The 144,179-nt window shown below is 38.2% G+C and overlaps 1 protein-coding gene across 1 annotated transcript; it reads right to left on the bottom strand.

Annotated features, from left to right (window-relative positions):
• Positions 1-39,367: 39,367 nt before the first annotated feature.
• LOC134527488 (procathepsin L-like) lies at positions 39,368-118,380 on the bottom strand. The gene is made up of 6 exons (XM_063360212.1): positions 118,282-118,380; positions 76,364-76,516; positions 67,366-67,560; positions 57,495-57,686; positions 54,858-55,023; positions 39,368-39,748 (listed from the first exon to the last, which is right to left on the bottom strand). Exons 1-6 carry the CDS (start codon positions 118,378-118,380, stop codon positions 39,543-39,545), a joined length of 1,011 nt encoding a protein of 336 aa, XP_063216282.1. The 3' UTR covers positions 39,368-39,542.
• Positions 118,381-144,179: the final 25,799 nt, after the last annotated feature.

Here is a 144,179-nt window from a genome sequence, read left to right as displayed (position 1 = left end):
AGAACAAAACTCAGCCCTCTTAGGGCACAACTCAGCCCTATCAGGGAGCATTAGTCCTCTCAGGGCACAACTCAGCCCTATTATGGCAAAACTCTGCCGTCTTAGGGCACATCTCAGCACCCTCAGGGCACATCTCAGCCTCCTCAGGTCAAAACTCAGCCCTTTCATGGCACATCTCAGCCCCCTCAGGACACAACTCAGCCCCCTCAGGAGACTCCTCAGCCCCCTCAGAACACAACTCAGTCTTCTTAGGGCACATCTGAATCCCTTCAGGGCAGAATTCAGCCCCCTCAGGACACATATAAGCCCTCTAAGGACACAACTCGACCCTCTTAGTGCACATCTCAGGCCCCTCAGAGCACTTCTCAGTCCCTCAGGGCACATCTCAGCTTCCACAGGACACAGCTCACCCTTCTCAGGGTACACCTCAGCTCCCTCAGGGCACATCTCAGCCTCCTCAGGGCAAAACGCTGCCCTCTTAGGGCACTTCTCAGCCTCCTCAGTACACAACTCAGTCCACTCATGGCACAACTCAGCCCCCTCAGGACACAACTCAGCCTCCTCAGAACACAACTCAGCCCTCTTAGGGCACAACTCAGCCCCCTCTAGGCACATCTCAGTCTCCTCAGGGCAAAATTCAGTCGTCTAAGAAAACATTTCAGCCTCTTCAGGACACAACTCAGCCCTCTCATGGCACAACTTGGGCCTCAGGACACAACTCAGCCCCCTCAGAACAAAACTCAGTCCTCTAAGGGCATATTTCAGCCCCTCGAGCACAACTCAGAACCCCCAGGACAAAATTCAGCCCACATAGGGCACAACTCAGCCGTATCAGGCCACATATCAGCCCTCTCAGGGCACAACTCGGCCCTATTAGGGCAAAACTCAGCCCTCTTATGGCACATCTCAGCCCCTTCAGGGCAGAACTCAGCCCCCTCAGGACATATCTCAGCCCTCTTAGGGCACAACTCAGCCCTCTCAGGGCACATATCGGCCCTCTCAGGGCACAACTCGGCCCTATTAGGGCAAAACTCAGCCCTCTTATGGCACATCTCAGCACCCTCAGGGCACATCTGAGCCTCCTGAGGACACAACTCAGCCCTCTCATGGCACAACTCACCCCCCTCTAGATCAACCCAGCCTCCTCAGGACACAACTCAGTCCTCTTAGGGCACATCTTAGCCCCTACAGAGCAGAACTCAGCCCCCTCAGGACACATCTCAGCCCTCTTAGGGCTCAACTCAACCCTCTCAGGGCACATCTCAGCCCCTCAGGACTCAACTCAGCCCCTTCAGAACAAAACTCAGTCCTCTTAGGGCATATCTCAGCCCCTCGAGCACTACTCAGCCCCCTCAAAACAAATCTCAGCCCTCTTAGGGCACAACTCAGCCCTATCAGGGCACATTAGTCCTCTCAGGGCACAACTCAGACCTATTAGGGCAAAACTCAGCCCTCTTAGGGCACTTCTCATCACCCTCAGGGCACATCTCAGCCTCCTCAGGACACAACTCAGCCCTCTAATTGCACAACTCAGCCCCCTCAGGACACAACTCAGCCCCCTCAGGACACAACTCAGCCCCCTCAGAATACAACTCAGTCCTCTTAGGGCACATCTCCGCCCCTTCAGGGCAGAACTCAGCCCCCTCAGGACACTTCTCAGCCCTCTTAGAGCACAACTAAGCCCTCTTAGGTCACATATCAGGCCCCTCAGGGCACTTCTTAGTCACTCATGGCACAACTTAGCCCCCTCAGGGCACATTTGAGCCTCCTCAGGGCACAACTCAGCCCTCTAAGGGCACATCTCAGCTTCCACAGGAAACAACTCAGCTCTCTCATGGCACAAATCAGCCCCCCAGGACACAACTCAGTCCTCTTAGGGCACATGTCAGCCCTCTCAGGGCACAACTCAGCCATTTTAGAGCAAAACTCAGCCTCCTCAGGACACAACTCAGCCCTCTCATGGCACAACTCAGCCTCCTTTTGACATAACTCAGCCCCCTCAGGACACATCTCAGACCTCTTAGGGCACAACTCAGCCCCCTTAGGGCACATATCAGGCCCCTCAGGGCAAAACTCAGCCCCCTAAGAACACAACTCAGTCCTCTCAGGGCACATATCAGTCCTCTCAGGGCACATATTAGCCTTCTTTGGGGACAGCTCGGCCTCCTCAGGTGGTGGGCCAGCTGCAGACAGCCAAGAAAGCATCGTTAAAGCCGCTCACAGTGCACCTGACAGTTGCGATGTTTTACCCAGCGCTCTAAAGAGAGTTGAATGCTCGCTAAGAGCTCATTTAACTCTGAGTATTAAAACCATTCGTTTGCAGACCATTAGCTTCTCAGAGTGCCACATTGCCTTTCAAGCCACCAAAAAGCTGGCTACGAGCACAGCCTAGTCCGCCAGTTAGACGAAATCTCGGAGAAACTCTTGCTCCGTGGAGTTTTGGCCTTAACCGATACAGAATTCCTCCAAGATGAAATTACAAAACTTGGAATGCAAGCGTCTACATTCTTCTTCATCCGCTACAAGCGGACCAAGAAATTCGTGTAGAAGCCAGTGCTCTTGCTGCCTCAAGGCACAGTTCGGACGCCGCTCTAAGCCTTGCAGTACTTCCCGAGACTGCGAGCATTCCTGGAAGTCTACGTACAGGCACCACAGAGGCCCCTGCAGTGCTCGAGGTTGCAGCCTCTACAGCGGGACTCACCTGACTGCGTCAGTTACTGCGGCTGTTGCTTTTTCAACAGGGCGAAGACGAAACACGCAAGCAAAGAGAGGTACAATCTAGAGCTGTACCAATGGCGATATTTAGTTGATTCGGCGTTTCTGCAGATTCATAATAAGCTTGTTGGTTTTTTCAGCCGATATTATTGAAAAATCGAAGTGCCTGTCATAACATAAAAATCCACCAATTCCTCTTTTTCACTTTTCGTACTACTTGATACTTTAAACTCGCATCATTTCTTAGCTACGTGTGGCAGCCGTACATATCAAACTTTAACATCCTATATTTTAATAACATTCTTTAATCTAATGTGAAGTACATAATTATATCACCAGCACGATAAAGTGACATAAAACAAAAACGTGCTTTATTTAGAGCATGGCTACCACTACAACACACCGGAAAATACCAACTGCAAAAAAAGTTCGTAATATCGTGACGGATAAATTTTTAATTTACTTACATAAATAGTTTTAGTAGTATGTTATAGCCGGTACTGGCACAGGGTCCAGGGGGAGGTGCCTGAGGTGCCGAACCACCATTTGGATTGTAACGTCACGGCGGCCATCTTGGATGACCGTGAATTTGACCTTTGACCTTGATGTAGACCTTTGACCTTCAAAATTTGCCAAAATTTGCCAACATTTTCCCAAATTTGCCAAAAATTCCAATTTTTATGGAAAAAATCCCGCCAAAAAATCTCAAATTACACAATACAAAAATAAGAATTTCGAAAAACCTCGAAAGTCGTTTTGCCTTAGAAAAAACTCAAAATCCTAAAAACGGCTTAATCATCCATGTCGACAGCCTCCGATAAGCCATTTCTCGGAAAATGGATACCATGACCGCCATCTTGGATTATGACGTCAATGTTGCAAATACCGTTACAGCAGCCATCTTTATAATCTTTATTTATTATCCCATTTTAATCGAAAAAAATTTAAAATTTAATAAAAAAATCAAATAATAAAGTTTTAATAACAAATTTAAAAATCAAACTTTAACGGCACGGAGTTCGGAGTCCTCGTGTCGAACCTGGAGGGCAAAAGAAATGGTGACTGATCCTTCCCTCATGGTGGCTGTTGGCAGACTGACACCCACCACTTTGTTCATAGCATATATATCGGCACCTAGTATGACGTCATGTCCTCCATCTTGAGAATCCGTAATTTTTATGTTAGAAAAATGGGAAAATTTTTTAATATCATAAAAAAATAAATTAATCGAATTGAATAAAACATTTTAATAAAATATTAAATAAAAATCACTGTTTCTCTTATTGTTACGGTCGCCATCGTAGATTATATAAATGTTTCGTGTTTCGGTACGCCCGCCATCATGATTGAGTACGATGACATCGTTACACTTTACCTTACGAACACCATATTGGATCCTATTAATGTTGCTTGTTTCGTTACAGTCGCAATCTTAAAAATTCACAATTTTAATGCTAGAAATTCGGGAAAAATTCCAAAAATCACCGAAAAAATCACACATTACTTTACATATTGAATCGATACTTGGTTCGATCTCTGAACGAAGCTAAAAATATATTTTAAAATTACCAGAAAAGGGTCAGGTTCGAGGAATAAAAAGCCGCAAGTTCTATCACAAACATAATATTTATTAAATAATTTCTATTCTACTACATGAACAATTGCGAAAGCCAGCAATCTTATAATCATTTAGCCCTGCATCGGCTCAAAATTTCTAATTCTTAGCTCCAATCGGTTTATACTAGACAGAGACCAACCAGAACCATTACTAACATAGTCCTCCTCTTCTTGTCAGAGATTCTGGATACCGTTTTTAAAAGTTTGCTTCACATCAACCAAACTGTAAATTGTAACAGCCGATGTCTTGAGGGCACTTCTTCTCTAGGTCCTCGAACGGATACGATTTACCATATAAAAAGTCCAGCCACAAGTTATAATTTAAAGGTCCGTACGTTGTTACTTCATCAGTAAGCTGATTGATTATGTTCAACCTTATATCCTCAAGAAAAATAAAAATGTCTTTAGCTCCAAATGATCAATCGGCTCCAAATAATCCAACTGCTCAAAATGCTCCAACAGCTCCAACACATCTAAATGCTCCAACAGCTCCAAATTATCCAATAGCTCCAAATGCTCCAAATGCTCCAAATGCTCCAAATGCTCCAACAGCTCCAAATGCTCCAACTGCTCCAACTGCTCCAAAAGTCTCCAAATGCTCCAAAAGGATCCAAATGCTCCAAATGCTCCAACAGCTCCAATTGCTCCAAATGCTCCAACAGCTCCAACAGCTCCAAACGCTACAATGCTCCAACAGCTCCAAATGCTCCAACAGCCCCAACCGCTCAAAATGCTCCAAATGCTCCAAAAGGCTCCAAATGCTCCAACAGCTCCAAATGCTCCAACAGCTCCAAATGCTCCAACAGCTCTAAATGCTCCAACAGCTCCAACCGCTCTTAATGCTCCAACAGATCCATCTTCATTTGGCTCCAACTGATTTCAATTACTTCTATTATAGAACTTGACATGATTACTTGCATCACTTTATATGTATACATTTTGGCTGGTAGTGGTGTAGTGGTGACTTTTTTACACCTTTAAGTTATAAGCTTTATTTAGAAATCAGATTCCGAGAAATGGTATATACCATCTTGAAAAAAAATATATTAAATTTTCTTCAAGTCTATACAGATACATTTAATTTAAGCCATTATTGTATGTAGCCAGCTTCCCTCATTTCTTTGAGTATGAAGGTTATTTCTTTGATGTTCGAATAGTTTCCTACACAAAGCGAACCATGTAGTAGTCTTAGCCTGTCAAACAATATGTTAGGATCTTCCCATGAGGTATAATCAATCTATTCTGCTACGTTCATCTTCCTTTCATGTTTATAATAAATATTTTTATCTCTGATATCTTTCACATGGTCACTTTCGTCATCTTGCCAGTGATTATCACAAGATTGATCGGGATAATTTATTTTATTATGTCGTTTCCATCGTTTTGGTCTCAAGCCACCATCACAGTTTTCGCTCTTGCATGCTTTAGGTGCTTCAGCACAGTACTCAACCATGTCAGCCTTAGATGTGTCAGCACAGTCATCGATCATGTCATCTTCAGATGTGTCACCACAGTTTTCAATCATGTCAGCATCACAAACTTTATCAGGATTATTTATTTTATTACGACGTTTCCATCGTTTTGGTCTCAGACCGCCATCACAGTCTTCGATCTTGACTGCTTTAGGTGCTTCAGTACAGTACTCAATAATGTCAGCCTTTGATGTGACAGCACAGTTATCGATCATGTCAGCCTCAGATGTGTCACCAGAATCTTCAATCATGTCATCTTCAGGTGATTCATCAAATTCTTCGGCCTTGTAAGCTTCAGGTGGTTCTCCATCTTTCACATTTTCATGGAGACGACTAGATATTGGTGTAAATATCTTTTTATTTCTAATGAGGTTGCAACTTTCTTCGTTTGTTTTAAATTTTAAATTATTATCATGATCTAGATCAGTATTTTTAGCATTAGCTTTTTCGCCTTCGTTCCTCTTCCGCGATGTTGTAGCCCAGTCTTCGTTATCTTTATTCATCTTAGTCGTACAGGTCTTGCAATGTCTATCCAAGTAATATCTTCTACCAAAGGATTTCTCACACTGACTACAATGAAATGGTTTTTGACAAGGACACAAATTACACTCGCTTCTCTCATGTCGTTTAGCATTCTTTCTCAAGGTAAACACCTTTCTACAGTATCTACAGTGATGTCGTTTCGATACAGCGACAGACACCGAATCAGGAATCATATTAGTTACTGAAACTAATGCCGGATGCAAACTGAGTGTTTTAAATTATATCCATTACTTAAATAGAATTGTTTTCATATTTTATCAGCGAGAATATAGTTACCTCATACAAAAGAACTTGTTACAAGTAGTCCCGATTAATAGCATGAGATGTCGCCACGTGTTGTGTTGAGTCATAATTTATTTAGTTATTTTATGTGGGATGCGGGATGCTCACTAACGATCGCAAAAGAAGGAAGGCTTCGCTAGACACCAAGGAGAAGGAAGTTCGTCTTGTATGTTGGTGCTCCACAGATGTCTCATGGTATATTATTTAACTGAGTAATGGTTGTTTATTATTATTTATTTTTTAATTCCACCTGGTTAAAAAATTGCAAGTTCTGATTTAGTAGCAGAAATTAAAGAATTAAATGTAACTCCAAATAAAATTTCATGACTCATTAGGTAAAAAATCCTTCATGCAGAGAGCTGTTTCTCAGAATAGACAGAAGCACTTGAATAAACCATAGGAATAATCAGGAGCACACGGAGAAAACCATAAACATATTGAAAAGAATATTCAGGAGCAAACGTATGTGACAAGAATAATCTGGAGCATACGGAGAAAACCATCAACATATTGACAAGAATAATCAGGAGCTAACGTATTGACAAGAATAATCGGGAGCTCATGGAGAAAACTATTACATTTTTCTTTTATCATAAAAATACAGAAAAAATATTTACTAAATAAAAATAAATTAATAAAATATTTAAAATGAAAAAAAAAATTACTAAAAATACATAAACTTCTGGTTTGTACTAGAACTTTATCTTTGCTCACCAGTGAGAAGTTCACAAGCTAACAGAATCCATTTCTTGAAATCTGATTTCTAAATAAAACTTATAACTTAAAAGTGTAAAAGACGTCACCACTGCCAGCCAAAATGTATACTAATAAAGACATGCAAGTAATCGTGTCAAGTTCGATAAAAAAAGTAATTGAAATCAGTTGGAGCCAAATTAAGATAGAGCTGCTGGAGAATTTGGAGCTGTTGGAGCATTTGGAGCTGTTGGAGCATTTGGAGCTGTGTGAGCAATTGGAGCTGTGTGAGCAATTGGAGCATTTGTAGCTGTTGGAGCATTTGGAGCCTTTTGAAGCAATAGGAACATTTGGAGCATTTGGAGCATTTGGAGCATTTGAAGCAATTGGAGCTGTTGGAGCCTTTTGGAGCCTTTTGGAGCCTTTTGGAACTGTTGGAGCATTTGAAGCATTTGGAACCTTTCGGAGAGGTTGAAACATATGGAGCATTTGGAGCTTTAGAGCATTTGGAGCATTTGGAGCATTTGGAGCATTTGAAGAATTTGGAGATGTTGGAGCATTTTGATCTGTTGGAGCTGTTGGAACATTTGGAGAGGTTGGAGCATTTGGAGCTGTTGGAGCATTTGGAGCCGATTGATCATTTGGTGCTAAAGACATTTGTAATTTTCAGCTTACTGATGATGTAACAACAAAGGGACCTTTGAAATATAACTTGTGTTTGGACTGTATATATGGAAAGCCATATCCATTCGATGACAAAGTGAAGAAGTGTTCATTCAAGACATCGGCTGCAGTAATTTACAGTTCTGACGATGTGAAGAAAACTGTTAAAAACGTTATTCAGAAACTCTGACAAGAAGAGGAGGTCTATGTTAGTAAAGGTTCTGGTTGGTCTGTGTCTAGTATAAACCGATTGGAGATAAGAATTACTAATTTCGTGCCTATGCAGGGCTAAATGATTACAAGATTGCTGGCTTTCGCAATTGTTCCTGTAGTAGAATATGAATTATTTAATAAATATTATGTTTGTAATAGAACTTGCGGCGTTTTATTCCTCGAACCTGACCCTTTTCTGGAATTTTTTAAATTTATTTTTAGCTTCGTTCAGAGATCGAACCCAGTATCGATTCAATATGTTTAGTAATGTGTGATTTTTTCAATTATTTTTGGAATTTTTCCCGAATTTCTAGCATTAAAATTGTATTTTTTCAAGATGGCGACTGTAACAAAACAAGCAACATTAAAAGGATCCAATATGGTGGTTGTAAGGTAAAGTGTAACGATGACATCGTACTCAACCAAGATGGCGACATAACAATAAGGGCAACATTTATATAATCCACGAATGCGACCGTAAAAATAAGTGCAACAGTGGTTGTTAAGTTATTTTTTATTAAATTTTTATTATTCAATTCGATTAATTAATTTTTTAATGATTTTTAATATTTTTCCCGTGTTTCTAACATAAAAATGACGGATTTTCAAGATGGCGGACATGAAATCATATTAGGTGACGGTTTATATACTTTGAAATAAGTGGCGGGGGGTCAGTCTGCCAGCAGCCGCCGTGAGGGAAGGATCAGTCGGCATTTCTTTTGCCAACCGGGTTCGAGCCGAGGACTCCGAGCTCCATTCCGTAAAACTTTGTTTTTTAAATTTTTTATTAAAATTTTATTAATTGAATTTTTTCATAAATTTAAAATTGTTTCCATTAAAATCGGATAATAAATAAAGATTTTAAAGATGGCTGCCATAATGGTATAAGCAACATTGACGTCATAATCCAAGATGGCGGTCATGTTATCCTTATTTCTAGAAATGGCTTATCGGAGGCTGTAGACGTAGATGCTTGAGCCTTTTTTAGGATTTTGATTTTTTTTCTAAGGCAAAACGACTTTTGAGATTTTCGAAATCTTTTTTTTTTTTTAATTGTGTAATTGTTGAGATATTTCGGCGGGATTTTTTTCCATAAAAATTGAAATTTTTGCGAATTTTTAGGAATTTTGGCATATTTTGGCTAATTTTGAAGGTCAAAGGTCAACTTACAGGTCAAAAGTCAATGTCACGGTCATCCAAGATGGCCACCGTGACGTCACAATCCAAAATGGTGGTTTTGGCACCTCAAGCACCTCCCCCTGGACCCTGTGCCAGGACCGGCTATTACATACTACTAGTTTTTAAAATAAAAGAAAATATAATATAATAACCATATAACATAGGACTTCACATAACCTAAATTACTTTTACTTTTCCCATGCAATGTGTCCACATGAAACGCATTTCCGTATACATGTTTGGTACCGTAAATTTTCACCGCCGCACGTGTTAAGATGATATTGTAATTCCCGTTCTTATATTGCAATCATGTACAATGTCTCGCTGCACATTTTATATTCATATTTTTAAACTTCGTATTTTGTGAATCAATATATTTTATGATTACCTATTTTTAAAAATCTTAGTATGTATTAAATAATTATATTTTCCAGCCTCCATTAGAAAATTCATGTTTCAGTTAGCAACTAACGGGTTGTTAACAAACAAATGAAAACAAGCAAAAAATACGAGTTAAAAAAAGAGAGGTTATGTTTCGTTTTTAAACTAAAATACATGTGCATTTGCATTGCATATTTTTTTTAGAATGAGTTATTTTGGGTAATCTAGTAAAATTTTGAAAGAAATAACCAAATGTGTTTTCTCTCGGGTCGGTTCGGAATAGGTGAATCGTCAACATTTGTATCGGCGTATCTGCATTTCGGCAAAATTTTGTGAATTGGTACAGCTCTAGTACAATCGCGCCAGCACTGGAGCGAGCACAAGCCTGGCAAACCTTTCCCCTCAACACGCGCACTCAGGGCCCGCACAACACTACTCGCTCCCGAGGATTGCCTTCAAGGCTGTATCCGAATAAATTGGGATGCCTCTATAGCTCACATCCCTACATACATTAACAACTGCAGCCACAATGTGAAGGACGTATTTCTAATGGATAGATTGTATCCGAACACTTTTACTGCTAGCACCAACTGTTGACAGTTGTTCGTACTAATGAGTAGTGATATCTACGAATGTTCAGCGAAACGTTAATTACTACGTCCAATTTTAAAACTTGATTGTAGCGGGAATGCTATAAATGTTAGGGATCAAAATAAAATTTGGTTATAAATCTCAAAACATAAATATAGTTATGAGCATTAAATATCCCTATAAGATTTAAGGCCACCTCTTGATAATTATCATTAGCATTCTTGTTGGTCTCTATTTAAGTTATCACTTATGCTTATAACGTTTTAAACAAATCATCTGACAAATATTTTAAATAATGTTATGTACAAACAAAATAGAAATCTCGATGTTAGTGGACGCATGTAGGAATGCATCGGCATTTCTTGTGAGAATTCTGAAGCAAAGCAAAGATCGGCGCGTCCTCTACGATGAACTTCTACTTTATCCCTTAGTTAAGAGATCCATTAGGGTAGTATTCGGATGCAGCTCTTCGTGTCTCCGTGGGCACAGCACCGCGCACTGACTGACGCTCAGACATACGACAGGTCCAATTGCCTGGATGTGGACGAGCTTAGCTTTCCCCCGTTCGCAAATGGTCCTAGCTCAAGGAACTCCTGCCGCGCCACAACAGCCAAAAGGCTGCAAAAAATAAAGCGCGAAACACGCAAAACAAGCAGGCCACAGTCTCATAAAACGCCGTGGCTCCAACAACAGTGCCTGCAACCACGTCGGCCATCGACCATCCCCCCGCACCCCTAGTTACACTGCATCCTGCAGTCGTGACCCGACACTCGCTGTCTGCACCGAACAGGACTCAACCCGTCCGCCAGTAAACCAGTTTGTGACGGAGCAGGAACCCAGCCTCGCCTCCACGATCCAGCACAAACACCAACACTTGGCCTCAGGCCAGTTCTGAAAACATTTGGTTATACCTGCTAAACTGGAACCGCTGTGCAAAATAATTATGATGTTGACCTCTAACATCAAACTGGAGGAAAACAATAAACACGATTGTAGCCATCGCCCTGAAACTGGCCACGTCACATGACCATGCGAAACACACACGATAATGCAGTACATGATACAAACAGCGACATAAACATACACGTTACACACTATTCTCTTAAGGAATGCGCGTGGACTAAGAAATAAGAAACCTGAATTTCAAGTTCTTTATAAACAAGTAACAATGAAATTTCCGCAGTGAATGAAGCACTTTTACAACCTCAGCACCGCTTCACAGTCCCATGTTTTTTTCTACATATAGGAAGGACATAAATGCAAACATAAACAGAGGGGGAGGTGTTGCTCTGTTCGTATACCACACTACTTATCATGTCAATACCCCACCCCGGTTTATCATAATTGAGTAGCAGTAGGCATTGAATTACATATTGGCCGGCAGCGAACTAAATTAATCTCCTTTTATGCCCCAGCAGTGCGCACTTTATCTCAAGACGACCTAAAGCTTATAATAATACAGGAAATTGTTTTCTTCCAATAGGGGTAATTAATGCCAAGCATCCGGACAGGCACTCGTGGATACAAAAAACCAATGGGATGCTTTTGCAGGCCAGTAGAAATGACCAAGTCTCTGCTCCCTATGAGCCGACTTTTAACCCGTTTCAATTAAACCAGAAACGGGACGTTTTAGATACAGTAATGAATAAACACTTTAATACTGGATTTTACCTCCGGGTAGTCCAAGACCTCTCGTCTGACCACTACCCCGTTCACATCGAATTTCATGGAGTAAATAAAGAGCCAATACACCGCGCAAAATTAAAAATTACATAAATGCCAATTGACATTAATTTCAAAATTATGTTAACAGCCAACTACCCGATATTAATGATGCTCCTCTTAGGGTAAAAGGGGAAGTAGTTGGAGATGTTTATTTTACTGCCGCTTTTCAAGCAGTAATGGCCACGCACATCCCAGAAAGGAAATTAAACACACTCGACACTTTTCCGCCCCACATCCAGGACCTAATCTTACAGAAAAATCGGTTGTTTCGACGATTTCAACGACACAGGAAAAAAATAAGTTAAAATCTACAAAAATGAGCTCCAGAGTTAACTCTCTGAAGAAGTTCAGTGGCGCAGCTGTGTGTGGAGTGCAAAAATTTTAAACATAACACTTCCGATAATAATCTCTAACGTTTAACGAAGAGTATGTTAAATATATCTGAAAAAAAAAAACTATCTCTCTAACCACGAATACTGACATTATGTACATTCCTGTGGCAAAGGCCGAACGAAGCCTTTGCAAACATACTAAAGAATACATTTCAGCCAAATAAGGTGCCTTACGACCGGTACTTTAGTGCAAACCGTAAAACCAACCTTAAACTGAGACAATCCACTGCCTTGGTACCGAGCCTCACTCTATCACAAGAAATTAAAAGAGCCATAAAACACCTTAAATCAAAAAAAGCGCTAGTATACGATGAAATTCAGGTACGAGTGTTACAAAAATTACCCGAAAATCGACTAGTATTTATAGCCTGTGTTGTCAGTGCTATGTTTAAGCTCGCGTACATTCCAATTGCGTAGAAAACAGCGAAATTGATAGTTTTTCACAAACCAGAGAAATACAAAATTATTCCACCAAACTACCAGCCTATTAACCAGGTTAACGTTTTGTTTAAAGTCGTGCAATAAATAATTTTGGCACAGAAATAACACCCATCCTAAAACTCAAAATATATATTAAAATTAGCAATTTGGGTTACGACAGAAACACTATACCACGCAAGTAGTATATAATAGTTCCTCCTGGCCCTGGCTTCTGGCAGTGGAGCCTGAGCCGGGGTTCTAGCTGTAGATTGTGACGTCACGGCGGCCATCTAAGATGACCTGAACATTGACCTTGACCTTTAACCTTTGACCTTGACATCGACAGCTATCTTAGAATACGTAATTTTGTTTTCTAGAACTTTCCGAAATATTGAATTCCGCCATTTTGATTTCTAGAACTTTCCGAAATTTTGAATTATGACATCACCATTGCAATTTTATTTACAGATTCCATCTTGAAAATCTATAATTATCATCAGAAAAATTTGAAAACTTTAATATTTATAAAAAAATTAATAAAATATTATTTAAAAAACGCGCTTACATCATGCAGCTAGAAGTCTCAGTTTCAAACCCAGTGAAGGCAAAATAAAAATGGCGCCCGATCCTTCATCCACGGAAGCCACCGACAGATTGAACTCCCACCATTAATGTCAAGGCAGATTTTAAATCATCCAGTATGACATCATGTCCTGCATTACGTTTTCTTCTGCTGGAGGCCACTATTTTGTTTTCGTCTGCTGGAGGCCACCATCTTGTTTTTGTCAGCTAGAGTGCGTTGCCGCCATGTTAGTTTAAATTTTACCTGATAGAGTGTAGTAATTATTTATTATTACTGTTGCACACCGCCATCTTTAAATTTGGATACCATCTTGGAAATTCGTAATTATTTAGCTATAAATTCGGTAAAATTTCAAATATTCATTAAAAAAATCTGCATATAATATACTGACTGAATCCATGGATTACTGTCCTTGCTTCGATCCTTGTTCAATTAAAAGTAAAAAGGGAATTTAATTAAATAAATACCACAAAACTGACAGGTTCGAGAAATAAAACACAGCAAAATCTTTTACAAACATAAATTGCATTACATAAATTCTACGCTACTACAAGTATAAAAAAAAGCAAATTACTAAATTATTTAGTGTTATTTTTAATGATGTCATGTGAAACTGAGGATCCAATACAATTTTAGATTCTTCCTTCACAGTTTTTGGAATGGACTACCAAATAATTAGGGTCGAATCCAGTATTAAATTGTTTATTCACTACTGTATCTAAAACAATTGCAACTGGTATTACACACAACTCGCAAAGCCATTTTTATTAGGTTTAATTCTAGAAATAAAAACACACAAGTTCAAGTTTTACGCATTTATTTAGAAAAAATTAACAAATGAATATAAAGTTAAGGCATTAGGTATTTTCATAAGCAAAGTCTTTAACGCTGCACGACCTGTCCCGTCGACACCGAGTACTGTTTCGTCAACTCCGGTTCCAACTGGTTCGTCGATTCCAATTCCAACTGGTTCGCAGATCACAAGCTCAGGAACAGAGGTTTCCAACTGGACATCTTCTGTGGCCAAAACTGATTCGGTGAGACATGGACGATGACGCCTGTGACCACGGCTGCAAAATGGTTTTGCCTCGGTGCTAGTTATGACAGGTTCACAGACTGAACTACGACGTGACGCACGTCGTTTGGACGTCTGCGTAGAAGCATCGCAAATCGCAACATGTTGCAACACATTCATGTTTGGTGTTGCATGTGCAGACGAGGTGACTACCTCGCCGATGCTAGCAGGAAGGATTGTGTTCGGTATCATGTGATAGACGGCACTGTTTCCAGGTTCGCAGCAATCTAGTAGCTGCTGAGTTGGTTCGTAGGACACAGGAAAGTGCGCAAACCGCCAATGCTGAGCGCCACCATCACAGGTTTCCGTATATGTGCACAGATACCCGGCATCACAGTAGCTTAATTGGCACTGCTGAGGCTAGGTCTTACGCTCACGTACACATGGGCAGGACGAAACGAAATATCTTCTTACAGTTCGGATAAATATTGAAGCCCCGAACGGTTTCACGCCTTTTATATATGCAGGCTCCTACTGCGAGTGCCATTTCCGCATTAGCTGCGAGTTTGTACAGGCACACACTTGTTCAAACTTGTCGTGTAGCTGCTCGCCATACATTGCACTAAGCTTGCGCAGGATAGGACAGCCGTAGTCGATCTGCAAATCGGCAAATTCATCTGGTACTTCACACAACTCGCCCAGCTATTTCATCTGCTCAGATCCTGCAACGTAAATATTTCGTTTTGAAAAAATAAATCTTCAATAGTGTTTTTCACTTGGTGGTACGTAATTTTCCCTTCGTCCCACTCCAGACCATGGAAATATTTTCATAACTATAACCATACAATCGAGCGTTTACCTTTTTCGTCCAATAATTTCCAGGAATACGAAGTTCGGAAACTGCAGGTTCTAGTCTTGTCTCCAGAGATGACAGCAATTTCCTTGAGAATGTATCCGTTTTGGCTCTGAAAACCTAGTAGGTTGCAGTACATCTTGAGTCTAGCAACTCGGTTGTAACTAAATTAATATCAAAAATGAAACAGTATTTATGACAGAATTTTTACCGGCCTGTCTTAACAATTGATGCAAGCCGATAGTGAAGTATCAGACAAAAAGCATAGGCGTTTGGTGGAATATTTCCACTCATCGATATCTCGATCCTACAGTCAATGATGATTTAATTTATTTGATCATCCTGTTTGGAAATGCAAAAAAAACAACATTAACGGAGCCTTGTTCTTGAAGCTGTCGGGACTCAGATTAAATTACTGTCCGCGACCATAGTATGCTTGCTGAAACATGGCATATATTTGATATGCGAAAATAAATCTTCAGTTTTCAAAGTCCATGTTCATATCAACATATGGGTAGTTTTCGCTGTTTAAAAATATTTAAACATTACGTATTTGACTCCTGCATTGAGCTGTCTTCCGGTCTTAATACCGACGATGATGTATCTTGGTTTTTCCGTAGCGAAGCTGGACTTTACTATCCAATTGATACACTGACTATGAGGCAAGCCAGGATAAGTTTCCAGGCTCCAGGATCAAAATGCTACGTCAAGGTTCATGCTATTTCCTATGTTCTTCAACATTTTGACTCGTTCAACTGTGCTCACTTGGATATGGAGCAGCATCCAATCGATAAACTGTAGTGTTAGCGAGACTTATTTGCGGTTTTCTGCAGCAACGACAAATTCATTAATATGCGTGTTGGCTAGAAGCAGTATGAGCTCTTGTTTCGAATTAATGATTATATGCTTGTAGTCCTCAGCGAATCCAAGAAGCATGGACAGTGGAACACAAACTTCGAACTTTCCTTCGGCATCAACAGGAAGCTTATATTCATCTTTAACAACCGGCCATCTTTGCAGCAGACAGTTCATTTGGCGTGAGCGAAAGGTAATTTTTCATAGCAGATGTTATGCCTACATCTCTCGTCTGGTCTACCTCGACACCATTAAGTACATATGTAATGCGCTCGATTAGGTGAAGAATACCAATGCAGGATATTGACGTCGTTGTCGGATGCGTGACATCTGTTTTTGTCAGGGTGCTTCTTAATCGTAGAAATGACTGTGAAGGTAAAGTACAGATATCTTGGTGCTGTACAGCAATGCGTTCTTCTGAAGGTAGTGTGTACGGCCTGAGCAAGAAAGGCTGATACTCGTGCAGTTACATTTTCGTAATGCTGTCATCAAAAATGACCGGATCTTCCACGTTGAGGATTTCGTCTTCCATATTTATTCCGCACTTGTCCAATATTCAGAAGAAACTTTATGCTGCCAGGTGTTAATGCACCGATGTCTGGTGGAGAACTGATCTTATTCACGCCAATGCGATTTCTTTTATAACTGCTCGGTGTCACAAACTTTATGCCCATCGCTTCAATTGCAGACGTAATGTAATTTCTTCGTCTTGAAAATTTACCAATCGTCCTCGCTGGTCAACAATTCTGACGACGACTTCGTGTGCGCACTTCACAACGACTGGAATGTAAATTATTCTTCGCGGTACTTCGACCAGTTTATATCCTGGCGGGAACATTGGTGAAAACTGGTGCAGCATGTTGTCTACTCTTTAATTGAGATATGTTCTACTTGCTAAATTACAGTTTATTCTTATGGTATTCACAGGTTATATGATCACTGCACGCGTAGATTCGTACGTTCTTCTTGCACCATACACCTTTGTTTCGAATCCGAGCATCGTATCTAATGTCCCAGGTTTCATAAAGTCAACATTTTACTACATGTTTAAATGCTTTTTTGTGTGTTTGGATTTCCACACAATTGAAAGTGTACAACCTGTGGTAACATTTTCCTAATGTAATTTGCAATGTCGTCAATCTCGTAATAGCCACAGGTAACTGTATTCCTTCAGTGGTCCCATCACTTTTCAGGAAGCAGATCTTGCAATTTTTATCGCTGATATTCGGTATGGCATTATACGTCTGAAAATCTATGAATCCGATACACCATTATTTCTCTAAATACAGGGGCGGGAATTTGACTGCCCGCAGCTATGATATGTGACCGGTCAAAGTAAGTGTTATCGTCATGACTTATTATTTTTCATATCTGTACAGTTATTTTATAAGCAAACAATTTGTTGTTAGCTACAGATTAGTTAAAACCGAAGGCACAAGTGACCACAGGTAATTTTGTAAGGCAACTGTTCGGTTTCATAATTATATAACAATGTAGTGATCCGTCCAGGTACCATCTAAGTTTTGGCGGAGGTCTTAGATTTCCAAAACTGTCGTAGTACTCAGCCATTTTTCCAAACTCTATGTACGCTACCCAGTGCGTGTATGATTTTATACAATTTCACTAGTACAATGCATGTCGTCAAGCAAGAAGTATGTTTGCCCGTGCGTATTACGCAAGATGACGAAGCCAGTGTACGTGAATCGCAAACGGCTTTTTATTGCCTTCTACCGTACGATGCATAATGGTGGGTCCGTCGAACTGTGGGAAAACATGCGGTCTACTGAGTTTGCTGGAAAAACCAGATGATCTAAGGTTCAAAAATGTGTACCTCTATTCCATGTCTCTGCAGCAGCCAAAGTATCAGCATGTAGCTGCGGTTCTACGTTCGGTTGATGGCCGGAAGTATTTCCCATTTAATGATAACGCAGATGTGGTGCCTCCTCCGAGCGAAGAAAAACATATTAAGTGTTTGTTTTCGACGATGTCATGTGTGAGAAGCAAGGAATAATACAAGAATACTTTTCTATGGGCATAAACACCAAAGTAGACTGCATTTACCTGTGTCAGATGTACAGTTGTATTCCAAATCATATCCTACGAGACAACACAAACATCATAGTACTTTTTCCCATTTATGAACTTAATTTATGTCATGCTTATGACATCAGGTAAATACTGACGTGACTTTCCAGAAATTGTGTTGGAAAATGAGTAAGTAATTCCTAGTTATAATAAAGGACTGGCCTCTATATAAGGACATGTACATACAAGGTTTCTATCAGTTTAACGTCAAACATGAGTCAGGTACGGTAGTAGCAGTCACACTACCAAACTGCGTACTTTTCTCAAGTCTCATGACGTCGATATCCGCAAAAACATTTCACAACTGGCTCTAAAAGTAGAAAGTGTGAAAAACAAATTACTATATTACCTGCTAGCCATCGACTAGCGTGTGGAAGGCTCGAATTCTCAAATTCGCGACATGATCGAAGTATCCGACGCACAAAGACGCAACGATTTGAGGACTTTCCAAAGTAGTTTGAATGCATCACTTACTTACTTGGCAATAAAATCAGATCTTGCCAAACATAAGAAAGAATTTTCTGTGGACGAATAAAAAAGGTATAAAAGTAAGTCTTGCAAAATGTTTTCAGCCAGAACAATGTCGGACTTCGCCAGTGAACTTCATCGAAATATACAGTCTGTTTGTGAAAAATTTCTACTTGTTAGAAGAACCAGACTTGCACGTGACAAGGAAAATGAAGAGATATTTAAACCAATCACTAGTAGTCTCGACGAACTTAAAAATAAGGAAGACAGAAGTTGATGACGAAATGCCAACTATAAAGAAGTATAAATGAGCCAGATCGTGAAGAGGACATTACGAGTACAGAGTCTATGCACAAGAAAAAATTATGTAAAAGAGGACACCAAATTAATGGAATGGTCTGAACATACCTGACGTATTCACGAGTCGGAATAATGACGCGACCTATGGAGTGTACAGAAAACATAATAAGTGGTTCCTCGGTACTAAAGAAATATACATTTTAACAGGAAATATCGTGCGTGTAGAAGAGTTCAAAACGCACGGGACTCCGGGTCTATACAAATTGCTGTTTCACAGGGAGCCTAAAGGATACTCTCACAAAGAGTAAAAAAAACCGCTAGAGCTAACCAATGCACATTTTCGTGATAACGATCCGGAAAGTGGCACATATAAAGACGAATGTCATGAAAAAATCTAAATTCTTTGCTATTCTCTTCAGTGAACTAGCAGTACATGGTGAAGGTTTAAAAAAGCTAGAATGTGGTCGGAACTTTGACTTTTTTTTTTGAGACAACCCGAATTATTTAGTCAATCGTCTTAGAATTTCTAAATGCTTCGCTTAGTGCAGGAAACTATTCGCACATCTACCAAATAGTCAAAAAACCTCGAAGATTTGAGGGAAGCTGGCTATATACAATCAGTCGAACCGGAATCGCACGCGAACTTCATACTTCTGCAAGACGTAAATACCTTCGTCGTAAAGTCATAGTTCGCGAAATTTATGATTTATTCCAGGCGGACCTTGTTGAGATGATACCATATTCCCGATTGAATAAAGATTTCAAGTACATCTTAACAGTTTTCAATGTGTATAGAAATTTCACTCGGGCCAGTCCTGTAAAATTGAAGACTGCAATCGATGTAGCCAAGGCCATGGCCAATATTTTTGTGATTATCGTGTACCGTCGCACCTGCAAACGGATCTCGGCAAAGAATTCTACAATGCTACCTTCAAGGCTTTGATAGAGAAGACTGGCATAAAACCATACTCTGCATTTAATAATGCCAAACCCTCCATTGTCGAATGGTTTAAGAGAACTTTGAGCACCAAAATGTGGCCACAGTACACGGCTAACGGAAATTACAAATGGCTTGACATCTTGCCGAAACTAATAAACGAATACAATTCCACAGTGCATTCTACCACGAAAAAGAAGCCTAAAGACGTAAACGATGATCACTTGCTTCCAACCGCGTTTTCCAACATAAAGAAGAATGATCCATGAAAGCTTAAAGCTAACGTCGATGACATTGTGCGAATCTCCAAGCAGAAGGCATCTTCGTGAAAGGTTTCACTGCGAACTGGAGTCCTGAACTTTTCCGTGTGACACATGTTCGTGAGTCAGAGCCTAGGACATTCTGTCTCGAAAGCTTTGGACCGCAAACCAATTCGTGGCGGCTTCTATGCTGAAGAGATTCAGCCTATGTTGTATCTCGATACATACTTGGTGGAGAAGATTATAAAACGTAGAAATGGACGATCTTAAGTCAAGTAGTGGGGCTTCTCAAAAAGCTTTATTCGTGGGTAGCAGATGCATAAAGTAATAAACGCTAAAGACTTTAATAATTTTCTTGTTTGTTTTTTTGTTCTTTTAGTAGCGTAAAGTTTAAGTAATAAAATGAATGTTTGTAAAATAATTTGTGGTGTTTTTATTTCTTGAACCTCCCACCTTTGTGGTATTTTTAATTAATAACCTTTTAATGCATTGACCAAGTATTGGAGCAAGGAAATGAATTCATCGATTCAATCAGTATATTAATTGCAGATTTTTTAAAATTAATTTTGGAATTTTTCCCGAATTTACAGCTTAACTAGCTGCAGTACCCGGCGTTTCCCCGGCTGAAAACAGGGTTAAGGGGACTTTTTCGAAAATAGATGTAGTAGTAGACAATTATTGTCTTCTTAATTTAAATGTCAAGTATGCAAAACGATTAATATAACTTTCAGATCCCGACAGACGTTCTGCCAGTGTAAAGTTATTTACCTGTATATATCAAAAAATTTGTGGTCTGTATAAGTAGTGTATATTGGGGGCTCCGGAAACTGACGCCGGCGCGTGGTTTTGTTATCGGGGTCCGCCATCTTGGATTGTGACGTCACGGCGGCCATCTTGGATAAGCGTAACGGGACACCGCGTAACGGGACACCGTGTAACGGGAAAAGTAGATCATGGCCGTCATCTTTGATATGCCATCTTTAAATAGAGCGCCCCACTCATTATGATGAAATTTTCGTCCTTATCGACATATTAATTTTAATTTTTTATGAAAAATACATTGGAAGCGCTGTGCTTCGAACCAGCTCAGCTCTGATCTTGATCAGCATTTAACTTTGTCATTGACCTTGAACTTTGACCCTGACCTTGAACTTTGACCCTGACCTTGAACTTTGACCCTGACCTTCAACTTTGACATTGACCTTGACCTTGAACTTTGACCTAGCTTGTGAACTTCTCATTGTTGAACAAAGATAGAGTTCTAGTACAAGCCAGAATTTTATGTATTTTTGTAATTTTTTTCATTTAAAATTTGTTATTATTTATTTTTATTAAATATTTTTTTACCTGTAACTTTATTATATCAAAGAAAACGTGTGGTGATTTTCTCCGAGAGCATCTGATTATCCTTGTCAATATTATGGTGGTTTTCTCCGTGTGCTCCCGATAATTCTTGATAATATTTTGATGGTTTTCTCCCAATGCTTCTAATTATTCCTGGCTAGACATCTTAAGGTTTTCTCCGAGTGCTCCTGATTATTCTTGTCAGTATTATGGTGGTATTCTCCGTGTGCTTCTGATTATCCCTGTGGTTTCTTCAAGTGCTTCTCTCTATTCTGAGAAACCGCTCTCTGCATGATGGATTTTTTACCTACTGAGTCATGTCATTTTATTCAGAGTTAAATTTAATTAGTGAAATTCAGCTAATAAATTCGACACTTACAATATTTTTACCAGGTGGAATTAAAAAAATAAACAACCATTACTCAGTCAAATAATATGCTTTGAGACAAACTGCATTGAACTTGGTGGTTAAGACTGGTAATTTTATTCAGATACTCAGTCAAATAATATACCATGAGACATCTGTGAAGCACTTACATGCAAGACGAAGTTCCTTCTCCTTGGTGACTAGCGAAGCCATCCTTCTATTGCGATCGTTAGTGAGCATCCCACATCCTGCATAAAAGAAATAAATAATATTTACCTGTAAGCAACTTGTGGTGTCATCTGTTGACAATAATCGACACTACTTTAAAAAGGTTAGTTCGCATGAGATAAATTAACTCTCACCACTGAATTGTGATATTGTAGTCAGTTAGAGACATGTAGATTCGTAACCAATGCGGTCTTTTAGCCATGCTGACTCGTAACCATGCGATCTGGAAGCTTCGTAGTCCTATAGCCTCACGATTGCATAACCTTGAAGACTCGCAAACGCGTAGTCTCGTAAGCTCATGACTCGTAGTCTCGTAGTCATGAAGCATTGGTGCCTCGTAGATTTGTAGCTACGTAAACTAGTAGTCATGTAATCTTATAACATAATGCAGAGTAGTTGGTGCTTTATACACTCGAAGGTAGTTGGTGGAGACTTGTAGACTTGTAGAATTGAAGCTTTGTATCCAAGTGGTCTTGTAGCCATGTCGACTTGCAGACATTAGGAGCCTAGGAGACTTGTATCCTTGTAGCTTCATAGACATGTAGTTTCGTAGCCACGTGTTCTTTTAGTCATGCAGTCTCGTAAACTTGAAGATTCGTAGTCACGTAGTCTCATAACCTCATGACTCGTAGTCGCGTAGTCGTGATGTCTTGGGACCTCGTAGCATTCTAGACAAATATCATTGGTGCTGTTGAAACAAAAGGCTGCAGGAGCAATTGGTGCCTTCTGGAGCCTTCGATGTCTGTAGCTGTATCAAAACAACATCAGTGAAGATACTGTAGCAAGGTGTTTACCTTGAGAAAGAATGCTAAACGGTATGAGAAGAATGATTGTGTTAAAAACCACTACGCAAAATGATAAGCTGTAATCGGTGTATCAGGTTGTTAACGTGAATTGACAGCTTAAAAAGACATGGTAGAACATGTATATCCAAGCCCACTTACGGCATAGAGGACTTCGATGGATCCACTAGACTAAAGAAGAGTGATCTGCATTACGACAATAATTTTCCTTGTCCTGAGTGTGATGGTATTAGCTCACCCGATCGTACGAAGAACATAAATTGAAGGATGCTGATGGCTTCGAGAAGACTGAAACTAATGGAAGTAACAACACCGTGAAAAGTGCGAATACATTCAAGCCGATAATCAGTAGATCCACCATACTTTGTAAAAAGGAAGTATGAAGACTATGAAGACACTACGACATCAAAGATAACGAATTATTAAGGTAATCTGGGTGAAGACGATGCCTTCTACGGTCATTGTTACAGTGACTCTAAAGCTGGTAGCTTGATCGAAGACTGTGCTGAAGCAGCTAAAGCAGGCAAGATCGAAGACTGTGATGGTGGCCTGAGACCAAAACGATGGAAACGACATAATAAATTATCCTGATTAAGCTTGTGATAATCACTGTCTCGATGACGAAGGTGACCTTGTGGTTGACGATAAAACGGAAGACATCGTAGATAATATTTATTATAAACGTGCAAGGAAGATGGTTGCAGAAGAGATTGATTACACATCTTGGAAAGATCCAAACATATTGGTTGACCAACTAAGACTGATGGAGGCATCTGTTCGTAGAGGAAACTACTCGCATATCGAGGAAGTATCGTTCATACTTAAAGAACTGAGTAAAGCTGGCTACGTACAATAATAATTTGTTTAACTGACATGTGTGTACTATTGAAAAATAAATAAATAATTTATATTTGAATAAGTACGTTTTATTTCTTGTATTCTGATTTCCAACTAAGCATGTGTTTTCGTACTCTATGTGTGATCATTCCGTTTCATGTGTGTACGTTCCGTTTTCCTGCGTGTACATTCCGTTTTCCTGCGTGTACATTCCGTTTTCCTGCGTATACATTCCGTTTTCCTGTGTGTACTGAGTTCATGGTCTATATGTCTGATATTGACATGACCCGGTCTTGTAGTCTGAAGACAATTGGCCTGTATGTGTGGCTTTGTACATGAACGGCTTAAAGGTTATTCAGATTATTGAAAAATTAGACTTTCATGTTAGGCTAATCGGCACTGTATTTAATTCGTTGGTCAAGTATATTGTCTTGAGTTGTTTTTCGTAGTGTGAATGATTAATAAACTCCGCGAAAGGTAATGGAAAACAGAATCTAAAATTTATTTCATAATTAGTTACAACTGTCACTGGTCTAGAATCGAACCGTGGACAGGAATCCATCTATTCGATTTGTAAATTAATAATTGAATTTTTCGGAGAGTTTTGGGATTTTTCCCGCATTTCTAGCTAAATAATTACATGATTTAAAGATGGCGCCCAAATTTCAAGATGGCGGGCACCTCAGTAGTAATAAATTATTACTGCACTGTAGCAGGTTAGAATAAAACTAGCATAATGGTAAGACGAGTACACACAATATGGTGTCCTCCAGCAGACGAAAACAAGATGTTGGCAATGACAACTAGCAGGTGGTAGCTCCTGGTAGCATGTACTGAACATAAAATGACGGATCCATGATGTACGTCAAGGTCAAAGACAAATATCAAGGTCAAGGTCAATGTCAAGTTTCAAGGTCAAGGTCAAAGTTCAAGGTCAATGACAAAGTTCAATGCCGACAGACGAGGTTAAAGGTATGGTGAACAGAAAATTATACTATAATGTCGCTAGCACACTCTAGCAGACGAAAACAAGATGACGGTCTCCAGCGGACGAAGACAAGATGGCGGACATGACGTCATACCAGTTGACATTATATATACCTTGGTATTGGTGGTAGGTCAGTCTGTAGGTGGCTTCTGTGTAGGAAGGACCTGGTTATTTTTTTTGCCTTCACTGGTTTCGAACCATGAACGGGAATTGATATAATCAATCAGAATTCTAATAAGTTAATTTTTTGATGAATTTTGAACTTTTTTTATTAAAATCGGATAATAAACAAAGATTTTCAAGATGGCGACCATAACGATAAATGCGACATTAATAGGATCCAATATGTCGGTCGTAACGTAAAGTGTAAGGATTGCATCGTACTCAACCAAGATGGCGGGCATAATGAAACATGCAACATTTATATAATCCAAGATGGCGACCGTAACGATAAGTGCAACAGTGTTTTTTTTTAGATTTTTAATATTTAATTCGATTATTTTTTTTTATGATTTTTAAATTTTTTCCCAATTTTCTAACATAAAAATTGCGGATTTTAAAGATTACGGGCATAACAGAAATTGCAATGGTGACGTCATAATTCAAGATGGCGGTTCTGTCTCTAACAGGTAGAGCTATTATTACTTAAAATTAAAAAAAAAACTTCAAGTCTGAATATGCATTTTATCTTTTTATATACCTTATTTAATTCTCAGTCAGGCAAATGTCTCGATGGCCGAGCGGTTAAAGGTGTATGTTTTATAACATGGAGATAAGAGCTGAGCTGGTTCGATTCACAGCGCTTCCAATGTATTTTGCATAAAAAATTAAAATGAATGTGTCGATAAGGACCATAATAGCTCTGGTAGGTAATGGAACATCGACCTTATGTGATGCGACAGAGCGACGTTGGCACTCTCTAGGAAAAAACAGCAGAAACAAAGTCGACGGTATCCACGATGGCGGCCTCCAGTGGAACAGAAAAAAATCAAGAACGACACTGTCGCTATCTTGGAACAAACAACAGAAACAAATTTGACGGTATCTAAGATGGCGGCCTCCAGTGGAACAGAAAAAAATCAAGAGCGACGCTGTCGCTATCTAGGAACAAACAGAAACAAAGTCGTCGGTATCCAAGATGGCGGCCCCCAGTGGAACAGAAAAAATAAATATGGCGACAGAGACGAAAATTTCATCATAGTGAGTGGGGCACTCGATTTAAAGATGGCTGATCAAAGATGGACGCCGTGATCTACTTGTCCCGTTACGCTGTGTCCCGTTACGCTGTGTCCCGTTACGCTGTATCCAGTTACGCTCATCCAAGATGGCCGCCGTGACGTCACAATCCAAGATGGCGGACCCCGATACCAAACCACGCGCCGGCGCCAGTTTCCGGAGCCCCCAATATACACTACTTGTATATAATTTATAATCTATAAAGCACTATAGAAAAAAGCTAAAAATAAGAGATTACTAATATTGAAAATATTCCATTATCTAGCTAATACTCGGCATGCATTGCAATGCCTCATTCAGTTTTGTTTTGTAATTTTTTTGAAGTAGTTACACATATACAAATCATCTATCCATCTCTTTAAATATATATTTATCTCTATCTACATCTATATATATGTATCTCTCTATCTCTATTTTTCTCTTTATATATACATATATACATATATACCTCCCACTACCTCTCTCTCTTCTATATATAAATCTCTATATAGCACTAAACATCTATATATCTCTTAATCTAACCCATTTCATTCTCTATACCTTGCTTTATCTCAACTTATCTCTCTGTCTCTCTATCTCACTATATATATGTATATATATATATCACTATCCCTGTCTCTCTTTTATATTTAAATAAATTGTGCCATACGTGCGCACTTATACAACAAAAACATACGAAGTGCCGCAATATAAAATGAAATACACATTTTTTGAAACGATTCGTGCTCAAACTATTGCAAAATAGTTATACCGTCTCTGAAACCTTCACGGGCATGCGCATAACAACTCACCAAAATTTCATCGCAATCGGATGAATGGTATAGGAACGCATACGGCACAAACAAACGAAAATTAAAGACATGACAAACGCATCAAACGAAGGTGCGTTTAAAATTCAAGGCAACTCTATCTATTTACGAAGTTAAGAACAAAACGGTTATTAGCGCCTTTATTTTGCTAGCCGCTGCGAGCTCCACCAAGCGGGCTGGTCTCACCAAGAAGAAAAATATGAATTTGCCAGACCTTACTATGTGTATGATCGTGTGTCAGACATAGAGAAATGACACTCACTCACTATTTGTATGTCTATGACCTATGATTTTTTTCTGTTATAAAATGAAATTATCACTTTTTCACTCCCTTGGGGATGGAATTTCATAATTATATGTGGTCTGTGTGTTAACCCAGGTTATGAGCTCGCTGTAGGCCAAATTTCATATGGATCTGTTGAGCCGTTCTGGCGTGATTGAGTAACAAACATCCATCCATCCATCCATCCATACAAACTTTCACATTTATAATATTAGTGGGATTAACATTTCCATCATACATTGCATATGTGTAACTCTAGCGGTTTTGCCAGTGCACGCCAGAATAGCTCGCAGATGGTAGATTTTTTCCTACTTACTTGACACTTATCGTCATAATTTGGACAATTCACACAATATCTTTATAAATTGTAGCCTATGTGTTATTCTGATGTATCAGCTATATTATTGTAATGTTTCATTAAAATCCATTCAGTAGTTTTTACGTGAAAGAGTAACAAACATCTATCTATCCATACTTACAAACTTTCGCGTTTATAATATTTTAGGATATTTACGAATTTCCAAGATGGTATCCGAATTTCAAGATGGCGGGGTGCCACAGTAATAATAAATAATTACTACACTCTAGCAGGTAAAAATTAAACTAACATGGTGGAATCGCACTCTATCTGACGAAAAACAGATGGTGGCCTCCAGCAGACGAAAACAAGATGTCGGACGTGATGTCATACTGGCTGATTTATAAATGGCCTTGGCATTAGTGGTGGGTAGACAGTCGGTCGGTGGCTTATGTGGAGAAAGGGATCGGTTGCCATTTATATTTTTCCCTCGCCGGGTTCGCACCAAAGACTTCGAGCGCCATGATGTAAGTGCGTTTTTTAAATAATATTTAATTAAAATTTTATTAGTTTATTTGTGATATATTTTTAAATGGTTTTTTGAATTTCTTACTTTATTATAATGGATTTTCAAAATGACCGCTGTAAAGAAAAGTGCAAAGATGTTTTTAAATAATATTTTATTGAATTTTGATTAAATATTTTTTGTAAATTTAATTTTTTTTCCAAATTTTTCTGATACTAATTATGGATTTTCAAAATGGCGGCCCTAACGAAAATTGCTTCGGTGACTTCATAATTCAAAATGTTTGAAAGTTATAGAAAACAAAATGATGGAATCCATGATAGTGGATCCAAGATGGCCGCCGGATTTAAGGTCAAGGTCAATTGTCAAGGTCATGGTAATTCTAGATAGCCGCCGTAATGTCACAATCCACAGCTTGAACCCTGGCTCCGGCTCCACAGCCAGATGCCAGGGCCAGGAGGAACTATTATATACTACTCATGCATCAATTATTAAGAGTAACTGAATACATCACAAGGGCGTCTAACGGGAAGGTATTTGTAGTGGCATTCCTATCAGATATTAAAAAGGCTTTCGACTGGCTTTTTAATGCTGGCATTTAATATAAATTTTTCACATAAATCTTTCCAACTGATAATTAAAATGGTTCCATTCTTATTTTGATCATAAAAATTTGCAGTCACATGCATAGAGCCAAGTTGGAAACAAAAACATTTGTGCAGGAGTACCACAGGGCAGTATTCTGGAACCAATACTGTTTAATTTATACATAAACTACATGCCAAAACCAGACCATAGATTAGTACAACTAGCTTGCTACGTTTATGATACAATAAATTTCAGCATTTGCATAGCGTACAATTGGCAACACTGAGATTACAAAATTCACTTATGCCCCTCGAGAAATTTTACACTAAATAGGCGAATTAAAATTAATGTCAATAAATCGTAAGCCATCGTTTTACGTGTGAAAACCTACCCCGAGCAGAGGACTGACCCGAACTTAAACTATGTGGGAAAATATCCCACATAAAAACACAGTTAAATACCTCGATATATAAATGGATCGAAAGCTCACCTAGAAGGATCACATAGAAGCCAAATTTGCGAGCATGAATGTTCGGTGCTGTGCCTTTACCCCATCTTAATCCTTCTACTACCAAGGTAAAATACACCATTGGCATCTGGTGGGGGGGTAATCAAGTTACCCCAACTATAAATGCTAAATATTATGCATATGTTATATGTAAATTAAAATTATTAAAGTTTTTATTAAAGTAGTTATGTATAAATACTGTACTAAAATATTTGTGCAATATATTTAATTTTAACCATTCTTAGCAAACATTTACACATAAACATCAAAATGTTTACATAATACATGTGTATGAGGAGCACAATGAAGTTCATTAGATGTAGTCCAGTAAAAAAATGCAAAATTATAACTGTATATTCAAATGTAACTGATTTTATGACATAAATTATTATCCCATAGAAAGGGCTACCTATTATAAATATATACAATTTTGTAATCCTCCAACAATTGATTCACTTGTACTGTCCCCAATATATTTTTATAGTAGTTTACTAGTTCACTACAAATGTTTGAACACTAAAATTACAATCCTACATGTTCTCAATACCATTGTTCCATCAATTAAACTTATTTTTACAATAGCCTAAAAATTAACATACATAGCACACAATGGTGCACAGCAAATAGTAGGCTTCCATAGTAGAACACAATGAATGGTAACTAACATTTGTATCCAATAGTATAAAAGCAAAAATTGAATATCTAAACTGTATATAAATTTGCAGCACTGAAATACTTTACTGTGAACACTGTAAACACCTAGCTAAGATGTCCTCAACTCTGTGCAAATTGCACACTGGCTTCTTACATGTACAACACATCAACCTTAATTTTCTGTGTTGCTTTCTTGTACAGAAAGCACATCTCTTCCCTGATGACATCTGTGATGATTGACCTGTGCGTGGTTCAGTTCGGTCTTTTCTCTGTACTTCTACGCCCATAATTTGCATTGCGTTTAGAGTTTGTAAATTAAGCCCAGTAAAATTTTGAGGTCGTAGTTCAATGTAGAGCTTTGAGAGATCAGTTTCTGTAAAAACAGACGCCTTCTTCTAGGATGGTTTTGCTCCCATCCAGGAAACTTGTGAGTCCATATAATGTAAGTGTTGAGGGCTGCTATGTCTATTATTTCGAAGAAGATGCGGAATGGCCAAAATTTTGTAGTACGAACACATGTATATTCCTGAGTCATCATATAGCAATATATACTCCTCCTTTTGTTGTAGTGGTGAATTATTTTCGGTTTGTCGTCAACTATGTCTGCACTGTGGTGCTGTGTTGAAAGGAGGATAACCAATTTACTTTTCTTTGGAACGTAGGATGTGCGCATCATATCTTCTGTAAAGGCAGAAAGGAACGAATTTACTTCTCCTCGAGGACTCATTTGGAATTTACCTTTTATTAGTTCTCAGTGTACCAACAAATGTCAATCCTTTTTCCAACAATGATTGCGCTAAAGGTACGGAATCAAAAAAATTGTCAGTCATTATACCTCTACCAGAGTGAAAATATGGCTCTAAAAGGTTCATAACCACTCTTATTCCTTGGTTCACTTCTCTTTGTTTGTTCACCATTCCTGTGTATACTTGAAGGTTGCAAACATAGGCAGTTTTGCTATCTGCACAAATACAGATCTTTATTCCATAACGACCAGGATTTGATTTCATATAAACCCGGAATGAGTAGTGCCCCCTATAAGTAGCAAGCATTTCATCAACTTTTAGATTGTCATGTGGTACAAAATTACGAACACATGCATTGGTAAAGAAATAAAAAATATCTCTTAAAGCCTGCAACTTATCATTTTTCAATTCAATACGAGCCTGTCTCGTAGCAGAATCGTCAAATCTAAGCAGGGAACAAAGTAACTGAAATCTAGTTGTAGACATAGTAGCTGAAAAAATGGTTAGCAAAATGCTGGATCAGAAGCCCATAATTCTGTCACGCTAACCGTATTACTGTGTAGTTAACCAACAGCTATCAAAATAGCAGTAAATGCTTTTATTTCGGTAATTGATTTTTTTTTCCAATGTTTTGTGGTTTGTGACTGTTTCTCATTGTTAGCTTAAACACTTCTCTCGGCTTTCAAATTCGTATTATTAGAAACAATTTCTAAAATTTCGACAGGAATAAAAAGTAAAAATGCCTCTGCTACAGATGTAATAATTTTGCTATTTACAGACAGTCCCGGGTTATCACCTCTCAAAATGTTATTGGCTCGCCGTTTACTTTGACGTGGGGGATTTGAAGACCAAACAACCCCACTCTTAGACGAATATATTTTCAATTCATTTACACTATTTTCACCATCAGATGTATCTTCTGCAGTACTTGCGATGCTTACCTCGTCATCAAATTAACTTTCTTCTTCAACGACACCTTCGTCTTCGCTGTCATTCCAAATAGTGAATAAGGTACATGCGCCAATTAAGGCCACATTAAGAATTGATTATTTATATATATTTCTGTACCCTACAAACCACTTTTTAAATTTGTTCATTGATAATTGCATTAAAAACACTTAAAAATATAAGCTATAGAAAACATTTACCATTATTATTTTTCCTCCATAATTAAAAATTAGAGGACATTTCAGGTGCCTTATTAAGATACCAGGTACCAAATAAGGCCACCGGGTGGTACCTAATAAAGCCATTAACAAAAATTTTATAAAAAAGCTTATAGCTGTCACATTTAAGACTCCCATGTATAAAGAATTTGAATTTACACAATATGACAAAAATTTACACGTTACACTTCAAATATCTATTGATTTGTACAAATAAATCAGCCTGGTAATGTAAAGTCAAAGAGAAAAAATATCTTCACTAATCCTAATCATCATCAAATGTAAATAAAAAATTAAGCTGTATAGCATAAAAACCTTAAATTCAAATATGTATATATTTTAAATGTACTTGCTGAAGTCATGGTTAGTACTAAATTTACTTAATCATCACAAGTAGGGCAAATAAAAGGATCATTATCATCTTTATCAAGTCCAACACATTCTTCGTGATAGTACACTTTGCATACTGAACATAGTCTCATGTCAACTACTTTATGTTCCTTGCAAATGGGACATGACCATTCTTCTTTCCTGCTGCGAGTTTTCTGTGTCCCTTTTGTTCCAGCCTGAGGAAATCAGTGGTTCGTGTCTGCTTGGTTTTGAGATGATTTTGGCTTCATTCCCTTCCTAGCTACATTTTGCTTCAATGAACAACTTTGAGATACTGTTTTTCTATCTCTTTCAAACAACTGTTTAACAATTCGTTGGGCTCGGGAATTTATTGCAGGTCGCCTTCTTGTTGTTACTTTTTGCAATTTTGGGGTTAATAGCTATTATTGCAATGGAACATTAAGATTTCTAGCAGTGATCAATGTATTGCGTTCAGATGGTTCGTTCACAGAGCTTGCTTTCAATGCACTTTTATTTCCTGAACCTTCCTCTGCAGCATTTAAAATTTCTGGTTTGTAGCGGTCGTGGCCGCGGCTGCCTGCAGCAGTGACCGGAGCCCTCCGGCCTCACGGGTTCCCTACAGGTGAGCGGACAGCTGGCAGGACGCCCCCCCCCCCCTTTTCCAGGAGTACCGTTAGGCCGGCAGGCCACCCCCGCCCTGGGGGGTCTGGCACAGCGAGGGAGACCCGAGAGGCGAGCCAGTCCGGCTCGGAACACAGTCACGCGCACAGGTTGTTGGTTGTAGCATTTTGTATGCGTTCTCGCTGCCGCCAATAAAGTACGCCTCCAAGTTACAGTATTTCATTGCAATGCGATCCTACTCGCCCCGATCACAGCTCGTAGCCACGAGGCTACAGTGGTGACCCCGACGTGATTTCCAGGCGGGTTCGGGTCGCGTTTCACGCAGAGGCGCCTGAGCAACGGCGCACATGCGCTACGTGCCCGCGACCGCGAGTAGTACGACCGCGGAGCTACCGCGCCGCCTCGCGCGTTCGCGCCAACACACGCGGCGTGAGACCTCCCACACGTGAGAAGTGCGATTTGGGCGGTCGGGACCACCGCGGAAACCTAGTGCGACCGCGGATCTACCGCGCCACCTCGCGCGTTCGCGCCAACACACGCGGCGCGAGACATCCCACACATAAGTAGTGCGACTTGGGCGGTTCGGGATCACCGTGGAAACAATGCCAGACCCGGACACAGTACCTCCTACCGCGGCGGTGGATCGGGTGGCGGTTTGAATCCCGCCGTTCTGGCCCGCAGACCCCGAGATGTGATTTGCGCAAGTCGAAAACCAGTTTGCGATTGCAGGAATAACCTCAGACAGTACGAAATTTCATTACGTGGCTGGCAACCTGGACTGCCGTTACGCTACCGAGGTGCGCAACATCCTCACTCAACCGCCAGTCACGGGCAAATATGAGAAACTGAGAACAGAGCTGGTTAAGAGGCTAAGTGCTTCACAAGCGAGGAAAACCAAGCAGCTGCTGGAGACCGAAGATATGAGCGATCAGCATCCATCCCAGTTCCTCCGACACCTCCGCGGCCTGGCGGGGACAGCTATCCCAGACGACCTCCTGCGCTCCCTATAGCTGGGCCGGCTCCCATCGCCTACCCAAGCCATCCTGGCCACGCAGACTAATGCATCATTGGATGCATTGGCCGACCTGGCCGACGCCATTGTGGATACCAACCCCTAGCCGCAGGCTGCTGCAGTGTTCTCCCTGGAGGCGATGGTGGATAAGATGGCGGCCCTGATGTTTGCGAAGATCGGGGAAATGGCCGCGACATTGCGGCAAGTGATCGCAGCAGTTGCCACCAGCAGTGCGCAGCACAAGAGTCCTTCAGATGGCTCACCGCCGCGGGATACCGCTCCCGCTCCTGCTCCCGCAGTAAGGGCCTGCCAGGAGCCTGCTGGTACCATCGCCGTTTCGGGGACGCAGCCCACAGGTGCGCCACGCCCTGTATGTACCAGACGGGAAACGATAAGGGGACGCGTTGATGGCGGCTGGCGACCCTTCCCTGCCTACCGGCCACCTGTTCATCACAGAGCTGGTTATCAAGGTACTGTACCTCATCGATACCGGCTCCGATATCTGTGTCTACCCGCTTACCCTCATGCCAGGCAGGCGCCCTCGGTCTGACTACTCCCTGGTGGCCACCAACATCTCGCAGATCGAAACCTACGGCTTTGTCACACTCACCCTCAACTTAGGACTTCGAAGGGACTTGGTATGGCGGTTTGTGGTGGCTGAGGTAACTAAGCCCATCCTTCGGGAAGATATTCTCGATCACTTTGGCTTGCTAGTTGACATCCGGAATCGATGCCTAGTGGACAGCACTATCACTCTCACCTCGGTTTGTACCATTACCACAAGTCAAGTCTGTAGTGTAAAAACGCCTGCACCACCTCCGCCGTAACCCGAGCTACTACACAAGTTCGCCAGCCTCACGAGGCCTGCCGGCTTCCTCCAGCCAGTGCAGCACTCCACCGTGCACCATATCAACACCACTTCAGGACAGCCAGTGCACAGCAGACCGTGCCGCTTGGCTCCGGACCAGTTGCGCCTGCCAGGGGGGAATTCGAGGGTATGATCAAACAGGGCACGGCCCGATCGTCCGACAGCCCTTGGTCTTTTCCTCTCCACATGGTGCCCATAAGAGGAGAAGAGTAGCGACCTTGCAGGGACTTCCGACAGCTGAACACCCGCACCATCCCGGACAGGTACCCATCCCGCACATTCAGGACTTCTCTCACTCATTGCATGGCAAGACCATCTTCTCCACCATCGATTCAGTCCGAGTGTACAGTCATATCCCTGTCGCCATGTTTGACATCCCCAAAACCGCCATAACCACACCATTCAGACTGTTTGAATTCCCGTTCATGTCTGTTGGCCTTCGAAATGCTGCGCAAACTTTCCAGCCGTTCATGGACGAGGTCCTCCGGGGCCTCGACTTTTGTGTGTCGTACCTGGACGACATTTTGGTGGCTTCCCAGGACGAGACCGAGCATTTGCAGCATCTGTCTGAGCTCTTCGACTGCCTCACGAACTATGGGCTCCATTATCAACCCTAGCAAGTGTGTCTTTGGCGAGTCCCGCGTCACAGTTTTGGGACACACCATCGCAGCCAACTACTCCCAACCTCTGCAAGAGAAGGTCCGTGCTATTCTGGACTTCCCCAAGCCTACCACAGCAAAGCAGCTGCGCCAGTTCACTGGTCTCGTGAACTTCTACCGATGGTTCGTTCCTAGGGCTGCGGCAGCACAGGGCCCCCTGCATGAGCTCTTACGAGGGGCAGCCAAAGGCAAAGATGCCATCGTCTGGAAGGCCACAAGCAGCGCGGCATTCGAAGATTGTAAGACCAGGCTCTCCTCAGCTACCCTTCTGGCCCACTCTATCCCCGATGCTCCCCTGGCTCTCGTGACGGACGCTTCGGACTTTGCAGTAGGAGCGGTACTCCAGCAACAGGTACTCAACCACTGGCAACCCTTGGCATTCTTCTCCGCGAAGATGAACCCAGCGCAGCAGAAGTACGGAGCCTATGACAAGGAGCTCCTCGCCATCTACCTAGCTGTCCGGCAATTTTGCCATATGGTTGAGGGCAGGGATTTTGCCATCCTTACAGACCATAAGCCTCTAGTCTTCGCCTTCGCCCAAAACTCTGACAAGTGCTCTCCATGCCGAGCCAGGCACTTCGACTTCATTGGACAATTCACGACAGACATTCGCCATATTCCAGGCTCGGCCAATACCGTGGCGGACTCCTTGTCCCAGGTGGAATCGGTCATAGCTCCAGTCGACTATCATGCTCTGGCACGGGCTCAAGCAGCGGATGAGGAGTTGCGGCGGTTCCTGCAGCACGACTCCAGCCTACAGCTGACGAAGGTCAAGATCCCGGACTTGCCACTGGAAGTTACTGCGATGTGTCCACACCGACAGCTCGGCCTTTCCTGACCCCACAGTTCCGCCGAGCGGCGTTTGACATGGCGCACCGGCTGGCACACCCGGGCATCAAGGCCACAGGGAAGTTGGTCTCACAATGGTTCGTCCGGCCATCTATGCAAGCAGATTGTCGACGGTGGGCCCGATCCTGTGTATCGTGCCAGCGGTCGAAGATCGCACGGCACACCTCCTCGCCGGTAGGATCTTTCGTACCTCCTTCCTCCAGGTTCGACCATGTCCACCTAGACCTGGTCGGGCCCCTCCCATGTTCCCGAGGCTTCCACTACTGCCTCACCATGGCTGACCGCTTCTCCCGCTGGCCAGAGGCCGTGCCTGTCGAGAACATCGAGGCAGCTACAGTCGCCAGAGCCTTCTACACCACTTGGGTGGCACGTTTCGGCGCCCCCCTTAGAGCCACCACCGATCAAGGCCGACAATTCACATCCTCCCTGTTCGCGGCCCTCGCCGCCTTGGTGGTCATGACTCACCTCCAGACCACCGCCTACCACCCGGCCTCCAACGGGATGGTAGAGAGGTTGCACCGTTCGCTCAAGGCAGCTATCCGCTGCCACGCTACCGAGCACTGGGTAGATGTCCTACCTACTGTTTTGCTCGGCATTCGAGCAGCCTGGCGGGACCACCTCCATGCCTCCACTGCGGAGTTGGTCTACGGCCAGCCCCTGCGCCTACCAGGGGAATTTCTCGGAGAACATCCAAACACCCCTGCGCCTGGTGACGGATCTCTCCCTGCACTTCCAAGACCTGCAGCCGGTCAGCGGCTCGCGACATGGTGGGACAAGGCCGTTTGTCTCCAGGGACCTTCCGATGGCTACTGAGGTCTTCATCCACTGCGAGGGGCAAAATGGGTCCCTACATGCACCCTACGAGGGCCCCTTCCCCGTATTCGGCAGAACTCCAAAAACTGCAACTCTCCTTATGCATGGCCGGCACACCACAGTCTCCATCGATCGACTCAAGCCTGCATACGTCTTGGCCGACCAGGAGCCACCAATCACAGCCGCCCCCCCTCCTGAGGCAGCACCACCTCCCCAGCAACATCGGGGGCCCACCGCGACTGCCCCCGCACCTCCTGTGACGTGGGCCGGGCGTCGTGTACGCTTCCCCGACCGACTGCAGGGCGGTTTTTCGTGATGTGGCACATCACTGGCACGGGGTGCTGTAGCGGCCGTGGCCGCGGCTGCCTGCAGCAATGACTGGAGCCCTCCGGCCTAATGGGTACCCTGCGGGTGAGCGGACAGCTGGCAGGACGCCCCTACCCCCCCCCCCCCCCAGGAATACCATTTGGCCGGCAGGCCACCCCCATCCTGGGGTGTCTGGCACGCAGTGAGGGAGACCCGAGAGGCGAGCCAGTCCGGCTTGGAACACAGCCACGCACACAGGTTGTTGGTTGTAGCATTTTGTATGTGTTCTCGCTGCCGCCAATAAAGTACACCTCCAAGTTACAGTGTTTCATTGCAATGCGATCCTATTCGCCCCGATCACAGCCCGTAGCCACGAGGCTACAATGGTGGCCGTGGCCGCGGCTGCCTGCAGCAGTGACCGGAGCCCTCCGGCCTCACGGGTTCCCTGCTGGCGAGCGGCCACGGCCGCTACATAGTTCATTAACTAAGTTCGGATAGCGCAAAGGCAGTATCAGGGAGAATGTTGCAGTCATAAGGATAAATCCCGGTCCCTGTATATTCTGCCACTAAATTAGAAGGGGTCATTGATTTAATCCAGACTTTCGAAAAAAATCAAGACAAATCGTACACAGTTTATGTTTCTGTCACTATGTGTACTCCAAAAATTAAGAAACTCTTGATCCCAATATTCCTCGAATGGCCCAAAGACAGATTTATCCAGGGGCTGCAACTCATGAGTGCAGTTTGATGGAAGACAAAACAAAATAATGTCATTCTGTTCAGTCACATCCACTATATTTGCATCTAAATGAGACTTCGCTCCATCGAATATCAGCAATGTTTTCCCAGGGGTTTTGAATTTTGCGAAATGTGAAACCCACTTAGTGAAGACCTAACATGTCATAGAGCCTTTATCTGTCATTTCAATTACTGTTCCTGCTGGCAAATTTTCTTCCCACTCAGGCTTGCAACGCTTGCCTTTGAAGAGAATCATTGGAGGGATCGCCTGGCCGATTGCATTACAACATGCTACAATAAATTGTGACATTTTGTGCATGCTCTGGTGCAATGAGGTGAACTCTCTTACTTCCTTTTCTGCCATAAACCTGCTGCTGCTTGTGCAATGTTAGGCGACAACCTTTTTCGTCAATGATGTAAATATTTTCTGGGTGTCCTGCAAAATTATGATTCACTAATATTTCGTTTAACTTAACCAAATAATCACTGACGATGAATTTGTTTAATTTAGCTGCTCTACCTGCATTCATTGGCTGGGCTTTCTTTTTCGTAATATCTGGATGTCGTTGACGAAATAACTTCAGCCACTTTTTCCCGGCCATTTGTGTATTTTTACTGAATGGATGTTTGATATTGTTCACTTCACAAAATGAGTACACACTCTTCCTTAAAATTTTAGGTGTAAGGGGAACACCCACTTCTCGACTGCACAAAATATTTTCTTCTTCATTTGTAAGCAAAGTACCTCGTACAAGTTTTTTTTTTTCATTACTTCCTAATGCAATATGGTTTCTCAGGGTTCTTCTTGGTACATTAAACTCACGAGCAGCTGCAGCAACAGGCATGCCATTTTCGAACGACATCAATGCTCCCTTCAGTTGTTCAGTAGTCCACTTGGCTCGTTTGCATGCAGTAGCCATAGCTAGTGGTCTGAAATAAAACATAGAATTCTCTGCCACATTTCACACATGCAATAAGCTATTCAATAAACAAAAATTGAATTAAAAAATCATTAAAAAATATATTCCTTAAAACAAATAACTTGATAAGTCAACGATTGTTTCGCTTCTAAAAAAAAAGCGCGGATAACTTCTTTAGAAATTTAAAACTCGACTCGTAAGTATATTGTGCATAAGGGGTAAAATGGCAGAAGGAGAGAAAGGAGAACATTTTCTGAAAAAAACATATTTTTTATAGGATTTAAGGAGGTATATAAAGGATTAAAATGAAAACATTACATCCAAAACATCAGTTAAATATTTTGAATTTAATTCCTCGATATTTACCCTAATGTTGATATTACAGCTTTATGGTAACTAAAATATGAAACGTACGTAAGCAACCGTTCACACGTTATTTAAAATATTTTTTACGTAACTAACCTAACCGAGCTTTTACACAAATCTATAGTATATTTAATGTAACTTACCTAACCATATACATAAACTTTTAGTTAATGGTAAACTACTTAAAATATTGAAATGCCATTTCACACTATGTTTAGAAACAAGAACATATTCTCTGTCCTTTTTCACGTCTTAAAAGTATCACAAAAATGTTTCACGAATACTTTGCATTGAAATACAGCTTTAAAAATTTTACTATCACCGCGCCCAAAAGAAGTTTTGTAACATTACTGAATGGGGAGTTGACACCCTGGTAGCAGGAAATAGTGGCTATGAAGCAGTTGGACTGGCGGCGATCAGACGAGCGGGTAGCTGGCGCAGGTGGCGATGCCGCAGTTGTTGTCCCTGTTGCGCGACATGAGGATGTAGCCCTTCTTGCCCCAGGATCGGCCCCAGGAGTTCTTCACGATCCAGAACTGGGAGTCCTCCTCGCCGCCGTAGCCGACCACCAGCACCCCGTGGTCCAGCTGCGCGCTGCTGCAGTCCGGCTCGAAGTACACTCCTGCGGCACAAGGGGGCGCACTCTGTCGCTCTGCGTGATGCGCTCCTCGCTGCTTCAGGGTGTTGCGACACTCGAGATAGTTAGGACGTACCGGTCAGCGGCGACGCCATTCCAGCGCATCCAATAGCGGTCGAAAGGGATGGTGGTAAAGGGGGAAAGGGATAGGTACGCAGTGTAGCATGCTATATGCTAGTTTTAACGGCCGGAAGGGTAGATGGCAAGGGAGAGTTAAGAATGACGCATCAGTGATGCATGTATTCGACTACTCAGTTTTTTTTTTTTAAATTTAAACTCTATACCCGCAACCTTACTATTCTAAATTATTATCTCTTGTTCAGTAAAAAATTACTAATAATTTATCTCGACATATATATACCTACTAAGCAAGAAGTTTCACTTCTGTCGTGCATGTACTCCATGCAAATACATTTTTTTTTTTACTTTACATTATTTTGTCCTTGTGTGCTTGGAACCACCGGCTTAAAAAGTTCAGCTTTAAACAATCGCAAACAGCCTTTACTATGTACATTAAGTAATTATAGCAATATTATATACAGACTTATTTTATATTTAAATAAATATGAGAGTTTCTTCCTCTTTCTAGTAACAAAATAAATCATTTAAAAAATGTTATAATATGCCCAATCATATGTACACATTGTATCTTCTATTTTCACAATATTTATTTTCATGTATTTTTTCTGATACTTATATTATTCTCAAATATCACAAAGGTATAAACATTTCCAAATATCACACATCATGAATGTTACTGCTGATTTTTTTTTCACATGGGGTGACTTATTTGTGTTTATGTATGTGTTTTTTATTTTTATTTATTTTTATTTTTTTTTTCCCGTTTGGAAGCTGGACGTGTGCGGTGGCTGCTGCTTGCGGGTGGAGCCTTACTGCATGTATTGTTTTTCCTTGTAGGTGGTGCGGTGGTGCCCACCTCTGCGAAGTGCCAACATGCTTGCGGTACCTGGCCACATGCAGTGACTCATCTCTTGTGTCCTGAGTTGTTTGTGTGTTCGTGCCCACCGCTAATGCTCCATAATGCTAAGGCCACACGTGCGTGTTTTCACGCAGAGATTCTGCGTGAAATCCGCTAGGAATATGAATCGCAGGAAGGAGAATGAGACCGGCCAGACGGACCGGGAATTCCCACCGGGGAGAGGTCAGGTAGGCGCGTCTTCAAGGTCGCCCGCTCGAGAATGTACCGCGGTCAATTCGTTAGCGTGTTTTCACGCAGCGTTTCAGTCAATACCTGGCCACACTTGCGGGGATTCACGCCGCGTTCTGTTCTGATACCGTGGTGTTTCGTGTGTAGTGTCGCATAATGGATTTATACAGCGAACTCATCATTTTGGAAGTACAAAAATGCCAGTGTCTGTGTGACACCAAAAGTAAAGATTTTAAAGACCGAGAAAAGAAGCGTGAATCTTGGTTGTTAGTAACAGCGGCTTTTTTAGGAGAAAAATTGGCTGAGTTAGACAAAGAAAACAAATCAAATGTTGGTTATTTCTTAATAAATTCATAATTAAGCATGCACAACGGAGATGGTTTCAGTTCACGCTACAATGCTCATGTGGCCGGATAGCGGATTCATTTAAATAACTCCCTAGGCTTCAGCGTAAAAACACGCACGTGTGGCCTTAGCCTAACACTCGGTGGGCATGTCACAAATAGAAATAAATAATAAAATCATAAATTTATGAAGTACACTGGTTAATAATACTATCACAGGTTTCTTTATTAGTTAACGATAACATACTTTATTTTTGCAATCGCACTCACAAACAAATATTCAAATATTATTTAATAAGAAAACCTTTCAGCTCAGCCTACATCCGCAGTAATTTTCCAGTTTATATTACTTTTTGAACATTCTGGAAACTTCTTGAAAATTCCATAAACTTCGTGTTCAAAGCATCCCACCATTTGTGTTCTCCAAAATTGCAAAGATCAAACAATTTCGCATATTCCAAAAAACTCAAAATGTTTCGAATGTTTTCTATTCTATATTGTCTATTATATACTCACGAAGCACCATCGTGAGATTTCAAGAATATTTTGGAAAATTATCAGTAGATATCATGCCCAAATCAGATAGATATCAGGCCCAAATCAGGTAGATATAAGGACCAATCAGGTAGATGGGTTCTTTGCTGCCCTCTGCACTAAACTCGCAAAAAAACATGTAAATAAACACCCATACGTTAACTACTAAACATATTTTTTTCACTTCTTGCGCTAAGGGTTTAATATATCAAAAATGTTTTTATACAACTGATTGAGGTAAATTAGAAAATAACAACCATTTTAAATGGTCTTGGTATTGTGTCTACTTAAGTAGTAATTTTTTTTTAATACGAACTATGTTTGATCACCCCCTACAGTGGTCAATGACCGTATCAAAAAACTGTATCAGGCAAAAGTCTAAGATGACATTTATCGGTATTTTAATTATTTCAAACGGGGTTTGATTGTTTGTACTCGATGATTTGAAATTACAATTTTTCATACTAAATAAAAGATGTACCTTTGTTGTACCTTTGTACAACACATGGCTATGATAATTTCTGCATACATGAAAGACGTTTATAATGATAATACTGAGTATTTCTTACGAAAATTAGCTAAAAAATTTATAATTTAATTGATGTTTCATTCAAGCATAATTGTTCTTAAACCATGGGAATAATAATCAAGTATTCAAAAATGTGTCATTATTTGTTTTATTATACTTATTATTGCGCGCAGTTAATTCAGAAAAGCTATACAGGTAATTGTTTACAAATAACTTAAATTATCGGAAGTACATTTCCAACCCAAACCATAAATATCCGGTAAGGAATCCAAACCCATTAATACTGCGGGACACTATTTTGTAGTGATATAGTTGTTTTCATATAAATATACAAATTTACAAATATGTATAAGTTAAAATGAATAATTATGTTCCACATACAAAAATATTTGCTGTGTAGGACCTGAACCCAGTAACACTTCCACAAAAAAAGTCGCAGATTCGGCACTGCGCCACCTCGCATCATTTACTAACTTTTGCCAGCTTTTAGTAGTATTGCATTCATAGAAATAGTTCTTGATAAGAAAATCGCAATGGCATGAAAATGAAACAACCCAACAAATGGTTAAAGCTGAGCCGCTAAACAAACCTCACTTATAATTTGCCAGTCTGTGTACTTTGGTGGTAGGGATAACATCGTGTCTTCGTGGGAGTGGCTGACCTTGACATTACTCTTCACTTGTCTCCTGCCGCCCTATGCAGGGAGGGGACAACTCCGCTGGCCAGTTCAGCGGGTACAATATTGACTTGATGTAAGCTTTTGGACATACGCCATTGCTAAGCACATGTATGTCTGTAGAATAAAACAACAAAAAAACAAAAGACAAAAAACACAAATTAAGCAAAAATTGCTGTTTTCAACAGGATATATACACCACATAATATTCCATAACAGGAATATGGTCTACAAACAAAGAAAAACAAAGAAAAATGGATTAAGAGAATGAAAAAAACCAAAACAAATAAATCAATTGAACCCCAAAAAAAATCAGCACAACAGTTGAAACGAGACAAAAACACAACAAAACGAAAAGATGAAACAAACACAATAGTTTTCCAAAACAGAAACAAGCGACGTTTCGGGAACTGCTATCTACTCCCGTCCTCAGGAAGAGACGCACATGGTACGAAAACACAGGTGCGACTCGTATTGTGTACAATATTGTGGGCTCGTAGGTAGAAGATGTGGACTGGGAGGCGTAGTGGGAGGAAACATGTCCACCCCTCCGGCATTCCGGCTCTAAGTGTCGGCTACGCAAGATCGTCGCTTTCCGTAAACCTTCTATCTCTCTGCCGAGTTTCTTAGTGTGACGGTGTAAGTCAACACTTGGCGTCACGTTGAGCGCATTACACACAACCCCCACCATTCTTTCTTCCAAAGCACTCCGAGTTACCGGGTTCAACACCCGGACTGGTTGTTCACACCAGGCATAACTTTTGGCTAGGGTACTTTTTCTTAGATATCTCATTCTCCATGCTGGAGCTAATCCAGTCTCTCAAGATGTAAATTCTACAGAGCTGTCAAAACTACTTAACTCAACCATTAAATAAAAAAATGCAAATTAAAAATTACAAATTGTTAATATCACTGTCGCACGTATGTAGGCCTACTCGTTACCTACTCAAAAATCATGCATACATAGCACGAGCGCACATAAGTACATAAACATACACATATTATGTGTATGTGTATACATGCACAGGTACGCATACGCGGACACATACACACTTTCTCTCTTGGAAATTTTAGGTACATATGAAAGAAATACTACGTTTTGTATCCGTTACCATGGTGCGACTTTCGGAAAAGTTTTATATAGTTTTTGGTTCCACGGTCCATGGACCCCAAAACCATCGTCAAATCAAAAGTTTATATAATGTTTATATTTATAGATATCTCACAATTTTGTGTACACGATAACTGTCGCAATTTTTCACAAATTACTTCTAAACTGATTCATAAAATCTAGTAGAGGAAAATCTCGGTCAAGTTCGTTAATGGGTATATCCGACCGGTAGAAATTGGGAACGTTTTTTTTTTTAAACAGAAAAAAGAAATTTCTCTGGAAACTGGGCAACTCATTGTATCAGGCCAATATTTTATTAAAAATGTTCAAATCATAAATGTTTCGTAAATAACTTTAAAAATAATAACCTAATCTAGCTCTGCTGAGCAAACATCCTTCAAAATAAAGTTTATTGTATCAAAAACGTTTTTATAGACTGCAAAAAACAGTCCCCGGGCGTGTCACTGAAGCAGTACAGTCATTTCAGATAAAATTGATTAAAACAATATCTATTGGAATCAATCAAATTGTTTGATTATTCAAACAATATTATTTCATTGTTAATGGGACATGTTTATTTTTTACAAATATTATTTTATCATGCTAAAAAAAAAAAATTAAATTTTGTCTCCGTATTTTGCGAATAGTCCCCCTGTCTTTATTAAAAACTCCGCACCGCGTAGTCTAAAGGTTAAACAAGAATGACGCTGACGATCTGAAGTTAGCCATTACCGTCCGGACGCCATTTTTTTAGTGCTGTACGAGTGTCCCTCCGTGGAAGTCATGTCGTAACCTGACAGCTAACAGTTCTCTGGTGAGGATAATTTTTATTTATTTTTAATATACTGCATTAAACCATAGATAATTCCTATCTTTATAATAGATAAATATTTCCTATTTACAGTAAAATTACATGACTCAATTACATTTTGTGTTGCCTTTCAATGAAATCAAATTAAACAGTCCCCTGGCCCTCAACAGTACAGGAGACTGTTTCTGCCTCCTCGTTCCAACAAAATAACAATCTCAAATAAAGTTATCAAACCTTTTGTAGACTCCCACCTTTTTGGATTGTCATGCCCAAAGTTGATAAGCATGATACTTGTTTGTGCATTAACCACGCAAACATAGACTTGAAATTATCAGTTTTATTTAATGGAAAAATCTTGAATTATAAACGCCATCAGAAATTGCTTCAGGAGCTGTGTTGTGACCGCTATAATGAGAAGTGTTTTTCTAGAGAATGTCAGAAGTGTGTTAATGGATGAAACCAACTGTCCCCTGTATCGATTTTTCATAAAAAGCTCAATATTTTCTAAATAAATAAAATATTTTTGGTTAATCTGCCATTTATTAATAAATAGGTGGATATATATCCCCTGAATAAGATTTACGAAATATATATGCAAAAAGTTGCCTAGACAGCTTTCCTAGAAAAGTCACCCAGTTTACAGATAAATACCCAAAAACGCTGTAACTCCCTTAATATGGAAAATATCACATCCGTTTGAACGAATTATAACTCGTATAAATAATACCAAAATTTTTGTTTAAATATGTTTTGATACGACCAACCATAACTGCAAGGTGTTGAAAAAACAAGGGTTGAATGACAAAAAAAAATAATAACTCCCTTCGTATGCGCTGTGATGTGCCGTTTGGTTTTGTTAGGAAATTTTGTGTGATGTGGCAGCGCAGTGAGTTTTAGAGCCATAATATCACATGACAAGAGCGCATGCGGCTCGCGAGCCACGGACTGCCGATCCCTGGGGTATGCCAGTCTTTGGATTGTGCTTACTTTTTACTCAGCCTGTTCCTTCAAACTGTTCTGTACTGCTGTATTGCTGTCGTATCCGAACAACTGGTTGTAATATGGAATTCGTTCATGTCTGTATCGTAATTCGTTTTGCTTGTGTGCAACGAACAAATACAAATGGGGGATTATTTTAGTGAGCACAAGAAAAACATTTTTAACATGCAATTTACAATGATTATATATCTTTCACAAAATAAATCCAACTATCTTATTTTAGTTTGGTCCTCAGTACCCGTTATCACTAAAACGCCATGCTCACGTGGCGTGGGTTGTGTGTTAGATTCCAAAATCCCAGTACAACTCAGGTTTGTTTAGCATGAGGTTAATTATTAAAGTTTCTGAGTCCACTGCTGTACTTGGAGGTCTGAAATTCACCTTTAGCCTTTGTATAAAATTGCAATTTGAAAACCTAGGAAATCAAATAATATAAATATATATTATATTGCATATGATATTCATAATAATCCTATGAAATGAAACGAATTCCAGATTGTGGCAACTCTGTTTCCGAATACCTTCTAAAATGACCACTAGGCGTAAAGGATCCTTGAAAATCGTATCTTCAGGTGATCAGCCATTTATGTAACCGTCCGAATAATTTCACGAATCCTTGCAGAATCGCCGTAGAGCCTTTCCTGAAAGGACGAGGGGCTCATGTCCTTTTATGCCTCCTTGTAACCTTGAGGGGTTTGTGGCTCTCCTTTTAGGCAGTATGAATGTGACAAACGTCGGTAGTAAATACGGCTGCGGTTCACATCATTTAATTTATATATAACATCTTATCTCTCGGTATACGGCATTTGGTAGCAGTAATTTCGTGAAAGGAACGGAAGTTGCATGAAACGTACTTGATTAACCATGGTGCTGCCATCTGTGGTTCACAAGAGCTTAAGGAAACTTTTTAGTATTAAATTTTTAGTAAAATTATCAAGATGGGCAGTATTTTAATACAATTCCTTGTCGAAAAGCATATCCAAAGCTGGGGTTTATTTTTTTATTCAATTATGTTATTTGGGACTTTTATTATATAGTTTAAACTTTCGGTATATTAATCAAATGATTCAATAGTTGACGTAGCTTCTCCGGCAACGAATTCTAGTGGCAGATGCGTGAAGTACTTACGTGTGATTCGCGTCAAGAAATGCATTTAGAAACACAATTTCCTTATATATTTATCACGCTCAGCATTAGTTTCAAACGTTAAATTTTGTGTACGATTTTCGTATTAAAGACTAAGTGTATTTGCCACAGGAGAACACATCAATCTGCTCATTACCGATGTTAGATGTTACACATCTCAGGTGAGTACTGAAAAACTCATTCTTGTTATTTTTGTGGTTTTTTAGGTAGTTTTGAAAAAAAAATACTACCTATTGTAGCCATTACCGTAGTGCGACTTTCAAAAATTGTTTATATATTTTTTGGTTTCATGGTCCATAGACCACAAAACCATCGACAACTCAAAAGTTTATATATATCACAATTTTTTTAACACGATAACTTACGCAATTACTCACTAATCACTTCCAAACTGATACATATTATCTAGTATTGGAAAATCTCGGTCGATTTCGTTAATGGGCAATATTCGACCAAAAGGGTAGAAATGAAGGTTTTTTGAAAAAAAAAAATCGCTGTATCTCCACAATGTAAAATATCAAAACTGTTTGAAAAATTTTAAATCGTAGGAGTATTACCAAAATCTTTTTCTGAAAACGTTTTGTATACGATCAACCATAACTACAAGGTGTTGAAAACACAAGGGTTGGATGACACACCATCGTAGGCACACCATCGAATTCGTTCAAAGTGTTTGTATATCTTATAATTTTTATATAAAACTTTTGCCGGAAAAAATTTTGATTAGACGAACCACTGGTGCAAGGGGTTGAAAAATATAGAGGTGTGGCGTTTCCGCCACATTATTTACGCTAATTATGTTTTCAAGACAATCACAATTTTCTTGTATTGATTTTTTGGTTACAGATTAGTTTAAGGTGCTTTTGTATATATTTTCATTACTTTTAGTTAAGTAGTTTAACACCGTTTTTATTCCTGGTTGACCGATAGGCATTGGCCGAAGGCCACAGCTTCCATAAATGTTAAGCTGCCTCTAGAATTTTGAGTCAAGTGTAAGCGTGTAATATCTAAAACGTTGGCAAAAAATTTTATTAAGTTTTTTTTTTAGTAACTTTTTATTTGTAATTTTGTGCTATGTATATATTAGGTCTTAAAATGTCGGGACTGTTAGGAGAAAATAATTGGGGTCATAACTTTGAGTGGGCCGATGGCCGTTAGAGGGTGTGAAGTCAGCGGTTGTTGACCGCGGCAGTGCAGACAGTGATGGCTGGGCCGGCGAGCTGTTGCGCGTTCGTTTCGGGCACCGGGCTCATAATAGTGGTGCACAACATGGAATACTTTTACGTGACGTTACGTCAACACGGGATTTTCTGCGTGGTAAATAATTCCGTGAACGACCAAGTGAGAGAAGAGTGCTACGCCGTGCAAGTTAAACTATTGCGCGGATTTCCGCTGGAAACTGCCTTACGACCGAGCACGTAAGATACAGCTATGTGGACGAGGTGCTCAGGTAAAAGGCATAACTCAGGACAACAAGTATGTGGCCACGGACTAATATGTTTTTGAATGGTTGTTTGGATACCGGGGTTGTTAGCGTGGTGATAAAATAAACAGATTGAACTATTAGTAGCGGTGCGCTAATGTGTGTTTGGATTCTGTCAAATAAAGTCGCAGTCCAAGCCCGTAGACATAATGCAAAAATTGGAAGACTAAGCACGAGTGTATTGTGGTAACGCGGTGATAAAGTTTCAAGAGTTATTGACGTCACGGCCCTTTTTAGCTGTTTGGGGAGCGTTCAAGTATTACGTAACGAATTTGGTGGGGAGAGGGGGTCTTGTAAAACGTTACGATGCGTTACAGGGTAGGGAGGGGGGTTCGACCTACGCGTTACGTCACATTGTTTTTTTTTTTTTTTAACCCTTCAGAACGGTCGCGTAGAGACAGATTCTTTCACGCATTTTTTAAACTTTTTTTTTCCCTCAAAATTTCAAATGGCATGATAACTTAATGTTTTTTTACCTTCACAAAATTGCTTCTGCTTGCTTTACAGGATTAGAGAATGTTTTTTTTAACTCCAAACGTAAAGCAAATATATATATATATTTATCAACAGCTGTGATAGTTTTTCTCGTCACTCCAGTAAAGTAGTTAAAACAAAAATACCGCTATTCGGATGGTTTCGTTATACTTCGGTTGTCAACGTAGACTCCAATCGCCATATTAGAAATTATGTAGGTATTGATATTCACAATACACGGTTTTCTATGTGTGAGATTTTCTCTCATCACAACAGTAATGTTGTAGTACGAAAGACGATTGGTCTGAAGGGTTAATAAAACTACTAGTGAATTAAAATCTCCCAAGTTTGCAACCCTTTTCGTTTATTTTTTACGGGGGATTCCCGATTGAATTGTTCGTATTTTGTTCTCCCAAGATGGCAACCCTTTTCGTTTATGTGCTCCAAGAACTTGGCCGACTGTATGAAAATTTACAACTACGATGTTTCGGCGGAATATAGAAACCCTGAAGATAGCTTGCAGGATCCAGCAGAACCTAATATGGCGTGGTATAGCGCTCACGTCCGTGAATCGGAATACTTCTTGCAAGTTATTAAATGCGTGGATGAATCCTGCTGTTCCCGCTTGAGGAGTGCATTAAAATCTGTCTTTCCAGAAACTTTCCTGCCGCCACCCTGCCCAATCCTTCAAACCACAAACAAGCTCGTGGTACCTAGTCAGATAGACAAAGGATCATGCAAGTTTTCGCCACTTCTTGTGAGGTTGTCTGTTGATCTGTCGCCTCCTCTAGAAGGGTTTAGATGCCTTACGATTTATTTTGCCCATCGGTACAATCCGACCTAAAGAACCGAGTATGTTCAACCTGTGGGATTTATTTTACATCCCACAAGAGTGTGCAAATGCACAATAGTTTCATGCATGGCAAGACTGCCCAAGACCGTCATGAAAGTCGAGTATGGCCACAGCGACTTGCTTCAAGAAGGGCAAATGAGTTTCTCTGCATTGTGCGTCGCTGTGAAGCATCGTCTGAGGATGCCGATTGGCTTGACGAAGACGAAGTTGATGCAAGCGGGTTAACAATTCCGGAACCCTCTTCGTCTGCTCTCCGGATGCCAGTAATGAAAGAATCTGAGTGGCTGGCAAGCCCATGGACAGAGGAATAGTAAAACTCCAATTGAATTGTTTGTTTTTTGTTTTTTTACAATCTACTTATTTTAATTATGGCTAATTTTATTTTAAATGTTTTTCGTTTTCGTTCGATCGTATTCTTAAATACGATTATATTTTGACAAATATGTTTTATTTCAGTTAGTTTTATGTTTGTAATTGCATTGCCAAAGGTAAAAATAATTATTATAAATAAAATTTGTTATTTGATTTTAATAGCTTTATTAGTAAAACGCTAAAATAGGAGAATGCGTGAGAAGAAAAATGGCGGATAAAGCAAAAAGTGTGTAATGACAGGGCCAAGTCAGGAAAACGACGTAATTAAATGTATGGTTGCTAAATGTATGATTGAGTAGTAAAAATGTATTAGGACAAAAAAAAACATTAGAAAGCTCTTGCTTTTAAAAACAAGACAATTCAAATGTTAATAAATAACATTAAAGCGATTAAAACAATAACAAAGGTATTTTAGTGACTTATTCCGGTACGTTACGCCACATAATTGTAACTTTAGGTAAAAATGGTCACTTGGGGTTACGTAACATTTACTAGGGGGGAGGGGGGTTACAGAAAAACGTTACGGCGCGTTACATGGAGGGGGAGGGGGGGGGGTCAAAAATATCAAAAAATTGCGTTACGTAATACTTGAACGCTCCCTTAACGAACTTAGACTTTGCCTGGCACAGAAATATAAGATTTTTTTAACTGGAAGTAATGTTTGTAATTTTTTTAAGCGTTGGAAATTACGTTAGATGCATGACGTCTTACGGTAGTAAAATAGGGTGCTCCCAGAATTTTGAGATTTTTTCCTTAGTATTGTTTTATATGCATATTTATAACTATTGTATAACTGTAGTATGAAATGAGAGTGTGGCCAAGTTGTAATAGAAATTACGTGAATGTAGCTGATAATATTTTATATGCTACAAGCCCTGTAACCATAGCCTTTATTTACCTTATTTATGCCCTTTTAACATGTCTTATTTAATATCAAGTTTACATACATATAACTTTACGAAACCTGTCTGAAGGTCTGTTATTTCTGCATTTTTAATAAATATTTCTAATTATTTTAGAGTTTTTAAAAAAAAGATAAGAAATCAGTCTAAAAATAAAGTGCAAAAAGTCATTAATCTTTTGTGGACTACTGCTTCAAATAACATCAAACTTGCCTTTTTTAAGTACATTTTTTAAAATAATTTTAAATGGTATGTATTTTAATGATTTTTCCTACACCCTAATATGATGGTTTGAATCAGAATTTTTGCTCGATTTAAGTAATTTTTTTTATCAGTAATGTTGTGCAAAATAGACGCAAACCCGGGCCGGGTGTGAGAGTTGTCTCATTTTATGTACTCTGGAGCAGAGAAAAGGGGAAAGAAGTAAAATTTAAAAAAATCATAACTCCCATAGTAGGAGTACTATCAAAAACGTTCAAAATGTTTGCCAATCTTATAATTTTGATCTGAAACTTCTGTCGGAAACCATTTTTGATAAGACGAACCATTGTTACAGGGAGTTGAAAAAATAAAAAGGTAAAATTTTTAAAAATTCATCATCTCTGTACCATTTACACTATTAAACCAATTCTGTTTTATTGTTACAACTAAAATTATTACCTATAACATTAGTTTTAAATAACTTTTTATACTATCAACCATTACTTAAAGGGGTAGAATAAACAGGGGTTCAATTACATAAAATACATTGTTTGTAAATATTATAATTTTTATCAAAAACTTTTGTCTGAAACAATTTTAGGTTAGATAACCATTACTGCAAGAGGTTGGAAAAACCTGGGCTGGAAATAAGAAAATAAATAGAACTTCCCTACCCTTTACTCTATCGAATAATGTTTACTTTTGTTTAACCTTTTAAATATTTTTGAAAACTTTTATCTGGAGTAAATTTTATTTAACAAAACATTATTGCGAGGGGTGGAAATGACAAGGGTAGAAAGTCAAAAAAATCATTACTTTTTTAAATAGATATAATATCAAATCCATTATAATTAATTGTAAAACTCCTAAACTTAAAATGAGTCTTTTGACTGAAACAATTTTGGATGAAACGAACTATTACCGTAAAAACCGAGGTTGAAATGGAAACTAATATATAACTTCCTTAGTATCAAATTCGTCAGAATTTATTATTAGCCATCTTAATATTACCTTAAACCTTTGTCCAAAAAATGTTTTATACGTCCGTGCAATAGTGCAAGGAATGAAAAATAGTGTTTAGATGAAAAAATAATTACATAACTACCTTAGTAGGCTGGGTGTATTAAGTTAAAAACATGCAAAGATTTTTCGCTGAATGGAATATGAGAAAATGTTAAATCGAAATTTTTTTTTAATACTGGAGAACATGTAGATTGTTATGTACATTAAGTTCTTTAAAAATTCCAGGAGTTCATAGAAGTTTCCAAAACATTTCCAGAAGAAAAATAGGTAATTTGAATTCTACCTACGCCTGTAAGCTGTACCGAGAGGGATTTTTTTTTATTGGGGATTCATCAACTTTGTGTTTAATTTAAAAATATTTGGGTATATATCGCGAAGAATGTGTAAACAGAAACAAATGATCACCATTAATTAATTTATTTATCGATACACTAGGATTTATCATCGTGGAAAGAGCTCGGAAATCATTTTCACCGCTTCTTCATCATTAAACAAAGCTTCGATATCGAAAGAAAAAGCTGCTCCGATGAAAAACGGATCCTTGCTTAGTTTCTAGCACTAGAAGAAAGATTTTGCAATTTTGTACAACACATGGAAGTGGATACTTTTTCATATATGAAATGCGTTTAACGATATAATACTGACTACTTCTTACGAAAATTGGTGCATAATTATTCCGTTTTTCCATAGAATAATGTCCCAGTTATAAATTTTAATAGTGTAAACTGTAAGCGTTGTAGAGTTTCGATTCAATTTCACAATTAAAGAGTTTTATACAAACGCATCCACGAGAACTGCTTTGTAGTTTTCTCACTTCCAGCGCCACCAACGCAAAATGGCAATTAATTAAGGATGAACCTGTAAACTTTATTTGTCAACAGGATGGAGCCTGACCCCACTGGTATCTCTGTACGAGAGAGATTAGTTGAACGTCGGAGTCCTTGACCGTTGGATTGCTCCTAATGATCTAGACGACAGAGCTCTTTTTCGCTGGCCTCCACGTTCACCTACGTAACACCATGCGATTATTTCCTTTGAGGTTTTATAAACGATCCTGTCTACGTTCCATTGCCACCTAATATTTTGCTATAGTTAAGACATGGAATTGAGGCTTGTTAACCAAAGTGTGTGAAGAATTTGACTTTAGGTTGGTTGTGTGTCGTATAACTAAATGTGCAATTAATAATTAATATACCACTGAAACTGGGACATACTTTTATGGACGTTCTGTATATTTAAATTTATGTTTCATTTAAGCATATTTTTTACCATGGAAATGGTAATAGCATATACTACAATTTGACTTTATTTTGTTTTATTACTCTAATTATGTGCGCAGTGAATTGAGGAAAGCTATTCAGGGAATGGTTTACACATAACTTCAACTATTGAAGGTACTGGGACAACAAAAAGCATAAATTCGCATGTAAGGATCCAAATCCGGATTAACTGTGAACAATGTTTTGTATTGTCACAGATGTTTTCATGTAAACCTACAAATTTACAAATACCTATCTGTAATTTTACTTCAATATGTATGTTTCATTTACAAAGAAATTCTGGGTAGGCTGCATTTTGTACTACAACACATAGTGGTTTGTTTCATGAATTTCTATCGCACTTAACAGGAAAGTTGTGTATTAAATTCATTAAAAAAATTTAACAAAATTGATTTTAAATTCGATGATCGTCTTACTTGACGGTCGGGCGGCCACGCCAGAAAAATTGCGACACAAAACCGCAACAAACTCCGCCTATCGTTCTCAAACACTGGCTCAAATGACTTCATATTAACATCAGAATCATCGGAGATCATATCCATGTCTATTACCAAACATTTTGCTGCATTCCCCGTCGCTTTTCGTGAGGTGGACGGCCGAGGCTCGCTCGAGCGCAAATTTCGCGCCTCGTTCGGGGGATCGTTTTGCACCACTGGCTCATTTCTCTCTGCTACTTTTAGCCTCATTCGGTTCTTATGACATTGCATTTTTAAATCATTTTCGCTCGGGTGATTTTGCTTGTTTTCTCTCTTTTCTCCAACAGAACCTGTCATCACTTAGATATTTTGTGATTAAAAAAGTTAGTAACTTTGTAGTTATTCCACTCAACTAGCACCACTCAGTGCTCACTCACGAGCAACTTAGAAGTTCAAATCACGCAAATCGGTCTAATACTTCCGGGGCCACAGTTCTCACTGACTTCAATTCGACGCTCCCCACCAACGAACGCTCTTTACGTCATCACAGCAAATGTTAACCGGGTGAGTCGTGTGTAACGACCACGAACAGAGTCTGCTCTACTAAGATACACTTACTTCAACTCTGCAGCTTTCATAGTTTACGAGTTTTAAGCGGCGTCGTATCCTCGGCGGAAGTACCGACCGTTCTCGAGATTAAAGACATTCGTATTCGTGTCGGAGATCCGTGTCAAGCAACAAGTGCCAGTGCGGGGCAGGCGGATGGGCTCACCGTCCTTGTAGAGCTGGAAGGAGCTGCGGCTGGCGTCTATGGCCACGGATACCGGCCCCACGGCGGCCACGGCCTGCTGCAGCTGCTCCTCGCTGCCGCTCTCCAGGTCCACGAAGCCCTTGTCCGTCGCGCCCTTGTCCTTGGGGTTATAGCGACAGCTGCCATCCTTCACGGGAGAGAAAAAAAAAATATTTACTTTAACAAAAGATTCCTTCGGCAACCAGATTCTAAAAAAAAAAAACATGTTGTAAAATTGTACAACACATGACTACGGTTATTTTTTGCATATTGATTATTTCATTTGAAAATTAGCGCATAATTGTATATTCTAATTGATGTTTTATTCAAGCGTATTTTTTTTGTTGCCTGGTGCCGGTCTGCCATCATGGATTGTGACGTCACGGCAGCCATCTTGGATGACCTTTATCTTGAACTATAATATTTCCCCATATTTGCCAAATAATACCCAAAAATATGCAAAAATTTGCCCAATATTCGCCAAAATGTCGAGTTTTTTTAATATCGCCAAAATATCTAAAAAAAAAATATGAATAATAAAAATGTCTTTATTTCCTAAAAAAAATCCCGTTTTTTTTTTTGGAAAATTTTCCCGTTTTAGTACTCAGAAACGCCAGTGGCTTGAAAAATTCCCCAAAGTGGCTTAAAATTTCCGGTGACAAGCCGCTCTAAGCCACCGTCGGACTATAGGTATTAAAGTTGTACCATCGTCTACGGGAACGCTGGCGTCAGCGTCGATGATAGTGGCGCAGATCCCGTTGGCATCGTCGATGACAACACTAGAGGAGAAAACGACAGCAACAGTCGTGGTAGACCAGCAGAAGCGAGCTTTATGACTATAGTGCTGGCTGCAGAGAAAACCTCGATTAATGACTTTTGTCTTCGCTGGAGACTTCAATCGTTTGTGATTCGACAACTATCGAACATCGATGCATTAACTGTGCCAAGATTTTTTACAAACAACAGTAATGCTCAATAACACGAGAATGATATATAACACTAACTGAGGAATGATATCGATCGAATAATTCAGTACATTAATGATTGATTTTGTTGATGATTCCTGAAATGTTTTCTTAACTTCTTGGTCAAATATTATGGATTTACATGCAATTAGGCATGCTAGAGCCAGTGGATTCTTCCTTGTAACTGTTATTGTTTAACTTTTATAAATTTCGTTTGATCATTAAGACACTGTACTATTCAAATATATCACACTCAGAATATAGTTTAAATATACAATATTTTTTACCAAAATAGTGTTTTGTTGGGGTGTGATATATAATTTTTTACAATACTATTGATTTTAAAAATCCATGTGATAATCAGAATTACTCAGAACAAATTAAATTAATTTGCAGGTATTTGTGAGTTGAAAAATTTACTATTTTCCTCAATTCAAAAATAATTTTAATTATAATGTGGAATTTAACACCCATTGAATGAATATTATTTTATCTTTGCCCATATATTTTTGTACACACTAAATAGTAAATAAATGTAATTTATTAAATGTTATGTACTATAAGTTAAAATAATTAGAATTGAAATTTTTAAAATTTCAATAATATTAGTGCTTTAAATTTCATGCTAAATTATATATTAACTTTCATTTGTTTTCAGTGGTCTTTCGTTTAGCACATAACGCAAATCACCATAAATCCTTGTCACTACTTACTGGATGTGCGTATTCTGTGTGATTTCAGTAAATGGAGGAAACCATGTGTCAACACTTCGTATCCTTGTTTATTACTCGATTAGAGTCGTCCCGTGTGTGTGTCTAGTTAGAATTTAAAGTAATGCAAATGTATATGTTTTCAAGTTTTCTTTCGTACCGAGTTAATCCATGTGTATTCATGCCTATGCGATAATTACATAGTATACTGCAAGGAAAATTTTTATATTTTTCCTAACTTGGAAAATGAAGGAAATAATATGACCTACAATATTCAGTGACTGAACCTTTTCACTACGCAAGGTGAAGTATTAAATAACTACGACAACAGCTTAACAGAAAATGAGAAAATACTCAAACAGTTGTCTGCATATAACCATAGAATTGAGGTGGGGAAAAAGAATCATACAAAGCTGGAAAGAAAAATTAAGACTGTATTTAGACTGAAACAAAAAAAATGGTTAGTTCATGTTAATATAGATGTTAATGTTGTTCCTAATGTTGTATGAATATTATGGTGATTATCACTAAGATGGTGTGGATGTGTAATGTTATAAGGCTAAGCAGATGAATAGCACATCTGCATATAAATGACAGAAAAACAGATGACAAATAATACACAATCGTTTGCGAGAATTATGATAAATCCATTATTGAGTTTTCTTTCGCCAAAGAGTTTCTTTAAATACACACAGAAAACAATAAACGTAGAAAATTTCTCTTAAGTAATTATATTGAAGAAAAGAGGAAACTTGCTAGTTTCGTAGAAAGTTAAAAAGGCTGTAAGAATGAAATTTGTTCTGGTAACATAGGACGTCTGATAGTCCTTAACAGGAATTTTAATAAAAAATATTTAAGGGGTAGCAGACATGATCCATTACACATCGTGAACAGTTAATAAAGATGATACAAATACCCAAGGGAAATATTTTCGTATGGCTTACTGTTGCTTTGTACGGGTAGTACTTTTCCGTGTCGATGCCACGGTTCGCCTTTATGTATTGGAAGGCGTAGTCCATGAGACCTCCTTCGCAGCCGTTGTTCCCGTACTGGCCCGAGCAGTCAATCAGGTTCTGCTCGCTCAGGGAGACGAGCTTCTTGGTCTTCCTGAAGTGCTGGCCTTCCAGGGACCCGGTCTGGGCAACACACAGTAGAAACCATCAAACATAGAACAAACAGGGAGATATAGAAGTGTCACTCCTACAGTGGAAACTGAAACTATGTTTGGCGCGACCAACGGAAGTATAATCCCCGTGAAAAGTAAGAATACATTCAAGCAGGGGCGTAGGAACCGGGGGGGACAGGGAGGACGTGTCCCCCTAAACTTTTTGGGTGGAGGGGACTGTCACCCCCAACTTTCTAGACCACGATATTTTTATTTTGTAATATTATTCTGCCCAACTTTATTTGTAATTTCTTCACTCATCAAATTTTATCTTAAGGAAACAATAAAAATTTTAACATCGATGTATCCAATGCTTAGAATAAAAAAAACTGCTTAAAAAGCGCTATTTTGCACTTTTAAAATCAAAATTTTCCTGTGGAGGACCCCAGGATCCCCCGTCTTAGTAAGAAGGGAATGGGTTTACATGACATCAAAATCATTATTTGTCCCCCCCAACATTATGAACACAGGTACGCCAATGCATTCAAGCCCATATCAAGTAGATCCTCCATACTTTGCAATAATGGTTGACACATAAAAAAGAAGCTTTTAGACAATGAAAAAGCTTTGACGTCAAGATTTTGTTTTCTTACAGTAATCCACGTGAAGATGCTGACTTCTATGGTGATGGAGAGAGTGACTTTGAAGCTGGTGACGCGAAAGAAGATGCTGCTGAAGCATTTAAAGCATGCAAGATCAGTGACTGTGATGAAGCCCTGAGAGCAAAACGATGAAAACGTCGTGATAAAATAAATTATTCTGATCAAGCTAACGATGATCACTGGGGCGATATCGATATTAAAAATTTTTATAATAAGCATGCAGGATAGCAAGAGAAGGATATCAAGAGAAGGAAGGCTTCGCTGAACACCAAGGAGAAGGAAGTTCTTCATGATAGTGCTTCTGAGTTGTCTCAAAGCATATTATTTGACAGAGTACTGGATGTATTTTTGTTTGAATTCCACCTGATAAAAATATTTTCTTGCTAATTTAGTAGCATAAATTATCAATTTAAATATAACTCAAATTAAAATTACTTGACTAAGTTAAACTTTTCGTGCAGAGATCGATATCTAAGAAATAACTAGAAGCGCTCACAGAATATCTGCAGAAGTCTCAGCAGGAATAATAAGGAGCTCATGAAGAAAACCATTAAAATATTGGCAGGAATAATCAGGAGCACACAGAGAAAACAAACACACAATTTCCTCAATATCAGAAAATCTCAGAAAAAAATAAAAATAAAATAATCAAAAAAATAAGTACAATATAAAAATAAGTAACAACAAATAAATAAATAAATACAAAAATTGCTTGTACCAGCTTGTGATCTTCTTTGTTGAGAAAGGATAGAGTACTAGTACAGGCCATATTTTTTTTAATTTTATTATTAATTTTATTATTTTTCATTTTTATTTTATTTTATTTTGGTTGAATTTTTCTGATATTGCTGACAACAGGTGTTAGTTTTCTCCGTGTGCTCCTGATTATTTCTGGCAATATTCTGATAGTATTCTTCGTGTGCACATTATTCCTGTCGAGACTTCTGCAGATATTCTGTGAGAGCTCCTGGTTATTTCTTAGATATCGATTTCTGCAGAAATTTTTTTTAATTACCGAGTCGAGTATTTTTTTATTTTTTTAGTTAGATTTAAATATTGAATTCTTGGTACCAAATTATCACTAAAAATATTTTTATAATGTGGAGTTCAAACAAAAAAAATCCTTTACTCAGTATAATAATATGCTTTGAGACAACTCAGAAGCACTATCATGAAGGGCGAACTTCCTTCTCCTTGGTGTCTAGCTAAGATGGCAACATACTGGCAATAAATAATTCCCGTACTCTAGTGAGTAAAAATTAAACTAATATAGTGGCAGTGCCCTCTAGAAGACGAAGACAATACGTCGGATACAAGACGATGTACTCTAGCAGACGGAAACAAGATGACGGATGTGATGTACTGGCTGGCCTTAGTGGTGGGAGGTCAGTCGGCCGGTTGCCTCTGTGGAGGTAGAATTCATCATTTTTATTTTTACCCTCGCCGGGTTTGAACCGAGGACTCTAAACTCCATGACGTATGTGCGTGTGTTTTTTTAAATTTTACAATTTAAATTTCCAATTTGTTTCCAATTTTTTAATAATAATTATGGGTTCCCCAGATGGCAGACGATTTTCAAAAAGGTGGATTGTTTTTTTTTAAATTTTATTAATTAAATATTTAATTAATTTTAAAATTTTTCCCATTAAAATACGATAATATTTACGGAATTTAAATATGGCGGCCGTTACCAAAGGTGATATGGTGACATCATAATTTCAAGATAGCGGCCATGACATCCTAATGGTTGAGGTCATGGCCTCAGCGGCTTAGGGTGGCTTGTAGTTGCGAACATAAGCCACTCTGTTGACTTTTCAAGCCACTGGCATTTTCGAGGACTAAAACGTGAAATTTTCCCTCAAAATAGGGAAATTTTTATTTTTCTGATTTTTTTGGGATTTTTCTGCGGAATATTTTTCCTAAAATCTGAACACTTGAGTTGATTTTGGCGGATTTTTGGCAAATTATGGCCAATTTTGAGTAAATATGGCAATTTTTGGAAAATGTTGAAGGGCGATCCAAGATAGCAGCTTTGAGGTCTTAATCCGATATGGCTCATCTGACTCCTGTGGACTCCTGTAGCTGGACCGGCTATTATATACTACTAAAATATAATCGCACGTTCAATCATTCGGCTTATTTATTTTGTTTTATTATGCTTATTAATGTGCGCAGTTAATACAAGAAAGTTAATCAGGGAACGGTTTACAATTAACTTGAACTACTGGGACAACACACAGTGAACCCAGTAAACTGCAAACACTTTTTTGTAGTGATACAGTATTTTTTTTAATTTAGAAATAAACATATTTGCAAACATATATAATTCATTTACAAAAAAAAATCAGTAAGGACAGTTAAAAAGTCTCTAATAAAAGTTATATTTGTTTGAGCAAAAGAATACACTTAGTAACTTTCAGCTGGAGTCATTTCGGGAATGTTTTGAAAATCAGAAATCGGGATGGTCGAGAAGGGATTTGATCCCTGATGTTTCGGATATAAGTACACTTGTTTGCCACAATGCAAACTCGCTTCGTGTAGGTTTTCATCCGCCTTAAATGGTAATTCTTGTTTAACGAAATAAAAATCTATTAATTTTATGGAAAAATAAGCTATTGACTGAGGTAAATTTTTATGGGCATTAGCGATACCACCGAGATAACACCAAAATTACAATCAGTACGCCGCATACGATCGAAATGCAAGGCAAAACCCTAAACGAAACAAAATTCAACTGACCTGAACTACCTAATTTTGTCTGTAAAAAATTACTTCATAATAATAAAATAATAAATATAAAATAAATATAAAAACCACATAAACTTAATTTTTTTCACAGCTAAATTGGTAAAAATGTAAACTTTTAAACTATTTTTTAACTATTACTCAGCAAACTTATTTTACAGGTCGGGCAACCCAAATTATTTAAATTAGTTTTTCATCAGTATTAATGGATACTTTTATATTTAAACATATATTGTTATACGTCTTAAATATATTTCTACTTTATATTTTATAGTTTTATGAATACAAAGTGTATAACACTATTGAATGTACTGGGACAACACAAAGCATAATTCCCCGAGTAAGAATCTGAACCCAGCATTACTGCGAACTCTGTTTTGCAGCCATACAGTTGTTTTTACGTCAATGTACAAATTTACGAATATCTGTAAGTTAACATGAATATTTCTGTTACATGTACAAAAATAAATAACGGAATAGCGTCTTGCGTCTTGCTCCCGTAACAGCCCCGACATACGTTGCCAAGCGTGCTTCGTAACGTGTGGTAAGATGGCCGCGCACGAGCCGACCATCACCTCGAGGTCACACTCACAATTGGGGGGTAGGGCGTGGCTCTTCAAAACACTTTCAACATACACTGCAAAAAAAAAGATTTTGTGAAGTTACGGAAAAAGGATGTGCTAGCAGAGTCCCCGTCGATGTAAAATGTAATTATATACCTGCACATATTATTTTTCTTGTGCTACTCAAGTTAATTAATTTAATCAAAAGTGCAAAAGTATTAATTTTTACAAAGCAAAAGTTTGATCAATTTTCCATAGGCTCTTGGTACATTTTTACTCCTTATTATGTAAATTAACATGCACAATGTATGTGTAAATTTACCAGAAACGCTAGTTTATTTGACTGCCTTATTGTAGCGGTTCAAAATTTTCCAGGGTTTTTAAAATCAAATTTGAGGGACTTTACTGATGGGACTCTGGGCTGGCTGCTCTGTTCACTCGTCGGCGCAAGTGGCGTGACCAAGTAACTGGGGCACGGGGCTGGTGCGGCGTGCTGCTCGCTTGCAGATCGCACTTCTTTTTTTTTTTTTTTTGTGGTTTGTTTGTCCGGCCGCGCGTTGGCGCAGCCACTGGCCGCGGTCACTGAGGCGCGCTGTCGCAACAGGCCGCGCGGTGTGGCCGCACGTCTGGGTGGAGGGGGTAGCCTGCTCAGCTGTCCTCGTCAGTTGTTTGTAACTTTGGTTTCAATAACCAGGGATTGTGCTGGTAGGCGTGGCGGTGCATGGAGATTTAAGCGGGAGTTAGAGAGAGGTCGGGGCTCACTCTGGCGGAGGCTATGCCTCTCGTTAGAGGTAACGAGTAGCCTTAGTTTGTGATGTAGTAGTGTTAGTAGAAGTGTTTATTGTTTAGTAGTAGTGTAGTAGTGTTTAGGCTATGCCTCTCGCCAGAGTGATAAGAAGTATCGTAGTTCGTAATCAGGGTAAGCCCACTGGTCGGGATGCTGCCCGACTTGGTAGCGAGACGGTAGTCTTAATTTGAAAATGTAAAGTTTGTTCTGGCTTCCAAGGGCAGGAGAGGCCCTTATGTAATTTTTAAAGTGATGGATCAAGAAATGTTCACATTATTTAAAAATGTGAGTATAGAACTATATATTCATAGCTGTAATAATAAATTGTATTTTTATATTCTTAAGTTAACGCATTAGAAATGATTAGGTAAAAGTTTGGTGGAGCTCTCTCTCTTTCTCTCTCCCTCTCTTTCTCTCCCTTGTATGGTCATTTACTTGTTATTACATGAGTCATAACTGAGAGATAGTTGTCAATTTTAATTGTAATTGTAATCATTATCTGTAATGACTACCTGTTGCTAGATACTGGTTTTGAACCTAATAAATTTGATAATAAATGTTAGTTGGTTTTGAAATTAGTGTTAATTTATTTATAAGTATCCCCATTTATTTATGTCTCTCTAGACATCCCGAACGAAATGACGGTCCTATTCGTTTCGATCCTAGAATGAAAACTATGTTATCAAATTAAGTGGTATTGTAAAAATAAATCTCTTGTTAGCATAAACGAGTATTCCTTTGAGTTACAGTTTTCCCCCAATGAAGTTAAAGAAAATTCATTATAGTTCTTGATTGATTCATTTAATTTGCTGAAATTTTTTTTACTTAAATTTTTAACAACTTGCCTTACAATATTATCACAAACCACAAATATTTTTATCATACTTATTAAAAACTTATAAGTGGCTTTGAAGCTAAAGCCTTGAGATCCACGGTGTATATGCTTCAAAGCTGATTATAATTTATCAATATTTAATTATTAATGAAAACTTATTTTCAACTGAGTATACTATAGCACGTCTGTAGGCTGTCAGTCTAACGTCTTTGCCTCTCAGACATCTTGCAATCTGTTGAATAAATATTTACGAAAAAGGAATAGCATTAGCACGACGATGTGTTCTGCTAGTGCTATTGCTATGTAAACAGGAAGCATTCGTACAATAATGAGGTATTGTCAATATGGAAATGTCAATTTACTCTGACTAATAGCATGTATTTTTTTTTTAAGTTACGTAAATAAGTTTAAATACATAAAGTGTAGTGATAAAAATAGAATTGTTATTAATTTAACTTTTATCTTATGTGTATGAACACAAATATAATCTAAATGTGTAATTTAATATGTACACTTGTGCTATTTAATCAAGGCCTATAGTACAATTTGGTTTTCTAGAAACATTTGTATAAAAATTCCACAATATTTAGTTCTGAGAAATCACACAAAACAAATTAAAAATTTCTAAATGATGATAAAGGCCTACGTAATTATTGCACTTACTTTTTTTAACGGTGATCACTATTTTAAAGATGTAGTGAGAACATTTCAATGGACATTTACATTGTTTGCTCTTTATAATAGTAATTAATGATTTTTATAATGATTAAGTTTTTAATTTGGCAGTAAAAGTGGCTCTTATGTCCAACATTTTCAAAGACAAACATCAGATAGTGCGACTGCAAAAGCAATGAAAATATGGTGCAGCATTGACGGAATTAATAGTTATGCGTGGAAAGGGAAATTGGAGTACCCCGAGAAAATACACGAGCTCAGGGCTACGTCCGCCTCGTTTCTCAGTCGCGGGAAATCCTGGGATTGAGACCAGAGACAGGAACTTAAAAAACCTTGGTGGAATTTTAGTAATGGGGTAATTTTTTTTTAACCAATTTAAAATGCATTATTTCACTTCGCTATCGAAATATTCTGTAACTTGTAACACATGCTTAAATAAACAAATATATGACTTTTTTTTTACAAATTTTACAAAGTTTTGCTTTGTATCTCACCTGGGACTTGAACCCGTTACACCTCCCACCAAAAGCCAGCGTGCATCCAACTACTCCACGATAAGCCTATGATTCACTTAACCCCAATAATTCCGGAGCATAAACATATGTTAAACAACGCTCGCTCGTGTATCTTCATATTCAGGTTAAAAAAAAAAAAGTTCGTGTAACAGTCCACGTGAAAGAAGTGAAACACATTTGGAAATTCAAACCTCGACTCGTAAATATATCGTAAGGGGTAACATGGCAGAGAGAAAGTGAGAAAGAAGACCATTTTCTAAATAAACATGAACTAGCAAAATTATTACTCACTTCAAAATAGTGCCAGAGCCAACCGCATGGCAGGGTTCAACCTGAGCCGCACGCCACCACGTAGAGCCGTTCAAGGTGTCAGGGTCCGACAAATTCTCTGCTCCGTCCGCAACCTATTCTCTGTTCTTTTCGCGTCAGAAACAGTGTGGGTGCACCTGAATTACAATGCTCTAGGCGAGTTGTAAAGACCTCGGTTTCTGGTCTCGCATACACTAACTCTCCCGGATGTATGATGGATCGGCGGCGGCGTCTCTCAGGGCGTAAGCATCTCTCCCGCGGGTTATGGGCCGGGATGTGTCCTGCGACCTTTTGAGTTACCGAAGGCTGGCAGTGCGAGGGTAATTTGCGAGCTAACCGATGAGGGATTCCAGCTCTAGGTTAGCAATCTCGCGTTGGAGTGACTGTGAATAACCAATAACAGTCCGCGGACCACTGGCCGGCCCGGTGGAGTCGTAATCACGGCTATTGGCGGTGAAAGGCAGCCTGGATGAAGATCGGCGCGCAGCTGGAAGTGGTTTCACCGGCGAAGGCACCGCAGAGGAGCTCGATGTGCTCTGGATGCGAAGTGTAGACGAACTGCGGGGCTGGAACTGGCGGAGCCGCGGAATGCTGCGCTCGCAATGGAACTGAACAGCATCGGAATTCTGAAGGAAGACAGCGGAGGACTTCGGCCTGGGCCACTGTGAGACCAGTTGTAGCTCTGGGCGGCGCGACTTAAACCGTCTTGGAGAGTCTGGAGGACAAGAGTATTCGAACGTCACACCCTCACTGGACTGGAAGACTTACCCCCACCGTGGCAAGAAAAGTTAATTGGCTGTTGACTGGAAGAAGGAAGATGAAGGTGGAGCATCGCCGGGCTGCCTGGCACCCCGTGCACCCGCAGTTCGAGCCGGTGTACTGGCTCGTCCGCCCACCACCGAGTTTAGTGTGTTCAAAAAAACTAATAATTTTCAACTTAATAAACACAGGTTGCATGCACAGATGTTTTCTAAGCACAAGAAAATATATGGCTGTTAATAATTACTAGAGACCTGCAAAATTCACGGATTCATTTCGTGATATGCTACAATTCAAATAATTATACCTAAGCGCTGCTTCTGCAATTGGGTTACTGTTAATCTGGAGTAATGAGGGCCAATAAAAGACCCTCGCTCAAAGGAGTGTCGAATCACAGACACTCGGTCGAGACGACTCACAAGTCAGCAGCCAATGAACAGGTGGCATTTGCCCGAGTGTGTAGAGTGTAGTAGAGTCTATCCTGGAGGTCATTGAATCCGCGAATTTTGCAGGTCTCTAATAATTACTAACCTAGCCACTTTCAATCCTTATTTTCTTGTACCATAATCTTTCATTGTCAACTTACAAAACAAACTTTTATTTCCACAGCTCCACAGGTTTTAGGCAAAGGCGAGCCACTACACATTTCACAAAGCGTATAGTAGAACTCTCTGTGGTGCATTATGCTGTTTAGAAGGAGTCATTCTAGATTCATCGTTTTACCCGCTTCGTCATCTTACACTCACTTCCCCTAAATTAGTATTACGAACTATTTACTGGCAACTGGTCCCCAAAGGAATCTTTTGTAAAAGTAAAACTTTTTGTGTGTGTGCGTTTGTAACTTACCCATACATTGGAAATATTGTTGTTAAACGCCTTTGAAATTAATATTTTACGTTTTTAAAAAAGTGATTGATCTTGTTTACGTGAAGATTTATATACAGTATAATAGGCTACATATATCTTGTCTTAAATTTAACAGTTTTCAAAACACGTATCAGCAAGACCCCTTCCCCAACTGTCACTGGCTCATTATTTTTTTATGTGTAACAATAGCTCTCGGTATACGGGATTTGGTCTAAGAAATTTCGTGATTGCAACGGAAGTCAAGTAACGTAAATAAGTAACAACCACGGTGCTGCCATCTATGGCGGGTGGCACGAATCGAAGTTCTCAAAGTCAAAGGGAAATACTTTGTAATATTAACTGCTTAGTGATTTTAATAAGATGGGTAATATTTTTTTTAAATTCCTTGTCGAAAATCAGATACTAAGCTGGGGTTTAGTATTTTTTCAATGCTTGTTTTTTTTTCCTTTTATCGGAGCAATTTTATGATGTAGTTAAAAATTTCGCTCTGCAAATCGAATGATTTAATAGTTGATGTAGCTACTCGGGCAACGAAACCTAGCGGCGGTTGAAGAAAGTACGTTTGATTCGCGATAGGCTAAAATTCAAATACACGTACTTTTAACCGGCTGTCACCATTGGCTTACTGTTTATCTGGAGGGCTATGGCCAATGAGAAACCCTCAAAGAAAGACAGAAGTATTCAGTCACAGACAACCAAGTTGAAACGGCTCACAATCAGCAACCAACGAACTGGTGTTCCTTTAACTATACTATATTTGAGAAAACTTATTATTTATACTTTATTTGAGAAAACAATTTTGCGTACATTTATCACGCTTGGCATTATTTCAAATAATTGTACGTTCAATTCCGTGGCCGAGTTTCGTATTATAAGTGCATTTGCAACATGAGAACACATGAATTGGCTCGTGGCCGAGGTTGTAAGTTACACATCTGTGGCGACTGCTGAAAGACTCGCTCACAAAGGGCCGAGCCGACGGCGGGTACTCACGGCACTGAAGGCCCAGCACGCGCCGCAGTCGCCCTGGTTCTTGACGGGGGTCACCGCGCCCCTCCGCCGCCAGTCCACGCTCCGGGGCAGCTCCCCGAGCCCCGGCGCGATGAAGGCGACCCCGTCCTCGGACCGCGCCCCGCCGGCGCCGGTGCGGTTGAAGCCGTTCAGCGCGCGCGCGAACTCGTGCGGCAGCTGCGGGGGAGAGCGACACTCCTCCACAGTAGCACTCACTCTCTCCAGTTTATTATATTACTGTTCCCACTCCTCGACTGTGAGCTTGCACACCATAGGAACTAATTAATCAAGTGTCTAGTATGTAGGTTTGTCTGCTTTTATTTCTTCTCTAGTTTTAGGTGCTGACTGACAGCGGAGTGAGTGGCCAGTGCAGCCACTCGCCATCAGGGGTGCGAGTTCCCTGGTAATAGATCCAGCAGTGACCCGAGGGTCCAAGTTCCCAACCCCCTGCATGGTACTCTCTCTCTCTCTTCTTTTCTGTCCAACTCCTCTTCGTCCATACCATCCTCTATCCCGTATACTCCTACGCAATTCATGCGTGCCCTTGCACCCCGCATGTCTATGCTCAATGTTTTGTCCCTGTGTATATGCAGGTTTTAAATGGGCCCAACTTAACATAGTTTTAACATGGGGGAGTTAGTCTTGGCTTCAACAACACCTACTAGAATACAAGGCCTGAGCGCTGGGGAAAGTTGAAGGCCTGACGTCACGCACAGTAGGCCGACTCTTGCCCTGCTACCTGAACGAGTGAGGCAGTCAGTCATCTCAGTCATCTTGTAGTTGCCTTGACGCGTTGTCGTGTTGTGATTTCTGTGGCAGTTGGCAGTTTGCGTATAGTGTTAGTGGTTTCACGTACACGTTGCAATGATATAATATTTTAAAATGTACAAGTGCTGTGTTCCGAATTGCAGAGGAAATTATACCAACGTGCCAAAAGTGCACTTTTTAAATTTCCTCAAGATGAAGACACTAACAAGAAATGGCTTCGAACTATTCCAAGGGAAAATTTAGAACCAAGTCTACGGTCACGAGTAAGAATTTATCTTTATTTTCGAAAGAAGCACTACTTTTATGTAAACGTCCATTTTTATTTTAAAAGATAACTGATTATTCTGTAGATACGTAGTTCTTTAAACTTTTAAGCCCGCGCAAAATAAGATATATAACAGAATTCAATTTCCCACATTCCCTTTTTTTCAATATTAGCTCTAACTACATATAAGTATAATGCGGAATATTCCAATGTTTGTTTCAGTACCTCTCATTGATAGTTTTACTATACACTGTAATCATGCGTTAACATTCGAGTATATTATAGAAACACAAGGCGGATCATTCACATAAACAAGCATTCCGAAACATAAATATTCGTTTTTGAATTCTTTAAGCTCACACATGTTTTTAAGTTTTAAAATGTTGATATTGCCTGGTAAACCTGTAATCCAAAATTTTACATTGCGCTAAAAAATATTTGCTGCTAAATGTTAAGGTTAGGCACTAATAATAATAATAATAATAATGTTAAAAATTACTAGTACTACTATTACACTACCTACATGATACTAACAATTTTTTTTTCAATGGCGAAAAGGCACTGCCGTTAAATCCAGATGTAATCAGTCAGCATTTATTATGACGTATATTTAAATAAAATGTATTAAAAGTAAAATTATTTTATTCAAGTCTCTGCTTCTCCAATTGGATGCTTTTGTGTTTAAACTAAATTGATATTTTAATCATTTTTTTTTTGCTATGAAATGCATAACATCATATAAACTGTTTACTGTTAAAATTTGATGACTAAAATTACATTTTAATACCAGTTATAAAAAATGTTGAGACATATATTTGCAATAGTATGAAATATTTTAATTCACAAACATTGAAAGAACGTTGTTATCAATAATTCAATTTAGATAATCATCCGAATACAGACATATAAGTTTGAAATGTGTTTTACAGTCATTTGGGGAAATATCAATTTAAGTTTTTTTGAAGAAAAAATGTATGTTAGCCTACGGTTAGTTCCATAATATTTGAGACATTTAATGCGGAATTAAGTTGCTGTGTTTGTCAACAACGATTAAAGATACAATATTTTTTTCACTAACCTATACCTTCTTGAAGACGTACACATTTTGTGCGTTATTGCTTACCTCATTTAAAACATGTTAAATATTATTTTGTTTATTAAAACTATTAAGAAAGTATAAAATAATCCCAACTAGACATTTATTATAAATATGAGATATCATCCAAATTATTTTTAAAAAAATCAAATTAATTGGGCACAGGTACATATACTGGCTTAAATTTGGTCAGGAGATATGATAATTTAGAAATTGTGTTTGCATAATGTTTTCCTTGTGTTATGAATACATGAAAAATAACCATGACACTAGTTGTACTTTCATGTCAAATCATCATTGATATTGATTATAGAATAAACGCACTTGTCATACAGTTGATATATTAGTGTCTATATTTTGTTTTCTACTAGTTTAATGGAAGCTATTAAAATCATACTTACATGTTACAGGGATTTGAACTGAAGATTTAATATCTTTATTATTTTATTACATTTTTAGGACCCAAAGTAACGCATTTTTGTAAGTTTGCAATTGCATTCGTTCTTTGAATTATTCTTGCAATGGGGAAGATGTATTAAAAACATTTTTATGGACATACGCCAAACCAGCAATGGCGTAATCCCATAAACATGTTTTCATTGCGATTGCATTGTTGTATCTATTTACAGTATTTTCACACCCTTCTACGTATTTCGAAAAGTATTTTTTTTTTGTCGCTAACAACCCTTTTTGCTTTGCCACATTAGCACTGTCAGGTGATTATGTTGCAACTGTCAAAGTTTAAAGTTACGTATTTTAAAAGACATGATGTCTTACCTTATCTACCATATACTTAAAGCATTATGATCAAAAAAATCTGATTTTATTTTAAAAGATGGCTTTTGTTGTGGATATCATGTAATTTTGATGTAAATTATGGTGAAAAAAGTGGCAAAATGTAATATTGAAATTACTTATAAAAATTTAAATAAATACTTGAGAAGAATAAATTATCATTTTCAATGGTGAATTATAATGCAGATCACTTTAATGTTAATAATAACTTTTTTCTGGACATTCCTAGCTACTTTGATATGTCCTACTTTGATAAGATTGTCAGAATAATTGTGGATTACCTTAAACAGTTCGAAGAATATGTTTTCAGATCGGTACTAAACAAAAATAAATTATTGCAATGTAAGATTTTTTTAACTTCGTTGCATGCAATATTTTTTTTTGTAAATTTATTTGAACGTTCCACTAGTTTAAATGTGTATTAAATGGAGTCATTGATTTTTAAAAATAGCATTGTTTTTATTAAATTACTAAATAATCAAAGAACTGTAATTTAAAATCTTTTTATTGATAGTGCCAATAAATGTAATTATTTATGTGTTGATAGTTAGATTTACGAATATATTGGTACGTAAACATTCTAACTTGTATTTATGTTGTATAGGTATGAGCAATACTGTTATTTTAATTTCATGAAATTTACTTTCATAAAAGAAAAATCTTTGTGTAAATAAATTCTTTATACCTTGTTTAATTGGAGTTATTAACAAAAAAACGCATTTCAAAAGTAAGTTATATGTGTTAAAAGAAAATAAACTTCTTGTACGGTGTTTCATGTTGTAACTGTTTTCATAGGAACTGTGAGACTTTCTAGATGAAACATTTTGTTAGTTTCTTACTCTGCAAAAAGCAAACACTTGATACAAAAACCTAAAATCTTTCTGTGGAAGGTTGCCGATCTCTTGTAACGGCCAGCACTGCCGTCTGGAGGTGGCCTCGGCAGGGGAAGGATGGCCTACTGTTGATGACGTCACAAGGGTGCGCGCAGGCCTGAAGTCTAGTAGGTGTTGGCTTCAATCGCTGCCAAGGTTGACCAATCCCCGCACAGAGAACAGGGCGCATGCGACCCTCTCCCTGCATGGCTAATCCCAGCATGACTAGGCGTGAAGGCTTCGGCCTGAGACGCATCTAAGTCCCTTTCTAACCCAGACTGTTACGGCCCTTGTGATCTTAAAATAGCTTTATATTAATTTTGTTATAAAATCCCTGGAGCTGCTTTAAGTGGGCGAAACATACTACAGTATACTCAGAGGTACACAAGGGAGAAATATTAAAAAAAAAAAGAACTTACTTCTCACAATAGGAAGTAGAAATTGGATCGTATTTGAAGTAATAAATAAAAAAAGAAGTTTGCTTGAAGCTTACAATTTTTATTGTAATTATCGTTTTTATTATTTTCTTTTGATATTTTCAGGAATTACAAGAATACACAGATCAAATTTAATGGGGGCCCCAGCCGTCAGAGTTTATCAATTACGAACAGATTATTAATTCTACCTGGAATATAAATCTAACATTTTCCTTTGACATAATCAAGCCTTCACAAAAACTAACATAAATAATTTAACTACCATTTGTTATCCCAACCAGTGCGGAACTTCGTATATTCTGATTTAACAATATCTTATCGTTGACTGTTCACTGGCGGTGACTAGAAGCGGGAGAGACGCGTATAATTCATGTCCATGTAAGAAGCCGCAATGTAAATTTAGTTGAAATTAGTGATGGGCTTGAGTCGCAGAAAAACATGAACTCTTGCACCATCTCTTGGACCTCACTGGAACCAAATATTAATATATATATATATATATATATATATATATATATCCATTGGTCAAGGATATAAATTAATATGGTAGCAACAGGAATCGAGAATTCAGGGCACAAGTTAGGTAGGGTGCCAACTATACGCAAAAGGGCGTAGAGTTTTCCACTTACATTTTGAGGGTAGAATGAAGAAAATCACTCCCTTCGAAGCTGCACGAGTGCTCGCGGCAGCCACGCGCGAGTCATGCTACGGGATTACCTAGCAATCTGAACTAAAGCGACTAGCAATCTAGAAAATCAAAACAACTTAGGGATCACTCCCGGACTACATGGGATCACATCCCTTAATTTAGTCGCGGTGAGACTGCTTCCGAATAGAGTCGCGGGCGATAAGCACCGGAGAGTGGCGACCACGGTAACGACAGAAGGACGAATCAATCATTCCGTAGGGCTGTATGAAGTTAAAAACTTAGACTAGCGACCCGGAGGTCTAGGAAGTAAAGGAACTGGCCTCTGATTGGCTGGAGGTTGCACCGACCAAAATAAAATAACTATTGTGGGTGGTAGCCTAACTTAAGGGGCATCGAAGGTCACTCGCGCTAAAAGCAGCGCGCTGTCGGACTGAAAAGGAACTAAATATAGGTGTGAGGGCGGCCAGTAGAGATCACGGAACTAAAGTTAAGTGGTTGTCATTTTTGCCGCGAGATGGCGAAGGTAGGCCTTTCACCGGCCAGAGAGAAGACCTTGATTTTGGTTCGCTGGGAGCGGAGGTTAAAGACCCGGTCGGTGCCCTGGCTGAGTTCGTGGAAAGTAAGGAGGGTGGATCTGCTGGCACGTGATAAAAGTTTTAGGACGAGCGCCTATACATACCCGACAGCCCTGGAACATTAGAATGGGGCATGACTGGAGCTGCTAACCTAAGCTGAGCTCTGGGAAGAGGGCCGCTCTGGGAGGAGACTGAAAAAAGCACTCTCGGTCTTGAAGTCGAACACTGTTACTGGTCTCATTCGTGGCCTGAGGCGGGAAGAAAAATGATAGATAATACTTATCTGGTGGTATCACACCAGTTTCTCAGTTTCGGTGCTGAGAAAATGTCGCGGGACTATGGTAGGAAAGATTTTATCAGGATGAACAATCTGCTAACATAGTTTATATTAAGGAATTTAAGTTAAAAATAAATTGGTGCCAATTATTTTAAATTTTTGGCACGTGGCCCTCCTACAAATATACTTAGTTTCTAGTTAGGTTAGGGGAAAAAATTATATGTATCCTTTAACAACCTTTGTTCTGTCAACAGTGCCCATGAACAAATTTATGTGTACCACGGAAAATAAAAATAAAGGTTGGTTAGGCTAGGTTCGCGTTATTTAAAATACTATGAACGTAAAAGATATACATGCATATATATGTGCAATATGGGTTTTTTCACGAGCTATCGACACTCTTCGGAGAGTTTCGGATCTTTTCGGTTGTGGCTCTCATCCCTGGGAAGTGTAGGCTTTCCTGTTCTGCTATCGTTTTCTCGCCTAACGATGATAGTAGGAACTGCATAGAGGACACACCTGTACGGCTCTTTAGCTACAGCCGGTATTGGGAGTGGAAAATTCCGTTGCAAAAACTGCAATACTGCTAGAATAAAACATAAATAATTAAATATCCAACAGAATGAATAAAATAAAGACAAGAATAAATAAAAGGAATTAAATAATCTCTGAAATGTGTGAATGGCAGTGCTAGGTGAACTTACAAATCATATTATATGTACAAATAACGAGTAAAGTTTAAATTTAAGAACATTAAGTAAACAATATTACTAAAATATATAAAATTATAACTTTTAGTAATCTCAATACGCACATTGCATGACATTAAATGTATGTGTCTTAAATATACGGAGAACGCTGGATAAAAATCATCCAAGAATATTCGTAAACTAACTTACTTCCTTTCATCATTAACTGACAAGGTTCATTTCGGAGTACCATTAAATAACCTTCCATAACTTTTAAAGTCCACGTCAAAAAAATAAAATCTTTTGTTCTTTAGTTTTTCCCTAGTTTGCAGTGGAACTCAGAAGTTGTAACCCAGTACAGTTTCTACAAAGAGCCACTTGTATGTAACTACAAAAAATCTTTGGTTTATTTGAAGATTACTCTTCGTTTGTAAAATGTTTATATATTGAACTTCCTAACAGTGTAGGTAGCCGCCAGGAAAAGGAAGAAGTCAGGGGGTTGAGCCAAAGCAGACTGAGCTTATTTTTCAAATGTGAAAAGTGTTTTCTAAATGAGAGGACAGCAACTGGATGTGGGGTGCAGATGCGAAGAGACATTACAAGGCTCCTACAAGCTCGCCTTCCACTGAAAAAACAGACTTCACATTTCCGTATGTCATTGCAATAATAAAGCATACAAATTTCAAGAAATAGACAGAGTACTGAGTTACATTCTGATGTGCAGGATGAACTCCGCATACTTGCACATGAATACGTCGGTGTTTACTGTTCATTGGCTGCCACATTTCATCTTCCATCCGGATTTAAATTTATGAGGTATTTATTGGTTCTTGTCCTTCGGAGAATGTCATAACTACCTATGATCCAACTAAAACTCACTTAGTGTATAATAATATGCATTCCAGCCCTTTCTCCAAATAGTAAAGTGAAAATTTCAAGTCTCTGTAAATAAGAATTTAAGTATAATAGATATAAATATAAACATAATTAATTATCAGAAATTGTTTACTCATGCTACTGCTGCAGTTTTGTCTTGAAATAAGCTTCAAATAATGGATTTGGTAAGATTTTCAAAAGTAATAGTGTGATATAATATAATATATTGGAACAGTAAGCAAATGCCACAAAAAATAATGTGTCGAAATTGTACGTTTACAGAGTCAATGAGGGTTTTCTAAGCACTCAGCATAGCCATGGAACCAAATGTTCCTACATTTTAAAAACAAACCAAACACGGCCAAGTAGACTGAAATTTGTGAAACGGAGAATCGGTTTAAAGCTGGCTCCTTCAACCACTTTCACTACATTCACCACCACCGCAATTCTCTGCTGCTTCAAAAAAAATACAACCTTCGTAATAAATTATGCTGTAAACTTGGGTTTAAATGACTAGGATATGTGTCGAAAATAAATATGCAATTTCAGAATGCCTCAAATTACAACTTCATCATAATGCATGAATTTTGATATGAGTAACCAGGCCGTTTCATTTGGCTGCAGTCACTTCAGTACTTTCCGTCAATTTAACCAAATCGAGACTGTTCCCACACTGTACAAGATATCAGACAGAATCTGTGTTTGTTTCTTCAACTCAGGTATAGTCTGTGTAATATAATTTGTCTCACATGTAACAGTCCTCAAGAGTAGTGCCATAGATACTCTTTATCCAAAAATCACTTGCAAAGCAACACATGATGTTTGCTTACGAACACCGACCACCATATAAAACTGTTTACAATCACTGTTGCCAGAAAAATAGTGGCAGAAGAGGAAATATGCCATTAATACACGTTCGAGAGAAGTCAAATTTTAGACTGTTTGAATGACACAGGCTTGAGGAATTTTCTTATATTTCCTGTATTTCGAAGCTAACTCTCCGATTAGTTTTGACAATCTTGTAGTCAAATGCTACTGGAGTAGCTTCAACTATTTCAAATATACATTTAAATAATTACAAGTCTGAAATCTATTAAATATTAAAAAAGCGAGAGTGTACATTTGTTTGTTTGTAAGAAATATACTCTATAATAAAAGTATCTATTTAAAAAATTCTTTACTGCAAAAAAGCTGAATTATTCACTATTGACAGCGTATATATTTTATAAATTGTATTTTCGTAAGATATACCAATCATTTTATCAATAGCCAAATAAAAACCAACAAATTGACTGTACTGTAGATTACAAGATTCCACAGTGTAATAAATGTTCACGGCAAAGCCTTATGTGTTTCTCTATCCCCATGAGTGAAATATACATAGTTCTGTTTCCAGACTGTCCAATGACATCAGGCCAAGAGGATATCCGAAGAACATAGATATATATTTTGAGTATAAGGCCCATCTAGTTGAGTAAAGATGTGTAAGATGTATGGCATTAATAAATATATATAAGTGTTTTATATATATATATAAATTATTTTATATTTACTCTTAAAAGAAAACTTTCTCTGTTGAAAATCTGTATCCACCCTTGCGAAGCCATCATACAATAGTTAGTGGCTAATAACTTCATAAACTATTGCTCGTGAAAAAAAGCTAAATCATGTGTCAAGTTACCAAATCTCCATATTCATTCATGCCGAGTGTGAAGGTGACTTCCCCTCTTTCATAGCGTGCGTTGTGCCTCGCTATCTTCCTTTTGTTCTCCATGAAGATCTTCAGACGGAACTTCTCCTCCACGTTCGTGACGTACGTCTTGCCGTGCTGGATCTGTAACGAAGAAATCACTCTTTTTCATAAAACCATTTGTATTCTTCCAATATTATTTCAGATAAAGTATTAGATTGGATGATTTTTGTATGTTTTTCGAAGAAACACTTCCTATTGTTGTCATACCATGGTGCAGCTTCTGGGTAATTTCTACGATATCGTTTCCAGGTCCATAGATCCTAAATTCATAGTCAATATTAAACTTGGTCTGAAACTACCCTGGTTTTAGATAGTAACCCCAGAGTTAATTACGTTTATGTGAATGTGTAACAGCTTAGTCTCGGTAAACGACATAGTATGAGTTATTTCGTGACTACGATGGAAGTCGAGGAACGGAAAAGTTTAACAACCATGGTGCTGCCATCTGTGGCGAATGACTCCAACCAAAGTTCAAAATTAAAAAAGGAAAACTTTATAATATTAACTGTTTGATGAATTTTGAAAATACGGGCAGTACTGCAGTAAAAATCCTTGTCGAAGTTTAGGTCCAAAGCTGGGTTTCAGTTCTTTTCGAAGTCCTTCTCGATTTTATCGAAGCTGTTTCATTATATATTTTAACTTTTCCTCTGTAAATGTAATGATTCTAAAGTCGATGTTGCAGCTACGGCAGTGAATTCTAACAGTGGGTGCGGATATTATGTGTGATTCACGTCAGGAAATTTAGTTCATAACACAATTTGCCTATGCTTATAACACTCGGCATTATTTTCAAGAATTCTACGTTACATCTTGTGTCCATGGTTCGTATTATAAGTGTATTTGCAACATGAGAACACGTGAATTTGCTTGTTACCGAGGTTAGATGTTACACATCTCTGGCGAGTACTGAAAGACTCGCTCACCTTTTTTATGATATCTCAAAGGGTTCCAAAACTATGCAAAATAACAAAAATTGATTTCCGTAAAACACTACTGCACTTTGTAACTATCACGTGGTTTCTGAGCAAACTCGGCTCCCCCTAGACCTGTATCTAAGCCTGTACATAGACCTGCCTCTAGCTTCCATGTTGTCAGTTTATACACAAGACATTAAAGTTGGGTGTTCCAAATGAGCCTCACTTGGGTAGCCTCTTTATAAAATATTTATTATTGTTTACACTCTGTTAATTTTTATCCAAACCACAAGGATGAAAGCCACAACCACAGCTTGAACAGTTCCGAAGTTTGCCGAAGTAAAATGTTAGGTTAATTTAGGTTCGCACAATGTAATAAATAATAAATCTTTTTTTTTCGGCAGGGTGGGTTAATTTAGGTTAGGTTATCGTAACTACAATGAAAGTTTGGTTAGGTTAGGTTAGCGTTATTTAAGATTTTCTATGGCCGTAAAATATATAAATCCTTACAATATGGTGTTTTTTCTCTAGCGATCGGTGAACTTAGGAGAACTTCGGAACAGTTCGGGTGTGGCTCTCATCTCTGTGAACTGTAGGCTTCCCATTTGTGTACTTTCTCCACGTGTTTTCTAGCGACGCATTCCCCTTGCGCATGCGCAGGATGACTTGATCTGATTAGTTACTGCTTGCTAGCCAGCTTTAGCCTTCTTCTTTCGGTAGTTTCGGAGGAATCAACTTGGTAACTACTGAGGGCTTTACTTTGTTTAAACAAGTAGGGTACTTATGCACTGGCGATAGAGCTACGCAACCATGTGAGGATTACTGTGCTTGCGTTTTGAAGTTTTCCCTTTTTGTAAATTTTGTTTCGGACCGCTATTTCAAATTGTTTTCTAGTTGGGATAAATTTTCGACTTTAAATGTCATTAAGCTTCAGCTTATTAAGTGAATGAATAGCTATAAAATCTGGACCCAAGGCCACTAGTTTCATGACGCTCAAGCTTCCGACTAGGAAAATAAGTTTTTAAAATGCTATTTACGTCAGTTCGTAATAACTTTATTGCCTTCTGAGATTGCAGAAAAAAACGATAATTTGTAGGATAATTTTGTATTTTTTTCTTGTAAGGTTGATAATAACAGAACTATGGCCTGTTGGTGGTAGAGCGTTGGTTTAACCTTCAAGATAGTTTCTTTGCTATTTCTTTACTTGGTGAGTGCTTGTTTAGCGAAATGCCAAGGTGTCAGTTAGAGGTGTGACAAGACGCGGAAAGAAATTTTGTATCCTACTTCCCAAGCCAAGTGCTATGGTGGATTATTGGTGATCCTTTATACAGTTTTTGAATAATTGTACATGCTTTGCGCACAGAATTGTAGTAGAGAGTTCGTGTTTCAAACTCTGTAACGAAGAATTAGTCATTAAACTAATAATTTTCCATGCACATGATGAACGTGGATGATTGTACGTTAACTCTGTTAAAAACGCAAAATTTTCACGCTCCAATTGTACCTTCCTATCTGTATACGAACTTCTGTATTTTAGTAGATTTGGCCATTATGAATTGACTGATTTCAATGTTGTTAACTCAGATATTGTAACACCTTAAGGTTTACGAGCTATTAGCTTTGGCTCTACGTTTTTGTAATTTTTTTTTGCAAAACCGATTTTTTTTGCTACTTTTGTACCTTTTTGATAATTCAGCTCTATAATTTATTTGTGTTTGTCCCGTAAAATAATGTAATCTTGAAAAACACATATTTGTGCAATAACATGTTTTCTATTCACCAAGCTCTTAAATCAATTTTCTTAAGTTTTATCACTTAACAAACACTTGATGACACAGAATTTGCTTCCATGGGGGTTTTCACCATATTTTACTTTTAACTAGTTTAATATTTTTTTGCACAGAGTTGAAGTTACTTTCACCATAAGAAACACTTGGTGAAATTTACTGTGTCAATTTACATTTGGAAATTACTTTTATAGTTTGTCAGTTTAAATACTGGTAAAAGGCACATTCCAAATTGAATCATAATTAATAGACAAGTTTATAGAATACAATAAAATAAGAAAATTGTTTTCTGTTGAATTAAATTTTTTTTCTATATTAATATTCTGTGACATATGAACACAAACACAACACATGGGACACTAATAAACATAAGTCATTGACAAAATAACATTAATACTTGAGTACATGGAACAAAAATATCATCAACGCAAGAACTTTTATTTTTCAAATTATTCCTTTTTTTTTTTGTCTTATTCGATTAATATCTCAATAAATGCCAATATAATATGCAAAAATAAAATTTGGGGTTAACAGGATGCTCTATCTATCATGACCAAAAGGTTGGACGCAAAGCTACACAAAAGTTCAGAAAATTCTTGAGTTTATTTTAAATATGTGTCAGAAATCAGGGCAATATTTACGAAAATACTAGCTAATTCCAGCCACCCTTCGCTGTAGCTCAGTCTGAAATGAAATGAACAGGAAAGTAAGTCAAAGTATTTTAGCGAACATATATTCACCGAGGAAACACATCATTCAATTTAATACCCTGCTTTGCGTTGCTGTGGTTATGCTGTGGAATAAGAGTAAAAATAGAAAAATTTGTTTTTACTTATAATCATTTTTTGTTTTAAAGCTAGTAGATGGACTACTTTATTATTTGTCCTTTTTCTGCATAAACAAAAATTATCATATGGTTTACCGACTCTTGAGCATGCGACGTATAACTTCCCTGAGAGAAGCATTCGTTATCTAAATTCAATCCGCACACTTGCAAAGATTTCCCTTGCGCTTTATTGATAGTCATAGCGAATGCAAGGCTATTCGAAATTAAAGCCGTTTGAACTCAAACGTTATGTTGGTCGGAATTAGTGGTATTCGTGCAAATAGTACATCTTAACCTTTATGATGTCCAATCAGAATTGTTGCTTCAATTAAATTGTTCATTACTAATCGTGTGCCATTGCATAACTTTGGCTGATTGATGGTTTGGAATAATATAATTGGCACTCCAATATTCAAATTCAGAATGTGTGACGGCAATCCGGTAACATTGAGTGAATTAAGAAATTCCGTTGGAAAAATATTTACTTCACTTTGGTTTATCACGGAGGAAGTGGATTTGTATGTCACTGTTCAACCTGCGATTCTGTTTAAAATGATGTTTATATCATATAGGCCTACATCGACATTTTTAGCAGCTATTAGGATGGATCTTCCGCTTAACCATTCGTGATATCGATGATTTATTTCAATGTTTAAGAAAACCTTGTCTACTAATTCTTCTTTTGAATTCACGATATTGCAAAAATTATATGGGAAGGTGATTTTTCATGTTTCTGGATTTGTAGGTACAGTGCCGTTACCGACCACGAGTAATTGTCTTGAAAGTATGTCAGCTCATGGATCGCTTTGAAGCTGAACTCTCATATTTGTTGTTAAAGGCCTTTTTTGACGTGACAACGTCTAATAAATCGATGAACGCTGGCTGCACGCACGAAAAATTGTCCCACTAAGGATGTCCCACTACGGATGTCCCACTACGGATGTGTCCTGTTTACGCATGCGTGGCATCTCTCTGGTATGTTGCGGATGGTACAGTGAACTCGGCCGGCACGTGGCGGCGTACTGCTCAGGTTTCACCCCGCCATACTGCAGGGATAGGCGGGTCGGGCCGGTTGGATCACGCCTGCGCATGTCGCCACACACGGCTTCGGGCAGACGACAACATAGCAGGGTTCGAGGTTATTGTTGTGCACCACGCCACGGGAGTATATTTGCAAGGAAGTGGCGTTTTACAAGTACGTATTATTTTAATTCCTAGTGTAAATCAGTATATTTAAACAGTGTTGTATGAGTATTGTTTTAGCTGTGTAACTAAATATTTATTGCTGGTATGTTACTTTTCACGCGTTAGTTTAACATTGGTAATGATTTGTCATGTGTTATTATTTGATCATCTAAATCACACACCGTATTATAGTTATGAGCCCACGTGCGTGTAAATATTTCGAGTCCAACAGAGAATATGCTAGTTAAAAGAAATTCAAACAAATATCGTGCGTGGAATATTATTATTTTATAATATCTGAAACAATTGTTTCTAATATGGCCTCGTGGCCGTGCGGTTAGTATTGATGACTACCGATTCAAAAGTTGACGGATCGAATCCCGGCCGCTACAATACTTTTATTTTTGTACTTGTAAAAATCAATACGGCGCGCGCGACACTACAAAAGTAATAAATATATTTCAATTAATGAATGTAAATAAAAGTAAATTTATCAATTAAATTGTATATTTCATTTCACTCCTTTGTATCCATACAAAATAGTGATAATTCAATAAAAATGATTCAATTTTATTCATAAAAGTATGCGGAGGTAATTTTATCATACAAAAGATAGAAAAATTTAAAAAAAAATTTCTTCCTCAAAGAATATAACATTTTTAATGCCTAAATGGTTTGGTTGCAAAAACCTATTACGGCTCAGTCTCAGGCTAAATATAATATTTAATTTTCTTCTGAATCAATCATTTCATCAATGTTTTGTTATGACGTTGTCACGTTAAACTATTATCCGTAAACCACTTTACAGACAACCAATTTTTTTTACTGTGCTCCAAAATGCATTCAATTCATCAACTGGTGTTGAGCGAGGTATAACTGGAATCGTTTGCCTCAAGTCACCGGATAGTAACACCAATGCTCAACCAAATTGAATCTGATTATTTTTCAAGTCTTTAAATGTATCATCAAATGCTTCCATTGACTTCTTGTGAGCCAACTTGTATAACGCGTACTATGGCAAGCGAAAGCAAAAAAACTAAGGTAAAAGTCGTTTTCTTTTTTCTTCTTTTTTTCCCGCACTCATTCCAAGGAGAATATATTCAATCCTTGAAGAAACTAATCTCCTTTCTCACTAGACCCAGAGATAATTATTAGTTTCTAAACTACATATTAGCATAAAGTGAATGAAACGTATAAAAATTCATTTTAAAAACGTATTTTTTTTTGTTGCGAAAACGCTCAGTGCCGTATATTTTTATTTCCAACCGAACACCATAATATCAAAATACATGCACGTTACTTTGAAAATGACGAACTTCCCGGAAAATTTCCGAATTATTTGTGGTAAATATTGAAATTTTACTATAAAAACACCTCCGTATTGAAATAAAAGTTGTATGAAAATTCAAGTCAATCGATTGACTACTTTTCGAGTTATGCTAGCACAAACATATGGACGCTGAATTTATATATTAAATAGTTTTATTAGTTTATTCCAGCTTAGTTCGATCGGTAGAAAAACGTGATCCTAGTCCCCGCCATTATATTAGGAAAACTCAAACGTAAACCATTATATTTACGTATTTTCACTTTAAAAATAAGTTTCAGTGCCATAAAATCAAGTACATACAGTGTACTAGGTATTTGTGTAGTAATAAAAATTGGTTTTATGACAATGTTGGTTCATTAAGTCAGTTTTATCCGTCAGCGTCACTAGAAAATGTGTTTACTATCTCAACATTGACTTTTATATGTCTGACGAAAATGATACCAATTTTGCTTACTTAAATAAACACAATTAAATTATGTCACTTTCCAAACAAATTAGCACAAATTTGCGTTTATGTCTTATGGCACATAGTAATCACAATATTATTAACGCTTTACTCAATTTTACTTTGATATACGCGGGCTTAACTTCAGATGTAGATCCGCCATAATGGTCCGTAGTCCACTTAAATTACATTACCCAGCATGCCTCTGGCTTAGCGTTAAAATATCTCTACAGTCTAAGCTGGGCTTAGAATAATTAAATATCGAACAACGTGCTGTGTTACGACAGCCAATCACAGCAGGTAAGTCAAATTTAGCGCGGTCGTTTTAAATAAAACTTAATACAAGAAACTAAATGAGTTGAGCATTGTAGAGAGAAAGTAAACATTTATAAAAGTAAATACATAACTTCACAAATAATATATACGAAATGTGGATATTAAGGTAGTCACTTCAGCAATCTGTGCGAAATGAAATAAAATCTGTACTGTTCATTTAATCTGTGCAATTGTTATTTTAAAACTTTTATGACCCACGCATCAGCCATATATGTACCACAAACCCAATTTATTGCAGGTACAGATATTACTATTTTAATATATACTTTGTAAACTGTAAATTGCAATTCGGCCAAAATATTTGTATTGCATTTGTGACCTTTTAATTATCAACTTCCATGTTACTTATAGCCTTTCCAACTGTCAGACACGTTACTGGGAATGTAACAGCGCTCCTTAGCGATTTATGCTTGGAAACTTTACCTGAATAAAAATGCTATATAAACACAATTAGTTTAACGTAAATATACGTCGTGCAATACTCTCGTTGTTATTACAGCTAACCTCAGTTAGCAATTATTTTTTAAGTTATATATCGGATAGTTTGGTAAGTAAAGTGTTAATGTTCGTGGAATTGCATCAGCCAAACTTAAAAACCAGATGTTGGGTGAATACTAATTTTTCTAGCTGCACTGACAGGTGGGAAGGTTGAATAACATTGTTTTGTTTTGTACTGTTCTTACGGGGAAAAAAGCTTCCAAGGCCATGCTGCAATTGAAATGACCACATAGCAATACCAATAAGAGCAAAAGTGGTTTTGATGCTTGCTACAATCGTGCATAATTATAGGCCTTGTCCTTTATGATACAGCTTACACGGATCACAGGTGGAGTGTTAGCGTTACTTATCTCTCTCTCTGCGGGTTTTGAACGTTGCAAATCAGTTTTATTGTACAATATATTTTCTTTATAGATAATTGGTAAGACTCAAATGCCATTCAGCACCCAACAGACCCAAGGCTGGAAGAGTTATTCCCTTAATAGGATACCAGCAAAGTTAAAGACATGTTTAGAAATTGTTGCCACTGGTACTACTTTTGAGAACTTGTAGAATTTGAGACATGTCATATGGAGTACTCAAAATAATTTTTTTTTCTGTAAAGTTGTGCATCATCAGCATGCAGTCAACATTTTTATTTCATCTTGCTTTATTAGTAAGTACTAATTTAAAAAAAATAATTCATACCTTTTTTGGTTACAACAAAATAAAAGATTTTAAAATTAAAGGTTTCCAGTTACACAGTAGGAAGTAAAATAAGAAATAGTAGCTTTATTATTAAAACAAATGATTGGTATTTACTGGTATTTCCACTAAAATTCTTAAGCAATAGACATGAAACGCTGGTATTTACATTGCTGGTTTCAAGCTGTTATTAACAATTACTTTCTCAGATACAAAATCTTTACCTATTTCTCAACAGACGATTGGCATGTGGGGCGGGGCAATGAATTTTGTACAATGTAACCACTTTAACATAAATGATTATTTTACAGTGTAACTTCTTTAATATAAACCTCAAGGGGCCTTAACATTTACAGTTTGTAATACTGATGTTAGTGCATTTATAATTCGTTTTTCCATTAATTATTAAAAATATACAAATTTTTCTTCATATTATTCTAACACAATATATTGGAAAATAATTTTTTTGATCGCCAGCATGACGTCTTTTTACGAGCATATTTGACATTACAGATCCATAAGTGCCAACAAATACTTTTAGCAAGCACATAAAATAACATTAATTTCCATGTCATATTGCAAGGAAAATCGAACATTGGATTCAAATGGTTTGTATTATCGAGATTTCACTGTAATATGCTCTGAAGTTAAGAGTTGTGGTATTTTTGTGTAAAATTAAATGCAGAATTGTTAATTTGAAAGAAAGAGGAATCTATAACGCGTTTGCTGAAGCTAAATAGTATGTGTTTAAGTTAACTCAATTGAGCAACATTTTGAAACAATTGAAGTTTACTAAACTTTCTCTCACGTAATTTCTGTTTATGAGTGTCGCTGCTATGTGATACCATGAACAGTTGTTTGATGAATATTTTTTTCTAGTTTTAGGAGTCAATCTCCATCACTAAACCAGTATATTTGAAGTTTTAGAATGACTTGGGAAAACAGTTACAAACGCCTTAAGACGCACCACATGAGAATTTCCAAGGACCATCAACAAAACCTTTAAAATTGACTTCACACGCCAATTATACTTCACGGGAAACTGAAGGATCAAATTAGCTGTATGTTGAAAAATCAAAACGGTTGAATACAACAATCTTATTTCAGCTCATGCACCACTATACTTGACTAAGTGGACTAATATTTCAACCACTTGCAGAGTCTATGGAAATAATAATGGCTTATCAGTACATACCTTTTACGTATAAATAACTACACAAAAATCATTTATTAAATGTGCAGCTAGTTTTACGGCACAGCTTTTTTCAAAGTCATTCATTAAATGAAAATGTTCACACACATACCAAACTCTGGTCACAAACAGTTACAGTATGGAAAAAAACTTGTTAACACAGATAATTTAAATCTTAAAAATATTTTTAATTTTTGTTTCAGACTTCACTGTACAAACTCTTTGATTCTGCACATGGATGCGCCTTACTAAACAGTTTTTTGTTAACAGGTTTGCTTGACATTTCAGAACTCTGCAAGCTCTGCAACATGATAATTCAGCAAGAGTTATTAAATTTATATTATCAGGCACCTAAACATTTTGTGTAATAAAACTATTTTACTCCAGCATTGCTGATAGATTTCATGAAACGCTTCTTTGACAGATGTATTACAGTAGTATGAAGGCTACATGTGAAGGTGATAGCTTTTGTTATAAGTATGTTTCAAATTATTTTCACACCAAATCGGAATGTGAAAATCACTGACTGGAATTTGTATTATTTGTAAACTTTTAACGTTGAATTTTTTTACTTAATATTAATAATATCCTTTTTAAAATGTCTACAAGTACACTATTCTTTATTAAATCTTGTTGATATAAGTTACACAATAGTTCATATAATTTATTTTGTACTTATTAGAAAAAATATTAAAATTTTATTTCTGTGTGGATATGTTTTTCTTATTACATTGTGGTGCATTCGGTGACTGTCCGTGATACACAGATTTTTAATCACAGCATGGCTGGAGGTAGTGTGTCTATTAGATTTTGAACTTCACAACTGCATTCATGGAAATTTTTAGTTAAACATTAGAAGATAATGTTGTTCTTGTTTATAGTTATTTGGTAAAATATCGTTTAAAGCAATCCACAAAAGTTTATAGTGCAGCAGAATCAGAATATTTTGGCTGGAAATAAAAAAATTGCAGTGGACATTGTTTAGAATGTTAAAGGATATTGTCAAAGCTATCCTAAATTTCAATAAAGATATGAAAATATATTGAAATATTTGCCATACTTCATTCTTAAGGCCCCTAAACAGCAAGTAAACAGAACTGATTGTTAGCACTATCATTGTTCCTGTGTGCACATTGTATGGAATGTTTAACTGGATTGTAACAGTTAACCTATTCGCTTGTAATCGCAATTCTAGTTTGAAAAAGAAATGACGTGACTTATTTGTGACGCACTACCCTTTACTATATTTTCTGTTGGCCTTACAAAAATGCTTTCAACAAATATTGTTACGGTTATACTGGAGGAGGGCCGCAAGGCAGGCCCGGTACCTACTGGCCGGTCGGCTGGCCCCTAGGTCTACGGTGGAGGCGCGGTCCCTTAACGTTACATTCCTGGTCGGATTAGTGGCGCTTCCCGCTTCCGTGGTGCCTTGTCAAAGAACTAGTCCTTCTGGAGGATTCTACTGCAACCAGGCTCCTGCGTGAAGTGGCGTAACCAGAACGCTTTTGTTCTGGGAGCTTCGGGTGTCAAGTCAACCCTGATGATTCAGCACTTCAAAGTAGTGCGACACCATTACAGAAGAGGGCAGAGGGGTATAAAAACAGTGACGCCAGCCTCCGAGGCAGCGAAGTGAAGAGGGCGAGTGACCCCTTGATGAGCGAACGCGGACGTCAAGAGACGGGCCTCGTGTGCGGAGACTGGTGCATCGGGACTGTGCTGTGGACGAGTGAGTAGGGCGATGCAGTGTGTTGGGACAGAGGTGCGAGGTAAGAGACGAGCAGTAGAGAGAGCTACTGTCGAGATGGGGCCCAGTGGGAAGAGGAATATGTAGATTAAATGAGTGAGTGATTAATTTATTGACAAACATTTTAAGTGTTGTATTTAATTTAAAAAGTAAATAGTAGTTAACAAATAAAACTGTTACTGCTGTTAGCTGTTGCTCCTGTCGGAAAAGTTGCTGTTCGTGATGTGCGAGAAGTTGCTTGAAATGCTACAGTTTATTTTCAAACTGAATGCTGGTTTCGTCAATTTTCTTTTTAATTTTTTCTTAAATAGACACTCGTTCTCATCCCATGTCTTCTTAAGCCTTTTTCATTGCGTCGATTTCGCTCTTTATGGCATTTTTCACCTCATATTGGCTTTATTTCACTCTTCATTTCATCCTGGTTACTCTGCATTTTATTCTTTATTTCCTCCTTTATACTATTTATTATGGCCAAGAAAACCATTATGTTTCTAAATTTGTCGGCCGCCATCTTTCTCTTCAACATGTACTATCATTATGTCACTGTCACTACTGTCCTATTAACTATACTTATTTATCCTATGAGCTAGCCAAAACTCCTACTTAAAATTAACATTACTTTATAACACTCAAATTAACTTTATAACACTTGGAACTAAATACAGTTACTAACAATAACTGTATTATCGATTACCAAAATTCTATTTTTTTAATGATTTCTTTGTTTGTTATATTTTAAAATTAAATCCTAAATATTTTAATTAGGGGTAGCGCTACTTCAGGCACCAGTGACAAAAATGCAAAAACATTTAGAATGGTGGAATCCAAGATGGCGGGCGGTTTAAAGGTCATCCAATATGGCGACCTAGGTTAATATTTAGTTCAAAGGTCAAGTTCATCCAATACGGCCACCGTGACGTCACAATACAAGATGGCGGTTGGAACCACCACCACTCTCTACCCTTTGTTCCCGGGGCCCCTTTTTATACTACTTGTTTTAATTATGTCTTAAATAAAATACTAAGATTGCTTATGTAATTTTTCTGTAAATTTTCCTCGATTAGATTTCTATTATCTATTTTTTTAAATCCATTCATATTTTTTTCGAACTAATTGTAAGTAAAATTAACTAAATTAATTTAATAGTACCTTGCTATCTAAGAGGTCTCTAAGAATGAATGCTTACTTCTCTTTAGTATGACAGACAGATTATCTTCGTTACCAACATAAAGTCTAGGCTACATTTTAGATAGCACGCAACACAGCATGTAAAAATTACAATTGCACACGCACAGCTACAATATTACACAACACAGCGTTTCAAAACATACAAATATCCCCCCCCCCCCCCCCCATACATCCTTATGACAAATTTTTCTGTTGTATTCGTAGCTATGAATTTTACCAAATATGATTTTATGATTCAGTTAATAACAAAAATATAGCCATTTAATTCTGCCGCTTAGTTTTAACGACTATAACTAAACTACAAAGCATTACCTCGCAAATAAAGACCTATGTAAATTTAGTGTCATATTTTAACAATGAATAACGTAGTCGAAACAATATTGCGCTAGTCCATGCAACTAACCAAGGTTATGGTCATTCACCGCGAGCACAGGTTGGCTCACAGCAAAGAGAGAAGTTAGAAGTTCGTCAAAATACTGTGTTGTGTTGTATTCTGCAACGAAGCAGCTGCTCTTTGTTCGTGCAGTTTCAACTACTGTGAGAGCGCTGCATCGCATGTAGCCCAGCCTTGAAACTTCTGTGTGTGCGCGACTACGCATGTAACCCAGCCTTGAAAATTCTGTGTGTGCTGCTGCGCATGTACAGTAGCTCAGCCTTGAAACTTCTGTGTGTGCTGCTGCACATGTAGCTCAGCCTTGAAACTTCTGTGTGTGTGCTGCTGCGCATGTAGCCCTGCATTGAAACTTCTGTGTGTCCACTGCTGCACATGTTGCCCAGCCTTCAAACTTCTATTTGTGCGCTGCTGCGCATTTAGCCCAACCTTGAAACTTCTGTGTGTGCATGTCTGCGCATGTAGCCCAGCCCTGAAACTTCTGTGTGTGCACTGCTGCACATGTACCCCAGCCTGTAAAATTCTGTGTGTGCATGTCTGCGCATGTAGCCCAGCCCTGAAACTTCTGCGTGTGCACTGCTGCGCATGTACCCCAGCCTGTAAAATTCTGTGTGTGCGCTGCTGCGCATGTAGCCCAGCCTGTAAAATTCTGTGTGTACGCTGCTGCGCATGTAGCCCAGCCTTGAAAATCGGTCTCGCACGCCTGTTGTTTACTTTGTTTGTTGACATTAAGGATTTTCTAGTATATTCACTCCATCATTTCTTTTGCATTTCATGTTTCGTCTCAAATTTTATCAACAGATCTTACTGAAAGTTTTATAATTGGGGGTAAAAATTCAAGCGCGTGGTTATAACGTTTATTGAATATCTGGTGTACACAAATATACACAACACTAAAAACATGAAAGATGTAATAGATTTATACAAAATTCTCTCAAAAATGTTATTAACAGGAAAATTAAATGTTTAACTCGGAGTGTGACCTTGAGCGGAAAGATTGCGTAACAAGTCCTCTTAGATTTTATTTTTTTGTTTCTCTGTGTGTCTGAAACGATCCTCACTCAAGGTAATTGCGCGTCGCCTATGGTAACGCCTTGTGTGGAGAGGAAAGAAGGCAACAGCAAAAATAAAAAAAGAGAGAGAAACTATAGCACGACCACGGGGAAGTATTCCGAGCGGCAACCTTCGAGGTTACCCGCAGGCGTCAACACGACTCGATGTTTCGCCATCGAGACAGCAGACATGGCACGCAACCTTCGTACACGCGCGCCACTAGAGACACCTGTATCACCGCCACGCTGCCTCGAAACACGCGTCAACATCTACGTCCTGTGTCGTTGGTAGACACCTGAAAAATTCGCAAATACATTTCGCGAAAGGTTAGAATCAAAATACGTTTTACTTTTTTGCTGATTCAGGAAATTACGGAAAATTCGCTCAAGCAGTTAGTCGCAAATTAGAATGCAAACATTCACACTCTCGCACTGTGTTCGTGATTGGACCGCAGTAATTTGAACACGCCCCTCTTCTACGACTGTGAGCCAACGATGCCCAGCTAGAAGAAAAGTAAGCGATTCAGGTTGTGTCAATTAACGAAGATAAAAATATCTCTAAGAAATCTACAAATGGGAAAGAAAACTTGGGTTGATTACACCTATGACTTTGAAGTCTACCCTGAAGCCAGAAGAATCCACGAAATTTACGCGTCCCTAGTGGTTGAGCCACAGTTTTTCTGAAGGACTCTGGGCCAAAGAAAAACGTTCAACAAAAGAAGTAGCGAATCACGAACATACCAGTTAAAAGATGCTACGAGTCAATAACAAATGAACAGATGTAATTTGTCCCAGAGCTCAGAACATCATAGAGTCTTATTATAAAGGTCATTTAAATCGCGAATTTTTCCGATCTCTAGTGATAGGAAGAAACCGGAAATTTTCGCGTTTTCACTTACCTCTAGGATAGACTCTAAAATCCTTTGAATACTGGGGCAAATTCCGCGTGTTCATTGGCTGCCGACGGTGTGCCAAAAAAAGAAACAGCTTATAGGTATACATTTTTAATTTTATTCTATCATGAGATTAATCCGCGAATTTTTCTGCTCCCCAATCACAGGTGAAACCACGGTTATTGAGAGGATTCATTGGGGAGCAAAGTATGTAGACTTGAAGTACGTACGCATATCCATCACATTGATGATTGAACTGCAGTACCCTTGACGACCGTGAGTCAGTTGTAAACAAGGAGAACAAGTCGTTACCTAACCACATGCAACCTACCAAAAGTAGTGACCTTTTTATGTGTTTCCTTAATTGGCTAAGTTTAATGTGGTTCGAGCCAATAGGATAAACAGTATATATTGCAAGTATGAACCAAATTTATCGAAACATATCAAACGGTTCCATTTTCTCGCAATAAATAACTATAGATCGAAAAAAATCGCGTATTATATGCATTATAGGCTAAAATCTAAATAAGTATATCTTTGTGCTGTTTTTTTCTATTAGTTCACAGTTCATTAGGAGAACTCTTGTCTAGGAGCTGGAAAAATTCTCGGTTTCAATGACCTTTATACTCCATAGTCCTATGCACATTTTGGCTCAAGTCCACTGCTCATTGGTAGCTCACTTGAGAGATATATAGCCTGGGTTGCCTGTGATTCGATACTTTTATCGATAGAAGTTTCGCATTGCCTTAGAGTCCTTCATATAAACTGCGAACCAATCATGGAAGTAGGTCAAAGGTAAAACTTTTTTTAGTTCCAGCATTCCGCGAAATGAATCCGCGAATTTCTCCAGTCTTTATAATGATATATGGAGCAGGCATTTATCGTTATAACAAATATGTTACGTACATTATACTGCAATAAAGTATGCCCGCGCCAGTGGTTTCTTCCTCGTGATTGGCGGCCGTCTGCAAGAGAAGCCATTGTTTTATGTCGCAAGGCCATTCAGAAAACGTTTCCTCACACACGAAATCGATGTGATTCGCATGCCAACAGTAGATGTCCATCAAAGTAAATCAACTAATCACGTAAAAATTGCAATGCAACTGTGTTTGAACACACAGATGGGCTCAAAATATAAATGCGTCTAGAAGTATTTTTGTTTAATAAACATGTCCTATTTATAGAGACTGGAAATGTTCGTGGATTCATTTCGCGATATGCTAAAATCCAAATAAATGTACCTTTATATTTATTCTGTGATTAGCCCACAGTTTATCTGAAGGACTTTCAGTCTGAAAATCTTTCAACCAAAAAAGTATCGTATCGTAAGCATCCCATGTGACATGTCTTAACGATTCAATAACCGACGAGGAGGTGGCAGTTGCCTGAGCACGTAGGAGATTGTGAATTCTATCGTAGAGGTCATCGAAAGCGCCAATGTAGTATGTTTTGGTATATCCTGGGACACGGGTTCTGGGTGTGGAGCTGTGTGTACGCCCGCCATCTTGGACTATGACTGCATGGCGGCCATCTTGGACTCAAAATTCCTCAAAAATGACTCAAAATGACTCAAATATTCTCGTTTTGAGGAAAACTTTCACGTTTTCTTTCACAAAACTTAAAATATTAGGATTTCGAGAAACCTCAAAAGTCTTTTGCCTTAGAAAGAACACAAATTCCTAAAAGAGGCTTAAGCATCCATATCTACAGCCTCCGATAAGCCTCTGACGTCATCTAGGATTATGACATCTCCGTTGAAATTTCAGTTATGGCCGCCATCTTAAAAAAAATATTCATTATCTGATTTTAATGAAATAATTTTTTTAATTTATAAAACAATTAAAATATAAAATTTTAATAAAAAATATTTTAAAAAACATACTGTTTCGACATGGAGCTAGGAGTCCTCGGTTCGAACCCTGTGAGGGCAAAAACATAAATAAAAATAGCTACCAATCCTTCCCTCATGGTAGCAGCAGGCAGACTGACACCCACCATTTTTTTTTTCAAAGTATATATTTTGTCACCTAGTATGACGTCATGTTCGCCTTTTTGAAAATCTATAATTTTTATGTTAGAAAATCAGAATTTTTTTTAAAAATCATTAAAAAAATCTTATCATTAAAATCAAATGATAAAAAATTTAATGAAATATTACTTAAAAACCACTGTTACACTTATTGTTACGTTCGCCATCTTGGATTTTAAAAATGATGCATTTTTCGTTACGCCCGCCATCTTGGTTGAGTACGATGTCATCGTTACATTTTACGTTATGACCGCCATATTGGATACTATTAATGTTGAATGTTTCGTTACGGCTGCCATCTTGAAAATCCGTAATTTCAATGCTAGAAATTCCGAAAAATTTCCAAAATATATTGAAAAATTGCCTACTTCAAATGTTTAATTACTTAATTGTTTTCTGTCCTTAGTTATATTTCCGGAGAGAGTAAACCAGTAATTTATTAATATATTTAAAAAAATTCACAAATAAAAAGTAATGAAAATGTCTTACACCACACTTGACATTTTGATTTGTCACCATTGTATCAATTTTCGTTACGGACGCCATCTTGAAAATCTTTATTACCCGATTTTAATGAAAAATAGTTCAAAATTCATCAAAAAATTAATTTATCTGAATACTGTTTGATTAGATCGATTCCCGTCCTTGGTTCGAAACTGATTAGAAACAAAAAATAAAAAACAACAGATCCTTCCTCCACGGAAGCCACCCACAGACTGACCTCCCTCCACCAGTACCAAGATATATATCGTCAACTGGTATGGCATCATGTCCGCCATATTGTTTTGTCTGCTGGATGCCACCATCTTGTTTTCAGCTACTAAGAGTGTGCGACCATCATGATAGTGTAATTTTTACATGCTAGAATTCAGTAATCAATAATTATTACTGAGGCGCCCGCCATTTTTAAATTTGGACACCAACTTGAAATTGTGTAATTATTTAGCTAGGCATTCGGGAAAAAAATCCAAAGTTCATCAAATAAATTGGCAATAAATATACTGATTGTTTCGATCGATTCACGTCCTTGGTTCGATCCCTGGACGGTGCAAAAGATCTTAATTTTATGTAAAAAAATATGAATGGCAATAAATAATGATCAAAGTCCTAAAAGTACCATACTTTCCAAATCAACAATCATCCTATAGGGAGCTGTTAAAAAACATAAATTGTGCTTCGAAGTTATCTGCAATTCCCTTAAGCAATCTTTCGCGTACAAATGTTTCCTACTAAATAAAATGTCCACTAAGACAATGTTTAAAAAGTAAACAGAAACACGAGTTTCCATTGACATTAAATGCATTTCCCACAAACAAACATTTTCTGGCTGACAGCTCCAACACAAACTTAATGATACCAGCGAGCACATTGCTGACAAGTTATCCAGTCACCTTTCTTCAGCGATTCCAAGGAGTTATAAAGTAGGCTAAAAAACTACACGGTGTGTTATCAGTTCCTTCGCAGTGCATTGATACTTCGTTTGGATCATCCTCAGAAGATGAATTTGTAGATATTTCACGTAAATCTTCAGCTGGACAGTGAACACTTCTTGCGCTGGCATTATTCTTTAGTTTCTTGCATGGTTGTCCTTTCAAAAGTTTTATTTGCCTCTTTGCTCTACAGTCAGAAATATTATCTTTTGATGTCAAAAGTTGAGATTTTTGTTTTCTGCTTCCTTGTTTTTTGTTACTATTTGTTTCAACTGGCGTTGAGAGAATCTGTGAAAAATCTGGAGATTTTGAAGACAACTGCTTCGTGGTTAAAGTTACAGTAGATATCTCGGAGGAATCACGATATTTTTGTGTAGAAGCAGATTCTCCAGAAAGGGGAGTCGATGGAATAGAGCTCTCTAGCCCAGGTGGTTCTTGCTGTTTGTAGAATAGTGTCGATGGTAAAAATTTCTCTTCAGGGACTATTTCAGAATTGTATGGATGTACGTTAAATGTCATTTGGTTCACAAAACTCCAAACATTCGAGGGAGCAGTGAGAAGAATGTCCATCCAGCACGAGAAGACATTTTCCGGGAACCCTAAAAACATTAAAATGTTTTAACCAAAAGTGAAATATTTCCTCGTTTATGTACCCAGACTCCGACATTTTAACTACCGTTCCTGATGGCATATGCTCGTTATACTCTTGTCGGAAACAAACACCCTTAAATATCACCATTGGTGGAATATACTGACCACTTTCACTACATGCTGCAACTATTGTAACATTTTCCCCATGTTCTAAACTGGTGATAGATGTTACTTCTCTTTTCCCTTTTGGAGCTACAACTTTGACTGGTCTATTGTTCATAGGTAGGCCACTTTCATCAACATTATAAATGTTTTGAGGTTTTCAGTTGACTCCAATTTTAAGAGTTGTAGTTTAAAGCAAAGAATAAAAGTCATTCACCGCACCTTTATTCACCCCTGCAGCACAAGCCTTAGAAAGTCCTTTGGGTTTTCTTAACGATTATTCAGGATGTCTTTTCATAAATGAAAGGAACCAATCTTTCCTTGCGATTCCAGATTCTCCCAATGGATGTTTTCTACTCTTTGACACAACATACTTGTAAACAGCACGACGCACTCCTTTAGAATCACATCCTAATCCTCGATTGGATAAGTTTATCAGTCTCAAAACAAGTTCCTTCTCTTGTTCGTCACTTAACACTGTTGGGTGGCCAATTTGTTTATTTCTTGAAAGATATTCTTGGAGGTGATGCTCACTGTACTATTGTCGAAGTCTTTCTGTATACACACTTCTCCTCAAAGTTTCATATTTTATGCTGAAATGAACTGCTGCCGCTCTCACGCTTAAACGGCACTCCAAGACAGCTTTGGATGCTAAATTAAGCTGCTCACTTGTCCACTTTAAATATTCACCAGTCCTTTTGTAAGTGCGAACCATCTGGAAAAAAAACAGTGAGATAAAATTACATAATATGGTGTGCAACAAAACTTTTTCATATAAATGTAATGTAATATAATAAATATTAGCAAAAACCATCTTTAAATTTAATAAATATATCCTTAGTATCACAACAATCACTTTCGTATTGACCCAAATAGCCCCATTGTTGACCCAAATAGCCCCAAAAAAAAAATATTCAAATAGCCCCAATTACTTTAAATCACATAAGTGGGAAAATATTCTATTCATTAAAAATAATTCTTGCTGTGAATATACTAAGAGACTCACAAATTCTTCTTCTTTCGTTTGACATATAACACTACGATAAAGTTTCACGTTACACTTGGATATCACTATTTCCCCGGGTATTAAAGTTAGAGTTTAATATTTCAAGACAGTGAGATGATTACCTTGCACCATTCGCCACCCGTCCGTACACAAAATATCACACAACATCCGCACACAACATGTCCGTCTGCTCAGCATAATCTTCTTCTCGCTTCTGAAGTCCAGTCCATGCCGATGATGCGCGGAGTTATTGCGCAGTAGCCGAAAGTCTTATTTCTACTCAAATAGCCCCACGACCCAAATAGCCCCACCCTACTCTAAGCCATTACGACCAACATCTTGAATATTTGTATTTATTGACCTACAAATTCGGGAAAGATTCCAAAATTCACCGAAAATATCACTCATTACTTTACATATCGAATCGATACTTGGTTCGATGTATGGACGAAAGTAAAAATAAATTTAATTTAAATCCCAGAAAAGTGTCAGGTTTGAGAAATAAAACACTGCAAGTTCTTTTTCAAACATAATATTTATTACATAATTTCTATTCTACTACGGGATCACTTGCGAACGCCAGCAATCTTATAAACTTTTAGCCCTGCATAGGCGCGAAATGACTATAATTCTAAGCTCCAATCGGTTTATACTAGACAGAGACCATAAAGAACCATTACTGACATAGTCCTCTTCTTGACAGAGTTTCTGGATACTGTGTTTAATAGTTTGCTTCACATCGTCAGAACTGTAAATTACTGCAGACGATGTCTTGAATGCACACTTCTTCACTTTGTCATCGAACGGATATGGCTTTCCATATATACAGTCCAACTACAAGTTATATTTCAAAGGTCCGTTTGTTGCTACGTCATCAGTAAGCTTATTGATTATGTTCTGTCTGATATCGTCAAGAAAATTACAAATGTCTTTCTACTCACTGAGAGTATTTAGATAATAGTAGTCTTTCAATCTTCCACGAAAATCAGATTTCTCCAAGTAGACGCCATTATCATTCAACTGTATAGCACCGATCACAGTCTTAGGTTTAGTTCCATGTACAGATACCATAGCAATCGGTTGCTGCGCATCTGTGTTTTTGCTTGTACGCTTTCAAGTCTCCAATCTAAAGCGAGGAGTCGAAATTTCTGTAGGTAGTTCAGCAGTAAACGCACGGACTTCACTTTTACAGTTTTTTACATGTCGACGCAAATTATCAATTCGAGTAAACCATTCATGACACTCATCACAGCTAAAATTCATGCGAGAAGGAATCTTCGTACATTTACTCCTCTCATGTCTCCGTACATCATGAGCAAATGCGAACGACATATCACAGTAGCTGCAATGTTACCGGGGTGATGAAGACGAGCTTTACAGACCCGTTCCAGATACTGACGTTACCACAGTTGTGCCATCTCCAGGCATACTATTATGAACATTAATGCATCGTTTTTGTATAGAAACCTTTACTTTCTGTCGAACAGGAGGACCTTTGCATATCTTCATGTGCGTTTTCATATTATCTTGTCTTTCAAATTGCTTGTGACATTTCTCACAGCCAAACATTTTGCGATAAAGGTTCTTAGCACATTCTCTCTTCTCGTGTCGTCGAGCATTGCTGTTGTTTGAGAAAATCTAGTCTCAGTAACAGCACCGACGTTCGTTAGTTGTTGACGAATCACCACAAATTGAAGTCTCCATCGATGGTGGACCAGCGTTCGCCTAGTTTTCCTGTCGACCCATCACTACAGGAATTAAAGTCTCTTCTGCTGTTGGTACCACTACTGTTGAAATCTCCTCCAATGTTGACGTTGCCAATGGGATCTGCTCCATAACCATCGCCACTGACGTCAGGGTTCCCGTAGACGATGGTACAACCTCCATCGAGTTCGACGTTAAAGACGGTAATGATACAATCGAGTTCACAATAACTGGAAATTACGTGACTTATGCACCAGAAGAAACAAACTAGGTGATCCTTACAACGTCGAAGTCAGTAACAAACTCAGCGACCTGCTGTCTAGGACTCGCTTATATACATGCACCGGATGGAATAATAAGCTAGTCAAATCAGGAAACATTTACTGTAATACTAGATACAAAACAACATTAAAAATAGAAGCCCATTCAACGAAAAAGGCAGCACATTTTGGAAGCACCATCAACAAAAAGGCAGCACATTTTGGAAGCACCATCAACAAAAAGGCAGCACATTTTGGAAGCACAATCAAAAAGGCATGCTCATTTTGGAAACACAATCAAAAAGGCAGCACATTTTGGAAGCACAATCAACAAAAAGGAAGCACAATAGAAGCACACTCAACAAACAGGAAGCACACCTAACGAAAAGGACGTACATTTCCAACTCAGTACGTTGCGTTCGTTAAATTTACGTTCCATCAGTCAAGTGCTCCAACTGTCTTAGGCTCCAACAATCAATGACGTCAAAAGTATTTGACTTCAAATAGTCATATGCCTAGCGCTATCTGTCTACAATATTATCAGGCTACGAAGCTACGAGACTACAGGACTACATGTCTACATGAGTACTTGACTATGAAGCTATAAGTAAACAGGACTCCAACTGCCCTTTGCTTCAACAGCTCCAATGATATTTGACTAGAATGCTACGAGTCTACGAGGCTATTAGGCTACAAGGCTACAAGTCTACAAGGATCTAGCTGGTTACGAGTTATACATGGTTGCGCGACTGCATGGCTAAAAAGCTGTGTGGCTACGAAACTACATGTCTATGAAGCTACAAGGATACAAGTCTACTCGGCTCCAAATGACTGCGAGGATACATGGCTACAAGATAACTTTTCTACAAAATTGGATTCTACGAGTCTACAAGACTCCTCCAACTGCCTACGAGTCTACAAAGCTCCAACTGCTCCAACAGCATTATGCTATAAGATTACAAGACTACTTGTTTACATAGCTACAAGTCTACGAGGCTACTTGGCTTCGTAGCTACAATTCTACGAGGCTCCAAGACATCATGAGTAATCGATTACGAGCAATGAGGTAACGAGACTACGTTACTACGAGTCTTCAAGTTTACGAGACTGCGAGGCTACAGAGCTACCATGCTTCTAGAACACAAGTTTACGAGATTGCGAGGATACAGGACTACAAATCTACATGAGTACTTGACTACGAAGCTACAAGTCTACAAGGCTCCAATTTCTGCATCTGTCTTCGGCTGAATTTTCTCTTTGGCTCCAACTGCTCCAGCAGCATTATGTTATAACATTACAAGGCTACTTGGTTACGTAGATACAAGTCTACGAGGCTTCAAGTCAGCATGACTATGTGACTACGAGCCATGTTGTTACGAGACCATGCGATTACGAGGGGGGGGGGGGCAGAAAAGTATCCAATCGGAATGGTTACCATTCCGTAAATTATACATCCTCATGTGCCCAGAGCAATCCGGAATGGTTACCATTCAGGAATTACTGGAAAATATTGTATAATTACAAATCCTGAAAAGTATCCACAGTATGAATGGTTACCATTCCGGCTTTTACTACAAATGTGCTGCTAGGAGCATTTGTAGCTGTTGGAGTGTTTTGAGCTGTTGGAGCATTTGGAGCATTTGGAGCTGTTGGAGCATTTGGAGCTGTTGGAGCATTTGGAGCTGTTGGAGCATATGGAACCCGATTGAACATTTGGAGCCGATTCATTATTTGGAGCTAAAGACATTTTTCTTTTTCTTGAGGATATAAGGTAGAAAATAATCAATCAGCTTACTTATGAAGTAACAACATACGGACCTTTAAATTATAACTTGTGGCTGGACTGTTTATATGGTAAATCGTATCCGTTCGAGTACCTAGAGAAGAATTCCTCTCAATACATTGGCTGTTACAATTTACAGTTTGACTATGTGAAGCAATCTGTTAAACACGGTATCCAGAAACTCTGTCAAGAAGAGGAGGACTATGTCAGCAAAGGTTCTGGTTGGTCTCTGTCTATAATAAACCGATTGGAGCTAATAATTAGTCATTTTACGTCAATGCAGGGCTAAATGTTTATAAGATTGCTGGAATTCGCAAGTGATCCTGTAGTACAATAGAAATTAAGTAATAAATATTATGTTTGTAAACGAACTTGTGGTGTTTTATTTCTCGAAACTGACACTTTTCTGGGATTTAAATTAAATTTATTTTTAGCTTCGTCCATACATCGAACCAAGTATCGATTCAATATATAAAGTAATGTGTGATTTTTTTGGTGAATTTTGGAATCTTTCCCGAATTTATAGGTCAATAAATATAAATATCCAAGATGTTGGTCGTAATGGCTTATAGGATGATGGTTGATTTGGAAAGTATGGTTCTTTTAGGACTTTTATCATTATTTATTGAAATTCACATTTTTTACATAAAATTAAGATGTTTTGCATCGTCCAGGGATCGAACCAAGGACAGGAATCGATCGAAACAATCAGTATATTTATTGCCATTTTATTTGATGAACTTTGGACTTTTTTCCGAATACATTGCTAAATAATTACACAATTTCAAGTTGGTGTCCAAATTTAAAGATGGCGGGTGCCTCAGTAATAATTATTGATTACTGAACTCTAGCGTGTAAAAGTTACACTGACATGATGGTGGCACACTCTTAGTAGATGAAAACAAGATGGTGGCATCCAGCAGACGAAAACAATATGGTGGACATGACGCCATACCATCTGACGATATATACCTTGGTACTGGTGGAGGGAGGTCAGTCTGTAGGTGGCTTCCGTGGAGGAAGGATCTGTTGTTTTTTTATTTTTTGTCTCTTACCGGTTTCAAACTATGAACGTTAATCGATCTAATCAATCAGTATTCAGATAAGTTAATTTTTTGATGAATTATGAACTTTTTTCATTAAAATCGGGTTATAAAGATTTTTTTAAATGGTGTCCGTAACGATAATTGATACAGTGGTGACAATTTAAAATGTCGAGTGTGGTGTAAGACATTTTTATTACTTTTAATTGAGAATTTTTTTAATATATTAATAAATTACTGGTTTACTCTCTCCGGAAATCGAACTGAGGACCGAAAACAATTAAGTAACTTAACATTTGAAGTAATTTTTTTAATATTTTTTGGAATTGTTTCGGATTTTCCAGCATTGAAATTACAGATTTTCAAGATGGCAGCCGTAACGAAACATTCAACATTAGATAATAGGATTCAATATTGCGGTCATAACATAAAGTGTACCTAACGATGACTTCGTTCTCAACCAAGATGGCGGGCGTAACGAAACATGCATCATTTATAAAATCCAAGATGGTGACAATAACGATAAGTGCAACAGTGGTTTTTAAGTAATATTTCATTACATTTTTATCATTTGTTTGGATGATTAATTTTTTTAATGATTTTTAATATTTTTCCCGATTTTCTAACATAAAAATTACGGATTATTCAAGATGGCGGACATGACGTCATACTAGGTGACACAATATATACTTTGAAAAACATTGGTGGGGTCAGTCTGCCTGCTGCTACCATGAGGGAAGGATTGGTAGCTATTTTTATTTATGTTTTTGCCCTCACAGGGTTCGAACCGAGGACTCCTAGCTCCATGTCGAAACAGTTTTTTTTAAATATTTTTATTAAAATTTTATATTTAGAATTTTTTTATGAATTTTAAAATTTTTTTCATTAAAATCAGATAATAAGTTAATATTTTCAAGATGGCGGGCGTAATGGAAATTGCAACGGAGACGTCATAATTCTAGATGACGTCAGAGGCTTATCGGAGGTTGTAGAGATGGATGCTTAAGCCTCTTTTAGGAATTTGTGTTCTTTCTAAGGCAAAATACTTTTGAGGTTTCTCGAAATCCTAATTTTTGAAGTTTTGTGGATGTAAACGTGAAAGTTTTCCTCAAAACGAAAATTTCTGAGTCATTTTGAGTCATTTTTGAGGAATTTTGAGGAATTTTTGAGTTCAAGATGGACGCCGTGATGTCATAATCCAAGATGGCGGGCGTACACACAGCTCCACACCCATAACCCATATCCCAGGACATACCAAAACATACTACTCTAGTCTGTGCCTACTGTTGTATTATGTATCCTAAATAGTATTAGGTATAATTAGAAGCATGCACATTTCGCGAAAAGGTTCCGAGGTTAGTTGTAGCATCGTCTGTGTTTCGTAATTGAAAGACATTCTTCCAGGTATATGTCAGTTGTTACAACACCGATCACAATAATTCAGTGCGGTACAAACGCGTCATGAGTGGCACGATTAAATAAGGCAACGCCTTCTCTCGCGGACGGCCGCCAATCACAAGGAAGAAACAGCTGGTGCAGGTATACCTTGTTGCAGTGTAATATACGTTTAGATTTAATAAATGCCTGCCTCTAGGTATACGTGATTATATGATTAAGATCATTGTGTTCTTCTCACGCAAGATGGGTGTAGTATATACTTTTAAACATTGCTCTGAGAACATTTGTTCTGAAATCATGATAGTGTAACGAGCGCGTTGCGATGGGCTTTACGCATTACATATTTTTTCAACGAATTAGGTTTGGTACTTCTGTGACGTCACGTGTTCAGAACTGGCGAAAGAGACTGACTTTCAGATTAGAAAGATTTTCTATGTTCGTAGCATTGCGGATGGGACATGAGTGAAATAATGGGGTTCAAAATTTGGTTTTTGAAAAAATTTTACACTGGGGAATTGGTTTTATAATTATAATTCGTGAAAATTTGGTGTTATTTCTGAAAGAATGTTTAATCAAATCACGGCTCTTAAAAAAACCTGATTAATACAGCATGGTTGGTGCTTGTGTAATGACAATAAACCTTATGCATTTTTTTTGTTTTGCAATCGCGCGATAACTTTCTGTCGCGTCGCGTTCTTCGTGTAGTGCCCCTCGTGCTGCTCTGATTCCAACCTCGCACCAAGAAGAAGCTGCAGTGATTTGGGGAACATCTTGGAACGAACAAATTCGTATCATACCTACAGGTGTATATGGACCAAAAAAAAAAAGGTGTGTCGGTACTTGCACGGAGGCGCTAACACGCGATACACCGGAAACTGTTCCGTTATTTCAAGCCGGAAGGCTCGGAGGTCTCGCTGGTGCAAAGACACGCCGACTAGACTTGATGGTGATGTATATATGTATATTTTTTGTTAGTTGGTAAGATAAAACAATAACAGCTGTAACAGTAGTCGTGAAACAAAATGTATTTTTTTCGTTCATAAAATTCAATCAATTCAATATAACAATTATTCGTAATTGGAAATTATTTTAGCAATGAAATGAAATACTATCATAAAGGATAGTTTATATTTTAGTCCTAAAATTGTTTTAGTACATCAGTAAATCAGAGCGTTTTAACCATTATGTACTTATTGAAATTTAATTAGTTTCTAAAGTGAGAATTTTTCTAATTAGATTGGAAATTCAAAAAAGATTTTTTATGAAAACCTAATTAAAATTTAAGTAAACAAGTAGCCTTTAATACATGATAACACACACATGTGGTTAAAGAATTATAGACAGAATTGCAAAGAAAAACAATAAAGTAATTGGGCTTCCAATATTTTCTAATTTAAGGGCATGCATTTTTCGCGAGAAAAAAAAAATTTCCTCGCTCATTAAACAGCAATATGGTATTCCCACGCTAGCGATTGTTTCCTTGTAATTGGCTGCCGTCTGTAAGAGAAGTCATTGCTCTGTTTGAACCGGGCAATAAAGGGCGCGTTTGTTTCCACGCTGAATGACCGTGATTCGTGTTCTGACAGTAGACATGGGCCTGACAGAACCCCAGCCAACCACGAAACAATGACAATGCTAGCTACAAAGTTTTGCACACAACTGGTCTGGAAATCGTTTCGCGAAATATGTATATCCCTAAGTTATTTTTTCATTCAAGTTAAAATTATTGTAATAATTAGACAGTGACAAAAAGTAAAATTAAAATTTGATTCTATTTCAGCACCATAAATAAATTAAAACGAAAATATATTTACCAAGTATTTTTTTTTTGCCATAACTAATAAATAATATATGATTAGGTATTCCAGAAACAAGTTTTCGTGTTATGAAAGATAAAAAGTAAACCTTACAGTAATAAAACTTTTTGTACTTTTACAAGGATAATCCTTGGAAATTCAGTTGCCAACGATATAACTTGTAAAATTGCAAGATATAGCTATTGCAATTTGCAATGTTGCAAAGCTCTACCTTGAAGTTTTACAAGTGATATCGTTTGTAAAAAGTACAAAAGTTTGTACAGTTAACGCACAAAATTGAAAAATGTTATTCATAAATATCTGTGCATAATATTAGTGACATATACACAGCAATCACAAGAATAAAAAGATAAACAAATGTATTGTATTTGATGATGATGATGATGATGATGATGATGATGATGAGTCATTTTACCCATTGCTGGGTGTCACGAGCACAGGCAACAACACGGTGATGACATTCGTGACGTCCCTGTGCTTGACAAGACAGGATGATTCTGCAGTCGTTCACCATTGCCTTCCGCACGACGAAGGTGGGAGAGACATCACAAACACCCAGTCCTTGATCGCACCAGCCAGGCACGCCAGCCACTAGACCCAGTGGGCAGACTTGTTTCATTTAATACATTGAATTTGATGTATTGAATTAGAAAGAACGTGTGAATTCATTCAAAAGGGTAAATGATTTGAAATTATAAATATTTATTGAAAGGCATTTCACACTTTATGAAATAACTGTAAATATTTAATTAAACATTTTGTGTTAAATATTATTATTTTATTTTTTATATTTATTAGGTATTTCAAAGAAGATAATATTTTAAGAATAGTTTTTTTGTAATATGAATATATTAAAGTTACATTTGCTTTGGTTTCCATTATTTGTTTATATTTTATAGAATATAAAATAGTTCAAATAATTATTCAAATCGTATACGGCAAACATTAGTTTATCTCAGAAGTACTAAATCCGTTCTAAACAATGAAGGGAAAATTCGGTACTTAAAAGAATAGAAAATATAAATAAAATATATATATTAATGAATCGGAGAAGTCATTTACTTTAACAAGCTAGCTGTGGCTGTCGCTGAAAGCCTGCATAATTCGCCTTATTTTCTGGTGCCCAGCTAAACTGCTAAACGTGAGAATAATTCATTCAGTGTAACGTGTTCGTTGTCTGCTGTTACATTCAACATTCTCTTCGGGTGGCGCGTGATTCGGTCAGATTACTTCTAGGTGTTGTTCATTGGCTCCTAGTTCTTCAGGCGTGTCGATCAACACGTGATCCAACGACAACCGTCATTTGTGTGTACAAATAATTGCAATGCAAGCTGTTGCCAAATATAAACTTGAATTTCCCACATTTTTAGCAATGACTACAGGCCGGAAAAATTCTCGGATTCATTTCGTGATATGTTAAAGCTAAAATAATTATACCATTGTGCATCTTTTGCTAGTGGTTCAGTGTTAATATTGAGAAATCGTGGTCAAATATAAACTCTCAATCAATGAAGTGTCGAATCACAAGGTAACCATCTGAGACGCCTCACAAGTCAACAGCCAATGAACAGGCGACGTTCGCCCGAGTGTGCAGAGGATCTTTGAGTCTATCCTGGAGGTCGATAAACCCGCGAATTTTCCCAGTCCCTAGTAATGACTAGAGACCTGCAAAATTCGCGGATTCATTGACCTCTAGGATAGACTCCACAGTCCTTTAAATACTCGCGGAAATGACACCTGTTCATTGGCTACTGACGCGTGAGACGTCTCAACTAGACTATCCGTAATTTGGCACTTTCCTGGTTTAGTGTTTCCCATTGTTTCACAGTTCCCCGGATAAAATGTGGGCCAATCGCAGATGAGGTACGAAGGTATAGTTGTTTTGATGCTAGCCTATCGCGAAATGAATCCGCGAATTTTGCATGTCTCTATAAATAATATTACGTATCATTTCAAGGTAATTCCTTGATATCTATCTTTACTAAAATAATATATATTATATAGTATATATACTTAAAACATTCCATGCTAATAAAATATAAATAGTAAATATATAATTATAAATAAATATATTTATTTTTAATGGTATTAGTGACTTCATGTGTCTGTCAAGGCAACGAATTCGATAACAATTTAATCGAATAGTGATTTCATGCTTAATGCTAACGTGTGAAATTTATCTGCAGTCATTCGTTTAATGGCTACCATCAGCGAAATTAAATATTTTAATCTATTACGACCTAAAGTTGATCCAACTCTTCATTTGCAGTTTCTCTTGGTTTAGGCCACCTTGGGGTGTGTCAAAAAGAATGTAGGCCAATATCTAGTTTACTCTTGAAATAATAACTCTGTGGTTATCTTTAACACATGGCATTACGTGAGATTATATACTTTCCACCCAAGTAGTATAGTTTGGTTCCTCCGGAAACAGGCGCCAGGCGGTGGTGCCGGTGCCGGTGTCCGCCATCTTGGATTCTGATGTCACGGCGGCCATCTTGGATGGTTGTGAACTTGACCTTTGACCTTGACCTTGACCCCGACGGCCATTTTGGATCCGCCATCTTGGATCCGACATTTTGGATCCGCCATGTACAATAAGCGTAACGGGACACTGCGTAACGGGACACAGCGTAACGGGACAAGTAGGTCACGGTCGCCAATTTAAAATCCGCCATCTTTAAATCGAGCGCCCCACTCATTATGATGAAATTTTCGTCTCTGTCATCATATTGATTTTTTCTGTTTTGCTGGAGGCCGCCATCTTGAATACCGTCGACTTTGTTTCAGTTGTTTGTTCCTAGATAGCGCCAGCGTCGCTCTTGATTTTTTTCTGTTCCACTGGAGGCCGCCATCTTGGATACCGTCGTTATTATTTCTTTTGTTTGTTCCTAGATAGCGACAGCGGTGCTCTTGATTTTTTTTTCTGTTCCACTGGAGGCCGCCATCTTGAATACCGTCGACTTTGTTTCTGTTGTTTGTTCCTAGATAGCGCCAGCGTCACTCTGTCTCATCACATAAGGTCGATGTTTCATTACCTACCAGAGCTATTATGGTCCTTATCGACATATCAAATTAATTTTTTTATGCAAAATACATTGTAAACGATGTGATTCGAACCATCGCAGCTCTGATCTCTAGGTTGGAAAACATACGCCTTTAACCGCTCGGCCATCGAGACATTTACCAGATTGAAAATTAAATAAGGTATATATAAAAATAACATGCATATTTGGACTTGTAATTTTTTTAATTTAAAGTAATAATAGCACCACCTGTTCGAGACAGAACCACCATCATGGATTATAAGGTCACCGATGCAATTTCCGTTACGGTCGCCATCTTTAAAATCCGCAATTTTTATGTTAGAAAATCGGGAAAAATTTTAAAAATCATTAAAAAAATTAAATAATCGAATCAAATAATAAAAATCATAAAAACCACTGTTGCAGTTATCGTTACGGTCGACATCTTGGATTATATAAATGATGCATGTTTCGTTACGCCCGCCATCTCGGTTGAGTACTATGTCATCGTTACACTTTATGTTACGACCGCCATATTGGATTCTATTAATGTTGCAATTATCGTTATGGTCGCCATCTTGAAATTTAGACATCATCTTGGAAATCCGTATTTTTTATGTTAGAAAATCGGGAATAATTCCAAAATTCATCAAATAAATTTGTAATCCATATAATGATTGATTGGATCGACTATGGTCATTGGTTCGATCCCTATCCGATACAAAACAACTTTAATATTTTAAAAAAGTACCACTAAAGTGGCAGGTTTGAGAAAATAAAAAACACCACAAGTTCTTTTAAAAAAACTTTTATTACATACATACTACACTACTACAAGTACAAAAAAACACTGACAAATTACTAAAGCCTTTTGGATTCCTCGATTTCCGCATCAGCCACCCACGAATTAAAGCGAGGTGGAAAGCCCCACCACTTGACGTAGGACCGTCCTTTTCTTCGTTTTATAATCTTCTCCACCAAGTACGTATCGGGATACAACGTAGGCTGAATCTCTTCGGCATAGAAGCCGCCACGGATAGGTTTGTGGTCCAAATCTTCGAGGTAGTAGGTCCTAGGCTCTGATTCACGAACATGTGTCACACGGAAAAGTTCGGGACTCCAGTTCGCAGTGAAACCTTTCTCGAAGATACCTTTCTGCTTGGAGATTCGCACAATGTCGCCGACGTTAGCTTTACGCTTTCGTGGATCTTTCTTCTTCGTGTTGGAAAACACTGTTTGAAGCAGGCGATTGTCCGTTACGTCATTTGGCTTCATTTTCGTGGTAGAATACACCGTGGAATTATACTCGCCTATTAGTTTCGGCAAGATGTCAAGCCACTTGTAATTTCCGTTAGCCGTGAACTGCCGCCACATCTTCGAACGCAAAGTTCTGTTAAACCTTTCGACAACGGAGGCTTTGACGTTACTAAATGTAGAGTAGTGTTTGATGTCATACTTCTTCATCAAAGCCTTGAAGGTTGCATTGTAGAATTCTTTCCCGAGGTCCGTTTGCAGGTGCGACGGTACACGTCCATCACGCAAAATATTGTTCATAGCCTTGGCTACGTCAGTTGCAGTCTTTGATTTTACAGGTCTCGTCCAAGCGAACTTGCTATAAACATCGATGACTGTCAACATGTACTTGAAACCTTTATTCAAACGGTAATACGGTTTCATCTCAACAAGGTCCGCCTGGAATAAATCATCAACTCCACGAACTATGACTTTGCGACGAAGGTATTTTCGTCTAGCAGGAGCATAAAGTTCGCGAGCGATTCCGGTTCGACTCATTGTATGTAGCCGGCTTCCCTCAGTTCTTCAAGTATGGAGACTATTTCGTTGATGTGCGAATAGTTTCCTACACTAAGCGAAGCATGTAGAAATCTAAGGCGATCAACTAATTCATTACGGTCGTCCCAATATACATAGTCAAATATCTGACCACTTTCTAGCTTTTTTAAACCTTCGCCATGTATTGTTAGTTCACTGAAGAGATTAGCGAGAATGTCGATTTTTTCATGATCTACGTCTTTATATACACCACTATCTGGATCGTTATCGCGAAAATGTGCATTGGTTAGCTCTAGCAGTTTTTTGTACTCTTGTAAGTCTTTGTGAGAATATCCTTTAGGCTCTCTGCGAAACAGCAATTCGTACAGACCCGGAGTCCCCGCGTGTTTTGAACGCTTCTACGCGCACGATATTTCCTGGTAGAAAGTATATTTCTTTAGCACCGAGGAACCACTTATTATGTTTTCTGTACACTCCGTAGGTCGTGTCATTATTCCGGCTCGTAAACGATATCAGGTATGGTCGGACCATTGCATTAACTTGATGTTCCTTTTTCGGTATTTTTTTCTTGTGCATGGACTCTATACTTGTTAAGTCCTCTTCTTCTCGATCCGGTTCATACTTTCTCTTCTTTACAGTTGGCATTTCATCTTCAACTTCTGTCTTCACAATGATGGCTGGTTCTTCCTTGTTTTTAAGTTCGTCGAGGCGACTAGTGATTGGTTTAAATATCTCCTCATTTTCCATCTCACGTGCAAGTCTGGTTCGTCTAGCAAGTAAATATTTTTCGCGAACAGACTGTATAGCTCGATGAAGGTCACTGGCCAGGTCCGACATTGTACTGGCTGAAAACTTATTGCAAGACCTCCTTATATACTTTTTTTTCGTTCGCAGAAACTTCTTTCTTGTGTTTGGCCAAATCTGAATTTGTTGACAAGTGAGATAGTGATGCTTTCAGACTACTTTGAAAAGTCCTCAGATCGTCACGCCTTTGTGCATTCGATACTTCGATCATGTCACGAATGCGGGAATCCGAGGCTTCCACACGCTGGTCGATGGCAACGAGATACTCTAGTAATTCCTTTTTCACCCCGTCTACTTTTTGAGCAGTAGCGAATTGTATTTGCGGATAACGTCGTCATGAGTCTTGAGAGCAGTACGTAAGTCTCGACTGCTACGGCCGAATTTCGAAATGCTATGACTCATGTTTGGCGATAAACTGATCGAAACCTCGTCTGTACCTGTCCTTATATAGAGGCCAGTCTTTGACTATGACTAGGAATCCGTGTTCTTCTTTCCAACACAAGTAGCACATGTCTTTGAATTCCTGAAACGTCATGTCGGTGTTTACGTGATCGTCGTAAGCGTGGCGTAAATTAAGTTCGTCCATGCGAAACAAAACTATGACATTTGCGTTGTCTCGTAGGAGATGTTTTGGAATACGACTGTACGTCTGACACAGGTAAACGCAGTCTACCTTGGCGTGTCTGCCCATGGAAAAGTACTCTTGTATTATGCCTTGTTTCTCGCACATTACATCGTAGAAAACAAACACGGAATTGGCTTTTGCTTCGCTTGGAGGTACAACATCGGTATTATCGCTAAACGGAAAATACTCCAGACCATCCACCGAGCTTAGAACCGTAGCTAGGCGCTGGTACTTTGGCTGTTGCAACGACTTGGAATACAAGTAAACGTTCTCGAACCGAAGACCGTTTGGCTCCTCCAGTAAACTCAGTAAAACGCATGTTTTACCGCAGTTTGACGGACCCGCCATTATGCAACATACGGCGGAAGGCAACAGTAAGCCATATCGTGATTCACGCGCACTAAATACATCGTCTTGCGTAATGCGTACGGGCAAACACACGTCTTGCTTGACGACCTGCATTGTACTAAAGTAATTGTATAAAATCAAACACATTTATACTTTCTGGTCAGTTGTGCGTAATGACTCGAAAAGGTAAGAACAAAAAACACATCGGTGCAGGACTCGTGAACTCGCTGATAAACAATCTGCCATTCGAGCTACACATTCCCGGCTACAGATTCTGCGGCCCCGGCACTAAACTAGCGAAAAGGTTAGCTCGCGGTGACGTGGGCATTAAATCTCTCGACGAAAAGTGCAAGCAGCACGATATCGCATATTCATTAAGCAAGGATCTGGAATCCAGACACCGGGCCGACGAGATATTGGCACAGGAAGCAGAAGATATAAGTAAATCGTCGAACGCGGGACTAGGAGAAAAAATCGCAGCGTGGGGCGTATCTAAGATCATGAAGGCAAAGACGAAATTAGGACTGGGTGCTCGTCGAAACAGCTCCATCAAGTCAAAGACTAACTCACGCAAGACCAAACGCAAGACTGGTGCAGGCGTGCAAAAAGCCAAGCAAAAACTACAGACTCTCGACAAGAAGATTGTAGGAGGATTTCTTCCTTTGCTTTTGCCTGCATTGGGTGCTCTCGGCGGCCTCATCGGTGCAGCGAGCGGTATAGTGCGGGCAGTCAACACTTCGAAGAATGAGCGCAAGCAGTTAAAAGAAGCACAGCGACACAATGCCAACATGGAAGCCATTGCCATCGGTAAAAAAAAACGGCGCAGGACTCTACTTGCAACCTCACAAATCAGGTTGTGGCATGAAAAAGAAACGAATGAAAAAATCCTAAGTTCCCTGCCGAAACGACCGCTCACCAACGTAGATTTAATAAAGTACGCACGCAAAATTAAAATACCAAATTTCCGTGGCGTGTTTATGCGAGACACTTTGCCCAGCAAGCCAAAGACACGTGAGTGCGCCATAATTAATTTAGACATGTCGGCGGGTCGCGGCACGCACTGGGTGGCCTATGTAAAGTCTGGAAAAAAAGCTACTTACTACGATAGTTTCCGTAATTTACGACTTCCGCCAGAACTTAGGTTGTACCTGGGCCGGTCCACTACGTTGTTTTACAATTACGAAACGGAACAGAAGCCTAATCAAACAAACTGCGGACACTTGTGTCTTCGCTTTCTAACAAACAAAAATTAGCTGACAAATATAAATTGCTACTTAAAGGTTGTGCAGTGACGATAATTTATTAGTGATGTCGATACCACTTACCTTGACAGGTCACGCATCTGAGCTGCGAGCGGTTCATTTCCCGCCTCTGGATTTAGACGGAGAATGGTGTATCGGACTCATAGATTTTCAAACGTATAATGCCATACCGAATATCGACGAAGAAAATTGCAAGATCTGCTTCCTGAAAAGCGATGGGACCGCTCATGAAATACGGTTACCTGTTGGCTCTTACGAAATTGACGACATTGCAAATTACATCAGGGATATGTTACCACAGGATGTAGACTTTCAACTGCGTGGAAATCCAAACACTCAAAAAAGTATTCTAACATGCAGTGAAAATGTCGACTTTACGAAACCTGGGACCATAGGTACAATGCTCGGATTCGAATCAAAGGTGTATGATACAGGAAGAACGTACGAATCTACGCGCGCAGTAAACATTTTTCCTGTGAATGTCATAAGAATAAACTGTAATTTGGCAAGTGGAACGTATCTCAACGGAAGACTAAGCAACATGATGCACGAGTTTTCGCCGACGGTCCCGCCAGGATATAAACTGGTAGAAGTACCGCAAAGTATCATTTACGTTCCAGTCGTCGTGAAGTACGCACACGAAGTCGTCGTCAGAATCGTTGACCAGCGAGGACGATTGGTGAATTTTCAAGACGAAGAAATTACATTACGTCTTCACTTGAAGCTATGGGCATAAAGTTCGTAACACCGAACAGTTATAAAAGAAATCGTATTGCCGTGAATAAGAACAGTTCTCTACCAGACATCGGTGCGTTAACACCTGACAACATAAAGTATCTTCTCAGTATTGGACAAGTGCCGAATAAATATGGAAGAAGAAATCCTCAACGTGGAAGATCCGGTCATTTTTGATGACAGCATTACGAAAATGGAATTGCATGAGTACCAGCCTGATATTTGTACTTTACCTTCGCAGTCATTTCTACGTATAAGAGGCACGCTTACAAAAGCGGATGGTACGCACCCGACAACGACATCAATATCCTGCAATGGTATTCTTCACCTAATCGAGCGCATTACTTATGTTCTCAATGGCGTCGAGGTAGACCAGACGAGAGATTTAGGCATAACATCTGCTATGAAAAATTACCTTTCGCTCACGCCAAATGAACTGTCTGCTGCAAAGATGGCCGGTTGGGCTCTCGAGGATGAATATAAGCTTCCGGTTTATGTCGAAGGGAAGTTCGAAGTTTGTGTTCCCCTGTCCATGCTTCTTGGATTCGCTGAGGACTACAAGCATATAATCATTAATTCGAAACAAGAGCTCGTACTGCTTCTAGCCAACACGCACATTAATGCAATTGTCGCCGCTGCAGAAAACCCTCAAGATGTCTCGCTAACACTACAGTCTATCGAGTGGATGCTGCCCCACATCCAAGTGAGCACCGTTGAGCGAGTCAAGATGTTGAAGAACATAGAAAATGGCAAGAACTTCGATGTGCCATTCCGATCCTGGAGCCTGGAAACTTACCCTGGCTTGCCTCATAGTCAGTGTATCAATTGGATAGTAAAGTCCAGCTTCGCTACGGAAAAACCAAGATACATCATCGTCGGGATTCAGACCGGAAGACAGCTCAATGCAGGAGTAAGTCGCTCCGTATTCGATAACTGTCAAATACGCAATGTAAAAATATTTTTAAACAGCGAAAGTTATCCGTACGTTGACATGAACATGGATTTTGAAAGTGGAAGATTTCTTCTAGCATATCAAATGTATGCCAAGTTTCAGCAAGCTTACTACGGGCGGATACAGTCACCGATACTGAGTCCCGACAGTTTCAAGAACAAGGCACCGTTAATGGTGTTTGACGTTTCCAAACAGGATGATTGTATAAATTCAAACATCATCGACTGTATGATCGAGATAACGACTTGCGGAAATATTCCGCCAATCACCTATGCTTTTTGTCTGATACTTCACGATCGGCTGGCATCGTACAATTGTCGAGACAAACTTGAGAAAATTCTGACATAAATACTGTTTCGTTTTCGATAATAATTTAGTTACGACCGAGCATTGCTAGCGACAAGATGTACTGCAACCTGCAAGGTTTCCAGAGCCAAAATGGATTCGTGCTCAAGGAAATTGCCGTCACTCACGACGGCCGGACTCGAACCCGCAGCTTCCGACCCCCGTATCCGTGGAAACTACTAGACGAAAAAAGTAAACGGTCGAACGAATGGCTATGTAAATATTATCACGGACTAGAGTGGGACGAAGGAAAAATTCCGTACCACCAAGTGAAAAACACTATTGAAGATTTACTAGTTCAAAACGAAATAATCTACGTTGCCGGACCGGAACAGAATAAATGGCTGAGCAAGTTGTGTGATGCGTCAGTTGTAATTGTAGACCTACAGACCGACTACGGCTGTCCTTCCCTGCGCAAGCTTAGTGCAATATACAACGTGCAGCTACGTGACAAGTTTGAACGTGTCTGTGCCTGTACAAACTCGCAGTTAATGCAGAAATGGCACACACAGTGTTAGTAGAGGCCTGCATATATAAATGTCGTACCTACGTACGTGCCTTCAGTTGACGTTCGGCCTGCAAGAAGATGTTTACGTTTCATCCTGCTAACGTGTACGTGTGCGCAAGACCTAGCTTCAGCAGTGTCGAGTACAGCTACTGGGATTCCGGGTATCTACGTACATATACAGAAACCTGTGATGGAGGCGCTCAGCATTGGCGGTTTGCGCACTTTTCTGTGTCCTACGAACCGACTCAGCAGCTGGTAGATTGTTGCGAACCTGGAAACTGTGCCGTCTATCACATGAGACCACACACAATCCTTCCTGCTAGCATCGCTGAGGTAGTCGCCTCGTCTGCATGTGCAACACCAAACATGGACGTTTTGCAACCTGTTGCGACCTATGATGCTTCTACGCAGACGTCCAAACGGTGTGCGTCTCGTCGTCGCAGTTCAGGCAGTGAATCTGTCCCAACTGGCACTGAGCCAAAGCCCAGGCGTAGACGTGGTCACAGACGTCACCGACCATGTCTTGTCGGAGTTGTCGACGTTGCAGAAGATGACCAGCTGGAAACCTGTGTTCCTGATCGCGTGACCGGCGAACCAGTTGGAACCGGAGTCAACGAACCAGTTGGAACCGGAGTCGACGAGTCAGTTCGTGCGGCATTAAAGACTTTGCTTGTGAAAATGCTTGAATACTTAACCTAATATGTATTTGTGTACTTTTAATAAATAAATGTTTAAAACTTGAACTCGTGTGTTTTTTATTTCTACAAAATTTTAGGTACCTAATAAAAAAAATTTAAATACAGACAATATTTTGACTCATGTAGTATACCAGTAGACCACGGGTATATAAGCGAGGTGCAGACGACTGGACCCGTAGTTCACCTCTGGCCGCGGTGCAGTACGGACGTGCTCTCTCCATTAAGTTTCGTGAGATTTAGTTATGTCGACCAAAATAAAAAAGTTTACCGACAGCAGCGGGGACCTCGATGGCAGCAACGATGATGGAGTCGGAGATCCCGATACCATTTGCAGAGGAGACCACGGCAGCGGAGAGCTCAATGGCTGAGGTGTCGACAGCTGTGAAGATCCCGATACCTGCTGCAGAGGAGACAACGATACGTGCTGTTCCGCCATCAGCTGGCGTTTCATCATCCGCATTCCAGACATCAATTAATGAAGAGCGTACATCGCATCAATGCAAATATTGTGGCGCATCATTTACTATCACCTCAAATGTTCGCAGACATGAAAGAAGCAGCTGTCAGAATAATGTACAAAGAATACAATTTCAGTTCAATAAATGCAATAAACTAATTTCACGTCTCGATAGCTTACATCATCATTATAAAAATGCTCCGAGAAGTATAATGAACATGGTTATTGTTTTGACTCATGTGTTGAACAAGCAAATGAGACTATATAAGTGAGACCCCAGGTGATATGTACTTCAGTCTGTCTCTGACTGCGGTGATGAACGGCTCGGATAGTTAGACTTGTATAACATAATAGACCAGTATCTAGCTATCCTTGAGAACTCGATGGCATCATTACCAGTATCAACACCAACCTGGATCGAAGGTCTACCATCATCAGTGCAGAGCACGATGACAACGACGTCTACAGCTACACCTGCTCTCTCAGCACAGCAGGAGATTTCGACGCGTGCAACATCTTCCGCAGAGCAGACCTCAACGGCTTCAGAAGTTAACATGTCAGCAGTGTTACAATGGTTGTCAACAGTTCCAGTGGCATTGATGAAGGAAGGAGCATTCAACGGTGTTCCATCACCCGACTGCACATACTGCGAGAAGATCAAAAACATGAAATTACGTGATTATGTAATACACAATTGTAGTAGTAACTCTGAACGCATTAAATATCAGTGCAACAGGTGTTTAAGCAAGTTTATACACTATGGAAGATTAAAACGGCACCTCAGGAATTGTAATAGACTAGGTGTACATTCATCAGAATCAAGCTGTATATTTTGTAACAAAACATTAGCAACTATTCGAAGTGCAAAACAACATGAAATATATCACTGTCCTTTTAATGAGGTCCATAATTCGTCTTTGTGTGAAAATTGTGGTGTACCAATATGTCGACCTGATAGACTGAATAGACATTTCAAGTCATGTAAAGGACTTAGTCCATACAATAAGAAGACTGTTTGAATCAAGCAATCCACAAAAGGCTTTAGTAATTTGTCAGTGTTTTTTTTGTATTTGTAGTAGTGTAGTATGTATGTAATAAAAGTATTTTTAAAAGAACTTGTGGTGTTTTTTATTTTCTCAAACCTGCCACTTTAGTGGTAGTTTTTTAAAATATTAAAGTTGGTTTGTATCGGCTATGGATCGAACCAAGGACCTTAGTCGATCCAATCAATCATTATATGGATTACAAATTTATTTGATGAATTTTGGAATTATTCCCGATTTTCTAACATAAAAAATACGGATTTCCAAGATGATGTCTAAATTTCAAGATGACGACCATAACGATAATTGCAACATTAATAGAATCCAATATGGCGGTCGTAACATAAAGTGTAACGATGACATAGTACTCAACCGAGATGGCGGGCGTAACGAAACATGCATCATTTATATAATCCAAGATGTCGACCGTAACGATAACTGCAACAGTGGTTTTTATGATTTTTATTATTTGATTCGATTATTTAATTTTTTTAATGATTTTTAAAATTTTTCCCGATTTTCTAACATAAAAATTGCGGATTTTAAAGATGGCGACCGTAACGGAAATTGCAACGGTGACCTCATAATCCATGATGGTGGTTCTGTCTCGAACAGGTGGTGCTATTATTACTTTAAATTTAAAAAAAATTACAAGTCCAAATATGCATGTTATTTTTATATATACCTTATTTAATTTTCAATCTGGTAAATGTCTCGATGGCCGAGCGGTTAAAGGCGTATGTTTTCCAACCTAGAGATCAGAGCTGCGATGGTTCGAATCACATCGTTTACAATGTATTTTGCATAAAAAAATTAATTTGATATGTCGATAAGGACCATAATAGCTCTGGTAAGTAATGAAACATCGACCTTATGTGATGAGACAGAGTGACGCTGGCGCTATCTAGGAACAAACAACTGAAACAAAGTCGACGGTATTCAAGATAGCGGCCTCCAGTGGAACAGAAAAAAAAATCAAGAGCACCGCTGTCGCTATCTAGGAACAAACAAAAGAAATAATAACGACGGTATCCAAGATGGCGGCCTCCAGTGGAACAGAAAAAATCAAGAGCGACGCTGGCACTATCTAGGAACAAAACTGAAACAAAGTCGACGGTATTCAAGATGGCGGCCTCCAGCAGAACAGAAAAAATCAATATGATGACAGAGACGAAAATTTCATCATAATGAGTGGGGCGCTCGATTTAAAGATGGCGGATTTTAAATTGGCGACCGTGACCTACTTGTCCCGTTACGCAGTGTCCCGTTACGCTTATTGTACATGGCGGATTCAAAATGTCGGATCCAAGATGGCGGATCCAAAATGGCCGTCGGGGTCAAGGTCAAGGTCAAACGTCAAGGTCACAACCATCCAAGATGGCCGCCGTGACGTCAGAATCCAAGATGGCGGACACCGGCACCGGCACCACCGCCTGGCGCCTGTTTCCGGAGGAACCAAACTATACTACTCACCCAGAACCCAGTTTTATAAAATTTACTAAACATGCATTTATTCAAATCACGTCCATTCCTACCTATTAACTAGATAGTTTTAAAATTATCTTACCTTGAATGTCTCCCACTCTTGTAAAATAACGTCAGAAAACGAGTCAGCTAAACATGTAAACAGTAGCGAAGATAGTATCACAAGCATCTTCTTTTCCATCTTGACGTTAGTAAGGGGACAGATCCTGTTGGTAAGAGAAAACAATAACAGCTGAAACAGTAGTGGTGAAACAAAATGTAATTTTTGTGTGATAAAATTGAGTCAATGTTATAATAATTGTTAATAATTTGAAATGATTTTAGCAATTAAATAAATGATTATAATTAAGGTTAATTTAACTTTAATCTTTAGAGCTTTTACATATATCATTGATACATAAATAAAAATTATATTTTCCCAAGATCATAAATATTTAACCATTATATATTTAAATTTATTTAGTTTATAAGTGGACTGGAAAAGTCAAGAAATTTTATTTTTACGAAAATCGAATTAAATTTTAAATAAATAAGTAGCAGCCTATATATTATAGCAAACACATGTGGTTTAAAAATTATAGAATTACAAATAAATACACAAATAAATTGGGCTTCCATTGTTCCCTATTTTTATTTCACGTTTAAATTATTTTAATAATCAGAGAAGTTCAAACAGTAAATTTAAAATTTAAGTTTATGTCCACACCAGAAATAAATTAACACTAAATGAGTATAAATAAACCAAGAATAATTTTTTGGCCGTTACTAATAAATAATATAGGATTAGGTGTTCCAATAACAAGTTTTCTTGTTTTAATAGGTAAAATGTTAAATCCTATGCACGAAATTGATAAATTGTATTTATAAATGTTGGTGCATATTATTAGTAACATCTAGGGGAAGTCCCGTAACGCTGGACGGCACCTAGCGTTGGAATCTCGTACTGTATCGGCAAGTCACAATGCATTCGATTCAAAAATGGTTGAAATGGGCGCGAGGGAGCGTAGCGATACAGAGCCGCGGGGCGCGGTTTGCCAGTGACGCAAAAATCCACGGCAGGAAAACAATGCTTCATATAGATCCAGGTGAGTGTAACTGCTAAGTTATTGTGTTTAAGTGATTACGGCCGTTGTTAATAAAGGTAGTGTTCCATTATTATTATTATTATTATTATAAAGTTTTTGTTGATTTCCAAAACAGTTTTGGTGTGGAACATTTAATTTTGGCGATTCCCTGTCCCGCAGGAGCGAACACAAATTTGTCCCCTAACACCTGACAGTTAACAAGTTAGTTGTTTATCCTCGTAAGTGTTTATACGCATTAAAATAATTTTTGTACGTGGTTTTAAAGAATAGAAGAACGAAGAGAGATCGAAATGGAAGCACGCAGGTGTATGAATTGACCCCCTCGGGTTCTCTGCCTGTCGTGTTAGGTCTGACCTTCATGTCTGATGGCATGGCTCGCCTGGCAGGCCTCACCTCCAGTGCCGGCTGTGTTCTGAAAGGCATGAGATTTTGCATTACAGCTAAATAAATAAACTAAATATTTTCTTTCTTCTTAATTGAAGTGGGCTGGCTGGCAGCCCAGCGGGAAACGACGAAAGTCGCCCCCGAAACAACCAGTGCCATCCCAACCAATGCGGACAGCAATGTCCAAGCCCCCAACCCCCTGCATGGTAGACTCTTTTCTACTCTGTCCAACTCTTCTTCCAGATCCATCCTTCTGTCTCCCGTAAGCTTCCTGCTTGTTTTTTATGCATAACATTTTTGCATCCCGCATGTTAGAGCCCAGGGTTTTCCCTGTGTCTATGCAGGTTTTACCTGGGCTCAAATTATCTAGTTTTAGTCTAGTATAGTCAGTGAGGGGAGTTAGTCATGGCGCCAATCGCTGCCATGGCTGGCCAATCCCCCTCCTATCACATGATGCATGCTTCCTCTCCTGCATAGCTAACCCCTGCATGTTTAGAGCGTATGGGCTTCGGCCTGAGACGCACTTAGTCTCCCTCCCTAACCCGGAACCCTCCCCAACACACTTAGTTTTTAGTTAGGTTAAAAAAATTAACCTCAATAGGTAACTCTGTCCTAATAATGGCGACTGCAGTGTAAACCGAAACGTCGGTGATATATTCGCCTTGGGCGAGGCTACAACCCAGAATACAAGCCACTTCAGACAATGGCACCGAAAGCCTGCGATCTTTATAAGTTTCATCACTGTCTTCGATCATGTGAACTTCAGGTACATCATATTCTTCGATCATGTCATCACAGTCTTCGATCATGTCAGTTTCAGGTGTTTCATCACAGTATTCGATTGTGTCAGCTTCATGTCGTTCTCTGTTGACGCAATTTCATGGAGGTGACTAGAATTTGGTGTAAATATATTTTCATTTCCCATGAAGATGCTTCTTTCTTCGTTAGTTTTAAATTTTAAATTATTAGCGAGATCTGGGATAGAATTTTCATTATTTGCTTTTTTACATTCTTCGTGATCATTTTGATCGTCTAATGTTTTGCCTTCGTTCCACTTCTTTGGTGTTGTAGACTCATCCACATTATCTTTATTCAGCTTAGTTGTACAGGTCTTACGATGTTTATTCAAGAAATCTCTTCGACCAAAGGATTTCTGACACTGGATGCAAATAAATAGTTTTAGTATGTCACCAAATTACACTTAGTCCTCTCATGAGTTTAGCATTTTTTTTTTCTCTAGGTATTCTACTTGCAGTCTCTACAGCGGTGTCCTTTCGATAATACTACATGCATCGAACCGAGATCCATATTATCTTTTGCGAGTAATGCCACATGCAATCTGAGAGTTTTTAATTGTAACAATAAATTAAATAGAATTTTTGGTATTTCATCGGCGAGAGTTAAGTTATATCATACAAGAAACATGTCGCAATTAGTTCCTATTCTTTTCAACAGATGGTACGTGTCGTGTTGGGGTAAATATTATTTATGTTTTACGAGATCCATATTATCTTTTGCGAGTAATGCCACATGCAATCTGAGAGTTTTTAATTGTAACAATAAATTAAATAGAATTTTTGGTATTTCATCGGCGAGAGTTAAGTTATATCATACAAGAAACATGTCGCAATTAGTTCCTATTCTTTTCAACAGATGCTACGTGTCGTGTTGGGGTAAATATTATTTATGTTTTATTTGGAATGCAGGGTACTCTCTCACGATCGTAAGAGAAGGAGGGCTTAGCTAGAAATCAAGGACTGTATGCAGTGCTCCAGCTGCCATGGGTGGGTTCATGAAGCATGTGTAGACATTCCTGAATGTGCAGATGCCTCACATGCGATCGATGCTGGATATTTTGAAAATGTCCGACGCTTGGGGTTCGAAGTTCAGTCCGTCCGTTACTACGTGCCACTTGCAGTGATTGCATTTTTTAATCAAAGTTTAATTGGCAATGATGGGGCACTTGGAGCATTTAAAGCATTGGAGCGGTTTGAGCACTTGGAGCTCGACGGTTTATGGCGGCTTGCTTTTATGCGTCTTTAAGCCGCTTTAGAGTACATTTTCGATTTCCAAATTTTAGAATTTTTTGCTGTTTTTTTTTTTTATAAAATGTAATTTTTTAATTTCCTTATTTTGTGTGTTTTGAAGGGGATTTTAAAAAAACTGGACATTTTTGCGGATTTTGGGGAATTCTGGGCAGATTTTGTCAAATTTTAAAAACATATATATATTTGGCAAATTTTTAGGGTCAAGGTCATCTAAGATGGCCTCCGTGACGTCAGAATTCAAAATGGCTGATCATATCCTCCATCCTCACCCAGAACCCAGACGCAGTATGCCCTATTATATATTACTGACGAATACACTTTTTTTTTTAACCATATCACATACTTGGTTCTGAAAGTGCCTCGTGTCCGAATCTATATCTCAAGAGCCAGGAATAAATTAATTTATGAGCAAAAACGCAGAAACTTAAGTTTTGTTATAAGTCATTAAATTTTTATTTTAAATGTTAAAGGAAAGAAAGTATAAATGTTATTTTTCTTTGAATCTATTTACTTAAAAGTCAATCATTTCTAAAACTAATGATTTGATCGTATTTGAGGACTTGATTGTCCCATAAATAGTCAGAAGTTAATTTCAAGAACTCGTATTAGCTTAAACGCACTATGCCTATACTAATCCCATCATAACCAAAATGAATGTGTTACTCTGTGTCTTAATTGATAAGCGCGTTTAAAACATTTCAGCGCCGCGATAAAAGTTATGTGTAAAACTCTTTAAAGGAATAGTTACCTAAATTATTTTTCTTTCTTAATTATTTAAAAAAATTTAAGTGATTTTATTTGAATCAATGCATGTATAAAATACAGTTTTAGAGATAATACTGAGTCTTTATTAAGAAAATTGTAGCATAACTTTATATTTTAATTCATTCAAGCAGAATTTTTTTTAAAACCATCGAGAATATAATAGAATATACAAAAATTTTACTTCATTTTGTTGTCATGCTTTTTAATATGCGCAGTTAATACTGGAAAGCTATTCAGAGAACGGTTTGGAAATAACTATAACTATTGGATGTACTGGGACGACACAAAGCATACATGCCCTGGTAATAATCCGAATTGTAGTGATGCAGTGATTTTCGTGTAAGTGTACAAATTTACAAATATCTTTAATTTGACATGAATATTTCTATTCCATTACAAAAAAAAATTAACAGTGCGGTATTTGAGTTTTTTGTGGAGTTGTGGAATAAAGCATTTTCCTTAAATTCATCTGTGTGCTCTCATTCCTTCTCAACATTTCATGAGACAGCACGTATCACCCTCTGGAGGTTCACCGGTAGAGTTCCGTACATATATTGTGTAGTAAATTATGCTTCTCTAGTTGTGTTCTATCACCTAATAAAGTATGTGCCACGCCTTTTTATGTTTATATAATTAAACACACCAATAGTCACCATTTCTTCACTACCCATCAGTGAATACTTTCGTACCAGGTAATAATTTCCCGCAGTAATTTTTTTTTCAAACAAAACAAATAAATTGCAGTCAAAGAAAATTCATTTTCTCATGTGAAAGTGCATGATGACTTGCTTTATTGCTACAAGTTTGAACATGCAAATCTATACTAATATTATAAGCTGAAAAGTTTGTTTGAACATGCTAATCTCAGGAACCACTTGTCCGATTTGATAAATTCTTTCAGTGTTGGATAGTACATTTATCGAGGAAGGCTATAGGCTATATTATATTATCAATAACATTAGGGATCCTCACTAAAAGTCCAATTTAGAATCAAATGCTTTGGAGGGGGTTAGATACAACATGCAGTACACGTACGAAGTGTGTGTTGACAATGACGCAGGCGCATAGAAGTTTGTTTCCTTTTGCATATTAAAATTGTTGCCACGCACTAGATGCCTTATCATTCTTAAGTTTCCCATACAAGTAAAAAACACCCGTGTGATATTAACAACGAAGGAATCAGTACCCTCATAAGAGTTCAATCAGTATTTAAATACTTTTTATCACTTTAAATCGCAAACCTAAACTATTTTTTTTTCTCTCTCTGTATTTAATTTGATTTTTATTGCCCTTTTTTCAAGTTTATATATTTTACAGACTTGAAACTTCACAGTTATGTTCCTTATGGGGGACGCACCACAACGCCGAAATACCACAACGCCGAACGTACAATAACGCCGAATACCATAACGCCGAATTCCAAATTGACCACAACGCCGACGACCCGAAAACTGCCGTGTACCACAACGCCGAATGACCACAACGCCGAAATACATTAACGCCGAAAAATGTCATTGCAGTACTGCCACAAAAACAAACTCAGAAGAAAGTCACTAAATATACTGAAAGAGAATTCAAATGTACAACAACGCCGAAATACCATAACGCCGAATGCCACAACAACGAATCTACAATATGACCATAACGCCGAAACCATTATATGACCATACGGCCGAACCCATTATATGACCATAACGCCGAAATTCTAATATGACCATAACGCCGAAACCATAACTTGTTGCCTACCTGCCAGGCATTTAAATGCTGTATTCGTAAGATAAGCGCACTCTCTTGCAACTGTGAAGCTAAACATACAGCCAACATGTTTATCTTTTTGCACATTCAATATCAGTACTGATTTTTCCCCTAGTTAAAACATAACACTTTATTATTTTTTATAGGACAAATGGAACATTGATCGAAATCCTTACTAATATTATAAAAGCGAAAGTAACTCTGTCTGTCTGTTTGTCTGTTTGTTTGTTACCTTTTACCGGCTGAACGGCTGAACGGATCGTAATGAAATTTGGCCAGGAGATAGATTATATCCTGGGGATAGACATAGGCTATATTTTGTCTAAAAAAAAAAAAAAATTTTAAACGGGTTAAAAAAATATATATTAATTTTATGTAATGTGTGTCATAGATATACAAACTGTTAGTGTGATTCCTCTATGTCTGCCGAGCAATAGCTTTCAAGCCATTACATTACGTTTTGCTATTGTAAGGAACTAAGTAGCGAGTAAGAAAAAAATAAAGATCTTGACAGTTTGTAGTGTCGCCATATTTGTTTCAATTTTCAATACCGTTTTTGTATATTACAATTTAAATTGCAGAAAAAAAATTGGTTGTCTGTAAAGTCGGTTTACGGACGATAGTTTAACGTGACAACGTCATAACAAAACATTGATGAAATGATTGATCCAGAAGAAAAGGAAATATAATATTCGGCCTGAGACTGAGCCGAAATAGGTTTTTGCAACCAAACTATTTAGGCATTAAAAATATTATATTCTTGGAGGAAGAATTTTTTTTAAATTGTTCTATCTTTTGTATGATAAAATCTACCTCTGCATACTTTTATGAATAAAATTTAATCATTTTTATTGAATTATCACTATTTTGTATGGATACAAAGGAGTGAAATGAAATGTACAATTTAATTAATAAATTTACTTTTATTTGCATTCATTATTCAAATATATTTATTACTTTTGAAATGTTACGTGCGCCGTATTTATTTTTACAAGTAAAAAAAAAAATTCCGCACCTGCAGGGATTCGAACCGACAACCTTACGATTAGAAAGTTCAGTTCAGTTTCAGTTTAAAGTTTTTTATTAATACATATTTTGCACTGTACAGTTTTGGTATTTACAACAGGCATGGATTAGAAAGTAGCGTCGCTGACCGCTAAGCCACGAGGCCATATTTGATAATTGATAGTTTCAGATGTAATATATACCTTTATAAAAATTTTGTTCACGGTAGGGGAATAATATTATTTCGTTTTAATAACTCGATTTTATAGCAAATACGCATCCCAAATTCACCAAACTTATTTATAAGGTGTTACAATATTTTTTAAAACATTGTGCAAAAGATCCCGGTTGTAATTTGAATTATTATGTGTAACTGTAAAACACCATTGTTGGTTCAAAACGTATTTGAATATTCAACATTACTTTTAAATAACCGTACCGATTGTGCTGAAAATCGGTGGACGATCGTTAAATTACATAATAATAATAATTCAAACGACGAAAATATGATTGAAAAGTCAAATCGATGGTTGTTCCAATCGAGTGGAAGAGAGATGCCACGCATGCGTACAATGAGCATGAAGAGAGATGCCACGCATGCGTACAATGAGCAAACAGAACACATCCGTAGTGGGACATCCGTAGTGGGACACCTTTTCATGCGTGCAGCCGGCGTTCATCGATTTATTAGACGTTGTCACGTCAAAAATCATGTTTCATAGACACATAAATAGTGAGTGTGTGTCATTTCTCTATGTCCACGAGGTCTCGCCGCGTCAATTTTCTCCTTGGGGCGAACCCGTCCGCTTAATTAAATAAACAGCTTTTATCGTTGAATGATTTCATGATTTATTTCATGAAAATCTGCTCTCATAAAAAAGTTAGTTTTATAGACATTCAATATGTCTCTCTCTCTCTCTCTCTCTCTGAAGACCAATCTATGAATCGTTACAAATTTATTTCCTTTATTTTTTTTTTAGTTTGATTTGATACAATATGATTTCACTAAAAATCAATTTCTACCCCTTCCTATTTTCATTTCCACATTACGAAGTTTCACTTCTTCCACGCGGAGGGACTCCACGCAATATTTTTGCATGCAATTAAAAACTATTTTTTAATGATGCCAAAGAAGTATAACTTCTCATGCGCGTACCTATGTACACGCACCCATTTTTTTATTTAATTTCTTCTATCTATATTTTTTCTCCCTACCTAGGTCACTCATAATTCTTTTAAATTTCACGTGTATGTTTTCAATGTCATTCGAGTTGTACAATTTTTTTTGTCTAATTGGTCATTATTTACACTTTGTTTCATTTTGGAAACACACGTATTTTAGGTATTATGACAAATAAAAAAAATTTGTTTCACTAACATTCTTAGGTTTTTATTGTGTGGATAGTTTCAAGTTTAATATTATGTAGGTACCCTACATAAATTCTTAAACTTATAAATTTCTTCGAAATTTTTTCATAGGTTGCTAGGGCCTACTAATATTTTCTATTTGTCAATAGTGTTATTTTTTTTACAGTACCTACTTATTTGCAAGGAGTTTGGTTTAGTGTTTATAATTTATCTGCTGAGCGTCAAGAGTCTTAGGGCTGCTGAGACCGAAGACCAGAAATATTTATCAGTTATATAATATATTGTTGAAAATTTTGAATTTTACTATTTCAAGAAAGTTGATTTTTTTATTAATTAGAATAGTTACGTGTAATTGCCATCTTCCTTTATTTCATATTAAACATTATGTTTGGTTGAGTGTGAGATAATTTTATTTATGTATGTTTTAATTTCATTTAATTTCTTATATATATTCTTACCTACCTACTTCTATTAAATTTCAGGCAGATGTTAACATTGTCATTCCAGTTGTATATTTTTTTTGTCAAATTAGTTGTTATTTATACTTTTTGTTTCATGTTGGACTATGTTTTTTTTTTTTTTTTTTTTACTTAATTCAAAGATTTGTGGTGTGTACAGGGAGTGATATCTCTATTGATTTATATACTCCTTTGGATAAGCGGAATATTGCCACCACAGTTTAACATATAAACAAATCCTACAAATGTTTTAAATATTATGACAAATAAAAAATAGTTTCACAAACATCCTTAGTTTTTTTTTTGGTGTGTATAGTTTTAAGTTTAATATTACGTATGTACGTAAATTATTAAACATACAGTTATTTATTAACTTATTTAGATATTTATTCATAGGTAGGTAATAAGCTTTCTATTTGTCAATATTGTTATTATGGTAGATAGGAGTACAGTAAATGCCTACATTCTTATATTCCTTTATATCTCTTTCGATTTGGAGTGTTTCCGAGCCATTCGGGGTCCTCAACATAACCCCCCTTCCCCCCATGTGGTTAAAGCCCCAAAATTTCGAAAGCTTAAAAAATTTTAAAAATCTATCTCTTTCAATTTTAAGTGTTTTCGAGCCATTCAGGGTCCTCGAACCCCCCGCCCCCCTCTGGGAACAAAGCCCAAAAATTTCGACAATTTTAGGAACTTCAAATATCTATTCTTTCGAGATGGACTGTTCCAAACCATTCGAGGTCCTGATCCCCCACCCCCCCCCCCCCCCACCTCCTCAAAAGTGAAAGCCCCAAAATTTTGAAATATAATAATATATATAATTGGATGTTGGCATGTATGACGTCGATAAACTCTTACACCGTTTGACCGATCGCCATGAAAGTTGGCACATCGAAGTGTTTTTATCATGGAGAAGGTTTTTATGCTAACCATTTTTTTATAACTCACCGCTAGATGGCGCTGTAGCGCATCAACCTCTAAACCTTTCAACCGATCGCCATGGGTAAACAGATAACCATAGGTCACAGATACACAAACAGTAATTGTGTGTCATTTCTTAATGTCCACCACTATCCATTTTGCTGTAACTCGCGGACAATATATGTATCACCCGGTGTTCAGCCCGGGCAAAGCCGGGTACTGTAGCTAGTGAAATATATTTTTGAAAGAATAATTTTTTTTTTTACAATTCAAGGTCAAGTTGAAGGTTTTTTATTTCGAAAATGCAACGTTTTTACAAGGGTTTCGAGAAGAGGAGGCGGCCTTTTGAAATGTTAGAGTTGATTTGAGGAAATAAATTAGATATGAAGTAGCGCCGGGAATGATGGGCAGGAGAAACACGAGATCCCGAAAAATTTGCCAACTTTCGTTGAAAATTGGACCCGGATCGCCTAGGTGGGAGGCTAATGCTGTAGCTAACCTCCACTCTTGCAGTTACTAATATATTATTCGATTCAGACTTACGTAGTTATAACAAAAATGATAGGGTTACCGCTTAAAGTCCCGCAGGTACACGCTGCACAATGAAAACGCTGCATGCTCGTTCAATTGCTTGTGCGTGAAGGGCGACTCAGAGTTGGAGACACCGAGGATAAGGGCGGTATATCGATTTAGTGTCATTCACACAAGTAACCTGTGAGTGGACGAGCGTCTTAAAACATTTGTCTCAATAAGTGTAGTAGTTTGTAGTTCGTAATTTACACATAAAGTATTTTTTAAAATGTACGCTTTTTGCAAATAGTGCACCACTTGTCTGCAAAAAAAAGTATTATACCATTTTAGGCTATTTTCATAACAATATTTACAATACTTTAGGTGCATAAATTTAAAAACTATTTGATTCAATGCTATAAAATAATGTAAATAGGCTATACATAATTGTATAATACTGTCGAAATAATGAAGAGATTCTTTAATACCAATAAGCATACTATATTTATATTTAAAAAAATTATAACCACTGTAAAACTAACTGGCATTTCCCTATGGAGCTCACCTACATGTGCCTAAACTGCATTGTAGCATGTCAGAATAATTTTTTACAGATTTAGTAAAGTGTCTTTATGCTGTTTATCTATGAAAAAAAACACACACTTCTTTCAAGAAAACATGCGCAATACAAACACCTTTTAGGTCGCGTCTAAATAGCCAAAACTGGGGTGTTTAGGGTGCTATTTCAGAAAATGTACTAGCTGGATAAAAATGAACTAAAGGGCGTTGCAATAGGCGGGCCCCTTAAAGGCGTTCAAGTGTGAAAAATTCACAGTTTGATGTTTATTATTAATATCGTTAATTCTGTATACATTAGTTGTAAGCATAGTTTGCATATTTTTCTCAAAACAGCTTGTTAAAGACAAAATATGCATGTTACACGAGCATACAATAAGTAAAAACCAATATTAAATTATTCAGAATGAAATTACATGCGATAGGCAATATGCTGAAATATACCCATAACGAAATAATTTCTTCTTTTTTTTTATAATTGCTGAGTTTTCGAATTTTTTTTGTAAAATACGAGGTTCTTCTGGTATTCATGTGATATCTTTGGGTTATTATATCCAGTTACGTGAAATTATTTAAGGAGGTTGTTTAGACCGGCCACTATAAATACTGTGCAGAGCTTCAGCAGTTCACGTATCACACAAGTGTACCGCGTGTGTGCTCGGCACTTGCTACCAATACCACTTAACATATGTTACACGTGTTCCTAGACCATTGATGCCAGCTTATACAATCCTCTATATAAATAACCTCTTTTGGAAGCTGAAAATGGCTAAAATGGTTATTTTCACCGTCAATTTTAGGTTTGAAAATAAAGTTTCACTGACTTGAAAATGGTTTAGGAACGTGCAAAAAACCTTCATATTTAATATTTCGTCATAAAATGATAGGATCCCCACTGAAATTGCCTTAGAGGGGAGTCTTCGACAATGTTGCTGCATGTCAGAAGACCGCCTGGCGGATATAGGCGTTAGGACCTTGATGCGCGTGTCTGTATCGCTCTTAGCTCTCCCGTCCTTCCCACGCCTCGAACATTAAAAACATACCCGCTATCAGGCGGCCACCTTAAATCGTTGCGCAATATTTAGGATTCCTGCGTAGAACTGTTTCACAGCGGAAAGTTTTAACATATTTATGTTGAAATCATCTAATAAGATTATATCTTCATATTTTTCTAACATGTTACATAATTCATTTTCAAGGTAGGCCGTTCTCGGTAAAGTGGACACTTTGAAAATCACTACTATTTGAATAACAACAACAACCAAAATTAGATTTCGTGGAGGTTTCGGACATATAATTTTTGTTGGGTTGAAAAAAAAACAGACTATCCTGAATAGAAAAATATAAATATTTAGCATAAATAAGTAGTGAAAGGATACAAATTGATCGAGAGAAAAAGGTAACCAGGTGCTCAGAAGTGTTAAATTTACCATGAACAGTCTTCAGTTTAATTAGTATATGGAATATACCTATATATATATATTTTTTTTTTGCTTGTAAAGGACCCTAACGGCAATATCCCTGTGCTTATGACGTACTTCTGCTGATAAGTATTCATGCCTACCTGGCATGAGAAAGTCTAAGGCAGTCACTTTTATGCTTTTGTGTATATATATCGCTATTCCTACACCTGATATTCCAGTGATTCATTCTCATTTATGAACGTCTTTAAAAGCGCAGAGGGCATGCTAACTTTCCTTACACTGGACACATTTAAAATACACTTTCTTTCTATTGATATGTTATTTAAAAATCAATGCTCAAACGATACAATTACATAAATGTTACAAATACACAAAAACACTCCTAAGTGGCAGACTAAGTACTAATATAAAAGATTATAATTCTATTACGTTCATGTACACTCACACCCACAAATATACAGATCTGAATAAACATTTTGCGTGATGTCAGTGTCATCCCCTCAGCCATGGGATGACTAATCTGATGTCGGTAAACTGTTCCAAGCTTATGACAAGGCATTGGTGGATGACTTTGAATATAAATTAGTCTTGCATAGTGGTGTTAACCATCTATTGTCACTTTAAGAGCGGTGTTTACAAGGTGAAAATAATTCAAATATGAAAATAATTTTTTTTTAAGTTATGAAGCGTGGAAGAATTTAGTATTTTAGCGCCAGTGGTATGGCAGATCACAACCAGCATTCAGTAATTGCGTAAATATGTGTGTATTATCATCATCTATAGTCCATTATATCCCTCACATCGTTGACACACTACTAAATGAACGTTTATAATAGTAGTTATAGTACTTAGTAGTTGATGGTAGACGTTGTTTGTTTACAATGTGGGATATGTACCACCCCGCCCCCCCACTTAAGTCCCTAAACAGGTTTATGGCAGTGTGAGGATGATTCAACCAAATATTTTAGGACAATATAGGAAAGTCATCAAAAAAACGGGCGACACATTCAGCAGCGCATTCTGGCGGCATAGCCTGGACCTACGTTGTAAGCGCATTTGAGACAATGTTATTTTGATAGTTTTGAATGGACGTTTTTTCTTTGTTTTCTCCTGTTTAAGTTATTTATAATGTCTGGAAAAGTTTGTGCAATGTTTGGTTGCAATAATTACGATGTATCTAGCTGTTAGAAGTCGTTTTTTAGTTTTCCGAAGGCTGAAACTATAGCCAAATATCTTAATAGGAACTACAATATTTGCTATAGCCATGTTTACTTGTGTATAGTTAAAATCAAATATTCCTTTTCCACTGTTTAAAAATGATAGTGCCTTATTGGAAACAATGATACCTATTTCAACATTCAATGTTTTAAAATATTTTTTAATCTATTTTTAATATAATTTTGTTTTTAAATTTTTATTGTATATTTTTAAACTAGAGCATTACCTAAAAAATAATATAAATATCCTCAAATTTGTATTTTTGCGCTCCACTCATGCTGAATGACTTAGTTGTCACTGCAGTATTTCAAGCAGTTTACCTAAATTATTGATTTCAAAGGTTTTATGTTTGGTTTTCAACATAAAAATAATGTAAATTAGTTTTAAGTTTTTGGTTATGTTAAATAAATTAAATTAATCTCAATTTTATAAGTGTTTGGTTGACTTCATTTAGCAACATTAAAAATACTTAATTTTGGTTCGGGACAATTCATATTCAATTTTTAAGTTGTTTTTTTCACTTTAAGCAGTTCCTCGAGGAAATTTTTTTTCAACTTTCACGGAATATTTATAAAATATGTGATTTACAAAATTTCAGGTTTAGAGTTAAGTACCTATGTTTCATTATTAAAAACTGTCTGATTTGCGTCATTTGGTTGTCTGTTATGTTTACAGTAACACTATATTTAATGGTCTTAAAAATCAATATAGCTCTGTAAATTGGGTAACTGTTTTGAAATATGAATACTCTGTTTCAGTAAAAATATATTGACCGTAAATTTATTTCACGATAACAACAATATTTCAAGAGACGAGAGTAAATCTGTGCTGGTATCTCCCATTGTAATACATGGGAATTTTAATTTCGCGGGCGTTCCTTTAGGCAACGCCACCAGGGTCGCTGCTGTCGGGTGTCGCCATCTTTCACCATGTTAAAAGGCTCGAGTTTCCTATATTGTCATTCTAAAATATTTGGTTTAACCATCCACCACCACCCCCACACTCCTACTACAAAACACTCATTCCGCACAGTGACATTGACTATCTAGGGTGGACAGCATAACCTCCCGCAATTTGTTTTGATTTATTTTTGTTAAATTTTTATTTTTTTATTTTTATTTTACAGAAACAAAATGGAAACAAGTGTTGTGATTTAATTGTTCACGTGATTTTCGTCGTGATGAATTTTAACGAACTGCTGATTTTCATGGTAAAATATTTACTATAAGTAGCCTATATATGACAAGTTGGAGAAAAACAATAAAATGAAATGTTTAAACGTAAGACGAGGAGATTTATGCCTTCCATTATTTCGGAATTCCTTTCCAAATGTCTATTTAATATGTTTCCAGATATACTACCGTACATATACAAAGATTTAAAAAGTAATTAATTTGATACTCTTAGTTTTATGTGACGTCACGCTTGCTATTTACCGGCTGTTTTTCTTACGGGTCTGTGTAGTTGTAGAAAGAGAAAAATACGGACGGAACGGAACAACGATCCGTTTTCGTTTTCGGTCCTGTCTGTTCCGTTACCGTTGCATTTTAGAACAGGCCTTACTAGAAAAACGTAACGATTTTTCACTATACGCACAGTACCTACTGCATCACGGCAACGTAAATTTATGGCAAACCCAATAGAATATCTGACCTACGCTTTCGAACTGAACATACATATATTTAGTTTACATAAATATTCACACTGTCGACTACGAAGTTGTCACGTTTTGTGTTCTGGACTTTCCGGCGCTCTTCGTTGACTTGGAAAAGAACAGACGAGTAAGTGACAACAGCGCGCCTTCCTTAGCACACTGGCCGCGCCAAGCACCTCCTAGCAGAGCACTCCACGCATTCTAGCGGGCTCTTCGGAAGCAACGTTTACCCTCGCGGTATAGAGAATAGTTTGTTCTTGGGCTCCTGCACGAACCAATTACCTTTCTTGAACGCAGTAAACTTACGAACGGGACCTAACTCTAGCTCTATCAGTTTACATACATGCTATTTTACTAATTCGTCGCTACGCTTTAATAAGATAAATTTATAATTAGGTGCATACAATTTACAGTATCCCAGTAAATAATATTTAATTTATTATTTATTGCATCACACTAATTTCTATCTATGCTAGGCTCAAGATAAAGCCCCTGGGAATGAAAAAAAAAACAGCAAAATATGTTCGCTAATTATACTTTCATAAAATCTGTAACATAAATACGAATGGTTCAAGAAAAAATTATTAGGTGTACTATGCTTTTTTTTTTTTGTTAAACACATTTATATCGCATTTAAGAACGCATTTGTGGCTAGAACAAGATTTATTCTTAACATGAAAAAAATTCACAAACCCCTGCGATATGTAAGGAATTTATGAAATGTAATTTTCAAGACCCTAAAAACGCCCGAATATCTCAACCGCGCCATTTCAGCATTATCCTTTCGGGAAACCATTGAAAACCGGAATCAATGTTTAAAAGTTGGACATTGTTTGGTACAAATATAAAACTACAACTTTTATTGCGTCCAAACCACCTTAATACAATGCATAATTATGTTATGTAGTCATCTTGCAAGACTTAAATGTTTTCCAAGAATTTGAATAGCTACTTCAGTTATATGTACCTCCACAGTGCACAATGAAACTTAGGCATGCGGGTTAATAATGATACATGGAAGTGAGTTTAAATGCTATCATGAAATGATAACGAAGCATTAACTGAGGTGACAGCTCCAGAGGAATGATTTTATAAATAACTATTCCGTTCACCAAGTATCCGGGGCTACTAATCATCGCTAACAATTCATATAATAACTGACAATTATAACTTACTTTAATTAATTGTGCCACTTTACAACTACAGATAAGATTCTAAACTTTGCTGCTTTCTTTATAAAGAAAATAAGTTTCCAAATACTGCGTTTAGGTTCCTGGCTGGTAGGCAACACGCTAGGGATTCGGCGCTGTGGTCAAATACGGATTCGGCGTTGTGGTCAAGTATGGATTCGGCGTTATGGTCAATTTGGATTTCGGCGTTATCGTCAACATTGAATTCTGCGTTATTGTCAATTACCGATTCGGCGTTATGGCATTCGGCGTTGTGGTATTTCGGCGTTAAGGTACTTTTGAGAAACACACATAAATTAATTTAGTTGTTTTCAGTTTGCTCATTTGGCACTCCCGCAGCAACATTTTTCGGCGTTATGGTCATTCGGCGTTGTGGTTATTCGGCGTTGTGGTACACAGCAGTATTCGGGTCGTCGGCGTTGTGGTCAATTTGGAATTCGGCGTTATGGTATTCGGCGTTATTGTACGTTCGGCGTTGTGGTATTTCGGCGTTGTGGTAAAGACCCTTCCTTATGTTACGCAGGATGACATTTTCCGAAAATTAGATCCCATGGGTGGTTAAAATCAGGCAACAGTGGGTACTTTGTCTGCATGAGAACAGGATTTTGCTTTGTTCATGCCTCCTGGGTCTCCATGGCAACGGGCATCGCGCGGCAGTGGCGTACCCACAAGGAGGGGCATGTATAATGAGCGGTGCAAGAGTAATCTGCCTGTAGACTGCCGTAGCGAAGTACGGGTACATCAGTTGTACGTTGCGTGCACGAGTCGGGAAACCATCGGTGCTATTCATTTTCTCTCCGGTACATTATACAGCATTGTAATAAATTTTCACTGAATTTTTTTTAATTTACCATTACTGTAAATGGGAGATGTGAGAGCTTTCAGAACCGTATTTACTCTTAGTTGCTTATCTTTGTGGTAGTCGTGAAGGCTGTCGATCAAATGAATAAGATTTTCTCTTGGAAACAAAAAAAAATATATATTCTAGTAAAAATTAACAATATAACTGTATAACTATATTTTAAAGTAAACTTTTACTTAGCCCTGAAAAAAAACTTTTTTTTATTGAAGTAAAATTTCAGTTTGACGTCTAGCTATGACGTTAATAAACATGAACTATTTTTAATGGATTCCTTAATTAGAAGCTTTTTTGATCATGAAATGCAAAATGTTATTTATCATACCTCCAAATAACCTAAATTCTAAATTTAACCATTAAATCGCATAGCTCATTTATCTTTAAAAATTGAATTTATTAAAAATTAAAGTTTTTTTATTGCTTCAAAATGTTTCCTATTAAAATTTGAACTGTTTTTATTGAATATATATATATATATATATATATATATATATATATATATTTGCTGCAAATATATTAACAATAACCATTTTTTTTTCCATGTTGTAAGTGCATTTTCTTTTCGCTAAGATATTCTTCGCCTTATAATTATGAAGATTGATGCTCATTATCTTTCTATGAACTTGACATGAACAAGCTATCTAATTAATGCCTATGAATAGTTACCGTTATGGAAAATTGCCTACGTCCCAGGCGTTGTACCATTGAAGCTCAAACATTTAGATTGGTGGCACGCGGAAATGGCGCGTTCTAGAAGCTTACGACACAAGCGGCATTTTTGGAGTTAAACATCTTAAGGCACAATTAAGGTGAAACTTAAGTTCGCAGCGTAAATGCAATGAAGGTAAATGAAGTCCCTGGACGGAAGTTTAACTTGATGAAACATCGAAAAACTGATTGATTAGGTTCAAGATTTCCCTTTAGTCACTGGTCAACGTCGCGTTTTAAATGCGCGGTAGCCATCTTTTTAACCATGAGAGCCTACCTCTCAGTAATATGGTATCATACATGGCATGAATATTTTAAACAGAGGATGCCACCTATCATTTTGATTTAAAAAATAAGCGACAAAGTTAGTAGAATAGGAATGGCAGTACTGAAACAGAGTCCAGGGTGAGGTGCTGGTTTCGGTGTCCTCCATCTTGGATTCTGACGTAACGGTGACCATCTTGGATGACCTTGACCTTTGACCTTAACCTTGACCTCATCTGCCAACTTTAATTGCGCAGTCTTGAAATAAAACTTTTCGTTATGCCAGCCATCTTGGACATGTATGACGTCATCTTTGTACTTTTCGTTATGGTCGCCAACTTGGATTCTAAAACGTTGCACTTTTTGTTACGCCTACCGTATTGGAAGTGTTAGAAATCATCATTTCACTTTTTTTACATTACAGTAACCATCTTGGCTTCTAGAACATTGAAATTTTCGTTATGGGCATCTCAAATCCTTACTATCACGGCCGCCATCCTGAATCTGATGTCACAGCCACTTTTATCGATTCTAACATCATGTTCGCCATATTTTTGTCGTCTCCTGTTGCCCGTCATCTTGGGCGATGTCACGACCACCATTTTGGTATTTTTTTCTGTGCTGCTGGAGGCCGCCATTTTGGATAATGAAATCTTTGTTTCTTCTGTTTGTTCCTAGAGAACTCTTTCATCGCTCTATCTCAGGCACATAAGGTCAATGTTCCATTACCTGCCAATGTTATTGTGGTCATTATCGACATATTAAATTTTAATTTTTTATAAAAAATACATTGTAACCGCGGTGATTCAAACTATAACAACTCGAACCTCTGAGTTGGCAAACATATACCTTTGTCCGCACGGTCATCGATACATTTACCAGACCGAAAATTAATTAAGATATCATATATAAAAACACACAAATTCGGACTTGTAAATTTGTTGAATTCAAAAGAATAATACCATCACAGGTTATAGACAAAGCTAACATCTTTACTTTTAATACTTGCTACCAGTAGCGCTAGTTAAAACACATCACTTGCTACATAAGTCACGAATAAGGGTTTCCCCCCCCCCCTTTTTCTTTGATAACCCAGCGCTCTTAGCCGATCAGCCCTGCCGCCCTGGGGCCCCCACGGGCGTGGATGCGGATACGCCGCATACGCAACCGGGAAGAGCGTTAGAGCTTTTGGCTATGCAAAGGGGCTAAGGCTACCCATCTCAGCTTATGCACCACCTCCGGCCCCCTACTCCACTCAGCTCACCAGCAAGTTGGATGCTCCCAAAGCCCTCCGGAGTTGTCATCACTTCTGGCACCTACCCCGGTCTCCCGCCTCACACTGGGACTCCTCAATCACCCAGCGAACCCGCGGTCCGGTGGAGGCCTACCCAACCTCTTCCAGCTGTCCAGGCTGGTAACCGGAGCTGTCCTCGTCGCTCACAACGTCAGTACTTCAAAGGGCTAGGGAGCCCTGATACCTGCCCCTAAAGCACTCGGGGCACCACTCCCAAGTACGAGTCCTTCCCAACAAGAATCCTGGGCCTTAGAGGAAACCTCAGCGGGGCACCATTCAAACATGGTGGATTCTCCCCGTACTACGACCAACTTTTGGTCTCGTCGGCAGACTGTTCGCCGGTAGCTTGACCAAACCATCACACTTCAGAGTACAGCCACGAGGTGTCCTCGTCGCCTCGGAAAACCCTCCGACCCGCCGTACCTCGGCCCGACGGGTTTACAGCCGGCTAAGGCCCGGATGCAACTGCACTCGTCGGGCGATGACCACCGTCAACCCCAGCTGGAAAATGGCAACTACAGTGCCCAGGCTGGAGGCACCTGGGGGTTACCTCAGTACCTCCACCGACTACAAGGCTAAAGGGGAAACCTCGCCGTGCAGTTTACAGCCCGTTTTTAGGCCCGGTCGCCCGACACCGCAACCACCATACCCAGTCGAACTCCTTTACCATGGGGCCTGATCCATTCACTATGGGGCCCTTTGGGACCGATGCACCGAGGCTCGGCCGTCGAACCCCCCGGAAAGGTTTCTATCGCATCTGCTGTTGCCCACAGATTCAGCCCTTTCACCATTTCCGGTCTCATACATGCAATTGAGGATGCACTGAGGCAGAGTTGGACCCGGCAGTGCCCTCTTTAGTTAGAGAGGTGCTATGACCAGAGGTTGGGGAACCCTCCCAACTTAGTCACCACGATCCTCCCCCAACAGTGGTGCCAACGTGGAGGCATAGGGTTGCCACTTGATGTGGAGAGGCTATATAATCGCATCACACACCCTTTCCACGGGCATGATGGCTCATGTCTCAGATACTAGAACCGGCAACAGTTCCGACACCTCAGGCGACAATCACCTTCCTGATCGGTGTGTGGAAACCTCAGAGCAGGCAGAGGAGACCTCGGGGTTGCCTGAATCTCCTCACCGACTACAAGGCTAAAGGGGAAACCTCGCCGTGCAGTTTACAGCCCGTTTTTAGGCCCGGTTACCTGCCCTGCAGTGCCACTGCCAGACAGGTCAAACCCACTCCCACCACATCACTTGCTACAGGGCGCTGCCACCATTTTGTTTCAGTACTCGGTACAAGGAGCACTAATATCACATAGTACGTATGACTTCTGCTATATTACGCTGCCACCATATTGATGTAATTTTTACGTGCTAATTACAGTAGTAAACCGTGGCATCCGCCATCTTGTCGGCCGTATTGGCTGCCATCCTTAAATACTGTAATGTTTATGCTATAAGTTCGGAACAAATTTCAAAAATTAACAAGAAGTCGCTTATTAAAAAAGTAATTGATTCGATCAATTCCTGTCCTCGGTTCGATCCATGGATGCTGGAAAAATGTTTATTATAGGTAAAAAAAGACTCTTATTCGATAAAACATGATAAAGATCATAAAAGTGGCTTAAATTCCTCATCCACTAGCCTCTAGTAAGCCAATGATGGGAATAGATCACCATCTTAAAATTCTGTAATTATTAAGCTGGAAATTTCCAAAATTCATCGAATATCGCTGATTAAAATAATGATTGGATCGATATCCATTCTCTGTTCAATCCTTGGTCAATACAAAAATGTAATTTAATTAAATACCATAACAATTAACCAAACTAAGACAGGTTCAAGAAAAAATTATTAAGTAAATTCTACAAGTACAAACAAGGACATTAATAGCGTTTCTCGATTCATATTGTCTTATAATAAGGCAAAGCGAGTCCTTTACATGCCTATAATGTGTTTTCAGGACATATCATCATGAGAGTCGATTAACCAGGCACGTCCAGTAGGTGGCAAGGCCTATCCAGTTTTTGGTCAGACTACCACAACTAGTTGGTGGTCAGACACATACAGCTTTTGGCTAGGCACAACCAGTTGGTGCCTAGGAACGTCAGATAGGATGGACATACACCTCTAACAGGTTGGCCAGGCACATCTAGGTGATTGGTCATATATTTTCATTTGGTGGTCAGACACATACAGTCAGTAGTTAAGAGGTCTAATTTTTCGATACTCAGCGAACATTTAAAACAGATCATGTAAGATTTCAAACGTATAGATCAGACGTCTACTAACCATGAAACCAATCATGATTTGACTACAAACTTTACGATGAACAATCAACGAAAAGGATGTAAATTTGGAAGCACTTTAAAAAGGAAGCACATTTAGCAGCATATTCAACTCGGTAGGATAAGGTAGGATACGATCTCATCGGAAGGATACGATCTCGTCACAGGGATACGATCTCGTTACAGGGATACGATCTCGTTACAGGGATACGATCTCGTTACAGGGATACGATCTCGTTACATGGATATTATCTCCCCACAGGGATACGATCTCACCATAAGGATTAAAATTTGTCACAGGGAAATGTTCTCATCAGACGGATACGATCTCATCAGAGGGATACGGTTCCACCAATAGGATACGATCCCATCAGTAGAATACAATACTACCGACTTACTACGCGCATTTAACGAAAAGGAGTTACATTTTCAGGAACATTCAACTCACTAGTATGAGATTCCTTCAGTAAGATACGATTGCTAATATACGGTAGGCTCCAAATGTCATTGACTCCAACTGTGTATGGCTTCAACTCCTCCAATGGAGAAATTTGGCCACAAGACTACAAACCTACGTGGCCACGAGTCTAAATGGCTACAAGGTTCCAACTGGCTAAGAGGCTACATGGCTACAAGGCCACTTGGATATTAAACTACGAGTCTAGGAGCTACAAAACTAAAAAGCTACAATAAACTTTAAGGCTACGAGACACCATGACTACAAGACTACATGCCTACATGGCCACTAGGCTAAATGCCTACAAGGCTCCAATTGGCTACATTAGCTCCATTCAGCAGTGAGGGTTAATTTATCACATGCAATATAACTTTTTGCTAGTAGCGCATATTGATGCGCGGTAATGAACTGTAAATCAAATCAGCACAGTATTTTAATTATTGTATTCGGTATTTTTTGTATTTTCATTCTTAAAGTTTTTATTTAAATTGGGTAATTCGGAGGTGCACCCCGGTAGGCAGTATAGATTACCTTTGTGTAGGTATTCACCCCGGCCATAATTATCATTTTGGTATACAGTAATATCACTGTGTTTCAATTTTTTGTAAAGTAAAGAGAACAGTGAACAGCATTGTAAGCCTTTTATTGTGTTTGTGCTCAAGTTCGGAGTAATGATTCAGGGTAACTCGAGCTTGCCTGTTTTGTCCACCGCCCGCATAGAAGCCTCGTGCTTCACGTCGCCTACTGGCCAGCAGCGCTCCTGACACGCCCGTGACGACCCTGGGCCAGTTGTAAACAAGTGTGAACGAGTCTTTCAAGAATCGCCAGTATGTGCAAACATCGGTCAACTGGCAAATTCATGTGAAGGTACTCGTGTTGCAAATAAACTTATAATACCAAAACGGACAAACAAATTTAACGTAGAATTCTTTAAGTTATTGCCAAGTGCGATAAACATAAACGCAAATTGTATTTTTCAACTTTATTTCTTGACGCGAATCACACGTAGTTTCCGCACCTGCCACTGAGATTCGTTGCCGGAGCAGCTACGTCGCCTATCGAATTACTCGATTTTCGGAGCGAAATTGTAAACTATATAATAAAAAAGGGCTCCGATAAAAGCGAAAAAGACTTGAGAAAACACTAAACCCCGGCATTGGACCTGATTTTTGACAAGGAACTTTATTAAAATACTGCCCTTTTTAAAAAAAATTCACTTAACAGCTAATACCACAAAGTTTCCCTTCGGCTGGGTGAACTTTGGTTGGCGCCATCCGCCACAGATGGCAGCACCTTGGTTACAAATTTCCGTTCCATGCGACTTCCGTTCCATCCATGATATTTACTCCTACCAAATGCCGTATCACGAGAGCTAAGATGGTAACACTTCTACAGGGAGAAAAATTGGTTACCAAAACACGGTTAACCTGTGTGAAATTGTTATTTACCAGTGAGCTTTATAAAAAGGATTCATTGTATACATGCAAGTTGAATCTACCCGGAGTTAAATGAATGCTCGAAATAATCGTAGCGATGATGACTTACGATACACTCCTTGAAACGAAGATATCGAACTGGTGCAAAACTCTGCAATTAGAATGTAGGACGAGCAAATTTTATAGCGTCGGTTAAGTAGGAATTCGTGGTAAAAGTCTTTAAATATCATGTTGATAAGATTAGAGTCACTACTTTAATACAACAGAGGAATATTTACAGAACACCGCAAAAATTTGATAACATTGGCTATGTTGCGATAAGGTTGTGCAACTGTAAAGGGAAATTCTGAATATGTGCTTTATAAATGATATATTTCTTGAATGATGTATGATTGTTTGTTATCAGTTAATATAAAAAAGGTTTTATAGAGTACACTTTATGTTCATCAAACTCTAAAATATAAAGAAAACAAATTAAAGACGTTTACATTTTTAAATAGTAAAAGTTCTTCATTTAAAAAATTGATGAACAACCAATTTAAATAATTAAGGTTGGCCGACTCGTTTAATTAGTTTGCTGAGAAATAGTTGAAACATAGATTTTAAATTTTTACATTTTTCCCAATAAGTTGTGATGAAAATTTAAATTTCGTAGTTTTTATTTTTTTTATTTTTGATTTACATATGTAGTGAATTTTACATTTTTACAGACATAACTAGGTAGTTCAGGTCAGGTTAATTTGGTTTTGTTTTGTTTCGGGTTTTGCCTTGCATTTCGATCGTGTGCAGTGTACTGTTTGTAATTTCGGTGATATTTCGGTGGTATCGCTAATCGCCATGCAAACCTTCCTCAATCAATAGCTTATTTCAATCTAAAATTAATTTATTATTACATCGTTTAACAAGAATTACGAATTAATGTGGATAATAACTTCTACACGAAGCGAGTGTGCATTGTGGCAAACAAGTGGAATGCATTCCGCAGCACCAAGGTTCAAATCCCTTCTCAGCCATTCCGATTTCTGATTTTCAAAACATTCCCGATAATACTCCAGCTGAAGGTTACAAGGTGTCTTCTTTTGCTCAAACACGTTTTTATTAGAGACTTTTCAACTGTCAGCGCTGTTTTCTTTTGTAAATGAAGTTTACAGTTATTTGTAAAGTTGTACTTTCTACATGAAAACAGCTGTATCATTACAAAATAGTGTTCGTAGTAATACTAGATTCTAATTCTTACCCAAGCATGTATGCTTTATTTTGTCCCAGTATCTTCAACAGTTAAAGTTATTTGTAAACCGTTCCCTGAATACATTTCCAACATTAAATGTTCACATGAATAAGCATAATAAAACAAATTAAAATCTAATTATAAAAAAAATATATTTTCTTTTTCATTGTTCAAAAAAATAGTGCCTAAATGAAACATCAATCAAGATATAATATTATGCGCCAATTTTCGTAAGAAATACTGAGTATTATTTTTTAAAAAAAGTATTTATACAAACACAACCATAGCCATGTGTTGTACAAAGTTATAATATATTTATTGCAGTATCAAAAAATATTTCTTGGCAGCTGGTTTCCAAAGAAATCTCTTGTTTAAGTACAGAAAAATATTTTCTGTTTGGGGCTGCTTTTCTAAGAAACTTCATGAAATCCTATTTGTTTGAATAGAATATTCTTAAGATTTTTTATTACATTCTGTATGTTTCTTAAGAAACTATTAAACAAAATAATATTTTTAATGTGTTTTATTATAATTCTCTCCTTCCTTCTTCTCTCTTTATTAGCATCGTTTCTGCTAGATTTCTACATTAATAAATAAATGTGCGTATGCACGTCTTCAATTTGTTTTTCTTTATTAAGTTCTGATTATAATACCCTAAACGAAAATGTGTTACACTGAGCAGCTGGGAGAAAAATTGGTTGTCGGTTTACGGACGATAGTTTAACGTGACAACGTCATAACAAAACATTAATGAAATGATTGCATACTTTTATGAATAAAATTGAATCATTTTTATTGAATTATCACTAATTTGTATGGATACAAAGAAGGAGTAAAATGAAATCTACAATTTAATTGATAAATTTACTTTCATTTGCACTCATTAATTCAAATATGTTTATTACTTTAACGAAGATATTATTTTAACTATAACTTTTATACATGTTTGCTATTTAACTTCTTCCAATCTGTTGACGCCGACCGCCAATGCTCCTCTGTCGCATAGACCGCTATGCCTCATCAACGTCTCGCAAAAGCGTGTGCACCGAACGCGCCCGTGCGCGCAGCAAAGTGCAGTTCGTGCG

The sequence above is a fragment of the Bacillus rossius genome, chromosome 1 (genome assembly GCF_032445375.1).
Source record: "Bacillus rossius redtenbacheri isolate Brsri chromosome 1, Brsri_v3, whole genome shotgun sequence".
NCBI lineage: Eukaryota > Metazoa > Arthropoda > Insecta > Phasmatodea > Bacillidae > Bacillus > Bacillus rossius.
The sequence above is the reverse complement of the archived record's forward strand: the minus strand, read 5'-3'. Positions and strand labels throughout refer to the sequence as shown.

Excerpts from the sequence above, each read along its gene's own strand:
- LOC134527488 (XM_063360212.1), bottom strand. The coding sequence starts at position 118,380 with ATGGAAAAGAAGATGCTTGTGATACTATCTTCGCTACTGTTTACATGT. Across the intron at positions 76,517-118,281 it reads AAGAGTGGGAGACATTCAAG|ATCCAGCACGGCAAGACGTA; the intron begins GTAAGATAATTT and ends TCTTCGTTACAG. Across the intron at positions 55,024-57,494 it reads ACTACCCGTACAAAGCAACA|GATGGCAGCTGTCGCTATAA; the intron begins GTAAGCCATACG and ends TCTCCCGTGAAG.